Source organism: Globicephala melas, chromosome 7, assembly GCF_963455315.2.
Source record: "Globicephala melas chromosome 7, mGloMel1.2, whole genome shotgun sequence".
Classification (NCBI taxonomy): Eukaryota; Metazoa; Chordata; class Mammalia; order Artiodactyla; family Delphinidae; genus Globicephala; species Globicephala melas.
This window is the reverse complement of record NC_083320.1, coordinates 43,047,215-43,191,393: the sequence shown is the minus strand read 5'-3', so window position 1 is coordinate 43,191,393 and position 144,179 is coordinate 43,047,215. Positions and strand designations below refer to the sequence as shown.

Genomic DNA, 144,179 nt, shown 5'->3' with positions numbered 1-144,179 from the left:
TCCCAGCATGTTCAGCTGGTCCACATTGAGACCTCTTTTGGTGACAGAAGAAAACTGCCAACTCAGCACCTCTGAAAGCTGAGACCATCGTGCACAAGGCGGGTTCAGGAAGAAGGACAGATTCTAGAGAGAAAACACCCAGAAGCTAAGGGCTACTGATGAGCCACCAGTCACAAGCCTGGCACTGAAACATGGATCTCAGCCAAAGTTCAGCTCTCATCTATGACACACAGATGTTTTCACAGCTAAAGAAGAGAAATCCTCATTATTTGCAGATTCACTATTTGTGAATTCATCAGCTCACTAAAATTTAATTCCTAAATCAATATTCATGGCATTTCTGCAGTCATTTGCAGATGTACCCAGGCACACAGCAGTGAAAAGTCTGAGTTGCCAAACATGTATGTTTCCAGGTGAGGTCAAACAAAGCTATGATCTGCCTTCCTATTTCAGCTCTCATACCATACCCGAGTGTCTTTTTTGAGGTCTGTTTAGCGCCACGGTTTTTGCACTTTCGTATGCTTTTTTGTTGGTGATTTCATTTTTAACATGGCCCTCAAGGGCACGGCTGAAGTGCTGTCTAGTGTTCCAAAGTGCCTTACTAAGAAAACGCATGTGATATACAAGCTTTGTTCAGACGTGAGTTATAAAGCTGCCTGCCATGAGTTCAATGTTAATGAATCAACAAGTATATTAGCTAAGGGATCTTTAAACAAACAAGGTTACGTATTGACCAGCAAATGCAAAGATTGTGCCAGAGGCTCATGGGAACCTAACCCTGTGTTTCCCCTAGATGCAGTGGTTCAGTATCTGCCAACTCAGTGTTCACAGCGACTTTAAAGGACTTTAAGTACAGTGAATAACCAGCAGCAACTGTAATTACTCAACCATATTAGAGTACCCACACTCTAAGAATGCAGCAGGCTTATTTAGCATATATACATTTTTTAAAAAGCATAAAAATAAAGGACCTCTTCCACAGTAAAAGCTGTACGAAATCATCCGTTGCCTGAGCTTATTCACATGGAAGGAAGATCATAATTCTCATTTCTAATACATACACATGCTTCGCTTTTCCAGAATTACTCCGATCCTTAGCAATGCCACTTGAGTTGTGCCACTTTTCCTTCAACATCTGGCCCTTAGGGGCTCTTTCAGATATGCAGAAGCTAGAGCATGAGGTCTCTGGTTAACCCCTGGTACGAAAGTAGATGTGTTTTCCATACCCTGGGTTCTGCCACCAGCATGTTGTACCACAGGATGGAGGCCCAACCACTCGGGAGCTGGCTGACATTGGAGATCACCACGATGGGCAGAGAGGCCGTCTAGAAGATGACAAAGACCTTGAAATCATCTGAATCACAGAAGCATCACCTTCAGACCACTATGCAGCCTCTCAACTAAGCGAGGGATTCCTGTACATTTGCATTATCTCTTATATTTGAAAATTAAGAATGTAAAGTTACATTCTTTGGTTTGTAGTTGAATATGTCTTTGTTATATCTTTTCAGTTAAGAAATAAGTTTCAATGCTTCATATAAAAAATTAGCATAGGACATCTCAACTGGAACATTTAGCTTATAGTACCCGAAGGTTAATTCAGTTCTCTAGCTGCCCGAACGATTAAATTAACATCAAGATAGTACTGGCTGAAAACAATAATCTTTTTTAGCAATTAGGTAAATACGTCTAAAATAAAAAATGAGAAATAAAAATACACGTAACAGTTTAAAATAAAAATAAAGTCTTCCACATCTGGAACATGTAAGTCTTACCTCAAGGTCAATGACCAAACCAGGCTGGCACAACTGGGTTTCAAAACTAAGGGAGTGAAGCTCTTCAGTAACGATGAGAGGACCCTTAAAAGAGAAAAGGGAAACAAAAGGAATATAGCGATTCATTCACTGATCTTGCAACTTGCAAGAGCCTACTAAGCATTTTTTGCAAGAGGCTGCAGACAGCCTGAACCTAACCAGCTGCAATTCAGAAGAACATTTCAATTTTTGAGCATCTATCCCAGATTTCATTATCCCGAGTATCTCACTGTTCTCTCAGAGATCAGATTTCAGGTTTCTGATATTATGGCAAGGGATATGGATTCAGGGGAAAAAAGTGTCGACAGGGAAACAGCAACTTCTAATGGGTTTATTCATGACCTAAGGCATCCTGGCCCTCAGCCCCTTCTGAGGGTGTGTGCGGGCTGCACACCTCAGGCTGGCATGGGGTGGAAAGTGTACACGTGTTCCAGGTGTGATTATCTATCGGGAGGGCTGATTTGCATAAGCCTGGCTGGTCATAAAGTGCCTTGGTATGGGTAGAAAGGTTATATAGTGTTCAAAGTACCTTCATACATATTATCTTACACGAGCATCACAACAATTTAGAACCAGAGAGATGTGGCTGCCCTCCCTGCTCACAGGAGAGGAAACTAAATCCTCGGGAGGTCACAAAGATAGTCAAGATCCAAACCAGGGCTGGTCAGGCCCGGGCCGGTGCCTGTCCCACTGTTCCACACGACCTCTGCTGGCTGTCGTGGGGAAAGACAGCACGCGTGCCACGCAGGCACAAAGGACGACGAGCGGTCCAAACCAAAGCAACTCCAGGCATTCTGTCCTCTGCCCATACTTCATATCTGAAGGCATCACAAACACAGCTCCTCAAGGACTGGCTGTGAAAATGAAACTGACAGAAGGATGATGCACTGGGTAGGGGACACGTGGCAGGAAAACCCTCTCGGCACACATCGTTTTTGGCAGGGCAGTCAATGAAGCTGGCCTCTAGTTCTAGCTCTGACAGTAACTCCCTGTGCACCCTTAGCTAAATCCTGCAAACTTCCTGTGGTCCAACTTCTTTACCTGTGAAATGTGAGTAACACAGTAGCCCACCGTACCTACTCCGCTGGGCTGTCTGTTGAGGGTCCCATAAATTCATGTGCAAAATCACTTGACAACCATAAAGCAGAAGCACAGAGTGGTTTCACCGTTATGACAGATACACCATGTCCCAAAGCTTGTCCACTGCCCTTCCCTGCCGGGTCTTCCTGCTTCTCACCCCTCTGTGAGATGTCCCTGGCCCCCAGGGCCACAGAGCCAACCTCATTGGACAGACCTGCTAGTTAGAGACCAATCACAAGAGAGAAAGATTCACCTCGTTGGTTCTGGCACCGGCGTTTTTCTGTTCTTTCAGTTGCTACAAAAAAAAAAAAAATCTTAGTAAACAGTACCATAATCATCAAAGTTGCTATTTTCGTCTACAAATCAAACCAAAGTGGGGACTTAGAAAGAATGAAGGAAGTGAAATTATTTTCAGAACGCAGAACAGGAGGTGAAGTGACCCTTGTGTGGGTTCATGAGGGAGAGTGCCTTTTCCCATCATTCTGACAGCCTGCGAACACCACAGGGTTGAGAAGATCCCAGGGAACAGCACCCTGCTCCCTCCCCCAGGCTAGCTTTTCCCGAACCATCCCCCATCACCTTCATTAGCTGTCGCATGCTCCCTGGGCTCAGGGCACAGCTTCTCTTGCCTTTCCCTCCGCAGAGTCTCCCAGGCCTGTGACTCAGGCCTCTAAGACTGCCCTCAAAAGGACTTCAATCACGCAGGTTCTAAGGGAGTAACCTGGAGCCTCCAGAGCAGCTCCGGACACCCTCAGACTCCTGGGTTGGACCGAGGCTCTCACACGAGGTCTAGCTTCCCAACTATGAGTTTGCGGGTTCACGAAATGGTTGCCAATAAAAAAAGGATGCTTTGAACCTCCCTGCAAGCTCCAGCCCAGGAATTGCGCAGGGCTCAGCACCAACGCACCTACAGAACAACTGGCAGCCCCGATTTTCAGGGAGAGAGGAGAGAAAGCACCACCCACTTAAACCCCTTTGCTGATTTCCACTGCCCGGTGCCCGGGCCCTACTCCTCCGGAGACAAAGTGCTCGAGACAGTGGTTGTGGGCAAGACCCCAGGAGGGAGGTGGTGAAGAAGGGGCCAAAGAGAGACTCCTGGGGCCTGCCACGCTTGGAGGGGGAGAAGGAACGGTCAGGATGTGGGGCAATAATGACCTCTGGGAAAATTCCAACAATCTAGAATGGGTAATCACTGAGGTCCTGGAGGAATCATGTACAGATAGCTTACGTGCACACTGGTTTATGGAATATTTGACTGAGATCACTACCCCCCAAAGAAGGTATCTCTGAGAGGAAGACTGGCAGGAAACAGAGTGGACAGTCCTGGGATAAGGAGGGGGGACCAAGATTCCCCAAGTGCTGCTGAAGCCACCGGCCATGAATTCTAGGAAGCCTTCTGCTAGGGGGTGCCCTGCCCATCACACAGGGCACCAAGTGCCACTCGATCACAAATCAAGTCCTAATAAACCAGACACAACAGAAAAGGGGGAAACTGATCTCCCTACCAGGTGTCGGAACTCTGCCGCCAGACTTCCATTGGTGGACTCCTCCATGTTCATCACCTTCGTGTGAGTGCCCAAAATGTTGAACTTTCGAAACCTAGACAATACAGGGTACAAATACTTAAAAGGCTGGGAACTGTTAAACCAACACATAAACAAACAAAGCGATCGTAAAATATAGCACAAAGTACTTCACGTACCCTTTCACTGTATTTCTCTCATTCACATCTCTGCAAAAAAAAAAAAAAAAAAATATATATATATATATATATGATCACATGTGTATTTAAAACTTGAGATAAGTTTTAACAAAAATATAAAAGTACAAGATCAATAACAAATAATGGGGCTGTTCAGCCCTTTCATTCACTCACACAGTCCCTCAATCAACCCGCACCAGCAATGCCAAGTTTTGCTGAGTGACCTCGGGCAAATAAACTGTCTGGGCCTCACCTTTCTCCACTGTACGTCATGCTAACAGCACCAACCGTACAGGACACTGGGAGAAGGAAACCTGTTACCGGGTAAAGAGAGCACAGAGCACACCCTCAGTAAACGTAAGCCTGAGTTATGGCTATTTGTTGAGCAGTTACTCAGTCGGTGCCTTTCCGGGGCACCGAGCTAAGCACTGGGGACTGAGCAGAGAGCGTTGCTCTGTGGCTACACAACTCAGAGGACCTTCCAAAGTGACAGCTCGATCCTTATTTTTGTTCTGTTATTTTTAACGCTTTCAGAGAAGTACTTGAATGGTCAATTATTTGGGAAAACTATCAAGTTTAAGTTTTAAATCTGAGGTTAAAATCTTGAGAGACCTGTATCTTATATAAATGTAGCGATAACGTCGTCATGTTCTGGACAAATAATGTATCTGTCAGGCGTAGGCGAAGGTTAGAGATCATTAGCTCACTCATAGTTAAATGAGTTAGCTTCCTTTCCTGTCTCAACTAGAAGTTCAATGCTTTTGTGAAAGAGAATCACCGTCAGTTGTAACAGTGACCAATTTTCCCATCTGGAAAAAAAAAAAAAAAAGAACTTACACTTCATAACCACGGAATATTTCTAATGACCAAGAAGCCAGCCTTGGCATATGACAATTAGCTAACTCGACACTTCACCTGGACTTCATCACTTCCCCCCAGCGTCCTTTTCCTGCCCCAGGACTCCAGCCAGGACCCCACGTGACATTTGTCATCATATCACCCTAGCCTCCTCTGGTCTGTAACACGTTCTCACACGTTCCTTGTCTTTGAGGTTTTTGACAGTTTTGAGTATCACTGCTCAGGTGTTTTAGGAATGTCCTTCAACTTGAGTTTCTCCAGTGTGGCATCTCAGTTTTTTAAATTGTGGTAAAATATACATAACAGAAAATTTATTATTTTAAGTATTTTAAGCATGCAGTTCAGTAGCATTAATATACCCACATTTTGTGCAAAAAAAGAAAATTCACAATAAAAGAAATAGTGTGATACAAAGCCACCTTGTCAAAGCTAAGAAGAAAACTCAGAACTGGAACAGACAGAAAAGACAAAAGAGCAAGAAAAAACTGAAAGAGAGACTGAGTTAAGCAGAGTGTGGTAAACTGTAGTGGCCACAAAACCTCTACAGCTTTTCTTTTCAAGAGGCAGAATGTATTTCCCTGTCCCTTGAATCTCAGGGGACTTTGACTTGCTTTTCCCCACACAATGGACGGGAGTGGTGTCGTACAAGTTCCAAGTCTAGCCTAACAGGCCCAGCACGCTGCTGCTCTGATCCACTTGGAACACCGCTGCCGTATGAGAAAGCCCAGGCTGACCTCTTTGAGAGCCCAACAGAGAAGGGCCCAGTTATCCCAGCAGAGACAGACACATACAAGGCCATGCTAGACCGCCCAGCAACAACCAAGCCAGCCCAGACCAGAAGGACCACACACAGCCCACAGCATAAGAGAAATTAATAAGTTTTAGAGTTTAAGCCACTAAATTTTGGGGGTTTTATGCAGCAAAAGCTAACTGATACACAGAGAAACCAAAGATGATGGGAGAAAAGCAAAGGCAAGGCACAGACTATGCTACAAAGAAGGCTATAGTTACAGGAATGGAAAGAGACAAAAAGCCAGAGGAAAATGACTTGGATTATCATAAATGGTTTTGAAACTTGGTAAACCAGAATGTTACACACACCAACAAAAGCATTAAATATATCAAGGGGGGATGGCAGGGGCTAAGCCATCTTGTTCCTTGATGTAAGTGCTTAGGTCACTGATAGTTCAGGTCCAGGGACTAAGGACAAAACAGGATGGGCCTGCTCCATTTAGACCCCATGAGAGATGCTGCCCATTCCTGGGTTCTTACTGCCCAGAAGAGACAAGTGTGAGGCCAGCAGGCTCCACACAGGCCCCCCAAAATGCTGTCAGCTTCACTCCGGAAACAAGTCCACACTGGCTGCAGAATCATGGTGGCCTGGAGTTTGATCAAGGGCCCTTCCTCTAGGGCTGGCCTAGGAGGAGGGGTGGTAGCTGCTTGGAGACTTGATCATTACAAGCTCATATGCATAAAATGCACTCATTCTTTTGTTCACTTATAGTCTAAAAAGCCACAAGCACGTTGATACCAGCTCTAGGGGATGCTCCCAACATCCAGAACAGGAGCTATCAATTTAAATGTGCTGGGATCACTTACAAACAGCCCCAGTGCAAAAGTCTATGTTTAGTTAACAAAACCAGCAATTTCAACAGTACGTGTACCTTAGATAATATTAAAGATATCTTACTTATCAAATAAGACTTTGACTTTCAAGTTATAATTCAGCTCTTGCAATTTCACCAACAATCTGCAAAGAAAAAAGTCATAATTACTTTTAAAAATTATCTGTTACCATTTATTTATCATGCCAATTCCCTACTGATGAACATTTCAATAACCCCCACCCACCTCATGCAGTTTTTGGTTATTACAAACAATGGAAGTGACATCCGTGTATGTCTACTTGGATGTTTTTAAAGTGTATTTGTAGGATAAATTCCTAGCTGTGAAACTGCTGGGACAAAACTGTAACATTAAGTTCTGACACACAGCAGCACTGATTTTATATTCCCACCAAACATTAGTGAGGGTATCTGCTTCTCTGTATCGCCTCGCCAATGCTGAGTTTTATCAAAATTTCTATTTGGGGCTAAAAATAGCAAACACTGCCCTTTACTAAAACTTGTATCTAATGCTTATTCTGCTGGGAGAAAACAAAAACTATCACCCATAATCAGGAAAGTGAAGGTCACATCTATAATCACCCCAGGGCAGTGTGGAGAGATGGAAGGAGCCGTGGGCTGACACTCAGGTGTGCTCTGCTCTGATGAGCTGGAGAGCTGGGGAAGAAGCCCCTCACTGGTTGGCTCCCTTTAGTGAAGCAGATGATGGGATTAGATTTCTCCTCCTGCCAGCTGTGAGTTCTGGGACCTCACGGGTGCTAAAGCGTGGTGCTGTTCACTGGCAGCCAACAGGCAGCACCTGTGGACCTAACTCAGCAGCACCCTGGAAAAAAGGACGAGGGCCAACTCTGACGGCAAGTGCAGCTCTTCTGAGTCCAGCTGCTCACCAGCGGAGGAAGAGCTAAATGAATGCAGCCATGCAATGGAAGAAAGTAAAGCTGTAAAAGCTGTACGTTCTAACATGGGAACACTTCCATAACTTATTATGAAGGAGAAAAACAGGCTGCCAAAAAAAAGACAGCAGAACCCTCGTTTCTAAAAATGAAATACTGTATGTCATATATATTTGTGTGTCTATGCATGAAAAAAATATGTGTAAGTACAATGTATTTATTTATATATTTATGTAGACATGGGCAAAATTCTGGGAGGACTGACACCAGGCTGTTTACCATGGTGGTCTACAGATATTTAGATCACATACGACTTTGAGAAATCTGAGGAAAGCTATGAACACATTCAGCAGAAAAATGTACCTGTCATAATTCCACATTCACACACACTGCATACATTTTGGGGGGAATGTAAAGCTCAGGTTATGAGTTTATGCTCAAGAGGGGATGAGGCTGCTGGGAACTTCTACTCTCTACTATATGCAGGTCTGCAATTTTGAATTCCTATTTACAGTAAACATTCATTACATCTATAACTGGAAAAAAATCAGGGGGGTGTGTGTGTGTGTATACACACATATCTCTTCTATTTCTAGTCTGAATAGAAAAGACAAGACTCTTAGATATTCTAAATAAGAATTCATATTAAAATGCCTACTGCAAAATTACTTCCTCTAAAGCACCATATATAACAGTGTTGTGAAAGGAAGCTGGGGTGCAAACTTTGTGATAGGAGGTGCAGGGTCTTTTCTTTATTACCTCAACTTCACAGTGAATTGTACTCCAGTCTTCAGGACCAATGGCCTCTGAGGATGAGTTGGCATGCAGGGCTGTCTTTCCACCACAAATGAGCTGTAAATTCCCAGCAAAGGGTAAATTAGCATTTCCATTAATGCTGAGGCAGTAAAAGGTTATTTTCCCTAAAGAGGAGAGGGGGTTAGAGAGCACAAGCCAAAAAAAAGTTTGAAAGATTCTAACAAATTGGATGAATAAAGTGAGGTTTTCTAGTCAGTAAAGAAATCCCCAAATCTACTGCACTCAACAGAATCCTAGTAACTGCAGTGAACTGTGATACTCTTCAACAATGAAAATTCTGAACGGGATTCTGTTCATTTACAAATTTAAGAATCAAATTTGCTAATTAGACTTAGTGTGGTGATCATTTCACAATATGTACAAATACCAAATCATTATGTTGTACATCTGAAACTAATACAAGGTTATATGTCAATAACATCTCAATTTAAAAATAAAAATAGGGAAGTCCCTGGTGGTCCAGTGGTTAGGACTCCGTGCTTCCACTGCAGGGGGCATGGGTTCAATCCCTGGTCAGGGAGCTAAGATTCCACATGCCTCGTGGCATGGCCAAAAATAAATAAATAAAAAAAAAAAAACAAGATAAAAATAAATTTTACTACAGTTGAAAGTGAACCATGTACCATATTGCTTACCACAATTTGAGACTGACATTTTAACATCCTTTGGAAAATTGATTTTAAAATTGTTTAGTAATATTTATTATCTAATAAACATTTCCAAACATTAAATTTAATTTTAAAAAATAATGAAATTTGCATTCTAAAACCCAAGTAAATGTCCTCGATTATTTCAAAATCCAACATCTAGGCATTCCTGTTTGGACATTAGCCACAGGGAACCAAAGACATTTTAATTACATTAGCATTTAAAAAATTGCAATATGGGGCTTCTTCCCTGGTGGCGCAGTGGTTGAGAGTCCGCCTGCCGATGCAGGGGACACGGGTTCGTGCCCCGGTCCGGGAAGATCCAACATGCCATGGAGCGGCTGGGCCCGTGAGCCATGGCCACTGAGCCTGCGCGTCCGGAGCCTGTGCTCCGCAACGGGAGAGGCCACAACAGTGAGAGGCCCGCGGACCGCAAAAAAAAAAAAAAATTTACAATATGAATTCTACTTAGTGCCATTTGTTTACCTACTAAGCATATCTGAAACACCTACCCATGGGCAAGGTACTATGTAAGGCCCTGGTGGGGGAAGAAGATGACAAAGGCACATCTCTATCTACTAGGACCTTTCAATTTACAACAAAGAGAACAGAAATACACAGACAATGATATAATAAAATCCAGAATGGGAGAAAAATAAAGAATGAACTATGCAGATCTGGAAGGGAGACAACATCTGCCTGGGAACTCTGGGAAGATTTCATGATGAGATATAAGGTGAAACGTTCAGGATGCAGTTTCGAAATGAGGTACAAGAGAAGAAAGCTCTGAGGCAGAGAAAATACTGTTGGGAGAGGAACGGAGAAGCAAATATCCAGGGTAGGCACGAAGTCAAGTCTGCCTGGAAATGGGGCATGTATAGAAGCTAATTCTGGAGTGGCTAGTGAGGGCCAGGCTGTGCAGGTGCGGCTTGGGTGACTGCATGCGGGGCTCCCCTGAGATCAGCAGGTGGCAAAAAACCTGATTGAACTGTGCTCTGGGAGAGCACAGGGTCACAGGGACAGGGAGGAAGGGGCTTGGGAGGGACCATTTGGGAGGCTACCACGCCAACAGGTCAATAGAGAGGATTTGAGAGCTTGAAATGTGATGAGACCATGGAATAGGAAAGAGAGGACAAATATCATCAGGTTAGACTAGACAGGTCTCGTCACAGACTGGCCACAGGGAAGGAGACTGGTAACCCATCTAAACGGTCACAAGAATGACAGGCCAACGACATAAGCAAGGAATTCGGGAAGACCTGATTCGGGAAGCCATAAAAAATTTTACATAACCTATTAAACCCTTCTAAATTATCTGAATTACCAGAAAAATTTTCCTCTGGGTAAAATAATTGCAAAAAGTGCAAAAACATCTCCCTCAAGTTACCTCTGAATGAGCTGCTGGAAGAGGCTGAAGGTGCGGTCCCATAACGCTTGTTTGTTTTTTGTGATAGGGTCATGTTCATAGGTGTATTTCTGTTCCAACTCCTCAAGCTTTTTAAGCTGCTGACGAACCTGCTGCAGACTCTCTGCCACTATGGTGAACCTGGGAAGGTACAAGCCACAGGGGTCTCCATCAGAAAGCAGCCTGGATTAAACAGAATCACGGAAACCAACAAGTACTTTTTACAGACAACACACGACGTTATCTGCCCAGCTCTGAAGTGCAGGGAGAAACAGAACAAACCTGATTTGTGTGAAAAAACTAATATGCATGAACGATTACAGCCCAGATTAAAAAACTGCATCCCACTGAGATGGCCCTAAGGAGAGATGGGTAGGGGTGGAGGCTGCTAGGGAATCTGTGACTTCAATTGAGCTGTGAGATAATTGGGACCTAAAGGGACAGGGCAAAGGTGCAGGGGGGACAGAGGCAGGGGACACGACAAGGCAGATGCTGTGGGCAGTGATGTGTGGAGCAGTGAGGGGCCCCTGCAGATCTTTCTATCAGGGCAGTGACACTGTGCAGAGAGGAGCAAGAGAGCAGCCTGGACGCTGAGGAAGCAAGGCCAAGAGGGGATGCAGGCCGGGTTAGGAGGAGACGAGGGAACAGAGGTGACTGTGTCACTGAACTGAAAGGAGAAGGCAATGTGCGCAACCTAGACACTCAAAATATATGCACAGACTGAGGGGAAAACCTAGTGACTGCTTTCAGGTTCCTCCGTCCTGACAGGAAACCACCAAAGGCGATGCAGCCTCCGAGCCGCGTCAGGCTGTGGAAGTTCATTTTACTGGCCTGGAGGAATGACAGAAGAACCTCTATTCCCCAGTGAAAAACATCTCCTTCACTCGGTGTTTCCATTCCTTGAATCCAGTTCGAAGCACCAGGAGCACAGCCCATGGCCATGAAATGAGAGGCAGGATAACGGTGGGTGGGTGAGTTCCAGAGGGATTCTAACCCGGTGATTCCCAACCTTGTTCAGGCCACGACACACAGGAAAATGCCAACAATCCTTGTACCACACAGCTGGGGGTACTGAGGGGTATTCACATCTCTGCAGGAGGCTCCTTGTGGCCTAAGGTGACCATGGGGGCCCCAGACAGCGGGGGGCCTCGCTGGGCACCTGGGGGGCTCGGAGGTCAGCATCTCACAAGGCTCACGGGGACACACTGGGCTGGGGAGCTCCATTCCTATCCACAAAAAACTGGGATATGGAATGGCAACTCACAGAATAAAAATAAATGGCTGACTATTGTGAATTTTTAAAAACAGCAATCCAGAAAGTAATCTCATGAGGTCTCTGGTCCTTGGGCCCTTCAGAACTGTTCCAGGCCACCCCCCGCTCCTACCCACTGATTCTACTGCTTCCATCCCCTCTGCTCAGTTCTGTCAGCCCTCCCCTGGACTACGCTAATAAACTCAGAGCAGACCAACTGGCCTTTCTGTCTCTATTCTATCCTCAGGCTTCAGCCAGAGTGACCTAAATAAAAAATCAGAGAAATGAACCTCCACTTAAATAAAAGGCCTGCCCGGCTCACCAGTATCCACTGGGTAAAATCCCGGAGTTCCCAGCACAGTACGGGAACCTCCGTGACCAGGCTCCAGCCTCTTGCCAGCTCCATTTTCTTCCTTCCCTCTCTGGCACCCGACTCTCTAGCCATCCAACATGAGAACTGCGGGCCCCAGCTCATGCCAGCCTCCCCTCCCCTCTGCCCCATCCACACTCTTCTCCTTCCTGGTCTACATGAAGTTTTCCTATTCACTCTCGAATCCGTGCAAGATCACTTTGTCTCATTAATCTTTCCTGGTGACTCCTTCCTTCATCCTCCATGAACTCTGGATGGTCTCCGTTGGAGCCCTGGCAACCTTTCACTGAACAGTTATTACCACGCCCATCTCCCGCCTCCACACTGAGAGCTCCTTACTGGCAACGACCAAGAATCATTCACCTTGTGTCCCAGGTCCTAGCCCAGTGCCTGGCATACAGCATTTCATAAGTATTTACTAGACGGATGACTGAAATGTATGGCCCACAAACTATTATTTCACGTAAGCCTGTAAAATGCCCTTTTGTTTTTAAAACCTTGGGACTCAAGTTGTTAACTGTGTTGTGTGATGACCATGTCACTGGTGTGTTGGCACAAATGACATGTCCCACGGTACACATACAGCAGGGAGAGGAGTCCTCCAAACCATGCAGGATGTGGCTGAACGTGGCCACAGGTGTGATTAACACTGTGCTTTTCAAGTGTTTCCAGGCCAAGAAGCAGTTGGACTACATCAAACTCTAAACCAAAGGTTTGACAGAGTCCATTCAACTAACACAGCTGGAACGTGCACTTTACGAGTTTATATGGTTAGCCAGTCAGCTGCCAATGTTCTGCTTCGGAGGATCTTACCAGTTCTGCAGCTGATCAAGGCAAGCATTGGGGGGTCCCCCGATACAGGCACTCTGCTGTCTCCGCTTCCATTCCACAAGTTCATCATTAATCAGGGCTTTCTGGGTAAGTTCGGTGGCATTCAACAACTCTATTATTTTGTGAACTACTTCCTAAAGGGAGAGAAAGAGACAAAGCGAAATAAACTCATCTTTAATCACTGAATTTTATTCTTTCATCTCAACTGGGTTGCTCTAAGTGAAATGGTTATAAAAATAATTTTGCCTCTATTCCAAACTTCAAGTCCATTATTTACAGTCTGTGACAAAAGCGACACGTTATTCTGGAAAGTGAATCACTACCTTTCTCTTATTGTCAAGCATTAAATACATCTTCTGGAGTAACATCTGTTCCTGTTTCTGATCATTCTTTGCCACACCATTGGTTTCATGTTCTGTGAATTGGGAGAGACAGCAGATAAATATAAATATAAAAGAAGACAAAACCAACTGAAGCCAAGATTTACATCCATTTAGGAAAAATATGATCCAAACGCTATCTGGAGATACGTCAAAGCTTGGTTTTTCTTCAATCATTGTTGAACAAAACGGTAAAAATGGCCTAAGTACAAAAACCGGATCCACTGAAACAAAGTCCTTGTTTACAATGACTCACATAAACGGGAAACAGTACTGTCTGGTTCTTAAGGCACTGTCAGAATATTACCTAAATGAATATAAGTGACAAAATTCACAACCTCAGTTAAAAAATAATTGATACAAAGCATCTCTGTGGCTTTAAAGAGAAGCAGACAATTAGGAAATTGTAATTGAGGTTTCTTTCTCTCATACTTCTTTCAAATTCTTACTAATAATCTCTCCATTCTACCATGGTATCCTCCAAATGACTGCTAGGGTTCCAGCAGCATCCTGCTTGCTCTACACAATGCACACTTCTGGATTATTTTCAGTGGACGTCCTGTCATCATTAAAAACGAGCAACAACAACAAAATCCGAGCGAAACTGCTTTAAAACATGTGAAAAATGCTGAACTTCCCCTGTGGAGTATACACATGGAGCTGGAATATTTGGAGGAACTTCAGTTATTAGGGCAGGGGAACCCCACACACATATCCGTCTATGTCCATCAGTGGGCTAGGCACAGTAAATAGAGTGAATAGCACGTAACCAGGATGTATTAACTGGGGGCGATTTTGGCCCCCAGGGATCACTTGGCAATGTTTGGAGACAGTTTTGGTTGTCACCACTGGGGACCACCACTGGGGATAGTTCTACTGCCACCTGGTGGGCAGAAGTCAGGGATGCTGCTAAACATCTTACAATGCACAGGACAACCCCCAAAACAGTTATCAGCCCCAAAATGTCAATAGTACTGAGGTTGAAAAACCCTGGCCTGGGTCACCAAGAAGCCAAGACTAGCAATTCAGAGTCTTAAAATGTTTGGTAAATATGAAGGAGTATCTGCCTTTGTTATCTAGTGTAGGTAGAAAAAATAACAGGCAATGGACACCGATTTAAATGTTAACTCTTACCTCTGTTCTGCAAGGTTTTACATTTAAAGTCATATTCATCCTGTAAATCTTCTAGGGTCTTGATTTCATGCTCTATACACTACAAGTAAAGACAGAAACAAGTTTTCCACCATACTTAGGACAAAGACTTTAGGAGACAGATTACTGGTACTATAGGACCCAGAAAACCATGGATGCAATCCTGCTCCCTCAAAGATGGATTAGACTTGCAAAATTCTAATCACATGTATGAAATAACTTATATCTCCTTAGCTAGTACATAAGAACCGTTTTATGAAAGAAAATATATAGCTATTTCTGGACTGGGCCACTTGATGCCTACTTTAATGAAGTAGATCTGGCAACATGCCGTCTGAAGCACAAAGTCAAGGCCGCGCTGGTGTGACCCAGAGGCCCACAGGAGAGCCGGCCCCTCAGCAGAAAGGCCGTTTCCACAGATACGGGCCCAGGGCAAGGCTGGACTCCTCACCCTTTCCCCCAAACAGCACCCACAGTGGAAGGGAGTGAACACATACCACCAAGGGCACCACCTCCAGAAATGTCTGGGAAGTTTTATCTTAAAGTTATTGTGGATATTTTATTCTAATCAGAAATACATCAGAATTTCCTTGTTTGAGATGTTTTTGTTCCCCTTCCAAGTCTTAGAATAAAACAGGTGCTTGAGGAAGATCATGTTTATCCTAGGACTCTATGGAACCCCAGACACACCCCCATTTGAAAGGTGCAGACATAAAGGGCTATTTAGAGCAGCAACAACTAGTTTACTGGGTGATAGGGCAAAGTCAACAGTTACTGCACAATCTTGCAAGGAAGGAAAAGATAAGCTCAATGTTTGCAAGTTGTAACAGGGGCCAAAAATGTCTATCTGCTCATTGGTTTCACCAATTTGTTTACTTAGGGTTTCGAACTTGAGCGAAACTTTTCTTCTCAACTACTTAAAAGCCTGAAATCAGTCACAATGCTTACACTAGAGCAATTGAAACCTTTTTTCCTCTACAAAAAGTTACAAAGAAGATGTATACATTTACTAAATACTCACCATAACTTTGTCCTTCACATTTCTGACTCTGCTGTCAAGCTCCTGCTGTTTGTCTAACATTACAGTGGTCTGAATATTCCCTGCCTGAGCCTGTAATGGAAGGTACACAGTTAACAGCCATTACTTCCTCTGTCCTATTTACCTGCTGGTTATGCTCCAAAGTCAAGTCTACCCCGTGCCCCACCTAACTCCCGGACCTTCCAAAACCTCCTGCAGGCCTCCCACATGAGTGTGCACAAGAAAAGCTCAGTTCCCAAGGCCCCTGAAAATACTGGCGAACTGTTAACAAGCCTACAGAAAGACCAGGCTCAGTTCATGCCTAAAATAAATAGTATTTCTGGAATTTTCCATTAGTTCATACAGTTGCATGGGACCACACAGGAAGTTATTTTAGTTTCTCAAATTCCGTAGACAACATTATTCTTATTAGCCCTGTACTCATTTGTCTCAAAGCCATGCAATTCACAGTGTGGTCCCCAGACAAGCAGCATCTTACCACCCCGGAGCTTGTTGGAAATGCAGAATTTCAGGTCCTAATCTGATTACTGAATCAGAAACCCCATTTTGACAAGATTCCAGATAATGCAGAGTTATATCAAAATTGAACAGTACAGAGAAAGACAAATATCATATGATACCGCTTGTATGTAGAATCTAAAATAATGATGCAAATGAGCTTATTTACAAAACAGAAATAGACTCACAGACATAGAAAGCAAATTTATGGTTACCAAAGGGGAAAGGTCGGGGGAGGGGTAAATTAGGAGTATGGGATTAACATATATAACTATATTTAAAACAGATAACAAGCAAGTACCTAAATGTATAACACAGGGAATTATACTCAATACCTTGTAATAACCTATAATGGAGAAGAATCTAAAAAAGTATGTGTATGTGTGTGTGTGTGTGTGTGTACATAACTGAATCACTTTGCTGTACACTTGAACACTTGAAACTAACACATTGTAAATCAACTATATTTAAATAAAAATTAATTTTTAAAAAACATTAAAAAATTGAACAGTACTGCCATTAAGGACTTCAATGAATATCTGCTCCTATAAAGTAATAATGAATACCATTCCAGATGCAGTGGGTAGAGTTAGTCTTCATCCTTGACAGCCAGAAAACAATTTGTTATTTTTATCGGGATCACATTAAAATTATGAATTAACTGAGGGAAAGCCGATATATTTATGATGTCGTCTTTAATTCTTATGCTTCTAATGGCTTCCTCTTGTCAATTGCAATACCACTAATACAATGCTAAGCAGCAGTGGAAACAGTGGACATCCTTGCCGTAGTTCTGACTGATGTTTTGTCCGTGAAGTAAGATACTGTTTTAGAAGCAGGAGATGTATATTTTAATAGGTTAAGGAGGTATCCATCAGCTCCTAGTTTATTGAATTTTTAAAAATCAGGGATGAGTGTTCGATTTTGTCATCCTTTTCAGCATCTTTTCGATACCCCCAGACATCCAGGACCTTCCCTCAAATCCCAGGAAGGTCTTCTTTCTCTTGCTCGCAGCTGGGCAGTCCACTAACCTCGTTCCAGGGGTTCACCGATAAGTCAGGTGCCCTCTGAGAGGCTTAAAATGAACCTCTCCCCAGGAACTTCACATTTTTAAAAGGAGGTCAAAAGCTGACATGCCTTTGAGACCAAAGCACCCGCAGGAGATGGGGCTGATCTGGGAGAGCAGAAATCACCTCCTGTGCCTCCCAGTGCTGACTCCGGGCCAAATGAGGAGAGAAATGCTTAGGTAGCAAGGTGGACAGTTCACTCTTCTGCCCATCTCTGCTCTCGACTGTCCTCCCAAGTCTATCTGAGGTACAGGAGCAGCCCCTTGCATAATGCTGGTAAGATGAAAATCCCACAGGATAGTCAAAATTTCCTGCTGAAAGTCTCCCAGGTGCATGCCATACTGAAGAAGGCACACCCCTCTCAGAGGAAACAATGCAGCCAGCTTTTCCTCCTGACAGACACCTTTGCTCACTAGGCTGGGTCCAGGATGAACTAGCCAGTCTGAGTTTAGAACAAATAATATGTATCTTTAAGTGCTCAGTGCAGCAAGGTGCTTTCAGCATGACAGGGAGACAGGAACTAAATGCCCAGGGAAGCAGCAGATTCACAAGGACTGGGGCAAATGCTCAGAAAGTGCACGGAAAATGGCATTCAGTGCCACTACTTAAATTCTCTCTCCACCTCCCACCTCCCAATCTCACAGCACACTTTGTTAGCCATTCGTTAGAGAAATGCACATAGGACGCATTCCACTGAGTACTCTGGCCTTTTCCCTGTCATACTGGAATGGTCTCAGCCAGAGTAACTCATACCGTAGTGGTTTCACAACCGTCTGCCTGCTGGGTAGCTCCCACCACCCCATCAATGAAAGGCATGAATCAATGCCATGGCAACTTCAAAAAACTGCTGAACCCTAATCACCAGGACGGTCTGTATTAGGATTAGTAAAGTCATGATAAAAAAGCCTTGGTACTAGTATAACTCTGACTCATTCACTGTTTGGTTGTCTCAGATATCTAATAGGTATCTCGGTCCTATTGAAAACAAAGCTGCTGATTTTCCCATCAACCCATTCTTCTCCAAAACCTATTGTGCCCTGCAAAAGCCTTACTCCTGTCCCTTCCCTGTCTTCCCCAGCTCAGTAAACAGTATCTCTAAGAAACACAAGTCACAAATCAGACTCACCCTCTACTCTTGGCTCCTTCTCACTCTCACATCTGATCCTTCAGTATAAGACCTACTGGTACCACATCCAGAACATAACGGAATCTGTCCACTTCTTCCCACCTCCACTGACTGCACCTCTACCTCAGGCACTTCCCCTCCGCTCCTTCAGTCTGCTGCAAGAGCCCACTGTCTTCTGCTTCCTTTCCTGCCCCAGCACCCCAGAGGTGTCCCTGACCCTGATCTAAAGAAACAACCTGACACTCCACTACTGTCCACACAGTATCCTGCTTTACTATCTTCATAGCAACAATCACTATCTGAAAAGATTTTGTTTTGTGTTGTCTCCTCCCTCACTAGGATGACTTCCATTAGATTGGGGTCCTTTCAAAATCTCTACATCTGTTTTCCCCCACTTCTTGGGGCTAAAAAATCAGAGGGCTAGTCACCATTGCCCTGAAACAGGGCCTCAGTAGTACATGTTGGATGAATGAATGAGTTTTTATTTCTTTATTATCCTTTGTGTTCAATTAGGAAAAAAGTACCTGATTGAATCTCTGGGCATTTTCCAAGATCTTTCTTTCCTCCTTCAGACAGTTACAGATGATCATAGACATCTGTATTGGGTCTTCCTGAAAATTATCCTAGACAATGGGTTGTTAGAATAAAAATAAATTAAATTTCAGAATGTTTAAACCATTGTGTATTATACATTGAAATGAGTTTGTTCATATCCATTAAGAAACCTCACCCTAGTCAGCTCTGCCCACCACCAGTCCCTCCCATCAGGAAACTTACACAAGCCTCTTAGATGGCTCATCCACCAGAGGGCAGACAGCAGAAGCAAGAAGAACTACAATCCTGCAGCCTATGGAACAAAAACCACATTCACAGAAAGACAGACAAGATGAAAAGGCAGAGGGCTATGTACCAGATGAAGGAACAAGATGAAACCCCAGAAAAACAACTAAATGAAATGGAGATAGGCAACCTTCCAGAAAAAGAATTCAGAATAATGATAGTGAAGATGATCCAGGACCTCGGAAAAAGAATGGAGGCAAAGATTGAGAAGATGCAAGAAATATTTAACAAAGATCTAGAAGAATTAAAGAACAAACAAACAGAGAGGAACAATACAATAACTGAAATGAAAACTACACCAGAAGGAATCAATAGAATAACTGAGGCAGAAGAACGCATAAGTGACCTGGAAGACAGAATGGTGGAATTCACTGCTGCAGAACAGAATAAAGAAAAAAGAATGAAAAGAAATGAAGACAGCCTGAGAGACCTCTGGGACAACATTAAATGCAACAACATTCGCATTATAGGGGTCCCAGAAGGAGAAGAGAGAGAGAAATGACCAGAGAAAACATTTGAACAGATTATAGCCAAAAACTTCCCTAACATGGGAAAGGAAATAGCCACCCAAGTCCAGGAAGCACAGAGTCCCATACAGGATAAACCCAAGGAGAAACATGCTGAGACACATAGTAATCAAGTTGGCAAAAATTAAAGACAAAGAAAAATTATTGAAAGCAGCAAGGGAAAAACAACAAATAACATACGAGGGAACTCCCATAAGGTTAACAGCTGATTTCTCAGCAGAAACTCTACAAGCCAGAAGGGAGTGGCATGATATACGTAAAGTGATGAAAGGGAAGAACCTACAACCAAGATTACTCTACCCAGCAAGGATCTCATTCAGATTCAATGGAGAAATCAAAAGCTTTACAGAGAAACAAAAGCTGAGAGAGTTCAGCACCACCAAACCAGCTCTACAACAAACGCTAAAGGAACTTCTCTAAGTGGGATACAACAGAAGAAAAGGACCTACCAAAACAAACCCAAAACAATTCATAAAATGGTCATAGGAACATACATATCGATAATTACCTTAAATGTGAATGGATTAAATGCTCCAACCAAAAGACACAGGCTCGCTGGATGGATACAAAAACAAGACCCATATATTTGCTGTCTACAAGAGACCCACTTCAAACCTAGGGACACATACAGACTGAAAGTGAGGGGATGGAAAAAGATATTCCATGCAAATGGAAATCAAGAGAAAGCTGGAGTAGCAATACTCATATCAGATAAAATAGACTTTAAAATAAAGAATGTTACAAGAGACAAGGAAGGACACTACAAAATGATCAAAGGATCAATCCAAGAAGAAGATATAACAATTATAAATATATATGCACCCAACATAGGAGCACCTCAATACATAAGGCAACTGCTAACAGCTATAAAAGAGGAAATCAACAGTAACACAATAACAGTGGGGGACTTTAACACCTCACTTACACAAATGGACAGATCATCCAAAATGAAAATAAATAAGGAAACAGAAACTTTAAATAACACAACAGACCAGATAGATTTAATTGATATTTATAGGACATTCCATCCAAAAACCGCAGATTACAGTTTGTTCTCAAGTGTGCATGGAACATTCTCCAGGATAGATCACATCTTGGGTCACAAATCAAGCCTCACTAAATTTAAGAAAACTGAAATCATATCAAGCATCTTTTCTGACCACAACGTTATGAGATTAGAAATGAATTACAGTGAAAAAACTGTAAAAAATACAAACACATGGAGGCTAAACAGTATGGTACTATATAACCAAGAGATCACTGAAGAAATCAAAGAGGAAATCAAAAAATACCTAGAGACAAATGACAATGAAAACATGATGATCCAAAACCTATGGGATGCAGCAAAAGCAGTTCTAAGAGGTAAGTTTATAGCTATACAAGCCTACCTCAAGAAACAACAAACATCTCAAATAAACAATCTAACCTTACACCTAAAGGAACTAGAGGAAGAAGAACAAACAAAACCCATAGTTAGCAGAAGGAAAGAAATCATTAAGATCAGAGCAGAAATAAATGAAATAAAACAAAGAAAACAATAGCAAAGATCAATAAAACTAAAAGCTGGTTCTTTGAGAAGGTAAACAAAACTGATAAACCATTAGCCAGACTCATCAAGAAAAAGAGGGAGAGGATTCAAATCAATAAAATTAGAAATGAAAAATGAGAAGTTACAACAGACACCTCAGAAATACAAACCATCCTGAGACTACTACAAGCTCTATGCCAGTAAAATGGATAACCTGCAAGAAATGCACAAATTCTTAGAAAGGTATAACCTTCCAAGACTGAACCAAGAAGAAACAGAAAATATGAACAGACCAATCACAAGTAATGAAGTTGAAACTGTGATTAAAGATCTTCCAACAAACAAAAGTCCAGGACCAGATGGCTTCACAGGTGAATTCCATCAAACATTTAGACAAGAGTTAACACCCATCCTTCTCAAACTCTTCCAAAAAACTGCAGAGGAAGGAACACTCCCAAACTCATTCTATGAGGCCACCATCACCCTGATACCAAAACCAGACAAAGATACTACAAAAAGAAAATTACAGACCAATATCACTGATGAATATAGATGCAAAAATCCTCAACAAAATACTAGCAAACAGAATCCAACAGCACAGTAAAAGGATCATACACCATGATCAAGTGGGATTTATCCCAGGGATGTAAGGATTTTTAAATATATGCAAATCAATCAATGTGATACACCATATTAACAAACTGAAGAATAAAAACCATATGATGATCTCAATAGATGCAGAAAAAGCTTTTGACAAAATTCAACACCGATTTATGATAAAAAACTCTCCAGGGCTTCCCTGGTGGCGCAGTGGTTGAGAGTCTGCCTGCCGATGCAGGGGACACGGGTTCGTGCCCCAGCCCGGGAAGATCCCACATGCCACGGAGCGGCTGGGCCCGTGAGCCATGGCCGCTGAGCCTGCACATCCGGAGCCTGTGCTCCGCCAACGGGAGAGGCCACGGCAGTGAGAGGCCCACGTACTGCAAAAAACAAACAAACAAAAAAAAAACTCTCCAGAAAGTGGGCATAGAGGAAACCGACCTCAACATAATAAAGGCCATATATGACAAACACACAGCAAACATCATTCTCAATGGTGAAAAACTGAAAGCATTTCCTCTAAGATCAGGAACAAGACAAGGAGGTCCACTCTCACCGCTATTATTCAACATAGTTTTGGAAGCCCTAGCCACAGCAATCAGAGGAGAAAAAGAAATAAAAGGAATAGAAATTGGAAAAGAAGAAGTAACACTGTCACTGTTTGCAAATGACATGATACTATACATAAAGAATCGTAAAGATGCCACCAGAAAACTACTAGAGCTAATCAATTAATTTGGTAAAGTTGCAGGATACAAAATTAATGCACAGAAATCTCTTGCATTCCTATACACTAATGATGAAAAATCTGAAGGAAACACTCCCATTTACCATTGCAGCAAAAAGAATAAAATACCTAGGAATATACCTACCTAGGGAGACAAAAGACCTGTATGCAGAAAACTATAAGATACTGATGAAAGAAATTAAAGATGATACAAACAGATGGAGAGATATTCCATGTTCTTGGATTGGAAGAATATTGTGAAAATGACTCTACTACCCAAAGCAATCTACAGATACAATGCAATCCCTATCAAATTACCAATGGCATTTTTTACAGAACTAGAACAAAAAATCTTAAAATTTGTATGGAGACACAAAAGACCCCAAATAGCTAAAGCAGTCTTGAGGGAAAAAAGCGGAGCTGGAGGAATCAGACTCCCTGACTTCAGACTACACTACAAAGCTACAGTAATGAAGATAATATGGTACTGGCACAAAAACAGAAATATAGATCAATAGAACAGGACAGAAAGCCCAGATATAAACCCACACACCTATGGTCAACTAATCTATGACAAAGGAGGCAAGGATATACAATGGAGAAAAGACAGTCTCTTCAATAAGTGGTGATGGGAAAACTGGACAGTTACATGTAAAAGAATGAAATTAGAACCCTCCCTAACACAATACACAAAAATAAACTCAAAATGGATTCGAGACCTAAATGTAAGACTGGACACTATAAAACTCCTAGAGGAAAACATAGGAAGGACACTCTTTGACATAAATCACAGCAAGATCTTTTTTGATTCACCTCCTAGAGTAATGGAAATAAAAACAAAAATAAACAAATGGGACCTAATGAAACTTAAAAGCTATTGCACAGCAAAGGAAACCATAAACAAGACGAAAAGACAACCCTCAGAATGGGAGAAAATATTTGCAAACGAATCAACGGACAAAGGATTAATCTCCAAAATATATAAACAGCTCACGCAGCTCAATATTAAAGAAATAAACAAGCCAATCCAGAAATGGGCAGAAGACCTAAATAGACATTTCTCCAAAGAAGACATACAGATGGCCAAGAAACACATGAAAAGCTGCTCAACATCACTAATTATTAGAGAAATGCAAATCAAAACTACAATGAGGTATTACCTCATACCAGTTAGAATGGGCATCATCAGAAAATCTACAAACAACAGAGGGTGTAGAGAAAAGGGAACCCTCTTGCACTGTTGGTGGGAATACAAATTGATACAGTCACTATGGAGAACAGTATGGAGGTTCCTTAAAAAACTAAAAATAGAATTACCATATGATCCAGCAATCCCACTACTGGGCACATACCCAGAGAAAACCATATTACAAAAAGACACATGCACCCCAATGTTCATTGCAGCACTATTTACAATAGCCAGGTCATGGAAGCAACCTAAATGCCCATCGACAGACGAATGGATAAAGAAGATGTGGTACACATATACAATGGAACACTCAGCCAGGAAAAGAAACGAAATTGGGTCATTTGTAGAGATGTGGATGAATCTAGAGACTGTCATACAGAGTGAAGTAAGTCAGAAAGAGAAAAACAAATATCGTATATTAACGCATGCATGTGGAACCCAGAAAAATGGTACAGATGAACCGGTTTGCAGGGCAGAAGTTGAGACACAGATGTAGAGAACAAACGTATGGACACCAAGGGGGTAAAGCTGCGAGGGGGTGGGGATGGTGGTGTGATGAACTGGGTGATTGGGATTGACATGTATACACCGATGTGTATAAAACTGATGACTAATTAGAACCTGCTGTATAAAAAAATAAAATTCAAAACTTCAAAAAAAAAGAATGCAATCTCCCCTTTAACCAACATGTACTAGTTTATTATATACTTTTATGCTCTGCAGTGAGTTGGTACATTTCCAAAGGCAGTGACTATACTTTAATTATCTTTAGTAGTGAAAGGAAATAGCTGCATATATGACAATGTGGAGTCTTTAAGTTTTATGTACTTACTGAGTTCAATAAAATAAATACCAGCTTTAAAGGAAAAAAAAGAAAAGGAAAGCTCATCCTGAACTTATTAAGTTCTACATAAGCTATTTTTTTTTTTTTTTGTGGTACGCGGGACTCTCACTGTTGTGGCCTCTCCCGTTGCGGAGCACAGGCTCCGGATGCGCAGGCTCAGCGGCCATGACTCATGGGCCCAGCTGCTCCGCGGCATGTGGGGTCTTCCCGGACGGGGGCACGAACCTGTGTCCCCTGCATCGGCAGGCAGACTCTCAACCACTGCGCCACCAGGGAAGCCCTACTTGTTTTTTTAATCAAGAAATAATTTAGGTACCTGCGCTTAATTGGACAGTTAAAGCAGCTTTTGTCATAGTTCTTAAAAAGAATAGTTTGATTTTATCAGAAATAGCTTATGTAGGGCTTCCCTGGTGGCGCAGTGGTGGAGAGTCTGCTGCCGATGCAGGGGACACGGGTTCGTGCCCCGGTCCGGGAAGATCCTACATGCCTCGGAGCGGCTGGGCCCATGAGTCATGGCCGCTGAGCCTGCGCATCCGGAGCCTGTGCTCCGCAACGGGAGAGGCCACAACAGTGAGAGGTCCGCATACCGCAAAAAAAAAAAAAAAAAAAAAAATCAACGGCTTTTAATAAGACAAGATCATAGCATTGAATTTCTCTCAGAATTACTTACATCTAAGTGATAACCTTCAGCCTGAATACTCCGTATGTGTTTACAAAATGAATTGATATTTTACTTCTGCTATAAAATATTAGCTACATAACGGTAGTTTATTTATAGTGTCTGTACTTTTCTAAATACCAATGAGTTTGTGCTCAATAGTATTTGCTGAATGAAAAAAATTCTTACGTAAACATGGAAACATTTCAACTTAAACGCAAAAACCATGTCATACCTGAAGATTACGCTTGCTTTTCCTTATGTTATGCTGCAACAAAAAATTATTCTCCAAAGAAAAGCGACTGTATTGATCATCCAGCTGCGACAGGAGGTCGTGAAAACGGATGGTAGCAAATGAAACATCATTGGCGGCATGCTCCCTAGGAGATACAAAATTTACACATTTCGTTTAGATACTACTTTAAAACGACAAAATAAACACTGCTTTCCATGTTGAAATGACTAAAAATAATTTAAAGTGTTTTCTTGGGTTTTATTTCCTTCTTTTGAAACTGCCATTGCTATTAGCAGCAGTTTGTACAATATTTTTATTATATACAATTAGCATGAAAAATTCGGGCTTCCCTGGTGGCGCAGTGGTTGAGAGTCCGCCTGCCAATGCAGGGGATGCGGGTTCGTGCCCCGGTCCGGGAGGATCCCACATGCCGCGGAGCAGCTGGGCCCGTGAGCCATGGCCGCTGAGCCTGCGCGTCCGGAGCCTGTGCTCCGCAACGGGAGAGACCACAGCAGTGGGAGGCCTGCGTACCGCAAAAAAAAAAAAAAAAAATTCTAGCACTCCAAGACTGTGCACCAAACTGTTAATGGCGATTATCTCTGGAGGCAAAAAATCAACAGGGGCCTTCACTTTCTACGTCAAATACTTTCATAACATTTGAAATATTTGCAATGAGCAAACAATAAATCGTAAAATAGAACATATACCAGTTTTAAGAGATATTTCCTTAATTTTTTTTTACTTTCTTCATACTTCTAATCAGTGTTCTACCAAAACTTGGCTTTAATTATTACTTTTAACTTACTTCTTTCTATAACCTGGATCCTAACTTGGAAATAATTGGTGTCAGCATTATCTAACTTGTGCAAAGCATTTAGAAGGATGTATAATTAAATCGACAAATACATAAAATTAATGACTAATGCATTTAGCTTTCTAGAGACACATGCCATTTTTCAAGGCAACACTCTTTTCTGAAACAGGTAATCCCAATGGCTACTGATGAGATTCATCTTCCAGTCAACGTAGTTCCAAGCCACTTAATCAACAAGTTATTTTAAAAGTGTAGAAAAACTCCTTCTTCTGTCAAGTGAGTTTTCCTTACCAGTCTTGCTTTTCTAGCCACTGTGCCAGATACTGTCTGATTTCCATGGGAAAACTGTCGTCATAGAGCTGGTGAACCTGCTCCAGGAATTTGGAGTCAAGCTGCTGAAGCTCATACCACTGGGACATCCTATAGGGAAACAGAATACAGATCACAAATGGAAGCCCACAGCTCCAAAAAAAGCCTGTCTAGCATTGTGCTTCTTCTAAATATCTTGCTTAATTAAAAACATAATTTGTCTTTGAAATATACTTTTAAAATGGTGCCTATGTTTCAAAGCCTGTTTTTTAATTGAGTTTTGGGTCAAAGTTTTTTTCTTCTCCAAAAAACACATCTTCAGGTCTTTGCTCAAATGCCAGCATCTCAAAGAAGCCTCTTCTGGCCACCTTATTTAAATTGACACCACCTCTCACCTTGGAAAACACTATCCCTCCTCCCTGATGTATTCTTGTCTATCGCACTTACCACCATCTGACCTACCACATATTTTTTTTATTTTGATTAGTGTCTGTTTTCCCCGCATGAAGGGAAGGATTTGGGAGTGGGGGGGGGGGGGGTTGTTCACCGCTGTATCTTCAGAACAGTGCTGGGCATACAGTAGGTGTTCATACGCCTTTAAAATGAATCTGCACTTTTATCAAATAAATCAATGGAAAACACTACTTAGATTTGCTTTGGGACAAATCGTAAGAACTCTCCCTGAAATTGCTCTTATAAATTATAGAACATTTGTAATTTAACCCAAAGAATTTTAAATTGGTGTTTTATATTTTATGATTCACGTGATTAAAATGAATTATTTTTGATATATATCTTCTTTTTTTTTTTTGGCCACACTGCACGGCATGCAGGATCTTAGTTCCCCAACCTGGGATCAAAACCGTGAACCCTGCAGTGGAATCGAAGAGTCCTAGCTACTGGACCGCCAGGGAATTCCCAGGTTATATATCTTTTAAAAAAGATATATTTTCCTCTTTGCCTACTGCAAACAATAAGTCTGCACAAAAATTCTTAAACCTAAGTAATAATTTTTAAAGACTGAAACAACATTGTTAAATGTAATCTGAAAGGATAAGATAATACTATTTCTTTGGACAACAGCAAGTCAACTTTTACATAGCAGTTCTGAAGATTAAAAATTAAAATACCTGATTTAAGTCCGAACATCCATTAGGAAAATGAAAAGCCTCTCTTCACCATAGCGTAAATTAGGATTTACATCAGCACACAGCTGACAACGTTCAGAGTAGATATATGTGAATCTTGTCCTACCAGCCCTGAGGAAGAGGTCTGGATTTTCAAGCAGAGCGTGGAAAAGCATATGCATGCTCGCTGGCAAGCATACCTGTGCAGGCATGAAGTCATGTCTACTCCACAAATCTCCTTCCAAAGGAAGGTAAGGATGTGGTGAGGCTACAAAGCTAGTCACCATCACAAATACCAGTACGAATGGACCCAAGTCCACACCTTTACTACACTTGCTGTAGCAATTTGATTTTTCACTTTGAATTTATTTCACCTGAGTGGAAGACTAAATCTTTGGCGCTCTCCCTCCCTACTAGGTGTCTAATAAGGATATGCCTAAAGCAAATATGCTGGCCAGAGTGTCAACCAGCAGGGACTGCAACACCTCTTTTTAGGTGAGTGACCTCAAGTGACTCACTTCCCTCTCAACAGGGTGACTATTTAAGACTGAACGACCTAATACAGATACAGCACCTGGCACAAAGCAGGCGATCAATAAATCCATGCCAACAAATCCAGAATCCATTCCCTCTTCTCACAAAACTTGTTACCAGCACAGGGAGTGGCAAGACCAACCCCCAGTCACCTGACTTCTTCCTCTCCAGTCCCAAGACCTCCAACCACCTTGCCTCCAACACTCTTTCCCAATCTGGCCTTCTGCTGCACATGGGTTTTGACCACATCATTCTCTAGTTCAAAATTGCTACAGTTTGCCCATTACCAGGCTGATTTCCACTCTGACCCTATTTTCATCCATTAACAAAGCAACCCAGTCACCAAATTACCTACTTTTTTTTCTGCACTGCTCCAGCTGTCACTCACCCTTGAAAACAGCTTTTCCACATTCTGCCTCTCTAAATTCTACCAGCATTCAAAGGTAGGTACGAATAGACCTTCTTCCATAAGCTCTCTGAGACTCACCCAGAAACAATTAAGCTTTCATTAACGTGCGCCTCATTGCATTTTGTATCTCTATTAGAGCATCAGTCCCTGTCTTCCTTAAAAAGCTCTATGATGTCTCCCCTGCAGCATGTAAGCTTCAGAGTTGCTGGGACTGTCTTTTCTTTAAACATCGTCTGCACTGTGGACAGTGTCCTGCACATATTATGTACTCAATAGTAGTCTGTTGAATTGAAATCTAGTAGATTTCAGATTGAATTAGAAAGTAAAGGGCAAACCATATTATGGTCCAACAAGTTTGAGTCCTGCGTTAAACCGCAAACTGGATTGTGCTGGAGGCTCGTCTTATTTCTATCCCATTAAAAACAAACTATCCAGCTTATACAAACAACATTTAAAGCGTAATCACACACCTGTTTTTCTTCCCCCAAACTCTTTGGTACTAGTCAGAATTTGTGTTAAAGACTAATTATATTATTTAGGGGTCTGCAGGAACTAATTATCACTTTTACATTCCAGGAGCACATTAAGCTCTTTTATCCTTAAATACAGACATATAATTAAGTTCCAAAGTCACATATTCATTCGTTTCCGTGAACATTTTACTAACCTGTCACCTTGTGCCCCAGCGAAGGGCTGGGGATTCAACACAAGCAGCAGCTACACACAGCACGTCAGATGCCAAGACTGCTGGGTTTGCATGCACAGGGTGCGAGCGTATAACGGCTCTCTGGGGGTGGCACACGGCAAATGAAAACTTTCTGCGGAGAGAAGAAAACATGACTCTGGTGGAAGGGGCGGAAAAGAGAGAAAAATGAGGGTAAATGCAGTATTTTCGGCGGGGGAGGGGCGCAGGATTCTATTTCACAAGACATTTTTTTTTTTACTACCAGAGCACAACTGGCTGGGGCAACCATGCCATCACCGAAAACACCACCTGGGATACGCGTTCTTTCCCGGATAACGGATATACCTGTCAGCACTTTAAAGCCCGCCCTCGCCGGGTATCCGGCAACTGGGGCCCGACGACTGCGGTCCAGGAACGTCCCACCCCGCCACCCGGAACCTCACGCCCACTCACTCTGCGCTCCGGATCCGGCAGAGGTGGGCGAGGGCGCGGCCGTGCTGCCTCTCCCGGGCGCGCCGGGTCTCCTCTGCTCTTTCTGGGGTCTGACCGGCGTCGACCCGGGTGCGACTATGTCTCGCCACAAACTCAGCGCAGCAAAGCGAAAGTACCACCGAGAGAAATGGTAGTGCCAGACGCCCCGCCTCCTTCCACTCCCACCAATCACCGGTTTGCTGCCGCTCTCGGCCAATCGGACGCGGCTGTTCCGAGCTCGCGCCGCCTCCCCCCCAGGGCTACTGCTCTGCCAGCCCGCTGGGTCTTTCCTTAGAATTTGGGGAGGGCCTCCAACGGGAAGAGGTGAAGCTCAGCTCTGTGTTGCAAGTTGCGGGTTATGTTTACACATGTTTTAGAGAACAACTAAAAGGAAGTTATGTGTTTGCAGAGGCCCAAACTTGGAGATCCTTATATCAGCCCCAAACCTGAGAATTCGAGGCAGAGGACACAGGTGGAGACGTTGTCATTCTAGATGCTCGGCTTAGCAGCTGACCTCCATGTTGCTAAACCCAGGGGACGCTTTTCTGTCCTCACCTTACTTGACCACTCAGAAACCTGCGCAGTTGACACCACCCTTTAACACTTCTTCCTGGGCCATGATGCCGACACACTTTGCTTGCTTCTTCCTACCTCCCTGCTATCCTTTCTCCATCCTCTGCTCCTCCTCTGCCACCAAACCGTTCAATGTTAAGTGTGGTCAGTGTCTGGATCTTGGTCTACTTTACCTACAGTTCTCAGGCTGTCCTGTGATGACCTCATCCACAGCTTCAATGTCCTTCTAGATATGTAGAACTTCTACACGCGTACCCTGTCCACACGTCTCCTCTGAGCTCCACACCCACGTGTACAGCCCACACTTGACTCTCCACTTGGTTGTCTGGTAAGCTCGAAAAACTAGTTGTGTTCAGAACCAACTCATCATCTGTCTCCTGAAAGCTGCCCTTTTTCTAGAACTGGTGCATGCCAGAAAACTAGGAGCCACCTTTGACATTGCCTTCTCACCCCCACCAGTCCTCAAGCCTTGTTGATGCTTCCACCTAAATATTTCTCAAGTCTCATTGCTTCTTGCCATCTCCCACACCATCCCTCCTTTTCTCTCATTTGGATCCTCGCAGTAGATTCCCCAAATGGCTGCCTCACTTCAGTTCTTAACTCCCGTTTAATCCATATTCCCTACAGCAGTTTGAGTGGTTTGTCTTTTAATTGCAAAGCAGATCAAGTGTTTGCCAACCTGAAAATCCTCTGATGGCTTTTCTTATAAAATCCAAATTTCTTAATGTAACCTATAAAGCCCTGGTTTCCCCATCACTTTCTTTAACCCCATCTTATGCCACTCTTTCCTTACTTCAGCATTTTTGTTCTTCCAATAAGACAAGCTCTTTCCACACACTCAGGGCCTTCTCACTGGTAGTTCTCCATCTGGAAAGCCCCTTGAGCCAATGTCCCCCTCCCCCAAGTTCTTTGCGGGCTAACTCACCTTTTATGTCTTAGCTAAAATCTAAGCTGAAATGTCACTTCCCCAGGTAGGCATCCCTGAGGCCAGCCTTGACTAGATCTTCTTGGAATGCGTGCACAGAAAATCAATTGGTTCCTCTAAGTAGGTGGGACTTGAATCAAGCCTAGAATAATAAGGCAATTTTGGGTAGGAAAAGGCTCTAAATAATTTCCCAGAGGTATGCTTATATGTGTATCTATTATCGTTTTTTCCCTTCTCACATCTATATGCTCCTTCCTCTTGTCACATATTCACCCTCACAAAGCCGGTACTGATAGCAATGACCCTTGGTACCAGAGTAGCAGCCTTCTGTGAAAAAAGATGCCAGGACACCAAAAAAAGTCCTTCCCCTTCTACTAACTCCCTGTACTAAGGGCCCAGACAATGTCTGAGAAAAGCTCTACGAAAGGTAGATAATATGTTAAACATATTTTTTTCTGGTACTGTAAAATTTGCACAGAGACTAGCTTCAGTATTGACAGGGAAATTAAATTATCTTAACAGCTGCAAATAGGATGTTTCTCTTTGGCTCTCCACATTCTGATTGTCATCAAGTTCTGTGGATGCTTCCTTCCCTAATGCCTTTATCTGCCTTAGTTTTCCCATCATTGATAATACCCCACTGTAGGCCTTCATCAGTTCAGAACTGGAATGCTACAGTAGATGCCAGTTACACTACCTTTTTCTGTCCCTTCCCCCTCGACTGTATTTGCCACATTAAATTCTCTAAAACACCTTATTTATATAGTCATTCCCTGCTCAAAAGTCTTGACGACTCTCATTGCATTTATGATAAACACAAACTTTGCCTGCTAGTCTGGACCCTCTACAGAATGTCCCTAACATGTTCCAGGGTGGTGAGTTACTTCTTATAATTTTCTTTACTTTTCTTCTTTTCTTTTTTTTTTAAATGTCTATTACGAGCAGTATTACATTCGTAGACCAAACACCATTACGAGCACCTTTTTTAGTCCTGTACTTTCAGAAGAGCAGCCCAGGCCCGCCCAGGATGAGGTACACTCGGGGAGGTGCAGTCTGTCAGGCTGTTTGATAAGTTTCCAAAATAGCTGGCCCCGCGCGTGGCGGGAGGGACGCGACTGCTCAGAAGAGCCGCCCCACGTGCTTTCGGGGAAATAGTCTGGGAGCGAGAAGCAGCAGGATTGACAAGAAACCGAAAAGCGAAAGTAGAGGAGGGAGCAGTACGCAGGCGCGGGCCCGGGGCTTTCCAGCTGACCGCCCGCCCAGCCGCCGGTTCCCTCCCACAGCCTCTGCGAGGGCGGGATCCGCACGCTCGCCCGAGCCCGGCGTAGCTGGCCGGCGCCCTCCCTACGCAAGTCCGAGAATAGTGGCCCGGAACACGATGAAAGGCAGCGGCGGGGACCTGGGTGCCTCTTAACTTTGGAGGGAGGACTGGGGACGTTTTTAATTGCTTAATGTGCTGGAAACCTTTCTCATTCTCTTCCATCTTTTCTTTCTTCCCGTGGCCTGGAGACGTCCCTTTTTCCCCCTCACTTCTGTATCTACACAATCTGCACGCATGCTAACTCAGATCTCATTAGTTTTTCTAGTTCTAACCCTCACCCAGCTGGCCTGACTGCCCTTAATCCAGAGATAAGAGTGGAAGGTTGGCTGTTTCTTCAGCTGTCTTTTTCTAGATCTGCAGATGGGACTTTTCTCCTTTTTCTGGCGTCTTTTCGTCGCTCCCACTTCCCACCCCCAATCCCTACCTTCTCGCTCATGGTGATTATACTAGAGGGAGTGGGGAAGAAGTATAATGGAGACGAATAATTTAGTCACCGGACCATGATTTTGAAAGTTTGGCAGGACCAGAGAAAATCATTTTGGCCCCACTTGCTATGTGTGTTATTTACTGAATGGTTCTAGGAGGCATGGACAGCGTTTCTTTGGGCTGTGCTCAACCATTCTGTAAAAGGCTCTATCTACTTAAGGTGACCTGGGGACCAACCTAAGACCTCCAGTGTGTGATGGGCCCCACCTTACTGGACCACAGCTTCTGGCCTCATGACAGTGAGCACCAGTCCCCAGGGCTGCAAGGGCACTTTACATAATTCCCAGAATGCAAAGGGGCATCTACTTTCCCGTTAGGAGAGGACAGGACGCGCTATATAATTTGCAGGCCCAGTGCAAAATGAAAACAGGAGGCCCCTTATTCAAACTTATTAAGAATTTCAAGAAGGCAAAGGCAGAGCACTAAACCAAGTGTGGAGCCTCTGACTGTTCTGCCCTTTACAGATGCACACATTGCATACCCATGAGGTCCCTAGTAGGGGAATTGGAGGGAGGGGAGAGTTCTTCTATAGAAACCTTGTTACATGTTTACTTAAAACAAATGAAAACTTAGATATAATGAAGAAATGAAGTATAACACCACTCTTTCCTAAAGCATTTGCAATAAAATCCAGAGCCTTCCACTCTCCCAGCAGAGCCCTACACCATCTGATCTTGTCTCCCTCTCCTACACATCTTGTCCCACTCTCTCCATGCTCTTCTACACTCCCCACCCTGTGGACTCTTTCTGTTCCTCAAGTACCCCCAGCTTTTACCTGCCTGGGTTCTATGCATGTGTATGTTCTTCCTTTAGGATGCTGTGTTCCCAGCTGTGGCATGGACTTGCTTCTTCTCATTCTTTAGGTCTCAGCTCAAATGTCATCTCCTCAGAGAGACCTTCAATGACCATTTCTTCCAGTTACTCTTTGTCACATTTATATTCTTCATAGCACTTACTAAATCTGTCCTTTATTATGTGCTTGTCTGTTTTTATCTCTCCTCACAACAGGAGGAACTTTGTGCTGTGTTACAGCCTGTCCCATCTCAGGTTCCACGAGAGAACTAAGCCTAATGCCCGGGGCATCTGTGTGTTAATTACCTTCTCTCCTGTTTATCTAGAATGGCACTATGTACCATCCTTGGGAGAACTGAGAAAATAGTCAAGCAAATCACTTTCTGTGTTTTGTGGTTCAGATAGGAAACCCCGGTTGAAAAAGGCAATGCCTGATACATAGTCTCAAAAATATTTTTGAATGAATAACCCTGGGATAAGGTATCAGAGGTCAAATCAACCATTCAGACCTCAGCACAGGCTCTAGCCTATTGAGCTAGAATTGAGGGGGAGGACGAATAAGAACAGGTGTATTCCAAAAAACTTCAGTGAGAGCACCATTCCTCCACACGCCTCCAACCTTTCCCCCATCTCCACCCTGTCTGGAGGGCCTCTAGGGTTCTTTCGATCTGCAGCAGCCAGTGAGACACCTCAGTGGATGACTGTCCAGCCTAAGTAAGAGAGAGTTGTGTGGGACTTTTACCAGGGGCGGGAGTAATAAAGGCAATGAGTTTAATCACGGGGAATTAAGGGGAAATTTCAGGAACACTTGATTCATCTGTGGGTGGACAGATGCCTGGGATGCTACGCACACATGAGAAAGCTAAATTAAAGGGAAGTTAGAGCTAACGGACAGTCTAATTCCAGAGCATTTCTATAGTGTTTGGATGTCATGAGTGAGGTGAAGTAGAGGAAACGTCGTATGGTTTTTGAGCAATAGCGAGTGTGTTTCGGTTAATCAGTTTGAAGTAAAATATCGGGGACTGTTCCACAATTTTAGAGTTTGGAGGGTTATAAAGGGAATTCTAGCCTTGTCTTGCAGGCAGATCAAGGAGCAAAGGAAAGAAAGGAACTAACTACTGTCCTGTATGTCCTTTAGTTCAAACACTAGATCATTAACTAGTATTTATTAAGAGGCAGACTGTGCTAGATTTTAGGGATATAACTGTGAACAAGGGCTTCTTTGTCCCTGTACCTACAGAGCTTTGCTTAGAGTCTAATGAAGACGGATAACACGCATTTATAACCAAGGTGATAAGAGCGGTGCTGGGTAATGTAGAGGATACGGAGGAGGCATGACGTGACCTGAGCCCCACACATGTGCGTGTGTGTGTGTGTGTGTGTGTGTGTGTGTGTGTGTTGGGCAGGAAGGCTTTCCAGAGCCTGAAGGATGTGTGAATGTTATTGAGGTGAGAGGGTAGGTGGGCTGGGGTTGGAGACCTGAGAGGATACAGCAGAGGGAGGCGAGAGTGAGCATGGGCCGTGAAAGAAACTGAAAGTAGTTCAGTCTTGGAGGAAGACAAGCTATTGTTGGGGAGAAGTGTTGAGAAATGAGTTGAAGACTAAATAATATATGACTTTGGAAAGATCTGTTGAGAATTAGAGTCTTCATGCAGAGGTGGGATTCTTAACTATGTTTTGTGCCATGGACCCCTTCGGCAGTCTGATGAACCTATGAGCTCTTTCAAAGATTAATTTTTGTTGTTGAATAAACTAAAATGCATAAGATTAAATAGGAAACCAATTACATTGAAATACAGAGATCAAAATAGTAAAACCAACTTTGTGATCGAGTAATATAAGTGCTTCTTCATTAATGGCATTAAGTAAGATCTAGCAGTGGGTCGGATGAATGCAATTTCAAAGTCATGCTTAGCATAAGCAATATTTTGAGATAAGTGTACCAACTGTAATGTGACAAAAACGTGGTGTGGTTTACGGTTTGTTACCTTTATTCCTAATTGAAGGAAACTCTAAGTTTCAGTTAGAAGTTTGTGAAAATAAAGCTTTAACTTCTGCCGTTCAAACTCATGACTCTCCAGAATTCTGTCCACATACCCCAGCTGAGGAGGGCCAATCCACAGCACCATGAGCCCTTTGAAGATTTTAAGCAGGGAGTAAAATGATCCCATTTATTTTAAATAGAGCCTTCTGTCTACATAAGAGGCCACATGGAATAGTTTGCTGTATTTACTCTAAGGATATTGTGGAGAATGTCCTTCATCATATTTTCATAGTGTCCTCTTTGTGAGGACGCTGGTGGAAATGTTCTAGGTCTTACAGTGGTGGTTACACAACTGTATGGGTTTGTTGGAAAAGGATGAATTTTATTATGTGCAAATTATGCTTCAATAAGCCAGACTTTTAGAAGTGCAGTCAAATCAATCAATGTTCACGGTCAACTTGAAAAAAAGGAAAACTTGTCTGTCAGAAATTGGAATGTGTGCACAGCGAGACCAGTTTGCCCAGTTCGGACTATAATTTCCTGCTGTTGGAACACAGCACTAGGATGCTTTGACCCCTGATTCTCTTCCTGCTACTGCAGGGAGTACATGGGCCTCCTGAACCATTTGAGGTACAGAAAACTCCCTCAGCTTTGCCACAAGTATCCTCTCCGTTCCTGGTTCTTTGGGGAGCCTTTCTTGTTACCTTACGACTTTGAGGAAATCCACTGGCAGCTGCCTTCTTTCACCACTTATTCCAGATAAAGACATTGGTATTCAATACAATTGGTCAAAGTGAGTCTTTACATTAAAAAGAATTTGAAAAGGAATTAGCAAAATGGGCATCTGTGATTGGTCTTGGATGGTTGGAGGGAGAAGTGAAAAGGTGATTAATATTTTGAAAATAAATTTCCATTTTGCATCATTAAATGCTGCTTATTTGCTATTAGTTGGCAGAAAAAAAATATTCTGGGGTAGGATTTGGTGGAAATGTGGTCTAGATTCCCTTCCCATCGTATTTCCATCTCATGCAGCACACCTTATCCTGATCTAAACAGGTATCCCCAAGAATCTCCTGACAAAATCCCATTACCCCCACAAAGATGGTTTCTGGAATGCAAGACTCACACCGCTGGAAATAACTCTTTACCCTGGGATCAAGAACTTGATTTTGATTTTCTGAATCTAAATAAAAAATAGCCGCTTACTGAACTCTTACTCTTACTGAGGCCTCTGCCTCTATTATAGGGAGTAAACTACAAATGTCCTTGTACTGTCTACCTCCAAATAACAAAGATGGCTGTGATCACATATATGAAACCTTGACATTCTTCTGCCAGGCTCTATATTTACAAGCTTTTCAAAATTCTTCTGAAATAAGTGAGAGTCCATCATACTTTTCATATTTTCCAGGGAATAAAAAGCTTCTGCAGGATTTCCCTGGTGGCACAGTGGTTAAGAATCCACCAGCCAATGCAGGGGACATGGGTTCGAGCCCTGGTCCAGGAAGATCCCACATGCTGTGGAGCAACTAAGCCCGTGCACCACAACTACAGAGCCTGCACTCTAGAGCTCGCAGGCCACAACTACTGAGCCCACGTGCCTAGAGCCCGTGCTCCGCAACAAGAGAAGCCACCGCAGTGAGAAGCCCGCACACCCGGACAAAGAGCAGCCCCCGCTTGACGCAACTAGAGAAAACCCATGCGCAACGAAGACCCAACACAGCCAAAAATAAAAAAATAAAAATAAAAAAAGCTTCTGCAACATTTTTTGGTATCTAAATCCAATTGTTTATGAGTATTTGCTGGGAGGAAATTACCTCCTTAAACCAAGTTTAAAATTATTGCTTCTGCTGCCAATTCATATATTTGAATTTCAAGAAAATTGGGCTGATGAAGAGAAGTGGAGACTGGGAAAATGCACCTTGAGTTAGCCTGTGGTCCTACATTGAACAGACACCTTCACCCAAAGAATACTGTCAAGAGCTTGCAAAGGAGTAAGGGAATTGGCCTTGGGACAGGTGCAGAGTTTGTCCCATAGGAACAATCTAGGATCATGTGGGTGGGTATAAAGGATGAGATGGATAGGATGGAATCTCTCTAAGGGAGAAGGCAGGTTACATTAAAAGCATTTTTTTTTTCTTTGAAATCTTTTCCATCAAACATTAGCTTCTCCTTGTTTGACCTACCTGGAAGATGGGAAATGGATTAAAGAAGTTAGTGAGGAACACCTCACAGGGGACTGCCATCTCTGACTCTGCAGTCAGGGCTTACCTTGGACACCAGCCTCAGGACATTTTGTGGCTGGTCATGGCAGATGCCTCAGCATCATGACTTCCTCACCTGGCTCAGCAGCTTCTCTAGGGCCTGGAGACATGGAGAGCTCCCCAGGGCTTGGGCACTGGGAGATCCCACACTATTACTAAGGGCAGCAGCTGTTCAATGGCACCACTAAGCATTCAGTCCGGGCAAGGGAAGGATCAAAGTAGACCTGCAGCCCGTATACATGCATTGGCATTCGGTGAACCACCTCCCCTCCTGCATCACCAGGGATGGAACTTCTCATCCTAAATTCCTTTCCCCTGGCTCAGGTTGGATTCATGGGACCAGAGACTCTTAGAGCTGGAAAGGACCATAGCCCACCTAGCCTAACCTCTTCTAGAGAGGAAGAACACACAAGCCAGGGATCAAATCACTCACCCAAGGCCAGTGTTGTTATCTTCCTCCAGGTCCTCATTTCATGAGATTTTTACCCATGTGTCTGCTTTTAGCGCGGTTTGCCTGAGGTACCACCAGGAATGACTCTGGATCTCTCTCCCTAATAGGAGAGGTGTCCCTGGCTGTGGTACCAGCAGCTGTGAATTCTGAAGTTAGGACAATGTTGACATAGCAACCAAGAGGCTTCCTAATTCACCCCTGGACACACACCGTGTGAATTGCTGCTGTTAATGCCCTGTCATTACTTCCATCTTGTATCTAGTGTGATGACTCTTACTTGCTAGAACTCAGGACATTAGCTTATTAGGCTTTTCCATCAGGCCATCCTGATGGTTTTTGAGTAATGTACGTGTGACTTTGTTATTTTTGACCTGTTGTGAAATCTTAACACTTAAACCTGCTAGAGCCAAAATCATAAGTAACACAAGAGAAACAGAATCAGAAATGAAACAAATACATACAAATGAGTCTTTTGTTAATATTATATTAACATTGGTTTCTTAAAGTGTTTTATCTGAAGCTTTGGTTTTTAGCATTTCAATCATGACATTCCCATTTGGGGGTGTCATACCAGTGAGAGGAAAGCTTCGAACTTAACCATTTCCTGGAAATCGGTATATACAAAGCTGAAGAAACAAGATGTGATTGTTGGCAAAGATCAGTCTTTAAACTTTTTCATTTGCTTCCTTCTTTTGAGTGTCAAGAGCTTATCGTGTCATTCAGCAGAATAGGGAGACTTCATCTAAAATTGGAAAATGAAAATGACCTTTGAGCAAACTATTGTTTTGCAAGTAAGTCACCATTTCTTAGGTAAACATTCTCTTGTCTACTAAATACATACTTTACTTCATAATCTTTCTACCAATTAACTACTAAGTACAGTACTTACAAAAGTAACTAAGGTTGATCAATCTAAAATAAAATGCAACTTTAAAATAAATAAAAACGATTTTAAGGAGGCCTATTCATCCCATAAAAACGTAATGAAGAAATGGGTGTAAAATGTAGCAAAAGTCCTCTTACAACTAAATGATTTAAGGACAATTAACATTGGAATAAGTTTTTCTATCCCTGGAAATCTTCAAGAGAAGGACTAAAAACCACTTGATTTACAGCCAGACACTAATCTCTTGGAGCTCAGGGTCCCTCCAAGAATCTATTATTCTGATGTACATGCATCCTAATGTAATTGGGGTTTTGAACTGTTTGACAATATTGGGGAATAATACTAGATAGAATGCATCCTAAAGCACATAGTAGCATATAAGATTATGACTCAGTTCTCAAAAGAGTATTATTATACTGCTATTGATTGTTGCTCATATACTACTTGAAGAAGCTCCCAGGATAGAACCAATAATCAAGAAAAATTGGAATTTGTGGTGCTTGAATTGCTAAAATAAAATATTAAACTAGATTTGCATATAATGACATATAAGTATTGTCTGCTACAGTGGGGAGAGTGGTGGAGATTGGTGGGGCTGATGGTGGAAGTAGGGATGAAGTGTACTTGAGTAGGAGGATACAGAGATATTTTGCCCTTGGATGGCTTTTGATGGAAAGACCTCAAAGCAGTTCAAGTCAGTGTAGGTATCTGCTTCCAATGCCCCTAACATCAGCAACACGCAGCACCATACAGACGTACACCCCTTGTGTTATGCTCATGGATTTGTTCCAACAAACGTGTTTTCTCGCTGCAGATCTTCACCCCTCGTTGATTCACACACCACCTTCGCTTCCTCAGAAATGCCCTTGACAGCAATGGAAAGAAAGGGGACATACCGCAGTTTCAATTGTTGTGGGACTCAGGTTTTCTCTCAGCACTGCGTACACACTTGGTGACATGGGAAGAAGGTCTGTTGGAGAATGTGTCTCCATTGAATCACTTCGGCTTAAAGAGATCACAGGGTAAATATGGAAAGGGATTAAAAATAATAGCTTGTAGTGACTTACCGTGTTAGGAACTGTTAGGGCTCAGGGCAGGCCACTCCAAAATGTGCCTCAGTGGCATATCGATTATTTTGAATTAAATGACTTAAGTTACTTAAGAAAGAACCAACGCAGGAGGGACACTCTGACCCTGCTCTTTGCCTCCCTGAAAGCAGGAAATAAATCTCTTCCGTGAGAGGTGCCCTCCTTGCATCTGGAGGTGGAAGAACATCCTTCTTGCCAGAGACAGGGGATTCATTCGGGGCTGAGAAGCCTGTACAAATGAACCTTGTTACTTCTTTAATTTAATACCTCAGGCCCAAACTCTGTTTAGATTCTTCACGACTTAAGCACCCAAAGCCTAAGTATCTTTTTCCTGTCGATTCCTCACAAATTTATTGACCTTTTGCCCAAAAAAGAATAAAAGCTGCCTGTTTTGGCCATTTCTTCAGTCATTTCTATGAGACTTCTATGCACACGACTTAAAATTTGTTCCTTTTACCCTGTTAAGCTACCTTGTGTCAATTTTATTATTAGTCCAGCCATAAGAACTGGAAGGGGTAGAGGGGGAAATTTCCATCTCCCCAACAGAACTCATTTCTAGGACTTCATCTATTTGTGACACTGAGATGCCTAATTCATCATTTGAAATCAGAGCTTTCAGCCTGCTATGGAATATAAGGCATATAAAAGGGCAACTTTAGAATTCCTTCGTGATGGGCTTCGTGGTGCATCCTGAAGACTAGCTTTATGTGTTAAAGGTAATGGGACATTGAGCATTAAAATGCTTTATTCTCCGTTATATGTACCCTGCTCTACTCTTAAATTTCCAGCTTTTTTTGGATAAGTTCAATAAGAACTATTTTACATGTGACTAAGATTACTTACATTGTTGAGATGGGGATAAATACAGAAGGGACATAACCTTTGTCTCCCCTTTCTGTTGGTCTTGAAACTGGAAAAGAAAGGTATGTTGGGGAAAAATGTTATTATTATTGACAAAATTAGAAAAAAAGTCTAAAAAAGTATAAGTGATACTAAAAAGAAGAGATAATACAATTGTCTAGTGATTCACAAATTTTTTTAGTTGAATAGATGAAACAGCATTTTAGATGAGCATAAAATGTGCAAGAAGAGAGAAACAAACCTCTTGGCAGGCCTAACCTGACTTTACATATTAATGCTCTAAACTGTGTGAGAAAAATTGGGAATCAACTATATTACCTGTCTTCCATGTTACATTTAAGTTTAATTATAAGGACAGATTTATTCATGGATTGGGGATTTATAGTAACGCAATTCTTTTCATTAAAACTGACACCAATCATAATCTTATAATTACACAAAGTTTTGAGGCACAGACATCAGTGTTACTAAAAGCACTGCTGTGCTGTAGTAACAGTCATGTGCAAACCTCACCTCGGAAACCCCCCCAGACTTCTCTGGTATACTATGTTGAACTTGTGTGTGATCCAATAGTAAGGACCAACTGTAATTCTTCAGCTGTAATTTGTTGCATTGACATTTGTTATTTCATTCAGTCAGTTGTAGTAACACTTAAAAGCCACAGGTTTTTGTGGTAGTTGTTGTCTTTTGTTTGCTTCAGAGGGGGATGAAGGAGGGTGGCAGAAAGTCACCACCTGTGAGTGACAGCTGTACGATATTCCACATGATGCTCATGTATTTAGTTGCTACAGATGAAATATTGTAATGGATTGTATATACTTCGATTTAAAGAAACAGAATAGTGAACTTATATTACAATTACATAGCTATTTCATGAACGTTCTTTTCATGTATTCAACAAATATTTACCAAATACCTGTTTTGGCCAGGTATCATTTTAGACCCTTAGGATACAACCAGAAAAGGCAGGTATGTCAAGACTTGTTATTGATAGGCTGCGAGGAAGGGTATGAAGCACAGACCCCCTTGTCCCCTCCCTGGTAAATGAACGATACTTTCTGAGTTGTGAGACTACAGTAAGTAAAAAATATAAAGCTTATCAACCCTGAGCTTCTTTTGTAAAAAACAGCCTTGCCTAACTTTTAACAGCTTTCTAATCATTACCTCCTCTTTCTTTTCCTCTCCCCAGCCATAGAGGTGAAGTTGGTGCCACTCCTATTAGAAAGGAGAAAACCGAAACTCTACCAGTGGCTGAGAGGCTCCCATGGCCCTGGTGAAGTCCGTCTACAGCTACTGATTACTAAGTGCTCTGCTAGCTGGACAGCCCCAGCTGTTCCTTTTCAGGAACTGCTGACACACCACTTCATTTCTAAGGCTTTGACCTCCACATACCTCTTAGATCTTATAACGATAAAAGTAAACATAAAGGGAAGAACTTCATTTACTTTACTCCAATCTGAGATTATTTTCCAAAATCTTAAGAAGCAAAGCAAACGGAAAGAACCTAACCTTCACATGGCTGGCAGCTGTAGTGTTTACCGAAGGCTTTGTCTTTGGGAATATCAGGATAGAGGTACTTCAGAGGGTTTTCAGGAATGTTTTCAGCCATAATAACCTTGTAGTCTCGAAGGATGTCAGCAAATGGCAGAGCAGACAACCGGCCTTTGTTGTAGGGCTCTACAGAGTGGAATCTCACTTCTCCTGGAAAAAGAGAAAACAGAGAGAATATTCAGGTTCCTGCAGGCATTCTTTGTGGCCATTCTTCCTACCCACGTTATCTTCATGTCACTTGTTGTAAAACAATGCCAGCCCTTCTCTGCATGTGGACAGTACAGATTGCCACGTGATACAGGACACCCACATAGGCTGTGAGAAATTCATGCTACCCTCCTCTGAAACAACTGTAACAACTAATATTCAAGCCCACTGAACACATAAAAGACAGAACAGCAAGCCACACACTTCTGAAGATGGAAAGACCAGTAACCAAACACAATACTAATTTCACATGAATACATAATAGTGAGCATGTACCATTTTCAGAATGGTCCACCCAGGTGAAAGTTATTCCTCCAAGGTGGCTTTCACTGAATCTTAACAAAAAGGTTCCCGGCATTTTATCCTTTAGCAAGAGTCGTTCCTTCTCTTTGCTAACAAAGCCCATGACATACCTAAAAATAGAACATGCATAGTTTTATCTGATCCAAGATTATAATTTATTGCATTTGCATTTATTGCTTTCACAAAGAACAGACCTGAATTTTTGGTGATATAATCAAAAGTCAGTAGTGCCTGAAATACTCTTATACAGATTAAAGTAAGTATTAATACTCTATAAAGTGTAAGAAACTGCAACTACTTTCCACACTATGACACTAGATATGCTTAAAAAGGAAAGAAAAGAAAAAGGGACTACTATAAATAATGCAGTTATGAACATTGGGGTGATGTGTCTTTTCAAATTAGAGTTTTTATCTTTTCTGGATATATGCCCAGGAGTGGGATTGCTGGATCATATGGTAACTCTTTTTTTTTTTAAAGAACCTCTGTACTGTTCTCCATAGTGGCTGCACCAATTTACATTCCTACCAATAGTGTACAAGGGTTCCCGTTTCTCCACACCCTCTCCAGCATTTATTATTAATGTTCATAGCAGCCCTATTTACAACAGGCAAGGTATGGAAGCAACCTAAGTGTCCATCAACTGATAATTGGCTTAAGAAGGTGTAGTATATATACACAATGGAAGCTTAGCCATAAAAAAGAATGAAATATTGCCATTTGCAGCAACATAGATTGACCTAGAGGATATCATACTAAGTGAAGTCAGACAGAGAAAGACAAATATTATATGATATCACTAATATGTGGAATCTAAAAAATAATACGAATGAATTTATTTACAAAACAGAAACAGACTCTCAGACATAGAAAACAAACTAATGGTTACCAAAGGGGAATGGGGGTTGGAGGGAGGGATAAATTAGGATTTATGTTGGGATTAACATATACACACTACTGTATATAAAATAGATAACCAACAAGGACCTACTGTATAGCACAGGAAACTATACGCAATACTTTTTAATAACCTATAAGGTAAAAGGATCTAAAAAGGAATATATATATACACATATATATGTATATGTATGTATAACTGAATCACTGTGCTGTACACCTGAAACTAACACAATATTGTAAATCAACTATACTTCAATGTTTTTAAAAAGGGAAAAAAATTGACAGCATAAAAATAAGAACCTAATGAGTTCATATAGAAAATATAGGCTGTAACTCACCCATCAATCCAAAGGGGAAGAATGTGTTTCTTAATTAGGTCTAATATTGCTTCAAGCCATGTCCAAAAGGTAAATGATTTACCGGGTAAGTGCTCCTATTGGAATAAACAAACATGTTAGGACAATGATTATTTCAATAGTAATGTTAGTATGGTAATTCAAGTTCCTTTTTTCAATGAAATATTTCCTTTAAATGAAAAAACAGTTTCGAATTTCTTCTTAAAATAACCTTATCCAGGAAATCCTCGAAATCCCAAATTATAATATGGAGGCTTAAAAAGGAATACTAAAAAAAAATCGAAATGATGCTACCCCTCCCCCTGTTTGTACCTTGCAGAACTTGGCCCACGTGAGATGACCATCACCGTAGCTAGACTGGACTAAAATGAAAGAAAAGAATGAGATTTTTATTAAACAATTAGACTCCTCAATTTGGTGCTCAATTTAGATCTCCCCCCCTACCACTGCTAAGCATTTCCTAAGCACGTGCTATGGGTTTACAGTGCATTTAATGCTAGAAACAGTAAAAATAAAAGATATCATGAAATTTTTTTATCTAGGAAAGAATTCTTTTCAATGGAGGAGCTAAAGATAGCCTTAGGAAGTGGGTGGGTGTCTAGAACAAGACCTCCATGAATGGATAGGATATAAATTGTCAGAGGAGAAGGAAGAGGCCACTCCAGTAGCAAGAATAATGTAGGATGAGGTGTAGTGGATATGAACACAGCTTATATAGGAGAAAGGAAGTGCAGCCTAATGTTGGTAAATAAACATTATAAAATAAATTTGTGAAAGCCAGAATGCCAGAAGTCTTGAATACTGTCATGAAAAGAATGAACTAGAGATCCACTTGGCGATAAGGAACCACTGACTGTTTTTTTTGTTTTTCTTTTTCCACTGACTGTTTTGATCCAGGACAATGAAAAAAGAGGTTCTATCTAAAATTTAAGGAAATTATGAGAAAAATTTGATGAAGACCCGAAAGGATATGGCTGCTATTTATACTGTATATATTTAAAAGATTTATTCACTCAGTAACAAATACTTATTGAATGCCTACTCTTGTGGTTTATGAATTAAATAAGGATCAAAAAGGATATTTACATTAAGTAAATTTTGTAACATTTCCAATTTATTTAAACACTAATTGATCGGATAGTAAGTACAAGGGTGACCCAGCATCACTTGTAAGTCAAATTTAACCAAACACACACGATTCTACTACTGCTGCTCAAAATCATCTTTGGCTCTACTTTAATCAGAAATGTATACAAGTTCAATTTTAACTCTTTTCTTGGTGCCAAATGTGTTCACCCCATACTTGTCAAAATATACACGTCTTTTAAAATTCTTTTATAAAAAGCTTACACTGTAGTCACTACATGGAGCACCAGTGACTATTTTGCAAACTTTAGAAATACCAGTCAAAACTGAAATTTTCTCGATATGAAGAATTAAGTATTACCTGGATAGTTTTTAAATTTATAATAAATTTCCTGATCCTGGGATCAGCTGTTTTCCAGTTGGTTAATGACCATTGCAATATTAATATGAAGATCAAGGCACCATTAAGGCTTCACAGTACATTCAGTGGAAATGGCATAAGAACACCCTGGAGGCTGGAGTGTGGAGTGGAAAGGAAGGGGCTTTAGAACTGGACAGCCCTGGCCTGCATCTTGGCTCTAGTATGTACTAGCTGTGGCAAGTCACTTAACCTCTGAACTTAAGTATCCCCATGTATAAAATGGATAGAATGAAGAATTATCCTCAATATTCTGCCTTAAGGAAATTTTGTGAGAAAGATACTATAGCATTTAGCCCTATGCCCAGCGATGTAGTAGGCACTCAATAAATTGTGATGATCATTATTATTATTAATAGTAATCTCACCCTCATTCTTTAAAACGGTTGAGTACCAAAAACAGGGGCAAGTCCTCCACATCTACCAGATCTTACCTGTAAGTTTTTCAACCAGCATATTGAGTTGATCTGAGTTCAGGCCACGGCCAACATATGATGAAAACTGCCAGCTCATCACTTCCAGGAGTTGACTCAAAGTGGCAGATGGAGGGTTATTAAAGAAAACCAAGTTCTGAAACAGAGTTGTAGTGATGATTATATGTATTAATCACATTGAACCCACTGTAGTTCAACTAATAGGATTCCTGATTTAAACTCCTTAGGCCAGCCTCAGTTAATAATACAGAACTATTGTCTCATCTCTGTTGTGCTTTTATAGTAAGACTGATTTTGCCTTTTCCTAAAGAGTCCCTTGTTCTTTGAGTCTAATATAATATATGGCTCTATCTTATCCTTGAAAGAATCACTGTGTAGCTCTTTAACTTTCCCTAGACTATAGTCTATCAATGAACTCATACAAGTACTGAACACTGTTCAACAAGTTAGACAAATACTCTCTTCTGAAATAATATTAATCTTAAACAAAACCTATATCATGTTATTTAATTGGTTTATCATGGATTGGTACAAGTTATACCTTGACCAAACAAAGCATCCCAAAGCACAAAGACAGTTAAGTCCCAGGCTAAGGAAGGGGACCCTACAATATGAATCATAATTAACCTGGGACTCCTGTTTTATGGATAGGACTGTAGTCTTTTCTTATTTTGCTCTAGACAAGAGGATCTTTGGTATGATCAACTGCAAGTAAGATTGTTTGTACCACAAAATGGGTCAACGGTGGTGGAACAGAAGACTTCACCTCAGATTACTGGAAAGCAGAAGGTGTGAAAGCCGAGAAAGATGTTTTAAGAAAGGAAGGGTGGGGGGAGGAATTAAGAAATCCATTGCAGTATGGGGAGAAGGCCTTTGGCGAACCTGAACTAAGCTGGGCAGCAAGAAAAGGAACCAATTCAAGAGACTTCAGAAGGTGGCAATAAAAGAGGACACAGCATCCAAGAAGGAGTGAGAAATAGGTAGGAGAGGAATGGAGAGAAAGAATTTCTAGCGGGGCAGTTTTCCTTGAACCTAAGGATTATGTCTGGACAAATGACCAAAAAGCATAGAACATAATCAAGGTCTAGGAGCTTAGGTTTTGAAGCAGAATAGAGTTAGGAAGAGAAACCAGAGTTACTTGTTCTGCTGAACTCTGTATGTAGGCTGTGCATATATGTGTTAGGAGCTGTATATGAAATACATCTCCAGATTCCTCATCCAAGACTAGAGCAGAATCTGAGACGGTTAGTGCGACAACTTTGGTGGCTTTCTTATAGAAGAAGGATGCTGAAGAAAGCTAAGTGTAGCAGCACAGCACTCTGAGGCTGGAGGACAGAGGAGTATCCCATCTTCCTTCCTACATCCTGGAATTGGATGAAAAGCTCCAAATGTGTAGCTCCTAATGGGGAATGACATTAAATCTCAGAAGTGTTGGCTGTTCTTGGCTTTACAGACCAGGTAACCTTTCTAGTGAGTTCTGTTCTCACTGCAGGCTGAGAGGAAGTAAGGCACAGGGCACTCTGTACAGCGTTCCTTTCTGCAGTTAATCTCCCTCAGATGCCAGGGCACCAGAGGATGAGAAGGAACAGGGCTGAGTCATTTTCCATGCTGTTTCCTTATTAGGCACATTAAAACAAAAGCGAAGGAACTTGGAGCTGACTCATCATGACTATTCCTATTGCTAGGACCTGAGGTAAAAGAATTCTTCCCTTTGGAAGAAACACTTACTTTGAATCAAGAAGAAATATTTACATCTGACCTATTTTCTCTAGACCTTGGTGGTTTCCAGGACAACACACTGGGGTTTTGTAAGAGGGAGCAAGGGGAAATGCTGACTCATCTTTTTTGCCACACCCTTCCTTGGCCTTCTGTTAAGAAGAGCTTCTATTCTCTGCTTGCTTTGAAACTTGAGGCCAATTTTTGTTCCATATCTTAAATAACCACCAGATGGCATTAAAACCAAATCTGAGCCTAGAATGGATTAAATCTATAATCAACTTGAAAATTTGTATAGTGTCGTTAGGCGAGATTGATGAATATTCTAGTCACTTATTTGAAACCAATTCTCTACCTTTGTGGAAGAGCCTGTGTGGGTAAGGTGTGGCCAGAAGTAGTTGAGGAGGTAAACACAACAGTCAGACATCAAATTCTGGAGAGAGGAGTCTCCTCAGAGCCTAGTTAACAGAGCCACAGGATGGCCCTAGAACTCTCTGTGATGTACAGAGTTGGGAGCTGACCAGACTGTCAGAAATAAAGAATACCTGTCTGTCACTTCTGCTAGCCAGAACTCTCTCAGGGTCCAAGTACATCAGAACATATTACTTTAAATATGACATGAGGGAGGAATCATACAACTGAATATATTGGAATTTTGGAATAAACAACCCACAAAGACATGCCAAAATTTATACACACACACACACACACACACACACACACACACACACATCTTTTGGGGCAGATGGGTTTTGTTAACAATAAAACAAATCAAATAGAATTAAAGGAGGAGAAACAGGAATAGAGAGAGACTGTACCTGGGAATCATTGGTTGACACGTTGTACCAAATGATGGATGCCCAAGCGTTAGGTAACTGACTTACATTGGAAATCATCACCACAGGTAATGAGCAGGTCTGGTTAAAAAGAAAAATAGCACAGTTATTACAGGTAGTAGTACCTTACACTGATTTTACACTTGGCCCTCTTCCCTAAAGGGTCATCTCAAGCCAACCCCACTCCTCCAAGGCAGTGGTGTCTATACTGCCTTGGTCACTAAAATGATTCATGAAGGCACTGGAACCTTCTGAGCATATATGAGTCAAGGTACAGGGAGGAAAGGAGCTATACAAATAGGAATCCTTTCAGAGTGCTTGGTCAGTCAGCTCCAATATCTTCCTTGACATTGTGGAGGTATTTTTACTTTCTTATGTCATGTACTGCCTAAAATGTAACTAATTAGAGCCTGTATTGACTTAGCAAATTTCCTCTTAATAAATTACATTAAGAATCTAATTTAAAACTTATCTCTGGAATGGATTAATATATTCAAATTATGATCTAACATCTAATTAATGTCAGTATCAGATATGGGAGTTTTAATTGTAGAAGATGGAGAGACAAGCGATCTTGGAAAACAAAGCATTATGGGAGACAGAGCTGCCTCATCTGTTGTCATGGCACCCAACTTAGTACTTTCGTGCTGAAGTTTTCAACCTTGTGGAATAAACAGGCTTCACAGACTAGTCTGGGATTCTAACCAACTTACATTAGCCCCTTCCCATTAACGGAGGTTAGGTTGCTTGTAGACAGTGAAGTACCCACCTGAGGAACTTAATAGCTCATGGAAACAGACATTTAAGGAAAAGAGATGAGGAAAGAATCCATGGAAAATTTTATAAACATGTTTACATTCGTTAAGATAAAAGAGCAAAGGCAGAACTCTAAAAAAACATATCCTACAAATAGGACCATATTCAATCATGTGAAATTGTGTTTGTTCATTCATGCACTCATTCATTTATTCAACAAATGTTGAGCATCTATTATGTGCTAGGCATTGTGCTAGGCACAGGTAATGGAGGGATAAAGGTGTAATGTCCTGCCTTCAAGAGCTCATTGTCAATCATGTTCAACTTAATCCCCAGTTTCCTTATTCCTTCTTTGAGTTCAACAGTAACAGTTATAAGAGGATCAAAACAATGTACCGTTAATGTTCCCATCATTGGTCTTTGCTCATTATACTATAAAAACCTTTCTTCTGAGGGATTTTTACGTACACTTTAAAATTTTGAAAATATATCATACATGACATGGTTCAAGTATACTTATTTCTCTTTAGGCTTTCCTCTGAGTATCCATGACTCAGGGAATCCCAGAAAACAAACAAACAGACAAAAAAACAGTCTGGGCAACAAATTATTCAATAAGTCTTGAATTATAATGACTGTGAGATTTTATCATTTATATTTAACCAGAATAATATATGTTGACGAATCAGTGAATATTTGACATACTGATTTCCTAAATTAAAACAAAAATGATGAATAAGCAATGTACTAAAACCTAGAAAATACTGAGCTTTCATCTTCAAATGATGACCAATTCCTGAAAATGTTATTAGTAAATAGTAGATATTCCTTGAAATACCTACCTCCAAATCTATGGTGAGGCCATAGAGGCAGATCTGTGTCTCAAATGTTATGGAATGAAGCTCCTCAGTCACCATGTGACAGCCCTAAGGGGAGAAAGAAATTGCTGTCTTACAAATACATAGTTGTTTTCTATTATTAGGCATGCTTTTATAAACATTAGTAAATTCTTAAATACCCTCAAATACCTCCTATTACGGAACATTCCTTCTTATTATTTAAAAGGTTATTTAAAGTATATATAGAGTTTGAGAAATCTTCATTTCCACAAACAGAATGATTTTAAGTCTCCAAAACAATATAATTTCTAGTTTTTACAATTCCAGTATATTTTCATCAGTTGAATTCAGACAAGTTTTTCCTTATTTTTAATTTTGGAAGTTAGTCCTTTTGACTTACCAACCATTAATAAAAGCAAGCCATATGTGTGTAGCTAAAAAAGAAACAAGTCAATGTCATAATGGATTTGTTTTTTTTAAAAAAGCAAGATTTCCTTCTGGTTTAAACATGGTAGGTGTAAAACGAGTACTTTCCCCAGCTCCTTCCAGAAACTTCAGTAAAGTAATAGCTAGGGTTTTATTTACTTTCCAGGAAAATAAAGCTGTAATCTAGGTCTCAAATGAGAGGTAGGGGAGTGTGGAGCGAGGGTGGCAATAGGGGTAGTGTGTCTCAGAACCAGGGGTTGGAAACACTGGGCCCCCTGAGTCCGGAGTGAGGGCTGAACAGGAGGAGCAGTTACTAGCCCCAGCCCTTGCAACGAGGTTCCCAACATTCCCCGTCACTGGTGGGAGACAGGAAGTTTACTCTCTGGAGCGGATGTATCAGAGGAACTAGAGAGGCTCTCTGCATTTTGGATACAAGGCCAAGATGAGGGCAGGGTGAGGTATTGTACGGGAGGATCCTGTCAAATCTAGGGGAAGCCCATGCCCCTGTCTCTGCTTGACACCTCCAGGAGAGATATCCGGGAGGTAACCAGACCAAGGGAGAAACAACTTACAGATACTGCCTTTAGGGACCCCCCCAGTGAGACAGCCAGGTCCTAATAATCACTCTTAAGTCTAAATCCCTACCACGCACACAGAACTTCCAGTTTTTTAGTGCTCTTAAACAGTAAACTACTGGTCATCCAACATTTGACAAAGCCTCTCACATGAAATGCAGATACAAAAATCAACAACCAAGAACTCAGAAAAAAAGAGAGAATGTAAAAAGCAAACGAAAAGTTTAAAAAAACTATACTAAAAAATATTATAATAAAAAAAGTATATCAGGCTCAGTTTTATACATTAGCTCAACAAATAAATGGCATAGGAAAGGGGCAAATCAACCACTGTAATGGGTGAACATTGCTTGGATACTGATTTGCACAAACCAGCTGTAAGAAGATCTTTTCAAGATAGTGGAGAAATTTGAACAAATAATGGAGTTTTATTAAGGAAAGATTTTAAGTAAATGCTATTTTCGTTTTTTTGGTGATAAGTGTATTGTGGTTAGGTTTTTTAAAAATTTTATCTTCTAGATAAGAGATACCTACCAAAATATCAATGAGTAAGATGCTATACTATCTGGAATTTAAGTACTCCAGGAAAAATATCTGTGTTTATGGGGAAAATAGATTAACTAAGACAGGGAAAATGTTAATTATTGTTGAAGCTGGGTGATGTAAAAATGAAGGTTCATTGTATTTCTCGATATACTTTAGTATATAGTTGTATATACATATATGTTTTGTTCATTAAAAAGTTCTTAAAGATGTTTAAAATTTCAGATGTTACATCCTTACAGATGTAACCAATACATTACATCCATGAAAGGAGAATAGTATACTCCCAAAAGGAACATTCAGAAAAGAATGATGAACAATTAAAAATATAATAAGAGAAATAGACAAAACAACAGAAGAGCTGAAAGTAGGGCTGAGGAAATGTCCCAGAAAGTAAAACCAAAAAAACAAAAAAAACCCCAAAGAAATAAAAAATAGGATAGAAAAGATAACAAATAAAGAATCAACAAACTCAAAACAACAAACAGAAGTTCCAGAAAGAGAACAGAGGAAATGGAGTAGAGGAACTATCAAAGGCATAACCCAATGGTAACTCTTATACATTCTGATGGGAGTTGGTACAATCACTTTTTGAGAATAATGTCTCAATACCTAGTAAAGTAGGAGATGCACTCACTCCCCAGGATGATGGTGAGAGTAAGTTTATAAAAACCAGGAAACAAAAAAACAAAACACGATTGTGCAACAGGATCAGAGGGCAATCAGCCCAGATTGGAGCAAGAGATGGAGGGTTCCCAGAGGGATGTTGCCAAAAAGAAAGAAAAAGACAGAAATTCAGATGGACCTGTATGACTATATTTTAAGGACCTTTCAAGTTCTGGAGGAAAGTTTGGGGCTACATTAGTAACAGGTACATAAAATAAATTGATTAAATAAAAAATCTGAGGCAACTAATAAATCCAGGGAAAACTAAAATAATACAAGAATGGAAATATAATCATACTATGTTATATGGTTCAGCTGTTAACAATTTTTATATAATCATAGTAATGTAAACATTGAATATATTAACTAACCAAAACACATTATATGATAATATTGTGAAGATGGGTGAAATTAATATGCATGAAGAGCTGGTATAAGAGAGCCATAGCTTAATTTAAAATGGGTAACCATCAAGGTACTACTGTATAGCGCAGCGAACTCTGCTCAATATTATGTAACAACCTAAATGGGAAAAGAATTTGAGAAAGAATAGATACATTTATATGTATAACTGAATCACTTTGCTGTACACCTGAAACTAACACAACATTGTTAATCAACTATTCTCCAATGTAAAATAAAAAGTTTAAAAAGAGAGAGAGAGCCACAGCTTAATCTTTTATAGAAATAATTCAGGAGTTAAGTGTATAAAATAAAAAAATCAGGAAGTATCAGCATGATATTAGCATGATATTTATAGCTCAAAAAATGGTCATCTCTGGGGAGTGGGTTTGGAGCGGGAAGGAGTGGGACAGAAATTGCTGTTTTTCCATGATGAAATCTGACAGCAACTTGCTATGTGCCCAGGACCAGCAGTACTGTCATCATCTAAAAGCTTGTTAGAAAAACAGGATTTCTGGCCTCATCCCAGGCCTACTGAACCAGATTCTGCATTTTAACAAAAACCCCGGGTGGAATTTATGAGGCAGTTATTCTCAATGCGATGTATCCACATTGTGTTTCATCTCAAAAGGGATGTGGAAAATTTACAGATGATACAGAAAGCCAAAACGATTTTAAAAACAAGCCCTGGGGGAACATATGAACAGAAGTGGAATTATCTAGGTTAGGAAAGTCAGGGTGGGGTTGGGGGTGGCTGAGTCAGCCCTGAGGGAAAGGGACATCTACCGCTGAATATATGTTGATAATAAGCTGGAATCCATCGGTATTAAATTTCAAAAAATAAAAATAGTTCTAATATGATGATAGGAGTAACAACTACATGGGGGAAGACTTTGGTGACAATGAGGCACATTAAAATAGAATTTGTTCCTGAGAAGGAAATAGAAAATTAAAAACTCCTCTCTCCCTTGGGTTAGATCATTGTGGTCCCTTATACTGCCTGGAGTAACCTAGACTGACCTGGTGAGATTGCTTCTTACTGGATTAGTAGAAAGTTATGATCCTGAAAATTCCTCTTGAAAATTCCCTTAGACCACCCCTAAGGGGAGGAAGTGTTTACGCTGCCCTATGGGGAGGAAGTGTTTACGCTATGCAAAGCACTGAGACAAGTGAAGAATCCACAAGTCCACGTTCACTAACGGGGTGGGGGTGGGGGGTGCTCACATTCTCACTGAGTTCAGTGGCAGACAGGACACAAGCCTGGGCAGCACATCTAGAAGCCTGAGGCAAGCACGCAGATGGAGACCACATACCGTATGTCTAACTATTTAGCTGTTACAAAGCAAGTGATCAAACTGTTAAAATATGGTCTCGTCTCCTGCCTTGACAGCTAAGCTTTCACCTGACCTAACTGGCCAGGTTTTAACTCCTCAAAGTGCCACAAACATGCTGGCCTGGGGAGAGCGTGGCCATCCTGGACCGTGGCCCATCCCCCTCCCTCCTACCTCTGTGAGGGGCTTACTTTGACTAGTGTGGCCCCTAGGTCTCTCCTTGTGCCTAGAAATGTTTGCATTGATGGTGTCATCTGTGCTTGAAAGAGCATACCTGGGGAAGAGGTCTGTACAAGCCCTGGAAGTGGGCTTGAGGTCTTTGGGGCTGGGAATTCTGCAGCCCTAGGCTCTGGGTGAGCACATAGCCTCGACCGCTCAGACATCTTTCTCTGTAGGGAAGGGCCACAGCTGGAGGGCAGCCAAAGGGAGCCTTCTGAGTGCTTATCCCTCCCCCATTCTAGCCTCTATAGTTTAATTTATATGATTAAATGTGTACATATATATATGATAAGATAATTCATTATGGATAATTCCCTCAGATATTTGGGTTATGGCAGTTGTGTGCTCACTGTCCAAATGGCAGGACTCCACAGACAGAGCAATGACACACGGGGTTGTCCATTAACTTTGGAAGAAGACTTTGTACGTTAAATATTACTTTATTAAACTGTAATGTGGGTGGTGAGAGGTTTTCTCAGTGATTCAAACTAATTTCTAATGTTTACTTAAACCCCCTGATGCAACTGTGAGGCACATTTAGAATGAAATCCAACAAGGAAGCTGACGGACAATACACATGACTGGAGACGAGCAGTTCTGACAGAAGAGAGTGTCATTAATTTTCAAAGCTTGAATGCCATCAATCACAGTCTTTATTATTATTATTATTATTATTATTTTTTTTTGCGGTACGCGGGCTTCTCACTGTTGTGGCCTCTCCTGTTGCGGAGCACAGGCTCCGGATGCGCAGGCTCAGTGGCCATGGCTCACGGGCCCAGCCCCTCCGCAGCATGTGGGATCTTCCCGGACCGGGACACGAACCCATGTCTCCCGCATCGTCAGGCAGACTCTCAACCACTGTGCCCCCAGGGAAGCCCAGTCTTTATTATTTTATCAGTGCAGTCCAAGCCAGAGACACTATTCGATCTCACGTTCCCAGAGTCCATTCCTTACACACTGACTGGCAAAATGTCATAGATAAGATGTACCATTAATGTCGGTATTAAAAGCCATTTTAACCATCTGAGATGGTTAGAGATTTAAAATATCCATATTTATGATATTTATATTATATGACATTGATATTATAACTGGATTGACTGTATTGTACCCACTGGATAATCTGCTAAGAAACTAGAAAACTGGCTGAACAACCTGACCAGGGCTCCACCTGGAAAAAAATACACAAACTGATGAAAGGTAGGTATAGATGTCACCATATTCTTTTATGTTACCTCTGCTCAGTGTCTAACAGCACACCCTGAAAACCTAGAATATGTTAACAAGTGGCTATGGCTTTTGGATTTTGACTTGAAAGACAACCTCTGTTAAGAAAATATGACTGGGATAAGGATGATTTTCATCTAAATTTCTTGCTCATCTTTTTTTATTTTTTGGTATTTTTTTAATTGAAGTATAGTTAATTTACAATGTTGTGTTAGTTTCTGGTGTATAGCAAAGTAATCCAGTAATACATATATATACAAATTCTCTTTCATATTCTTTTCCATTATGGTTTATTACAAGATATTGAATACAGTTTCCTATGCTATACAGTAGGACCTTATTGTTTATCTTGCTCGTCTCTTAACAAGCCATACTCTATGATAATGCCGCACATGGAAAACTATGTGGAATAGAAAACAACTGCAATAATCCATTTGCTTAATGAGTATTTGTTGAGTCCCTATCATGTGGAGACCACTGGCCTAGATGCTGGGAAACAGTAAGAGGGGAAATAATGGTACAGTCACATGAGAGACAGCCCTTAATCACAGAATCATAGGAAACGAATGTAAAGTGACAACAAATTCTCAGCCCATAATGTAAGGGGATTGTATGGAGGGTGTTGCAGAAAAAGCCTACGTTTTTAGTGTTATTCTGGTACCAACGTTTGTCTTAAGAAAGCATTGCAACTACTTAAACTAGTTCAGAAGGAAATCAACTTCCTGTGAAAATGCTCAAGCTAGTTGGAGTGTGAGTGGTGGCTCTGTGTTTGAGAACACTGAACCTTGAAAGAACATTTGTCTGGCTATTTTGTTAAACAAAACTCAAGTCACTCAGGCTTTACTAATAGCTTCTTTGTGTTTCATGACTTTCCACCACATAAACAAAATTACTTAACACCTCAGTCTGTGACTAAAACTGTCATTTATCAGTTAAAACCTACTGACAGAGCAAACTCGAGACACTGCAATTCCAGCCTCCCTGTTCAAACAATTTCTGCACTTCAACAATCACTCTCTAGCTGGCTCTAAGGACCTCTGGGAAAGCTTGCTTCCTGGGAATCTGTAGATAGCATGTCTACAGATTCCTCATTTCAAAGCAGATTCTCAAAATCAAATTCATTTTCAAAAAAATGACCCTACCCTCTGTTGTACTTCTGAGGATTACAGAATCTCATTCAAAGGAACTTAGAGATTGACTAGTCCAACAGTTTTCAAATCTTTTTTTAACCCTGGAGCATGTTCTTAAAAGTAAATTTCCCACCTGGGTCCCAATCTGTAAAATATTTAAAATAGAGCTGACTGATTGAAACAGGGGTGGGGGACCCAGAGCTCCACCCTTCACCAGCCCCCAACCAAGGAGGTGGCACCATTGTTCTCCCTGGCCTTCTGGGGACAGCATGAGTCTAGGGCAACGTCAACATCCTCCCTTCACCCAATGCTACAGCCAGGCGCCCATGCACGTCCTGACAGGTCACCTCTTCCTGGCTAATCTCAGAGTCAAACAGACATGGGGTGCTGCAATTCTAAGGAGCTTTGGATTGGCAATCCTGGGGAAACTGTCATGGTGTGTCGTGATCATTTAATGAGTATTCAGTCTAAGCTCTCACAACCACAAACATAGAACTGAGGGACCCTAAGCTGTGGGGTGTGGTGATGCGGTGGGCAGCAGGTAGACGTGCAGTCCTATAAAAGGGGCCTATATATGGGGTGGTCTGAGGTTGCATGGACCTGGAGCCAGAAAGCCATGCTCACTGGCCCTTGAAAGGGAATGTTTCCAGCAGAGCACCTAGCAGGTGGGCAGAAGAGGAAGGATAAGGATTAGTGGTTTATCCTAGGCCAGGTACCACCTTTAGAGCCATTTCCCCACCTGCTCTTTATAGAGGGGGCAGCCTGGAGGGCTGATCAGGAAGCCCATGGCAGACATCCGCACAGCACACGGCAATTGACTCTCACACACGCCATCTCGTGTGGTCCTCACAACAGCCCTATGAAGTGCAGGTTAACATGCAACTTTACAGTTAAGGAGTTAGTGAGGTAAAACAGCTAGCGCAAGGTCAGCTGCCTGTAAGAGGCAGAGCTGTGGGCAGTGCTGTTTCCACCACCGCACCGATGCACGCAGGAGATAAGGGAGAAGTCAACGTTTTCTCAGGAAGCATTAGTTTAAATTCCTTCTACCCTTCGTAAGGATTCCGGTGCGAGGTAGCTATGTGATTTCTGAGCAGGTGGGTAAAGTGAGGACAACGACAGCAGCAGCTGGAACAGAGAGGAAAGGATGAGATGCTGTTCGCAAACCTGCAAAGATCTCCCTTATCGGTGCTTTGTGACCACCTAGAGGGGTGGGAATGGGAGGGCGGGAGGGAGGGAGATGCAAGAGGGAAGAGATATTGGGACATATGTATATATATAACTGATTCACTTTGTTATACAGCAGAAACTAACACACCATTGTAAAGCAATTATACTCCAATAAAGATGTAAAAAACATTCAAGCAGATTGAGCTGCCAGACCATAACAAATTTCTCCCACAAGTTATTTGCCTCATGTATTTCATTTAAAGAAAAATTAGGTAATACTAGGCAACAATAAAAGTACAGAAGCATAAAATTATATATCGTTTAAATTTTCTTTTCAAAGAATAAGAAAAATAAATTTCATACCATAAACCTAAAAAAAAAAAAAAAGGAAGAAAAAACGATCTCCCTTATAGGAATCTCAGCAAATGGTGGGCTGGGATGAGATAAAGGGGCAGCAGGGGTCAAAGAGGAGGGCCAACTAGGGCAGCCTCTCCAAGGGAAAGTTTCATGACTACAGAGGGAGCACAGCACAGCGGCCAAGAGCATGGACATGGGAGCCAGACTGCTATGGTTTGAATCATCTTAGCTGCACCACTCTGTGCCTCAGTTTCCCTAGCCAAAATAAGTATGACACTAACGGTATCTACTTCATAGGCTTCTGCAAGAGCTACGAAAATCAATGCCAGTGAAGCTCTTAGACAGTGCCCGATATATAGTAAATGCCGCACGAGGATTTGTCAAATAAGTTCTTATCAGGCTGTGAACTCCTGCTTCAGGTGCCCACAGATAAGCGATAAGCGACAGCTACTGTCTGAAATTCGAAAATGAGGTTATAACATCCTAGCTTCCTGTTCTCCCTAAAGTTTGGTTACTTCAATCCCTGGCCCCATTAATTTATGAAGCGCATTTTATCATCAGATCTTCCCCCACTCTTTCCTGACTTTCCTTTCGTCACCCCTACTGCCTAGCCAAGCCCCGATTCCCCAGGCTCATCGTTCTGAGTCCACGTCATATATTGTGTGACTTTTCAATTGTTCCTGTAGCTCGTAAAATAGCATTCAAGTCTATGGTTTGTTTTAAATGTACGTAGGAGTCATATTAAAATTTTGTCAACAGGGGGAGCTCAAAGAATAGCTTAAAATAAAATTATCCAGCTCCAGCAAACTTGGAAAAAAAAGAAAAGGAAGAAATAAAATCATTCTGATATAACCATATGATTTTGTTATTAATCAGAAAATGAGAGGAAATAAATTCAAAGAGAGATAAGTAGGCCGTTGTTTCTCTATAGTAGAAGATGATTTACTTAGATTTCTGTCTCTAGAGAAATCCAAGTAAAGATTTCGATTTTACATTCACAAAGATGACAAGGTACTAAAGAGTTCAGGGATTTAGATTTATTCCCATTTGATTTGTTTTCCTTAAGAAGAGTTTAGAAGCATTGTGCTCAGTCTATTCAGACTTAGTACACTATTCAGGGAGGTCACTGCATGAAATATTGTTTGCAACTCTGGCCAAAATTCCAGGGATAATCATGAAATGGGCTTTTATTTATAATGAGCTAATGTTTCAACTAGGAAGTTTGGAAAACCTTTATGGATTTCTATAAGGTGAGAAGAATAACTCCTACTTGTTTGGTTTATTAGAATATCCTTAAACTCAAAAGCTTTGCTCCTGTGATATCTGGGCTGAGAAACCTGTCTGATGCTCTGCCCTAAGCCAAGGTTCTACCCTGGGAGGAAAGCTTAGCTCATCCTCGTTGAGGCTGTGATATTTGGCAAATCATATCTTTAAGATACGATTAAGGGAATGAAGAATGCTTGGAAGGGAAAATGTAGAGCATAAAACCTGTTGTGATGGACCTTTGTGGTTTTGTGGAGTGCGCTAGATTGACTGCAGTTGAAGGCTGGATTTATAAAGTGCTTTTTTTCTTCCAGATAATTCAAAGCGATTTCTCATAGGAGCTGTGACTATAAAGCCAGGAGATTGGACCCATACCAACCATACTAGAAACAAGCCTCACTGCTTTATAACTGCATCATGTAGGTGGTCTTACATATGCAGTTTCTCTGAGCAGGGAGCACTGGGAATTACTACTCTGATCTCTTAGAGGGAAAAGATGCAATATTTTTCCATCAGATCATTTGCCAAGGATCACATTTTTGGTCACTGTCAGAATGGACTCAAACCCAAGTTTTCTAATTCCAAATATGTAGGGCATAAACATATGCCCTAGTGTCTAGGTCAACTAAATAGCTGATTCCCAAAGTCACTTCCAATCCAGGATTTGACCACTCTATTATTTATTGACTCAAACTTGAACACTTGGGCTGCACCAGTTTGTTCTTTTAATCAATTCATCTAGTGAAATGCCAACTTTAATATAAGAGCAAAGTAACTGATACCATAAAGTAATAGAACTGTTTTTCACTTGTGATTTTCACATACTGGGTCATGATGTTCAAGACTTACCTCTTATCTGTGGAAAATGAGTGATTTTAAGATATTTTATAATAAAGGACTGACTAAAGAAATTATAGCAATATAATGCAACCACTTTAAATCATGTTCTCCAAGAGTATTTAAGTTTATGGAAAGCTGTTCACCTCACATTGCTATGTGAAAAAAAAAAAAGCAGGTTATGAAACAATGTGTATATATACTTTCAAAGTATAAAAGTCTAGATAAAAGATAAAAGTCTAGAATGATGTGAACCAAAATATTAATAGTCATTTTCTTAGGAGGGTGTTACATGCATTTTCTATTTTAATAACAAAATTTCTTATACTGTCTGCAATTTATTGAACTTTATATGTATAACTAGAGAAACATGAATTTGACTTTATATAAAAATATAAAGGGCAGTTTAAGAGCTTTGTAAAAATAAGACATTATAGGATTATTACCTAGAAAGATTCTTTTGGAGAAAATATTTCCTACCTCATTTCCTTTGTTTCCAGTACTAGACTTCAATTCCTTTGGTTGCTTTGTAAAAGAAAACAACAGTATTTAGATGGAGAAGCATTATCAGCTAAATATCAAGTTGGGGTTTTCTTGGCCCATAATTTTGACTTCTAGAACAGTAACCGAGATGTTTTCTAACTCACTGAAACCTGATGTGACATAGCTGCCCGGATTCAACAGAAAGGAGCTTCCTGTTTCATCTCAAGGTATGCCACTTTAGGAACTGTCGCTGATATAAGGGAGCAAGCTAGCATAAGACTGTATTTTTCAGTCACATTTTGGAAAGAGGAAATCATGCTGGGATGTTTTAGAATCTATTCAGCACTCCTTTGTACCTGACAAGTATCATCTGAGCTCAGCCGTGATGATTCTCAAAGCCTACGAAATCAAGTCTAACACACAGGCCTGGGGAAATAGACAATGGGGCAGCGTGCCACATGGCACAGTGAGCTACTAAATGCCATGAGAGCAGGAGATACAAAAATGTTCATGACATAGATTACTTAATGGGAAAAAAAGGACAGAAAACAAATTAGTGTGTACAATCTGATCCCACTTAACAAAAAGAATATATATATATATATGAATGAAAATGTAAAAATAAGTATGTTATGTCAAGGTGTTGGGATCATAGGTGGTTTTTAATTTTTTCTCTGATTTTCTATATTTACTTTTGTATTAAAAAGTGATTAAAGTATTATGTAAAAGATAATATACATGAAAATGCTTAGCAACTAGAAAAGCCATGAAAAAACCATGAAAACTAAGGTTTTGTTATTTTATATATTATCTCTGCTGGAATAGAGACCCATCACTTTTTGGTTTGTTCCTTGTCCTTCCTTTTCCAAGTGACTCTTTTGGGAGACAGAAGGGCCTCTTATGGCTTCACTTATTAGCAAACATTGGCCATTATTGAAAGTTCCTTGAAAATAGGAATTGAACTTAAGCAAAAAGAGTTCTAGTTATAAGGATGTATATGTCATCACTCCTCATTACATTTTATTGATTTAGCAGTGTCATATAGAGAGATTCAGTTACAAAGAAATGTACTCTTCAATACTGAAGACTAAACAAAAACAAAATAAAAAATGAAAACCAGCATAAATTTATGTATGCAGATATCTTTCTGTTACCATAAATTTTATCTTTAAGGAAGTAGACTTTTAGAGACTGCTTCAGTGGTGCCCCAACATTCAGGTGAGGTACCTCCCAAATGCTGATGAACCAGATGAGCAACATGTTTTTGGCAAGACAAGCGGGGTCTTTGGGAATCTAAGAACTATGCAAAGAATTAGAAAGAAAGCAGGAAGAGAACTCTAGGTTAGGAGGAAGTGGTAAGAGCAAGAAGTAACAGGATGAGGCTGGGTCAGAAGCTTTCTAGAAATGCCAAGGCAAACTGCAACTCACACCCAGAAACATCATATTTCCCCAAGCTAATCCTCCTAAAATGAAAGAGCCTTTAGCCAGACATGTCATTATTGGTATCATTTGGGAGATTTAAAAGATGAAACCAGGGATGCCTATCGACTGTAAGACAGATTATCTCTGTCAGTATTACCAAAATATTTTAACTAATTAAGACATATATTTAGGTACAACATCACCGTTGTTAAGAACTCACACCTTCAGAGTTAAGGTTCAGAGTTCTTTTTACCATTTAAAATTCTTCAGTGATGGCATGTTTTATTTCTCAATATGGTCCTTAATTCGCATAAGAAACACTAAAGAACAAAACACATTAAATTATAAAGCCTATTAGTTTAAATGTGTCTGATTTGGAGGAGAAAAAAAGCTTGTGTAATTTTACTGCCAAACTCACCAAATGCCGAAATTCTACAGAGAGACTCCCACTGGAAGATTCTTCAATGGACATGGCTTTGACGTGAGTTCCACAAAGCACAAATCTTCGATTGCTAGAGAGAAAATCTTGGCTATTTACATGGTCTCAGGTAAAATATATTTATGAGAACAGCCGAAAATTCTAAAGTAAATGTCTTACCTTAGAGTTGAAACATTCCTGTAAAACCAAGAAGATTCTTTAAAATGAGTTATTTAATAGATCTAATAACAATTTTTCTATGACACTTTAGGGGATATTATATAAAATTTCATTTCAAGTCTTTACAGTAAAATTTTTAAAATAAGTCTTCCTTGGCGTTCTGTTAAATGTTTGAACTTCAAAGTCAAATATTTGAAGTACATTGATATGTAACGTTAGAGAAGTAAATTTAAAAGTTTAAAATTATTCTATAAAATAAGGACAGTTGTTTTTAAAAAATCTTACATTTTCATGTTTCAAAATGAAATTAGAAACTTACTTGTCAATCGATGCTTTCACCTTTACCTGATAGTTTAGTTCTGGTAATTTTATCAGTAGTCTGGAAAGACACATAAATAAAGAATTAAAGATAAAAATTTTAATGGCTAAAAGCCTTTTTATATTTAAAGATTTAAATATATTTACAGTAAGTACATATAAATCAAACTCACATTATTTCCAGTCATATGTTAGTGTGTTTTTAAAATGTCCAATTCCTCTTTACTTAGCCATGTTACTAATATTGACATCAGCCACTTAATATAACACATACTTGGAAAGTGTTTCCATATTATTTCAGTTGATGTGTGTTGGATAACACATTGGCTAGGTCAGAAAAATAGCTATTTGGGTTAAATGTATAAAAAAAATTTTGCAAGTCTATTAATGTGGCTCCATTTTATTCTCATATTATAAAAAATTGTAAGCTTAGTAAGACTAAATGTTTTGATAAGTGTTTTATGGTAAAATACTGATAAAGACTAGGACTCTGGTAGAATAAGGAAAATTCCACTTCAAATGCATTTGCAGTCTTTAAAGACACTATATTTAAGTAACAGCAAAAATGTTCATAACTAAAAAAGACCTAACTTCAAACAAACAAATGATCAAAGGTCAGAATAACAATTCCTTTAATTCCTTCTTGTGTCAGCCCTCCTTCACTCCTTAGCTTTTCCCAACTCTTCCGAGCTATACCCTCTGACATACCATCTCTGCAGGTTCAGTTCAGTTTCAGAGACATTCATTCAGTCACTCACTCACTCATTCATTTATGCACTCATCCCAAACCTTGTTCATTCACTCAGCATGTATTGAACTCCTCATATAGACCCTGTACAGCCCCAGGCACTGGGAAACTGGCATAGTGAAGATTAGGGAAGGAGGAGAGTAGACATGGCTATACATCAAAGGAAGAAGTCTAACCAAAGAGCTGGAATATAGAGAATGGTAATAAGCAACTGAATGGCATTAGAGAAATACAGTCATAGATAACAGACAGCCCAAACAAAACAAAAATAATGTAGCAAAGGTTCCTTAAAAATCCTGCCAGGATTGGTTTCAGAGCTTGGGATATAATAAGTGTACAGCTGTTGGTAGTGAGGGGTGAGGAGGTCATATGAAGTAAGACAAGATGTTTTTCCCCTCTGCATTCCTCTCTATCCTATTTCAGGAAGGATCTCATTCACTGTAGGATGCTGACGACAAAAGGGAGTCCCATGTCACCCCCTTCCTTTGAAACAGGAGGATGGAATGCTATGGAAGAGAGGGGTTTTAGGGAAAATCTTGAATACTAAGTAAAGGATCATCTATCAAGACAGTGGAGGACAGTGTACAGAGAAGAAGGATGGGGACCGAACAGTTAGATGGAAGAGGAAGGCAGAACACCTAAGCCAGGGACTAATGGTCTGTGCCTCTGGCAATCAGTTCAAACACCATGCCATTCAGGGACCTCTTCCACTCAGAACTCTTTGCTGAGCAGTCCCTAATCATCTTCCCCTTCGTCCCACAGAGCATCTTAGACTGAACATAACATCTATGGGGGTGTCTCAAGGAAAAGCAGCATATATACCACCCTTCTATTTCCTTTTAGTGTTACAATTTTCTGGGCTACATAGAGATGTGGGGATGAGGAAGGAACACCTTCTGAAAATCATAAAATTTTAAAAAGGAACCTGGTCTCTGCCTTTTTTTGTTGTTTCTTAAAGTCTTGGTGCAAATTCACACAAAGGAAATGATTAAGAATTTCAAGATGGGTTTCTGAAATGCAAACGAAAGACAAATGCCTTCCTTTTAAAAATGAAGTTCCTAGGTGATAGATGTCAACTAAACTTATTGTAGTAATCATCTTGCAGCTTATGTATGTCAAGTCATTATGCTTAAACTTATACAGTGTTGTATGTCAATTATATCTCAATAAAATGAAACTAAACTAAACTTAAAATGGGGTTCAATAGTGATCTGTGATCAGGGATGCTATCATGGGATCCTAAATCACCATCTATCATGGCATCACCACCTCTAGTACTAGTCTGGAATTTCAGCTTTCCAGAGGTGACCTAGTGATTAGAAATGTAAAGCTTTGGGACTCAAGAGATTGAGGCATGATGAAAATCTTTGAAAGTTTGAAGTCAAACTCATTATTTTAAGAGTGTCATTACGGAAAACTGTATGCTTTAGTTTGCTCATGCAAATGAAAAGGATCAGATACATAGATAAAGTGGCGACAACATAATCATTTCTCTTTAAATCAGGTACATAATAAGGATGTACTGAAAATCGTGGTGTTGAGATTTTTCATGGACCATCCAATAAGCTAGCTGCTGGGTGATCACAGGTGAAGAACGTTCCATTATATTTCCTGGATAGGATATTCAAATCCTTCCATAATCTGTCTCCAATCTATCTACTCAATTCTCTCTCTCCCTGCTCCCCATGCTTACAAAACAGACCCAGGAAGTCATTATTTCTATAGTCTCACTCTCCCACGCCCCTGCTCTTCCCTCAAGGTCCTTCCTCAGTGACCACAAGGCATTCTCCAGGCTCCCCAGTTTTCTCTCAAGTCAGCCTTTTGAGCAATTAATCCCATGTTGTCCGATATTGTGATTTCATGCTAATAACTCTCACGTCCTCATCTTCATTGTTCTAATCTTTACAAGCAGGGCTCTCACCTTAACATTTCTGTGGGTACTTACCATAGCTGAGTGCTGGGTATGCAGGAGGTGCTCAGTAAAGAATAGTTGAATGAAAGACACAATGAGAGCAACTAGCCTTAATCACACAGTGGCTATGGCATCATAAATATGAAATGATAGAATACATTCTGCCTACCTTAGCTTCACAGTAAACTGAATGAGAGTTTTAAGTACCATCGGCCTCTGAGGGTGGGTTGGCATGCATGGCTGTCGTTCAACCACAAATGAGCTGGGTTCAAAGGAAATAAAGCGCGTCATTTGAAAACACTGGAAACATTGACGGGCTGAAAACCACAGAGTAACAGGATGCTGTCCTCTTACAAAATCCAAATTTTCTACACTTAGAAGGCATTCAAACCCTTGTTAAGCTCAAATCTTTCCAAGACTTCTCATAAATAAATACCAGGAGACGGGAAATACCTAAAGACTGTCCCTAAGTAACAACAGTAAATAACTCTTGATTGTTATAATTGGGTCAAGAATAAAAGCCCCAGTCTATTTTTATCATACTAAACATCAAGTAGAAAGTTAATTTCATGCCATTTTTGAGCTAGACATTAGGATTTCTGGTACATACTAGTATTTTTTTTTTCCCTTTAGATGAGCTTATAAACATAAACATGTTCTCCACCCTTCATTTCTTGGATACGTACTTGAGAAGAAATCCTTGAAATCTTCTTTTCTAAAAGATGAAAAATGAACTTTGGGTGGGTGATGTGGTGGCTCATGAAAAACCGAGTTAGGTGGCGGGAGAAGTGTTGATGAATAAACAGTGAAGAGTAGAAATGTTTCTGGAACTGTCTGGAGCTTTATTCACTGCACCCTGAGGCTCACTGTTTAACACTTCCCTCCCACTCCTTCACCTGAACACCAAAACCCAGCCAGGGTGTCCTCCCAACTCCACAGGACTGAGGCTCCCAAGAGGCCTTTAAATGGATAACATTTGACTTACTCCTTTTTTTTTTTTTTTTAATTGAAGTATAGTTGATGTAAATGTTGTTTTAGTTTCAGGTGTATAGCAAAGTGTTGACTTACTTCTTAAAAAGGGTGCAGATCAAGAAGGTGACTCTTTCTAGCAGATGTGTTCTTTGCAGTGGGATGGGATCCCCTTCATATGTCATTTTGGTAGACTGCTCCTCTAATTTCTCCAACTGCCTTCTGAGTTGGAACAGACTTTCTGCCAACAGTGTAAAGCTATCGAACAGCAAATGAAAAACGCAGATAGTTTTCCACTTAACAATCCACCATTTTAACTATTAACCATATTTAGCAAATATTACTAAATAATTATTAAATTAATTAAATTAGTCACTTAATTCCATTAAAGGTTAGTGACAGTTTTTATTTTAATGTTTATTTTCCTAACCCAGCTTTTTGCTAAAATGCATGATAGATGTTAACTGTTTTCAATGTTTTAAAATTTTTACCTTCAGTTATAGATAAGAAATCATTTAGGAAATTTTGTCAATGTCTGGAACGAAATCCCTTTTAATTATCCTTTTTAAAAAGTCTGTTAAACACATATATTTAAAAAATATTGCACTCACTAAAGACAGCAAATTTAAAACTTTAAAAATACATGATATGAAGAATGTTATGTGTAAGAATACTGAAGAAAAAAACAGTATGACCCCCCCATATATATTTTTTACAGGTCCTAAGTATTAGCCAAAAAATTATCAGTGGATCTTCCTGGAGAAAGGTATCTGCTTAGAGTTTTACCTTGGATCTTACCTTAGAAACAGAGGTGGCAGCTTGGGCTGGAAGTCTGGGAAGGAGGGAGATTGAAAGGCACACAGAAGAGGCCTCCAACTAAGAGGAGGCAGAAGTCTCATGAGACTTGCTAAGTCCATGTGCCCTGACAGCAGCTCTTTCTATTGAAAGTTTATTCCCCACATAACATTGTAGAAAGAACTGCAAACTCCCTACTGAATTTGGTATGAGCACCATCATCTGCTATGCTCCCTTTGTTGTTTATCTTGTTTTCACAACAACAGAGTACAGTGAGGTTAGAGAATCAAAGTATCTCCCCAAGGAAAATCAATAAATTTAAAAAAGAGCCCAGTTACTTTTCCTGAGAAGTAGGCCTGGCAGTGCAGACCTTTCAGTGCAAGTGTGCCCAGTTACTGTGCTTTTTCATTGTATTGGATTGTACCCTTGGAAAGCAATTTCAGATTTCAACTGAAAATTTTCCTTCTTTTTCATTATATTTCCTAATTGTTCTTTCACTCACATAGTTTTCTTTTACATTGATGAAGGGGAAAACCAAAAAACATTTTTTTAATACAAAGGATAATATCTGTACATAATTGCATGTATGCATGTGTACACAGGCAGGGGATGCCATGTTGTATTAGCCATTTGAGATTTTTTCATTTAAATACAAAAATAAATCACTTTGTTGAAAACACAAAACTAATATTTAACTCTGACACCTTAAGATACACATTTTAAAAATGAGATACAGTGTTTGAAGCCAGGGCTTCTCATGCCCTTCAAGAAAGTGTATTTATTGCTGATTTGAAAAAGTTCATTTGAGTCTTTTAAGATTGATATATTAGATAAGAAAATAAGCAATTCTTATGCATTCTATAGATTTCTATAGATGCTTTATTTTTCTCCCCAAAGGGATGGAAATTAAGAACACTCAGACAATTACATCCATTTGTTTTCAACGGTAGAGTTCCAGCTGCTAATAAGCCATCAATAAGCTGAATGAATTGACATTTGCGTCTAAGCCTGTATTCTCTGGCTAAGCGACACTGTTGTGTACTTCCTGTGGTTTTCACTAGAAACTAAATTCAGTTCATTTTACCAGTTTTGGAGCTGGTCGAGCCCATTGTGGAGTGGACCTCCGATGCAGGCGACTTGTTGCCGCCTCTTCCAGTCTTGCAGCTCCTCCACCAGGGTGCTGTTCATTAACAAGTCCGTCTCATTCACTATTTGTGTCATCTTACTGAGGGCTTCCTGAAGACAAAAGTGACTACTGAGAAGATTCTTATGACACACAACCAAAGTTACTCATAATTTAACCTATAAAATAATTTGTCTGACCTGGGAGATAAAGCCTTGGTTAAAATTTTGACCAAATATTTTACCAAATACTACCTTCCATCTGCCATAGCACTGCCTTTTCAAATAATTAAATTATTGCAATTCAATAATGTCATGAAGAAAGAAGCATGACCATAGTTAACACTCTCATAATAGCACATAATACTCTCATACTATCATTTACTATAAGTAGGTTGAATTTGTAACTCCTGTGACAATACTGAATCCTGTAGTCATAAAAGCCATGTATCTGCTTCTTAAAAAGCCATTTATAAATTGAACTTATATTCTTATAATTATGTTTATGCATTTATTTTTAAATGTACTGACTAGAATTTAAGCCTTTCTGTGTTAGTTTTTAGTACCACTTTATCTGGGTTTGGGGAAGCATAGTGGGAAAATATAACTTTCAAAGGCCTAGGGATTAGAAGATGTGAATTTCTACCCTGGCTTTGCCACAGCTATGTGAATTTGGACAAGCCATTTATCTTTGTTGGGACTTGATCTTCTTCTCTATACAGTCAGGTGAATGGACTGAATTATTTCTAAGATTCCCCCTCTCCTTAAAATCTTATTCAAAGTAGAATAAGATGGCATGCATAAAATGTATAGCATAGATTTATTATGCATAAAAGCATTAAGTTAATCTTGGGTTAAATATTTACATATTTAAAATCTGATATATAACTGTTTAAGTTTATAATTAATTTAGGGTGAAAATAAATTTTACATGTATTTGTGCTTACACAAATTCCTGCACAAAAAGATGAAGCCAAACTTTTAGAAATAAACTATTGATTTCAGTGACTGGTTAAATTTCAATGTGTCTATTTTCAAGGAGAGGTAGAATTGAGAGATATTTCTCCTCTTTCAAAACATTTTATTGAGCCAGAAAATTTTCTTCCTCTCCTTGGGAAGAGGTTAGATTGAACATGTTCAGGTCTCAATGGACTCTCCTGAAACCTACAGAATTATTTAGCACAATGTCATTTTTCAGAATAGAAACTGGGACACTTATTTCTGTAACAAAGTTTTAGTAGTCGTCAAGTAATATTTTAATTATACATGTGCAGTAGAACCCATCCCAGCATTTTAAGTATAGCAACTAAAACAGTCATGTCTGAAATAGTGGCAAAAAAAAACTGGGTAAAATGTTCACCTTGAAATTAATGGTAGCTACAGTACATGTACCACATAAGCAGGATAAATAGACTCTAGAAGAGTTCTGCTTTGTAAACTTAGGTGAAGAAGCATGGCAAACGGTATGATACTCTTCCTAGAAACACTGCCTTTTATTCATTCAGCATAAATGGAACTGATAAAATCAAAGAGCTTAATTTCAGAGCTTAATCTAGTAGGACTAGATGTAGAAAAAGGAGAAAAATAGGCAAAAGGCCCAATTAAAGTTCTTCACTAGCCTTTCTTTTGAAGTCCAGGCTGTTCAGCATTTCCTGCAGAGTCAAAACTTCCTGATTCATTAGGGCGCTGTTCTTGTCACCCTGATCTGTGAAGGAAAAGAGATCAGACTTAGAGTCCTCTCCAAGGTGAATCTCTTTGTCCTGAAAGCCAAAGCCAGCTGTAACCTGCCATCCTAAGATCCCATGATGCAAGAGCCTAAATGGGGCCATTAGTGATGAGCTTAGAAGTAAATCCCTGGCTGCCAGGAAGGATTACATCCAAGCAGGCCAGAGATGAGCTCTCTACCTTACAGACCTTGAGAGAACACCATTCTTCACACAATGTTCCTTTTGGGGGCAGGGAGAGAGGAGAATATAAATGTTTTTATAACGGATTCTTTATTAGATCATCTCTACATTTATAATGACCTTGGTTGGTTGGGATGTGTAAGAAAGAAAAGGGGCCCTTCTTTGTGCCTATGATTAAATCATATTTGACCCCTCCTGATGCCTTTACTCAATCTCCTGGAAGAGTTGCCGTTTTATAGTACATAGTCTCATTAACTAATAAAGACTAAATCCATTGCTTTCTCTTTTTCTTTGCAAAACAGGCTAGCCTCACAGTAAAACCAGAAGAAGTGGGAAAGAGTTGCAAATTAAGAAAAATCTCTGACTGAACAAAACCCAAAATGATTTATCCTCTTAAATGACAGATGTACAATAAACATCGTATTATTTAATTTGAACTAAAACTTTATTGGTATATAGTAAGTGACTGCTTATACCAACTGCTCATCTCTATAATAAATGAAGTTTTGGAATGCTGATCTGAATTGTGTTATTGTGAAAAGAGGCCCCCAAACAATGCTGTGGCAAAGTCCTCAACAAAAGAGCACTGATTTCCAAGAAGTCATTTCTGGTTGTATTAATTCACAAATTCACGAATTCCTAGATCCCATATGTAGCAAAATCCTGCTGATATGGCATTTTATCATTTCAAAACTTCACTAGCTAATACTTTCCAGTCTTCACCAGCAAAGATATAACTTGTTTCCCATGTATCTTTCATTTCCCTTAAAACATTTCCTTTCACTTATAATCAACAAAATATTTGTTGATTAAGTAATAATCATTTTTATTCTTCACAATGCTTATGAAGCACTGTAAGATACTAAAGTAACTCTAATTGTAATATACTAAGTTCAAAATAATTTTACTGTTTTAATGTAAAACAGTATATTTTAATGTATATTCTATTTCATAAAATTCATGGTTCACATATGAAATTTAGGCTGAGGCTGCTTTCAATGAATTGTAATGCTTGATTAAATGTGCAGTTGTTCTAAACCTTTTAAGAATCATGGACCCCTTTGATAAGCTGATGAAACCTGTGCTTGTGTCATTTCTTCCAAAGGAAAAAACATTGTACATACAATTATGAACATATTCAATAACATTTCATGGGAGTCAAGACATCCTGAAGGTGCCAGAAGGACATGTCACATCTCACTTATGCCAGGAAAAATGAATATCCTCTCTTTTAAATCTTAGATGTAAAGTTAACAAAGAATTTGATCACAATCACCCATACTACTTCCTTCCAGATAAATTTTTTCTCTTTTTTTTTTTGCGGTCCGCGGGCCTCTCACCGCTGTGGCCTCTCTCGTTGCAGAGCACAGGCTCCGGACGCGCAGGCTCAGCGGCCATGGCCCACGGGCCCAGCCGCTCCGCGGCATGTGGGATCCTCCCGGACCGGGGCACGAACCTGCGTCCCCTGCATCGGCAGGTGGACCCTCAACCGCTGCGCCACCAGGGAAGCCCCCAGATAAATTTTAAGCTAACATTTCAGTAGTTAAGGATGATTCTGTAAATCATCTGTACAAAGAATTTATATCTAATGTGTTTTTCAAAATTATTTTAGAATTACAAAAAAGTTACGAAAATAGTACAGAGTTCCCATATATCCTTCATCCAGCTTCTTCTAGTGTCTTAGATAAACATAGTACAATGTTCAAAGCCAGAAGATTAACACTGGCACAATCCTATTAACTAATCTAGAACTAATGAGAATTTCTCCAATTGTCCCACTAATTGCAACACACTCTAAATGTTATTACTTGTAAATCTTAGATTTTATAAATTTTATCATTCTTTCCTTATATTTCTTTAAAAACATCAAATTGTAAACAACCTCAATATTTAACCACAATGAAATAGTCAAATAAATTTCAGTGTCCTTACATTTTGGTATTTACACAATTATTGATATTATGTTTTGAAGATTTTTTTATATGAGGAAATACATAAAATAAAACTTTAGTTTAAAATGCTATACAAAAAACTATGTACAAGATGATTTCAATTTTTTCGTAAATAAATAGGTATATATGTATTTGAACGTGCAGGAAAAAGGCTGGAAGAAAATACACTAACATTTTGACAGTGTTTATATCTAGATAGCAGAATTTTGTGTGGTTTTTAATTTTGTAATACTTTTTTCTACTTTCTAAATTTCCTACAGAGTCATATTTCTACTTTTAATTTTTTAAAATTATATTAAAAGACTCACCTAGAGATAATATTAGTAATTTCCTGATCATATTAGACAATTATTATTACTTTTCTTAGTTGTCATAATGATATTTTGATTCTATAGGAGAATGTTCTTACTTTTTGGAGATGCATCCTGAAATAGGGGTGATTTCTCATGAGCTTTATAATTTACTTTGAATCATGGGTAAAAAGATATATTTATATGGAGAGAAAAGGAGGAAGCAAAATAAATTAACTTCTCCTGCACACTCTCTTCAAAAAAAGGGATCAATTTATCAACTCTGCAGCAAAGACGAAACCCTAGTCACATTGCCTTTATGTCCCTATGTGGAATTATAGACAAAACAAAAACTTACCCATTGTCTGAATTGTTTTATACCTGTAGTCAAATTCATCTTGCAGATCTTCTAAATATTTGGTGTCTTGTTCTGTCATCTTTTTACAAAGAAAACATACTCTGTTGTTACAATTAAGCACGTCAATGCAACAACATCATCCATCATCAGTATTTCAAAATACACAGTTTGGTGCTTGCAATCCCCAGTAATATCCCAGACTAACTATACAGAATCTACATTTCTAAAGAGCTAATGCCCATGAACGTTGAATAGCACTAGAAGAACCAGACTGAGGTTGCTCTTCCATTTTCTCTTCCTGAGTGTTTGCAAATTTCAGCATCTTGCCTCTCATTTCTCAGTTAATTCCAAATGATGCAACTAATATCTTTTTTTATCGGAGAGTATGGATACTTTTTTCATTTTAGCTCCATACAACTCTGTATTAACGTACCAACTATCTTTTTGCTTAAAATCTCCATTCTCAAACGATATAGTTTATGACAATTGAGTCTAAATTTTTTTCCTCTCTACCTCTTAGAAAAAAAATATCTGTGGCTCCTCTGTGTCTCCTGTTCATTTCTGTCTTTGAGATTTTTACTTTTACTCTTCTCCAAACCTGGTGACGTTTTTCTGCTCAGATATAACGGTGTCAAGATCTGAGCTAAAGGCTTTTCATATAGTATTATCTCACGTAGTCCTCACAACAATCCTGTTACAGTGGTTATCCTCACTTTTACAGATGAAGAAGCAGAGGTTTAGAGGTGTGAAGCAGCTTACTCGCCTAAGGTCACATGGCTTCTCACTGATGATGTCTGGTGTGGAAACCCTAATTTCCGGTAAATTGAAGTTAAAAGCTTCCCACAAATAAATGTTTTCTAATATGAACATAGTGTGTGAGAGATATTTATCTTATAACAAATTACCCTATGATTTCTGTACGCACTAACTTTGGGCACACAAGAGAAAGATGCATAGTATGGTGACAACAGCTAGACTTTCCTGGTGTCTGTAAGAGATCACTCACCTGCACACTATTTTTAATGGCAGCCACTTTGTGCTCCACATTCCTCTGTCTTTCTGAAACTGAAGAACTTTGTAAGGATTTCTCCAGAGGTCCCTGGAAAAACAATGTCTTGAAATTTCGATGATGTTGATAAAACAGGTTTATGAAGAATGTAGTATATGTAATATACTTTGAACTGAGGTATGGATGAGTATGATATGAAATACTCTACAGCCATTAAAAAACATGCTGTAGAAAAATATTTAATGACATACAAGTAGTGTTAAATTGTTAAGAAATAGAGCAAATTATAAGACACCATATGTCTGTGATCTCTGTTGCTTGTATATGTATATATATTTATACTTATTTATTTATTTACAAAAATCTGGATATATGTATAGACATGTAAACTCAAGTACATGTGACCTGAAGCACACACATCCCAAAATATTATCATGTGCTATCTTTGAGCAGTAAAATTACAGATGATTTTATGGTTAAATTTTTTTCCCCTAATTTTCTATAACAGACCCATATTGCTTTTGAAATTCTATAAAATGAATACATGTAATTGTTTTTTGAATACATGTAATTTAAAAATTAGTATAGTGAAACTACATTAAGTTGGACTTAAATTCAGAATTAGGGATGTTGAATCTGTCAGGATGAGATTCATTTTTACATTGGAACAAAGGGAGTTTGCTAAAGAATATGTAAAAATGTTAGGCTGGCTAAATAGAAAGGCTAACCAGCTACTCCAAGCCCCATTTCCTTTTTTTTTCATATTAAGTATGATTTTATAACTTTATTTTTCTTTCTGTAACACATTATAAACAGCTTTCTGTGTGATTAAATATATATGAAAATCATGATTTTTAACAGTTATATTCATTATGTTTGAAGCTGTAAGGTCAGTGGAATGTTGTGAAATGTTTCTGTTGGCTGCACAGAAGGACAATATTGTTTCCTTCTTTTCAAAGAACTTTTTAACAGTAATGTGTTCATCTGAGGATCCTAAATTCCTTTTCTAAATTCTAAGAGTAGCTTTCTCTTTGATTTATTCTCATGTGTGACATTCTGCACATCCTTCCCACCACCTGAGTTCAGGTTTCCTGGTCTCCAGCCCCATCCTTCTCCTTCGCCCTTTACCAAACTTCAAAGGCAAGTCTGGAGATGTCAAGGCTCTCCCATTTTGCTCACCACCAACTACAGTAAAGTCCAAACTCTGGTGCTAACCACTTTGGGCTCCAAATGTGATCTAGCTTCATTTATGCTTTACTTTCCCTAGTGGGGGAGAAGCCTCTATGTCCCAGGCAGGTAAATGAAGAAGCAACCCTTTCTCTTCCCCCTTATTCTCCCCACTTCACCCCAAAGGAGAGGATGGTTTACAGCAGGGGTCCCCAACGCCAGGGCCACGGACCACTACCAGTCTGTGCCGTTAGGAACCGCAAGCCCCATTTCTTGGCCACTCTAATAATCTGGCATTAAGTTCCATAGATATAACGTTTACGTAGATATCTAGAGTTGAGTTAGAATGTCAGTAAACCCTTCACCTTACAGTTGGATGGGGACGTATGGTTAGAAAGGATGATGACTTGACTAAGATCTATAGCAAATCAGTGGCAGAATCTCAAGTGGAACCCAGGTCCTTGACTGTCAATCAAGTGTTTTTTCAACTACATCACATTCTTCAGATGGGTAAAGCCTTTGTAAAATTCACTCTCATTTTGGCCCCCATTATTTGTATTTGTGTGTGTGTGTGTGTGTGTGTGTGTGTGTGTGTATCTCCCTATATTTTTCTACTGGTTCAAAATTTACAAACTAGTGTTTCTTTTGTGGTAGTATGTAGCACTAGCAGATTATTTGTGGAATGATTTTGATGAGCATCTATTCGAATAAATGTTTCTAATTTGCCTGATACCTGACATATGAAGAGAACAACAACAACACACACACACAGACAAAATGACTAGAGATAAGAGGGCTACGAAAAAGGACAGCTCAGAATATATATGAGAATATCATATATTAGTAACAGCATCTCAATGTTCACCCAAAAAGCACTGAATCAAACTATATTTACTTTAGAAACTCACTAACTTTAGATTTTAAATTAAATAAAGGTGATACCATTCTTCTTTATCATCTAAAAAATAAGAGTAAGTTGTTAAAGCTTCATACTTCTCTAAAAACAACCATAACCTGACAGCAACTAAATCTGAGAATTTTTAATAGTTGAAAAAAGATACTTTTCTTGGATCTTCAAAAATAAATACACTAGTGTGATTTACTAACTTATAGAGTGTGACATGTGGAAAGTTGATTATTCACACGCTCTTTCCTTTTCAAAAGGATTAACTGAAAAAGTATTCCCAGGGACTTCATATTCCTCTACTTATCTTTGATGGGGGCTCTGAGTTCATTCAGCATAGTGGGATAAAATATAATCTAAAATATTATTGGCAAGGCAAAGCACACTGAAACAATAAACAAGCAAATATTTATGGAGTTTCTGTAAGACAAAATTCCTGCTCATGGAGTAGTTTGGACTTGTCGGGTAGGAAATTGGGAACTACTGAAGGGTTTGCACAAGATCAATCCCTGAGGATAAACATGCTGAGAGAAACAGAGCCTAAATGGTAGTTAGGAATTCAGCCCGGAGGTGGTTACTCTATTCCTCAACTGATATAGTAAGACCACGGACCAGAGTGTGAGCAGTGGAAACAGAAAAGGATGTATAGATAGGATTCCAGAAACAAACTCTGGAAAGACTTGGTAGTTATCTCAATAAGGAGGCATAGAAAAGGAACTATTCAAAGATAATCCCAAGACCTTGATTCCAAGTGACTGGAAGGATGAGGGACCATCAACATAGGTAGAAGAAGATGGCTGGAAAGAAGACTAGAATTTCTGTTTCAGAAAAATTGAGTTCCAGGTGATAACAAGATTACAATGGAAGAAAATGTTACCTGAACAGGCATGTTGGCTGCAGCCAATATTCTCCTCTCTTCCCTTAAACAATTTGAAATAACCACAGACACATGCATCGGATTTCCATGAAATTTTCCCTGAAAAAAAGTGAAAAACAACACAAAATCTTCAATGTATACATCACTATTTGCAAATCAAAAATAATCTCCAAATAAATATGTGAAATTATTTGGGATTTGTTTCAACAACCTATTCTATTATAAAGCCACAGAAACTAATATTGTGAATGTAGATGCCTATGCAGCATATTGCTCTGTCCCCAGAAGTTATTTTTAATAATTAAAAATAGTTCTTGAGCACCTCTGTAGGAAAGACCCTGAACACACACTCAGGAGGATCAGTTTACTTTGGGCTTAGGATAAGTTTTACAAGCGTTACTTCTTTGTAAATTATTATGAACTAGGGTGGTCCCAGCTGTTCATTTGTTAACTCTGTACTACATGGTGTGCCTAACGCATTTCTTTTGGTCCCTGTTTGGTGCTCTTCATGTCAATTAGCTCATAACTATATCGGTATGCTAGAGAGAAACTCTATCACACACATTTTAGCAACAATATTTTTATGACATCTAAGTATATACATTTTTTTATTACCGATGCTAATGGTTCAGATATTGTAAACTGGCAACCTGTGGGTCTAATTCAGCCATAAGGTATGTTGTGTAAATTGAAATATTGTAATCCCTTCAGGGGAACATGTACTACCCATAGTTTCCATAGTATCCAGCACTGAGTGACCTAGGCACTCATTTATTTTACCTGCCAGGCACCTATAGGTTTTCTTGGTTTGCAGGATTAATTTGAAAAACACCATCATTTTAGTCAGTAGTGTTAAACTTCTTTGTTACTAGACCCTTCCATGGCAGGATTAACAGGAAACACAATAAATGTAGACAAATGCCTTTATTTAGTTTCCCTCTGCCCTCCTGTCTGAAGGAGGTGCTACTTATCCATGAAATGGCCAAAGGGCAATAGCAGAAAAGATAAAAGTGGAAAATTAATAATCAAAAGTAGATTATACAGACTAGTAAACCAAAGGGTCTTTCTTGGAAAGAAATGAGGTTATTGGTTGTAAACATTTTTAAGGCCTTGACCATGGCCACAATTTTATTAGATGATGCATTCTAATTAGCATTTCTATTTGTAAAACCAGGGTAAACACCAAGTATCTGGTTTCCTGCTTTTCCATATTCTATAGCTTTTAAAACATTTTTCCCCTTCAAATGAGAACACTCCGAAAGAAAAAAACAAAAATGAATTGACAGAAACTCTTAAGGTAAAGAAATTAAAATTATCCTATTCATTAAGCAGGGATACCAAATTTCTGATTCCTGCATGCTGACAATTTCAGATTCTCCCTAGTTTGAATTTGTCCTTGTTTTTAAAATTTCCCATTGATTTGTTTTCCCATATACCTTCCATTTAACTCACCAAGAAAAGCTATGTTTGCTCATTTTGCCTTTATTTTTAAAATATTCCACTGATGAAAATAAAGGGTTTCTCCCAGGGCTAATTTGGAGACTGCCATTTATGTAACGTTGAAAGCTTTTCCTATCCAAGATCAGGAGTTCCTCTAAGATCCCAAGAATCACCACTATTTGTCTTTGTTTTTCTCACCGTTACAGGAGTTCTTCATTGTTGATTATCCAGATCCTATCTTTCAGCATTTCTCAGCTCCTTTGTCTATACTTTTTCATTTTTCTTTCCTGCTTGAATTTCTTCTACCTTCCCTTTCAGATTTGGTTTCCCCCTATGTCTTGTGAGGTTAAATTATTCATTTTTTCTCCTTTGTTAAGAGTAAAGAATCACTATTGTTTTTATCCAGGCTATTTTTTCACTTTCTTTTTGCATTTTTCCTAACTTAGCTCTCACTTAAATGTATGAGATGAAAACGTCTTATGGAAAATTGACCGCTATAGATTCAAAAACCAAAGTAGCACTTTTTTTAATGATCAGGCTTTTAAAATTTATTTCTTATTGAAGTATAGTTGATTTACAATGTTGTGTTAGTTTCAGGTGTACAGCAAAGTGATTCAGCCATATATGTATAATTCTTTTCCATTATAGGTTATTACAAAATATTGAATATAGTTCCCTGTACTATACAGTAGGACCTTGTTGTTTATCTATTTTATAGATAGTAGTGTGTATCTGTTAATCCCAGACTTCTAGTTTATCAACCCCTCTCCACTTTCCCTTTTGGTAACCATAAGTTTGTTTTCTATGTCTGTGAGTCTCAAATTAGCATTTAAAATTTTCGTTATCAAAGATGTAGTTATGTTCACCTTTCAGTAGTTACCATGTATATGGACCATGGACACCCCCCCCAGAAAAAAAAGCACAAACAGAAAAACAGAAATAACAAAAGAAAACCCACCCCTAAGTGTGTGTTGGTGGGAGGAAGGACGGAAGAGAAATTGCCCTTTTTCTAGTGTGAGTCTGTCTCTCTTATGTGTAGGTACTGCAAATATCTTCTACTCTGTGGCTCTCTTTTCACTATCTCTTAGTGTCAATAAATAGAAGTTTTTAATTTTAGTGAAGTCAAATTTATTAACTCTTCTGTTTATGGTTAGTGCTTTTTATGACTTAAGAAATCCTTCCCTAATCTACAGCCATGGAGGTTTATTCCTATATATATATATATATATTAAGCTGTTAGAATTTTGCCATTAATTGTAATTCACTTGGAGCTTCTTAATAATGAGAGGTCCCTTTCACTTTTTTCTTTATGAATATCAGTTCCAACAATATTTATTGAACATTCTGTTCTTTTACCACTGCTCTGCTGGGCCAACTGTCATAACTCAAGTGCCCATATATGGATGGTTTGCTTCTGACTCCATCCCATCTTATGGTTCTATCTGCTTTATCAACAGACCGTCTTAATTACTAGAGTTGTATAATACGTTTTTTGACGTCAAGTAGAATAGCTTTTCTTTGCATTTTTCACATAAATTTTGGAATCACCTTGTCAAGCTACAAACACACATACACACACACACAAGTTGAGAATTTGAATGGCACTAAATCTTTAGATACTTGGCATCTTTGTGTTCTAATCTATTTATTTAAGTCTTCTTTAATGTCTCTCTATTAAGCATTATAATTTTCCACAGAGATCTTATACATTTTTTGCTAGGTTTATTTCTATGTAGCTGGTATTTTTCATAATGGATAGTATCTTTCTTTCCTAATTGTTTTCACTGGTATGTAGAAATATATTTGGCTTTTATATATTGACTTTAAATCCAACAACTTTGCTAAACTCTTAATAATTCTAATAATGTACTTGTAATATCTATTACCAAGTCTAAAAATTCATCTGTAGATTGTTTTGGATTTTCTGCAAATACAGATCACATCTTGTATGAGTACTGATAATATTTTTTCCCCTTTTCATTTATCTAATATCAGTCAGAACTTCACCTTCATACTATGATTTATTTAGAAATGTATTGGTTAATTTCCAAAGATAGGGATTTTCTATTATCCTTTTTATTTATTGTTATAGATTTTAAAATTCTGATCAGAATAGATGTTCTGAATGACTTCAGTCACTTAAAATTTATTGAAACTTGCTTTGTGGCCCAGCATATGGACTTTTTGTAAATATTCCATGTGAGCTTGTAAAAAATGTGAATTCTGCAGTTGTTGGGTGCAAATGTCTTATACAAAAGTTTATTAACCCAACTTTGTTAATTGTTTTGTTCAAAAAATCCTTGCTGATTTTTTTGCCTCATTAATTTTATCACATATTGAGAGGCATGTTAAAATCTAGTTTGTGAATTTTTCTTCTTGTGGTTCTTTCATACACATTCAGACTTGTTATGTATTACTAGTGAGTCAAATCTTTCAATACTATGAACCGACCTTTATTGTTAAGAATGCTTTTTGCCTTGAAACAAAAATATAAACTATGACATAATACTTATTATCACTTAGAATTTTTATTTCATCCTATTGAAAGAATTCTTGATTTACTTAAACATATAGATATTTAATATCACATATTCACATACCTATATAAAAGAGTAAATATACATGAAATAAATTGGTTATGTATTCATAAAACTTCTTTGCATATTTACAATTCAACTTTTCTGAATCTCTTTTCAAATTAGATTCATTGGCGTTCATGTTTTTTCCCATAAAATAATGTCCTCTGGGCCACCAGGAAAGTCAGTGATGCAGCATCTCTTTCAATGTGCACCACTATTACCTACATTCTGTGAGTTTCGATGCTGGCACCTCCTTGATCTTACCAGAAGTTTTCAACAGAAAGTTTTCAGACAAGAACCAGGACTCACTCACATTCCTTCTGCAAATGGTCTTGAAATGATTTGATGACTGAAGCATTGAGGGTTGTAGTGGCCTAGTCATGCCATCATGATTCACAACCATTATACTTTTACATGAAATGATTAGGCAACTGTTCAGATACATGTCCATGAAGTCACTGAGAACTAGACTATATAGCAGGTTCCTAGATGTCTGTTCCAGAAGATGTCTAACCAATACTCTATCAGCTCAACTACCACCTGTACCCTTTTGGTTCACTCCTAATAACATCTTTGAAGAAGTTCTTATTCGTAGACATTGTTTACAGTTTAAATTAAATATGGTGGTACCTTCAGCAGTTGTCAGTTAGGCATAAGATTACAGTGATACACTGCTTTTCATAATCCAAACTCGTACTCTTGATCCTTTTAAAGATCCTTTTGGGGAACCCTCTTACACTTTTGGTGGGAATATAAATTGGTATAGCCACTATGGATAACAGTATGGAAGTTACGGTTAGGGTTAAAAAACCCTAAAAAACCTTAAAAAACTAAAAATAGAGCTATCATACAACCCAGCAATCTCACTCCTGGGCATACATCTCGAGAAAACCATAATTTGAAAGGGTGCATGCACCCTAATGTTCACTGCAGCGCTATTTACAATAGCCAGGACATGGAAGCAACCTAAATGTCCATCAGTACAGGAACAGATAAAGAAGATGTGGTGCATATATACAATGGAATATTACTCAGCCATAAAAAGGAATGAAACAGTGGCATTGGCAGAGATGTGGATAGACCTAGAGACTGTCATACAGAGTGAGATAAGTCAGAAAGAGAAAAATAAGTATTGTATAATATTGCTTATATGTACAATCTAGAAAAATGGTACAAATGACCTTATTTGCAAAGCAGAAATAGAGTCACAGATGTAGAGAACAAACTTATGATTACCAAGGGGGGAAGGGGAGCGTGGGATGAAGTAGAAGATTGGGATTGGCATATATACACTACTATGTATAAAATAGATAACTAATGAGAACCTATTATAGCACCGGGAACTCTACTCAATGATCTGTGGTGACCTAAATGGGAAGGAAATCTAAAGAAGAGTGGATATATGTATACGTATAACTGATTTGCTTTGCTGTACAGCAGAAACTAACACAACACTGTAAAGCAACTATATTCCAATTAAAAAAAATAATAAAATTAAAAAAAATCCTTTTGCATTGACAGTGTAATTTTGTCTTGTCAAAGAAAACCACCCCCAATTCCCAGCATTACCTATTTGATTAAACACATATTTTAATTTTTCCTCAATGGCATCATGCTGGAAGTTAAGTGCATTCTGTTCAAAATCAGCAGGAAGTTTCTGATAAATGGATATTGTACATCTTAATGATAATCCTGTGCAATGCATGATTCATTTACTCCAGCCTGCTATTGTGCTGAGATTTTATTCATCTATTGTGAGGAATTTGCTGATTTCTCTTGTCACTGTTGCTGTGTGTATGATAGGCAATCCTTTCGCATGAGTCTCAATAATAAAATATAATACAGCTTCTACTAGTGGACATCTTCCTTCCTTTCTTATATCCTGCAAAGCACTTTATTGTTGCTTTCTAAGAAAATATGGAATTTAGGACCAACCATCCAGTGACTATTAACTTGCTTAACAAATATCAAATTATGCCCTGCTGATTTGTTCCTGTCCCATTCTGCATACATGAAAACTATTTGTTTCATTCCTAAATCACAGTATTATACTGACGACACTTAAACAGCAATTAAATTCAATGTGTTGTACCAACTGTGCACATAATTCAACTGAAGTGACAACAACATGAATAGCTATGACCCAATTTTACATCACAGGAAATGGCAATGCCATTGTGATTGCTACCTGACAATAGCAATTAAGAGATGCTATCGAATATAAGATGCGTTTTGATTTCAGAGATGATAAAATGCAGAAAAAAGGTGTCTTAGAATCAACAAATGTGCTATTTTATGATTTTTTCTGCTTTATGCTAAATTCCTTGGCTTTCCTTCAAATTCTACTACCTTCCATCTAATTTCTAAATTTGACTTGTCACTAAAGAATGACTAGTTCATCTACTTTTCTCCCCCCAGGTGGTCCAAGGAGTACCAGAGTCAGAGGTAAAGGAAGTGATAAGGCTGCTCAAAATAACCTCCTCCGTTCAGGTGGCACAAAATTTGAGATTTCACAACTAGACTTTCACTCTTTTGAGTTTCTTCCCCCAGGATCCCCTTTAGAATGCAAAGATATGAGGGAGAGTTAACACTACATTTAATTAATTTCCTCTGCATTGTTAAGGATTTATCAGATGTGCTCTCTGGCTGCAGTGACCTGGCACCTGCAGGTTGAGAGTAATGGGTCCCAGGACAAATAAAAGAAGTTTCAGGAGAGCCTTGAAAGAGGAAGGCAACAGTTACCAAAGGGGAAGTAGGATTCTGAAGAAATATGTAGCCAAAAACTGTCTGAGCCTAGATTTCTCTAGAAGTTAACCCTGAGATAAAGATTCCAGTGCAAGAAATATAAATGGGAGTTCATCCCAAAACACACAGTTATGGGAGCGGGTAAGTGAGAGGAGGGAGAGAAGGCATCCAGTAAAGGGTGTGTTATCCAGCCATTGGCTAAGATTGGCTGGGAACCCTGGGAATAGGGTAGAACATGTGCCTTAGAGTTATCTACCCAAGGCCTTTGGGAACTGGAGTATTTTTACATCAGCTCTTGTTATTAGCTCTAAAGCAAAAAGACACAGATGCTGACATTTTTAAGTCCACCTGATTGAACTAAAATGATAAGGTCCAAGGGATATGGGCAGGGCAGTCTGCTATTCCAGCTCTCCTCCTAACCTCATTTTGAGAATTTTTTTTTTTTTTTGCGGTACATGGGCCTCTCACTGTTGTGGCCTCTCCCGCTGCGGAGCACAGGCTCCGGACGCGCAGGCTCAGCGGCCATGGCTCACGGGCCCAGCCGCTCCGCGGCATGTGGGATCTTCCCGGACCAGGGCACGAACCCATGTCCCCTGCACCGGCAGGCGGACTCTCAACCACTGCGCCACCAGGGAAGCCCGAGAAATTTTTGACTTCTCATTTTTTAAACTACCTACAACCATACTACACTCAAATGTTGATATTTCTTCTTTTATGGTACCTCTGAGATATGAAGCAGTTGTCTCCAATTACAGAGTAAAATGTTTCCATTCACGTTTTTATTGGCAATCTGCAATCCACTGCACACTTCTGGCTGCCAGCTCACTCTCTCCCCTTTTATCATCCCAAGTACTGCTGTTAAATCATGTTCAGCCTTGCTCCTTACCAGTGTCAAACACACTGGCCATGACAACACGCTCTCAGCTTCAGCCTCTTATTGTTTCCTTCCCTTTGTTCTGAGCACACGATTTTTCTTAATGGCTTCTTCCTAAGATTTCCTCACTAGAATCATAAGGATATGTCTACAGTGAAAAAAAACCTACTAAATTGAAGAAGAGCTAATCCAGTTGTCTTAAGACTGATTTATTTGTAGAATGGTCAGTCTAATAGATTTAAAAAGCAATTTTCTTTCATGATAATTAAAATAATAATAAGGTACCACTCCACATCTATTAGGTTAAAATTCAGAACGCTGACCTCACCAAATGCTGGTGAGGATATGGTGCAACAGGAGCTATTAAATGGTACAGCCACTTTGGAAGACAGTTTGGCATTTTCTCACAAAGCTAAAAATACTCTTATCATACAAACCAGCAAACATGCTCCTAGGTATTTACCCAAATGAATTAAAAGCTTATGTTCACATAAAAATCAGCATACAAATATTTATAGCAACCTTATTCATAATCATCAAAACTTGGAAGCAACCAAGATGTCCTTGAATGGGTGAATGGATAAGCAAACTGTGTAGATTTCTATGACGCAGTATTATTCAGTGATAAAAAAGAAATGAGCTGTCAAGCTACACAAAGACATGGAGGAAACTTGAAAACATATTGCTACGGGAATACTGTAAGGCAAAACTGTGGAGACAGTAAAAAGATCAGTGGCTGCCAGAGGTTTGAGGGGAGGGATGGAGGGCTGAGGGGAGCACAGGGGATTTTCAGGGCAGTGAAACTATTCTGTATGCTACTGTGATGGTGGATATATGACATTAGGCATTTGTTAGAACTCAAAGAACTGTGTAACACAAAGAATGAACCCTAATGTAAACTATGAACTTTAATAATAATGTATTATTGATTCATCAATTATAACAAATGTACAACACTAATAATTCAAGATGTTAATAATAGGGGAAAGTCTCTGCCAGGGGTTGGGGGGAGAGGCTAAGGGAGTATATGGGAACTCTCCGTATTTTCCACTCAATTATTCTGTAAACTGAGACAGCTCTAAAAAAAAAAAAAAAAATTAAGCCTATTCTTAAAAATTGTCATTCTGAAGTCACAGTTCTCACATATCTTTGTGCTATTCCTTTTGCCAGGAATGAACAAATTCAAATAACTAGAGTTGCCTGCCTCTCTTGTTCAGTTAGTTTTAAATTCTCTCATCACCACAAAGATTTTCTTGATAAAAGAGAAGTGAGGTATAGATTCTCCATGGATACAAATAATTAATGCCCCATTTCTATTTATGCTAATAATAATACATCCATCTTAAAACAAACTAAAAATTAACTGCAGGTATAGTTTGTCTTGGTCTATTTTTTAAATTAAAAGAAAATACTTCTTAGGGGCTTCCCTGGTGGCGCAGTGGTTGAGAGTCCGCCTGCCGATGCAGGGGACACGGGTTCGTGCCCCGGTCCGGGAAGATCCCACATGCCGCGGAGCGACTGGGCCCGTGAGCCATGGCCGCTGAGCCTGCGCGTCCGGAGCCTGTGCTCCGCAACGGGAGAGGCCACAACAGCGAGAGGCCCGCGTACCGCAAAAAAAAAAAAGGAGAGTCGGAACCTAGTTAGATCATTATGATGACTAAAATTCAATGCTTTTGGGGAACTCAGAGTCTTGTAATTGAGATAAATAAAGTGCTTAATTCAAAATGACAGGAAGAGAACAAGGTAGATACTAACAAACTCTACCTATCATTTATATGTTTGAACATAACAATAACAGAACCTGTCATTTACTGAATACCTATTATATGCTTTATATATATTTTATATATAAAAGCTGACAATAGCCTGCAAGGTACATATTAGGAAGCCCAGAGGTCATGTCATTTGTGAAAAGTCACAGAATTCAGAAGCTAAGGTGAAGGAGCTCTTCAAAAACCAGATGTATCTCATTCCACAAACTATGACCTTTCCAAATCACTACTGCTTTATAAAAAATGCATTCCTTGTTTATTTATCTGGACCCCTACAGCCACAGGTGCATTTAACTTTATTTTTCCTGGAAATTATCTTTATAGTATTTCCTATGACAAATCTGTTCAAGGATTAACCTTTCTTTATGGAACCTCAAGATAGTTGCAGTGGTTAAACCAACCAACAGAAAATTACCATGTGTTTGATTGTAAAATTATTAAATCACTTTTCCTGAGATGACTTAGGTCTTAATAACCTCTGGCAGTTATACTTGCTATTTGTAGAGGCAATCTGACATGGCCCCTGAGTGTCCCTGTGTGATCTTGCTGGTATGCCAAGAATACAAAGTCCTGACCACTCATCACTCGTCTCATTTTTCGGGGTTGTATTTGCAGCAAGCAACCTTAAGTGATGAGCTAACGTCTCCCCCCAGCTAAAGAGCAGGCTTGCTTCCCCTAGCTATAAAAGCAGTGAATTCCTCAAGCTAATTGTTCCTCTCCTGTTACACAACCCACTGAGTGTGCTGGATCTGTGTCACCCCTGTAGGACCTGGGGCACATGGGAAACCAATGCAAATGGGCATGAAGCTCTGACTACTACTTTTGCTGTGAATAATAAAGTCTTTGCCACTGATCCGGAAGTCTCATGTTTTATCTGGCACCCATGAAACAATAACAAGCTCATTTGCTAGTTTGAGAGGAAGGTAATCTTGCACACGTCTCGATACCAATTTGTATCATAAAACTTATCACATAGCATTTCCATTATTTATTTCTATGTCTTATTCCCCATCTACACTCAGCATCTTTCAAAATCAGGAACTGGTCTTCTTCAAGATGGAACTTGAAGTAGCTGTTACCTTATAGGAACCTCATAAATGCTTGTTGAATAATCAAATGAGAAGATAAATAAATTACAATAATTCCTTCCTAACTGAGAAAAAATAGAAAAAGCATATTATTCAATCACAGTGTTGGTAAAGATGCTGTCTTTAAATCCTTCTCGAGTTTTTATTAGTCACCTAACCCTAGTAGCCAGGAAGATATAAAAGAGTCTTGAGATTAGTTGGAAGAGGACAGCAAGGTATGAAATATTCCTGGAGATGGCAACTTTGCTTCTCAAAGACCTGATGGTATCCTCACCCTGGTTGACCACTGTCACTGGTAGTGAGGCTGCCTTTGGGAGATGTGAACAGCGGGGATGATGCTCTGAGTCTCCTGCTCTCTGTATGGTAAGACACATCCTTTACTGATAGTAAAAGAATCAATGTCCTTTGCTTATGTCTAGTAGGATCCTTCAGTCACCCTTTCACCCTTGCTCTCATGATAACAAGGATACATCACCATTATAATCGAAGAATATTTAGACGAGAGTATAAAGACAAGAAAATGGAATCCTAAATGTAAATATTGATAAAGAAGGTATACACACATCTCTCTTGTTGAGGATGTAAGTGTATATCTAGAAAAAACAAGAGACTAATAAAAAATTCTAGAATGAATAAACAAGATGACACTTTTTTTCTAGACTGGCAATAATCATCTCAGACTGACAATGGGGATAATGTTGCATTCAAAATAGTAAGGAAAGTATTTTTAAAACTTAGGAATAAATTTAACAAGAAAGGTACACATTTTACATCAATTAAACTAGGGTCATACTAAAGACTTTAAACAAGATCTGAGATGGCATAAATTAAAAACACAACATAGAATAAGCATAACAGAATTTTAGGATGTGGGACTTTATCCTAAAAATGTTAATTATCCCAAAATGAATACATATATTTAATGCAATTGAAGTTAGACTTCCAAGAGTTGCTTTTGGAGGACTTGGATTGAAAGAAAGAGGCAATAAAGTTCATATGAAAGAAATGTTGCACGACAGTTAAGAAAATTACAAAAGCTAATTAGTTTTTCAGTGCTTAAAATACATCAGGGAATTTTCCAAGTGTTCTATGTTTTATTTCATTTAATCTTCACAGCAACTGTTTGTGATCAGTACTATCATCTGATTTTACAGATAGGTATGCTGAGATAGAAAGATGTGAAGCAACTTGAAGCCAAGATTCAATTTGACTACAGAGTGTGTGCTTTCAACCAATTAGCCACAAGGTCATTGTCTCCAAGTTAAGGGGAGGAGGACTTGCCATACAAGATCCTGAAATATACTGCAAAGTGTAGTATATTTATTTATAAGGTATAAATATATTATATAACTTACATTATAATCAATAATTTTGACATATAACTAGACTAGCGGAGCATAACAGAGGGTGGTGGAGAATTATTACATGAGAAAATTAACATGCAAAAAGATGGCATTTCAGTTCAGTTGGGAAAAAATGATTATTTAAAGAATCTTGCTAGTATAATTGTCTATCAATCCAGAAGAAAAAGTTGGATCTCTATGGAAAGAATTCTATGTAGATGAAAGACAATTTTTAAAGAAAAGTTAGAATAAAATTCAGGAAAACATGTATAATTTAAGAGTTGGGAGACGTTTAACCAAGGCTAGATTCCTCGAAACTATACAAAAATGTGGATTTTTCACCACATTTAAAGATTTTTTTGTATGGAAAAGGTGTCATAAAGCCAAAAGACTTATGATAGATTGAGGTAAATATTAGTAACTCATATGAAAGAGTTATTTACCATAAAAAATATTTTTAAAGTAACATTTTAATATATAAAGAACCCTACGAAATTGTTGAGAGAGCTCAATAGAAGAAAGTGAATGGGGAATTGACAAAGTGCACATCCAAGTAACCAATAAATGTGAAAAAGAATGCCCAGCCTTACATGTAGTCAGAGAAAAGCAAAGTAAAAAGAGATACTATTTCCTAACAATCAGGTAGGCAAAAATGAAAAGGAATGAAAATACCTGCTATTAATGGAGTTATGGGAAAGAGGGTCTTCATACACTTTGCTGATGGAAATGTGAATTTTACAACCTATTTGGAAAGCAATCTTGACAATACCTATTAAAATTTAAAATACTTATATCAATACCTTTGACTAGTAAATACATTTCTAGGAATCTATCCCATAAAAATAAGAGCACTAGCCCATATGAACACACCCACAAGGTTGTTTGTTACAACAGTATGGTAGAGAAAACTGGAATTAAAGTGCTTTCTCCACTAATGGGAATGGCTCAATAAATTATGGTACATCCACTCCATGGACCATTTGCTACCATTAACATCCAGAGATTTCTGTGATATAAAGTTTGGAAAGCAGAGAAATTAACAAAACTTCTCATTTACAAAATTCCGTAAAAACACACACAATAGGGACTTCCTGGTGGCGCAGTGGTTAAGAATCCACCTCCGATGCAGGGGACATGGGTTCGAGCCCTGGTCTGGGAAGATCCCACATGCCGCGGAGCAACTAAGCCTGTGAGCCACAACAACTGAGCCTGCGCTCAAGAGCCCGTGAGCTACAACTACTGAGCCCACACACCACAACTACTGAAGCCTGCATGCCTAGAGCCTGTGCTCCGTGACAAGCCACCGCAATGAGAAGCCTGCACACCGCAACGAACAGTAGCCCCCTCTCCCCACAACTAGAGAAAGCCCGCGCACAGCAACAAAGACTCAACGCAGCCAAAAATAACATAAATAAAAAACAAACACACACAATATGCATAGGGATAAATTATACATGTTCCCATTTTATTTATAAATCAGATCTAGGTATGGAAGAGTGCCCATTGATTGTTAACACTGATGCCTTTGGGGGTGACGGTGTGGATGGAGGTAAGGGAAAAAGAAAGGAAAAAAAGTTTGTAATAAAAAAGCAGCATGTTTTATGTCTAATTTATGGTAAATTATATGTGAGTGTGCAGTAAAAACATGAAAAGATAGAGACAAAAATGATAATGGTGGTTATTTTATTTTGGTGGAATTTTAGGGGATTTTTAGTTTCTTCTTAGACTTTTCACTATTGTTTGAATTTTTACAAAGATTTGTGTTATTTAAGCAATTGGGGGAAAACTAGAAAGCTATTTTCATCCTATCAAAAAAGACCATAGTACATATATTAGAACATATTAGTCTCTTCCAATTGTATCATTGACTCTCTTTGATCTTGAAATTTTAACAGTTTCTGACATTTTTTAATTATAAAATGTGTTTATTGAAATTATTTTCCTATGTATTGAATGCTTTAAGAGCTGCAAATGAAAAGATTTGATAATAAAGCAGTTTTATTTTTAATTCAAATAAAAAGACCATAGTAAAAACTTTTTTGATTAATTTACATATTGTGCAAAAATTAGAACTCCTAAATCTAGAAGTGGAAAAATCATTCCAACCGGAAGAAATAAAACCATTCTCTGAAGATCATCGACATTTACGAAGCAATTCTCAAAGTGTTCCTGTACATTTTCCATTGAACAGAAATCTGAAATCTATTTGAATTGTAGTGGAGGTATTAATACCATTCAGCTACTGAGAGAAATGGAAACTGAAGGGTTGCTAATAGCTCATGAAAATGGAAAGTGAGTGCCCAAATGACCTATTACTCAACTGTGACCATGGGGCTAGGTCTCAGAGCTAGTTCTAAAACTGGGAATCCTAATGTTGGTTTACAGATACCCAGCGTGACACTTCAAAGTGATCTTCAGGCTTAAAATGCAAGTCACACTAACATGTTTATATTTAAAGGGACATTTTCTCTCAAGGCCACGCTAGAAAAGACGCTAACCATGTGAAATTCATCCCTCAGGTGCCTGAGCCTTTTAAGATGACCAGCTCTGGCGTTCAGGGCTATTTGTACTGTCAGCTTCAATCAAAATGTATTCGTCTCCTTCCCACACTTCTTGCTCATATAGAGCCTATAATCAAATGTAGTTGCCTCTTTCTCCTATCATCTTGGATGAAAAATCCTATTAAGCTGTAAGGGTTTATACAATATACATGGGTTTATATATATTTTATTACCTGAGGGCCTGGACCACTTGCCATGCTGAGCCAGGCCTTTGTGGAGACAGGGTTTACACAGAAGTCACCGGAAAGTCCTCAGGATTTGAGGTTAGAGTCAGGGTTTTACCCCAGCCCTGCCATTAACTATGACATTAAAAAGAAAAAGCCACTTTACGTCTCTGAGCTTTGATTTCCTCCCCTATAAAATCTGTACCCTGCCTTTCTCTCTTAAGTTGTGAGAATCAAGTGGGATGTTCGTAAGATCAGAGTCAATCATTAAGCAAAGGTCAATTATGTTTTGCTTAGATTGCAGAAGCAAAAATATCCTCTGAAGAGAAATTTTTAAATGCAAAAATCACTAATAAAAGACACCCATAATCACAAGATCTGGAGATAACTGATGTTAACATTTAATGTGCCCATTTAGTTTATTTTCTCCATGTGCAAATGTACACATATTTACAGACATTAAAAAAAATAAAATTTAGAGCACACTTTATATATTATTATATATCTGCTTTTCCATTTAATTGATAATTAAATCACAATGTTATTAAAACATCTACAATATCATTTTTAATAGCTGTTGAATGGTTAATTTAGCCTTACTCTGATTTACTGAATAAATTCTCCACTGTTGGCATTTAGATTATTTATAAATTTTCACCATTAAAATGCTGTGATATTATATATTCTTGATTAAACCAACCTCATTAAATTACAGTATTTAGATCTTGTTCATTTATGGTTTTGCCTACTTGATATGTCAGAAACTAAGAAAAGTTTATTAAAGTGTCCCACTACTACTTGCTTTCTCTTTCTTTTTTATTTTATTTTTCTAAATCTATTTATTTATTTTTAGCTGCATTGGGTCTTTGCTGCTGTGTGCGGGCTTTCTCTAGTTGTGGGGAGAGGGGGCTACTCTTCGTGGTGGTGCACGGGCTTCTCATCACAGTGGCTTCTCTTGTTGCAGAGCACAGGCTCTAGGGCGCGCAGGCTTCAGTAGTTGTAGCTCACGGGCTCTAGAGCGCAGGCTCAGTAGTTGTGGTACACTGGCTTAGTTGTTCCACGGCATGTGGGATCTTCCCAGACCAGGGCTCGAACCCGTGTTCCCTGCATTGGCAGGAAGATTCTTAACCACTGTGCACCAGGGAAGCCCTCTCATTTCTTCTTGTACTTATAATTTTTACTTTATATTTTGATTCAATATGTTTGGTGCATATTGATCTGTGAAAGTTATACTTTCATTTGAAATTGTCTCTGATAATAATACAATATTTGTCCTGATTATTGCTTCTGAACTGGAATTTTGAACTGGAATTTGACATTGTCTAACAACCTCAGAGCCACCATGAGGGTTAAATGAGATGTTACATGTCCTGAGCACTAAATAAATGTCAGCTATTATATCTCATTTCTATTTTATTATTGTTATTATAACAATATATAGTGACCATACTTTCTTTTTCTCTCCATTTGCCTGATATACCTTTGCCCAACCTTTTACTTTTAGCTTTTCTTATACCTCATTTTAGGGGTTGTTTGTAAATAGCATGTCATTGAATTTTCTGTTTTGATTCTAAGTGAGAATCTTCTTATTTTTAAGAAGAGAGCTCAATCCACTTGCATTCACTGCCATATTTAATATGTTTGGTTTTACTTTGTCACCAGTTTTCTCTTTCCTTTGCCTGTCTTTTGCTATATAGTCTATACATCTTTTCTGTCACTCTCTCCACTATTTTGGAAGATATAAATACAGTTTTACATACTTATAGCAATTATCATTGAATTTATCAAAACTGTTTTTTGCACCCAATAGTTCACAGCTTAGTTTTCACCACAGTCACCTGGTGGATAACCTCACATTCACCACATACTCCTCTGTGCACCGCCACATTAATAGAATGGGCTGTGGATTATGTACAATTCCCAGTTGCACCATCTCTAATTCTGCCATTTTCTCTTGCACCAGTCACAAGATGCCATGGCTGTATGACACTGCCATTGAAGCCTCATTTTAAGTATCTGGAGTAAAAGTTAAGCTTTGAAATTCCCACGTCAAAATAAGGAATTTAGCATACTTTCCATGTCTAAGTCGTTTCTTTGTCATCCCAAGAAAGTATTCTTCTAGAATATATTTTCAATTGTTATTTTTGTTCCATTTGTTTTGGTCTCTTCACCAATTATACGTGTGTTGGCCCTTCTGTCTCTGATTTCCATATTCCATTTTCCTTCACTTCACTACATTGGGTGCTTCAAGCGTACATCCCACATCACTTATTTATTCTCCATAGTATCAATTCTATCCTTTCCTGTGTCCAACATGGATTTAATCCTGTTTCTCTTTTTCCCTCTTAAAATCACTTCCTATCTTAGTTATCATCTCCCTCTTTTCATATTATCTGTTTGAAATTTTCATTTAAACCTATTTGCCTCTTTTAGATTTCTGTTCCTATTTTATTCAGATGATTTCCAAAAAACTCTTCATATTTTGGAGTAGATCATTTTCAGAAGTGTGCTGGTTTTTCAATACATCAATTTGAGCTTGCCAGTCTTTTGTTATCAGGATTTTTTCATAAGTCCTGGGCATGTATCTTTAGGCAATGTTTCAATGGATGAATGTGGGGTTGATTTTCCTGATTTAGTTTTATTTGTCTCATACTGGTATAGATTTCACTCATGTTCTGGTATTTAACTGTCCAGTCATTTTAGGTTTTAATGTTGTATGTATTTGTCTTTTTTTCCTCTTATGTATTTTATCTAAAAGCTTGGAGAGATTTTTATATACAATTGTAAATTTGAAGTCTTTGTTACCAAAGTCAAAGGTATGATTTCCAGGCACTATGGTAGACTGAAAAAGACATCTTTAGGGATGTGCTAAAATTTAATCTCTTGTCAGAGTTCCTAATAGCAAAACTAGAAAGCCCTATTTCTCTTGCTCATAGGGTTGGTTCTATTCAAGCTGAAGCATAATTTGATTTTTAAAAAATGGCTGTCACTATTTTTACCATATTAGTCTCACTGAGATGCTAATATGTCTTTAATGTCTATTAATCTCTATTTTAACATGAAGGAAGTTTCACAGACTTTCGGGAATCTGTAGTTTTTCCCTAGTTTGCCTATGTTTTTCATCACCCCAGCCTTTCAAATATATGTAATTTCATTTGTACATTTCTGATAGCAAATAAGGTTTGAGACTATGAGTAATGGGTTGCTAAGCTTTCTAGGTATCAGAGCCTCTGTGATAGCTTTTTGATGTAATATAGTAAAGAAACAACCATATAATCTCCATTTTGTGAAAAAGTGTATGCATCCATCTATAATACATTTTAAATGATAAGAAAAAATATATTAAAGTATCAACCATGGTAGAAATCTGGATGGTAGAATTATGGATAATTATCTTCTTTTTGCCTTTATTTTCCAAATTTCCTATAATTAATATGCATTACTTATATAATCAAAGAAAAACCCACTCTGTTCTAACTGAACAAAGCGTTAATGATGAAGGAATTAAACCAATGAATTATGTTTTTCCCATGTTCAGTTCCAACTAACATTTGTTTTCTGGGAAAGGACAAAAGTAGATTGTGGATACAAAATTGTAGAATTAGTGGTCATTTCTCATTCAGTTACCAAAAACAAACAAACAAACAAAAAGACATTCACAGTAGGCACATGTGAAGAAGATTTTGCCATACAGACTAATGCTGTGTTTTCCAGATGTGAGGATTTCGTGGACCAGAAAACAGTAGAAGTTTTGGTGACTGATATAAAGTTGTCAACTTTTTATTCTGCTTAAATAAGTATATAAGGAAAGCTCCACAAACATTTCCATGCATATCATCATCATTTCAAAAAAACAGAACTTTCCTATCCCAAATGACTGGAAAGGATACACAATGTTATAGAATTTTTTTAAAAAATCCTTTAAAAGGAATAAATTTGGCTTTGCAAATTTTCTTATTTTGCTGCTGACTGGTGAAAATTTTATTAAGGATGGGCCCTGGCTGGTGCTTGATGCCCCCTGGACTAAGACTTGGTTCTTCTGGTGATTGGACAGAGAAGTCCCAAAGGCCCATCTTACCTGGCTCCATAGAGACAGAGTAACTGTTGGTATAGAAGCAGATGTTTGAGAAGGAAAGGAAAAATCAGACTTGGTATTATTTTTATGGAGAAGATCCAATGCTTTGTCAGTTCATCACAAGTTCTACTGATAAAAAAATATATAAAATACATATTTAAACCCCCATATAGCATAGCACAGCGAGATCAGCTCGATGCTTTGTGACCACCTAGAGGGGTGGGATAGGGAGGGTGGGAGGGAGGCTCACGAGGGAGGGGACATGGGGATATATGTATACATATAACTGATTCACTTTGTTGTACAGCAGAAACTAACGCAACATTGTAAAGCAATTATACTCCAATAAAGGTATAAAAAAATATAAATCCCCATATAATAAATGATAGGTTGTAGGAAAATAGATTTCAAAACCTAACATTGTGATGGATAACTAGTTGGAATTCAAACCTTCTCACCGCCTCTACCACGACCATCCTTGTTCAACCTGGCTAAACATGGAAGCCAGAGTGATCTTGTTAAAATCTAAGTTGGATCATGCCACTCCTCTACCAAAACCTTCCAGTGGTTTCTCATTTCAAAATAAAAGCCACAGTCTTTACACTGTCCTAGTCAAGCCAAAGTCATGAGTTCATGGCACGTACATCATGCATCATATTCATGCTGACATCTTACTTTAAAAAGGGGATGGTCCCTACAGCTGCCGACACCTCTCTTCTAGTTGATTATGAATACACTGGATTGTTTAAAATAACAATCTTTGTCTTTCAGATTATAAATATAATCCATATCTACTGTATAAAATATATAAAACACAAGAAAATTATACATAAAAAATTAAAATCATGCCGAATTTTACTCACTAAAGATAAGCATCGGTAACTTTTTTTTTTTTTTTTTTTGCTGTACGCGGGCCTCTCACTGTTGTGGCCTCTCCCGTTGCGGAGCACAGGCTCCGGACGCGCAGGCTCAGCGGCCATGGCTCACAGGCCCAAGTCGCTCCGCGGTATGTGGGATCTTCCCGGACCGGGGCACAAACCCATGTCCCCTGCATCGGCAGGCGGACTCTCAACCACTGCGCCACCGGGGAAGCCCCCATCGGTAACATTTTTATGTAATTTACTTCCAGGTTTTTAAAATTATTTTTTCCTAATATGTATATATAGTATGATATAAACTGAGATGAAAGTTTGTATTCCATAGTTTTCACTTAGTAAATAACACATCAAGATAATTTTTCCATGGCATTAAACAGCCTTCAAAAACATGATGCTAAATAAATGTGTGTCACTGAATTATTTGGCTAGGCCACAGTTATGGAACGAGTTCCCTGTTATGAACATTCAGGTTGTTCCTGATTTTTAAATATAGTATTTGCTATCCTTGCTAACACATATGAACGGAAAATAGCTAACCCTTAACTTCTGGAGTGGGATAGTGTTAGCATCAGCCTAGAGGCTTACGATAGCCTAAGACTGTGGGTGTATCACTGGGATTTGCTGTGAGGACTGCAGGAGAATGAGCAGGAGAAAGATCCCCGGTCAGCTTTTCTGTTACTGAGGAATTCTGGTCAGGTCATTATGGCCTCAATTGAATCATCAGTAACATTAAGAGTTGGATTAAATGGTGTTAGAATTCCAGCTCCCCTAATTTTTGTTTTGTTATTAATGGGTCTCAAGCCAAAAATAATTAGCCATCCATTAGAACACAGATATTACAAAAGAACTTGTAACCCTTGGGGTCTCATTTGTACTTTCGTGGCTTTGCTGGCAAACAGATCACTCGGTACTGGGAACTTTCCAACTTGGCAAAGCAGGAGACAAGTCAAAACACAGGCCTAATTCTGTTTAAGTTTCACGGTTTAGTGGCTGCGTAGGAAAAAAATAAAAATGTGTCCAATTTAAGGAGCTTTCGGAAAAATAAAATGTGGGTGATTCATCAAATCATTTTAGTTAAAGCAAACATACATCCTTTAGGGGTAGAGCAAGACTGTATCCCTGTGACGGCATATGTCTATGCCCAGCATTAGAATGAGGCCAGATCCCATTAGGAATATTACAGTATGTGGAGAAACCTCAGTTTTATGAGAGAGCATTCCTGGAATCCTCTAGGTAAAGTAAACTACACAAGGATGTTGCTGTCTGAAGAGGTGACATGTTTAGTGTTTGGTGATATAACTAGTGTGTCAGTCAAGTGATATTGCATTTGATACTGATCTGCTGATCTGCATAGCTGCTGAATTCAAGTACTTCTACACACTTACCATCAGCAGAAACTTGTGATTGCACGGAATAAATATAGGTTTCTTTTTTTAATGCAGTGTCCAGGGAAGTTAGTAAGATGAAAAGTGCTTAAAAGTTTCAGAGATTAGCCTTCTTGTTCTGTGAGATCTATGGTGTGATAGTCATCCTTTTATCCCCAAGGTCAAACCTAGTGTGATGACCTCTGTATGTACTGCAAGCATGTTTATGAGCTGAAATTCTCCAAATCATCCTTATTTCTTTTTTGTAATTGTCCTGTTACCAGTCTTAAAGAAACATGTCATTTACACTCAGTTCTAGATATGGTAATATTTATAAAATAACATGTATTGAGGGCTTTTTGAGTACCAGGCACCATGCTAAGCTCTTTACATGAATTATGTCATCTAGTCCATAACAGCCCTATGATAATGGGCATAGCACTACTGCTCTCCCCATTTTATAGGAAAGATAAGGATAGTGAGGTGCAGAGGGATTGAGTAACTTGTCAAAGGTCACATAGCTAGTAAATCAGAACCAGGAGTCAACCCGGGTAGTCTGATTCATGAATGCATGCGCACTTAAACATTATGCTATTGTTTTTAAATTGTTTCCACTTTTTAGTTTTAATGTGTGTGTGTGTTTTTTAACATCTTTATTGGAGTATAATTGCTTTACAATGTTGTGTTAGTTTCTTCTGTATAACAAAGTGAATCAGCTATACGTACATATATCCCCATATCTCCTCCCTCTTGTGTCTCCTTCCCACCCTCCCTATCCCACCCCACTAGGTGGTCACAAAGCACCGAGCTGATCTCCCTGTGCTATGTGGCTGCTTCCCACTAGCTATCTATTTTACATTTGGTAGTATATATATGTCAATGCCACTCTCTCACTGTGTCCCAGCTTACCCTTCCACCTCCCCGTGTCCTCGAGTCCATTCTCTACGTCTGCGTCTTTATTCCTGTCCTGCCCCTAGGTTCTTCAGAACCATTTTTTTTTTTTTTTAGATTCCATATACATGTGTTAGCAGGTCAGTGAGTATGGCTTCGGTTTACCCAGGCTAAGTGGAAATATTCAAGGTATAATTCTTTGTTTTACATTGTTTCCATCTGGATTATTATTACCCCTTCCTGCTGTTTTAATGTCTGGTCACAGAAAGAGAATCTCAATGATAGCTCTAGTTTTTCATCAAGTATTTATTATGTGGGGAAGTCCCAAATTTTCTATAGGCTGAAGGGCCCCAATTTCTATAGAATGTTTCTTACTTGATCAGTGCCCACATTTTACAAAGAGAGGTAGTTTCTATGATCTCTGAAAACTATTATGTAATTTATGAAGCATACCAAGGATGAAATAAAGAGATTATCCATTGTTTAACTTATGGAGATGTAACAGGAAAAAAAAGGGAACTTATTTATATATAAATGTAATGATAGTTACAGTATTGTTCTAGATGAATATTCTTTTGGAAACAGATACTTTTTCACTTACACGCAGTGATGCTCTGAGAAACAGATTCAGAAACTGATTTTGGCATGTTCAGGACAAATAAGTCAAATATGAAATGAAGTGGAGGAGGCGGTGGGGGAAGAAGAAAAGGGACAGATGAAATATTGCTTATTTCACTTCAATTTATGCATACAAGTTATACGAAGCTAAGCAGATGCATTTTTCTTACTTAGAAAAGGAAACCTTTTGGTCAGCATCAGCAAAACAGGGGTGGTGAATAGGTTAAAAGGAGAAAACAAGTTTGTGCCCTGGGACCATGATTCTGTGGTTGGACCTGACAGGTTTAAACCAGCCAAAAGGTCACAGCCAAAACAAGTGCTATTCACTAATGGAAACTCCCCTAAAACTCTGGGTACATGCCCTTAAAAAATTTGATAGAGATTCTCTAACAAAATAGCTTTTCTTAATTGAATTTTCCATGTCTACTAAACTACCTGAAAATTAAAACTGCATGCGTGACAAATCTTTTTCCATTTGGCAAAAACAGAAACCTCTTGGTTTCTAATGGAAAATTGCAAAATATTAGCTTTATTTACTTTCCTATTTATCAAAGAGACTCTCCCCCTATCTGAATGGTTTCAGATACTGACAAGTATTAGCAAACAGCCGTGTGTTTCTGCTCCGGAGAAAAGCAGCGTTTTTAGATGCTTGTTGAGCGGCGGTGCGCTGGGTGTGCATTAAGCACTTTCGCTGATTTCCTGTGGTTCTCACACACACCTTAGAAGGCAGATGGATTTATCCCCATTTTACAGATACCAGAACAGAGGCAGAAAGGAAACTCTATCAGTTCTGATGAAAATTCAGCTTTTCAGAGAAACTTATAAAATATGATGAAATATTTTTAAAGAGAAGGAGGGAAGCCAGAAGGATGTTTTCCATTTGTATAGCTAAGAGGAGGAGGCCTCCTTCAGGCATTCATGCAACAAAGATCTATTGAACACTGTGCTAAGTCCTGTGTTCAGTTTGTCTGTCCTCAATTTGCTTGCATTTGTCTGTCCTCTTCTAAGCAGTTCGGTAGGATAGATGCCATGAATCACTAGTTCACAAATGGGGGAAATGAGCATTCTCAAAGTGAAGTGGCTTCCTTGGAGTCATTGACCTTGTTAGAGGCCGGCTTGAAATTCAGACCAAATTTTCCTGCCCCTCCAGAAGTCTTTCTATAATAGTGGAGGGAGAAAGTTACACAGGTTAGCCATTTTTCTTTAAGTTTTACATTGCATTGAATTTCTCTGATTCCAGTGGTTTCAAAAATGTTTTTGAGAACATTTTATTTCTCATGTCCCACTCTATCCCTCCAAACAACCCCACTGTTGGTTTTATGTGGTCATTTAGAGTTCAACTCTGGCTTTCTTTTTTGGAGCAGGAACGAATACAGAGGATGGAGGCTCAGAACACACAGAACAAACCACTGGTGGAAAAAGGCCTAACTGCAGACCCAGAAACACTGTCTAAGCAAACCTATTGACGTTGGCAACAATTCTGTCATTTTCTCTTTCTCACTCAACATGCCCAAGTTTCTAAGCATTTAAAGTCTCACAAGGGTCTCTTGATTGTCTCCCTGTAAACTAATATTTGCACTTCGCACAATGGCAAGGTACTTGGTTTATTAATCACTGGCTTTGAGGGTGTGCCAACACTCCAGCTGTGCGAAACGGCCCTTGATAAGCTGTTACATTTCCCAGGTGGCCTCATGCACAAAGAAAGACCACAATTAGCAAACCCCTGGTTTCCAATCTGAGCTGTCACCTCCCACCCAAGATCCAACAACCGACAGCACAATCTACAAGGCCCCGCAGCAAATGCCAACCACACAATGGCCTCAGTTCCCCCAGAGAGACACTGCTTCATGCCTTTCACGGGAACAGGCCGCAGAACAATCTCTCCCATTCTTCAGTCTGCACAACCATGGATTTGGTTTGATGCCCAGTGCTAGGATAAAAAGGTCCCCTTCAGGCCTTCATTCAACAAATATTCCAGCACCAGCTATGTGCCTGCCTCTGTGATACATGTTGGGAAGAAAGTATATGAAACGTGCTAAAACAGGAATGGTAAAAGGAGTCCTTAAGTCTTAAGTTCCCTGGGAGCCTAAGGAAGTCTCTAGGAAAAAGGACTCGGGAAGGGCAGGGAGAGGAAATACCATTTATAAATATCTTCCATGTGTCATAGGCTCTCAAACACCTTCTTACTTAAAGCCCAGTGCAGCCCTTCAAGAGAGCTATTGTTCTTGTTTTACAAACAGGGAAACTGAGGAGAAGGGAAGCCACATCCCAGCCTAAGATCCATGGGTCTTTCTACTATATCATCTGGAGCCAGGTGTCATGTTGATTTCAATCTGCAACTCTGAAAAAAGAGTCATTAGTCTTTCTTTAAAGTGTTTTTTCATGGTATAAGTGTATCTAAAGTGGGAAAATTTATTGGTCACTTACAACTGTATCACCAAAGAAAAGAAGTATGAATTTCAACTGATACAATTGAAGCACTGTATCATGGAGTGAGTTTCCATAGTTTATAGCACCAAATTGGATTAATTTAATTGTAAACATAATATTCCAAATGTAGAACTTTATATAGAGAATACAAAAATATAGATTTTATATGCATGCCTGTGAGGGTAAAATTTCAAAATTAACATGGCTTTGAAAGACCAGAGTGATATTACATCTGCGAGACAAATCTTATCCATCCTCTGTTCTCTTCTCTCTTAACTCCCTATCTCATTCTTTTTCAGTTTAGACATTTACTTAACGTTTCAGGGAAACATGATACTAAGTATTAAAAGAAATATAAATTAAGGGGAACGGACTCTCACCACGTTTAAGAATCTGATGTGATTTTTTACTTCTTGCACATTCTTCTATACTTCTTGCAGGGTATAGGGAATTATTAAAAATGATCATAAACAAACTTGTTACAGTACATACATACAATGGAGTACTACTCAGCAACAAAAAGTAATAAACTCAAAATAATTATGCTGAGTTAAAGATGCCAGTTAAAAGGACAGTACGAGGTGTGGTTCTATTGATATAAAAACTCGAGAAAATGCAAACTAATCTTTAGTAAGCAAAAGGAGATCAGTGGTTGCCTGTGGAAGGGACCCAGGGCAGGCAGGCATAGAAGGGAGGACCCAAGGAAGCTTTTAGAGGTGATGGGTATGTTCATTATCTTGATTGTGGTAATGGCTTCATGGGTGGATACTTGTGTCAGAACTTCTCAAATTGTACACTTTAAATATGTGTTTATTGTACATCATTATAACTCAATAACTTATTGAAATTATCATAAACTATATTTTTTCGGAGAAATATAAAGAAAAAACTGGGGAAAGTACCTACATGTGTATAATATTTTGGACACAGGCTCTAGATTCAGAAAAACTGAGATTGTATCTTAGTTCTCTCACCTCCTAGCTGTGTGACCTTTCTAAGCCTTAGTTCTCTCACCTGTAAAGTGGGGGAAATAACAGTAGCTACCTCACAGAGTTGTTGTGAGGATTAAATGAGCTAATGAAATTAGACATTGGAGTATACTAAGCATGTGCCATTATTCATGCACATGTATGAATATGTACGCCTATGTGTATGCATGTACATATTTCATACAAGCAGATATTGTGGCACAATCTATGTATAATATAGGATAGTGATGAACCCCAAAGCAGCAATGAATCAATCTATGAAAAATGAAACTTCTGTTATTATTATTTTCCCAAACATCATCTTAGTTTTAACAGCAATGTGAGGTAAGTCCTAATATTACCCACATTCTGCAGGTAAGAAAACTGAAACAGAAGGAGGGTAAGTCATCCAGCTAACGAGTGGAACACAGACACTCTGACTTCAGGTCTAGGGCTCTTTGGACAAACCATAGGAAGAAAATTCAAGGTCATTTCTCAAAAGTAGTTAATAAGTATTCTGTGACTCAGATTAAATAGACAATTTGTAGTCCTATGTCTATATATACGTTTTTGGAGAGCAAATATTGAGTTGGTCAAAAAGTTCGTTTGGGTTTTTCCATAAGATGTTGCAGAAAAACCCGAACGAACTTTTTGGCCAACCCAGTATTAAGGAAAAGGATTTTCTGCCCTGCATCCCATGCCAGTTCACTGTGCTCCATCACGTGAAGGGCATCCCCACAGTTCTCCATTGCTCTGATCCATCTTCCCATGACAAGTGCATGGGCCAAGGGTGCCCACAAATTGCCTGGTCCAGGTTCCTATGTCTCCTCACATTGCTTTCCTACCTCTGTGCCTTTGCATACATAGTTTTGTCCACCTGTGACACCTGCTCACACCTCTGACTATAAAGATTCTGCCAGTGCTTGCAGACATTACTGATGCCACTTATTCCTTCATTCATTCCACAAATTTGTATTGAACAACAATTACTGCCAGGCACTGATCTGGGTGCTGAGAAAACCACACCAAAGAAGCATCACCTCCTCCATATTCCCCTTCTTTGAATCTGACCTTCACTCTTAGTGCCTATATTGTAGTCGTTCCTTTAACCTTCAGAGCTATGGCAGGTGCATGGTACAGGGCTTGAGATGTGGGAGACAAACTCTTATTTAAAATTTATTAATTTAAGAGAAGGGAAAGTGTTGAAATGATATAATAAAAAAGTTTGATGTAAATAATGCTCAGAAACTCACACAAGGTAGCCAAACTTGAACAAGGCTGAAGTGGTTTAAGAAACTCTAGGAAACTTTTGGCCTCTCAGGGAGATGTAGGAAGGCAACTAGGTGCCACCAGGGCCAACTTTCACCACCTTTTGTCACTTGAAAGAGGGATTAAATAGGTTAAAGGTAAAATTTAGAGAGTGCTTCAAGTGGGAGTTTCAGCAAAAGGACCAGGGAAATAGTATCAAGGAAAAATAATTACAGAAAGCAGTATAATGAAAATCTGTGGAAATTTTAAATTTTTTTAAAAGCAGCTTTTTCACAGAGGAAGTTCTCCCCAAGAGCAGCAGAGAATGTTGTATGAACGTTATAGGTTTTTAAAATAGAGAAAGTGATTTATATAGAGAAAATGTTTTCATATGTATTTTTTGCCTCTCTCTCTTCTGCTCAAAACTACCACAGACAGGAGGCTCCCCTAGAGTTTATGGTTGATCAAATCTGAGTTTAAAATACACTGTTTCTTAAGAAAGCTGTGGTCTGAGCAAAGTGTGATATACAGGAAGCTGCTGTTAGAATTTAGTCTGGGCCACAATTGTTTTACAATGTAGGTAGCTTTTTAGACTTAGTTTAAGCAACTGAATTGTCATAGAGACAGGGGAATAATTATCAATGAAATTAATGAAAAACCTCAAGGCTTAAGTGTTGCTGTATGCAATGCTAAGCTGCTAATAGCGTTTTTAAAGCTGAACAAGACATAAAACTTAAAAAAGATTTATAGCCTGAAGTCTTATCAAAGTCATGATAATGAGACCACATATCAAGACAATGTTCCTTTCTCTAAAAATAAACCAAAACGACAACAACAACAAAAAAACCGTTTTGCTGGTTATTTGTTGCATAGATGTTCATTATTTCTAAGGTCCTTTCCATATCTAAAATGTTATTTTTCTAGGATGCTTATACATATAGTGTAATAAACAGATAATGTAGTGTTCTCTCTGTATAGTATAGATAGTGGGAAAAGCAAAAGAAGAAACAATATGTCAAAAAAGAAGCATTTAAGAATAGTTTCTCTCTTACTGTTCTATTCTCACCTCCTCCACAAAGTGCAACAGGAAGTCACAGTTCTCAGTTGCATAATTTGTGTTTTCCATCCTCTGTGTATTTTTCAGCTGAGCATTTATTAGAAATATGAAGTCACTTCTAGTGAGAACACCATCATGACACAACCTATAACATGTGACGTCACCTTCATCGCAATCAAACACTGGGGCTCTCCTACCAAAATATCTCACCTGCCATAGGGTCAGTGCTGTTGATCGTGCCCCTTGAGGGGTAGAGAGATTAGAGGATTCCTTTGAGGGGGAGACAGCAAATATGAAAATGGAAGAGGACAGAGGTCTGCTTCCAATTCAATTTAGCAGCCAACCAGTGTTTTGTTGGGTCAGGGGAAGATATAGTCCCACTTTCAATGGCAACGTTTCATATTTCTTGGTTTCTGTGTTGTCATCATTGATTGCTACTATTAGTTTTTGGTTCTCAAAACTAGTTTGTGTGCTCAAAAGTTAAATTTGTTGATATTTCCCTCTATATTCCACATTTTTTTTTGACAAGCATGGAAGTGCATTACTTTTATAAACAGAAAAAAAAATGTTATCTGTTTTTCAATTCCACCAACACTTATGGAACATCTGCTATGTGCCAGAGATTGTGCTATGTAATAGGGAAAGTTGAATAAAATATAATTCTACCACCAGGTCAATTCGTCAAAAACCAGTTCACTAAAAGCCCATTTGCCAAAGTGATTCCTGGCTGTTTGCTCTCAAAAACTCACAATCTAATAGAAAACAGATATGTAAACAGCCATGACATGTCTGCTTTATCAATGGTGTGAACAAAGTTGCTGTTCAAAGCCCAGAGAAGAAAATAATTCTTCTTTGGGTTAGAGATCAATCCAATGAGAAAGTGTGATTTTATCTGTACTCTTAAGGAGGAGTTGGATTTAATCCGTATTGTGTCCTTTAGTTTTTCTTCATGAAGTCAAGCAGGATGATGGAAAGGGTGTGTTTTTCAAAGGCTAGTTTGAACTCTAGGCTTTGGTCCGAACTAAGCACAAGGAGGGGTCTTCCTTTTACTTATGTACTTTCACCTTGTGTTTATAAGAATTCTTTTTTTTTTTTAATGGAAAGGCATTTTATTTTAAATATAGCAGTGTGTACATGTCAATTCCAAACTCTCAGTCTATCCCTCCCCCCACCCCTCCCCCCCACCTGTAACTGTAAATTCATTCTCTAAACCTGTGAGTCTGTTTCTGTTTTGTAAATAAGTTCATTTGTATCATTTTTTTAGAAGTATTTGAACACAGCCTTCTCACTCACACAGCCTCACTGAAGCAAAAAGAGCAACTCCATTCTCCCAGCTCCATAATTTCTTAGTTAAGCATATACAGGCCTGAAATTGGATGGGCTGGTAAGTCCTGACCTCAGTAATACGCCTCAATTGCTCCTGAAGTAGTTGTGCACACACTGGGCTCTCCCTTCTAGCTGGTGGTCATGTCTTGCCTCACGCTGTCAGGTTCATAAACAATGCCAACCCCAGAGGACAAGAAACAATGCCAACCCCAGAGGACAAGAAACTGGATGAGGAAGGGTCAGGGCTCATAGGCAGATAGGAAATTAAAGAAAAGAAAAGCATTAGGAATTGGCACTTCACTACTGTGGGCCTGGGTTGGATCCCTGGTCGGGGGACTAATATCCCTCAAGCCATGTGGCGAGGCCAAAAAAAAAAAAAAAGTTAAAAAAAAAAAACAAAGAAAACCAAAGCAGCTGTTGGGCCCTAGGACAACTTAATGTGACTTGCAATAAAGCAACCTAGGCAGTCTCACACCAGGACACACAGCTTCATAACAGGGGTCTTCTCTTTTCCCCCAGCCTAGCACATCTGTGCAGGTCATAGCCTGTCAACCATACTTCAAGACCTTGAAAGCTCTACTGTTTTGAAAACATCTGCATTGGTCTTGTGCTTAATGCTACTTTATCAGACTCCCCAAAAGCCTATGCAGCATTTTTATTGTGTCTCATTAGGGTCCTTATTCATCTGCACACAATTGGACAGAATGATGCCCCCGCTGTAGCAAAATTGCAATAGCTTACAGCTCCATGTTTCCAATGAGGATCTCGGGCTACATTTAAGTATTTGGGGGTCCAGCCTGGTCCTTGGAAATAATGACTCCCTACCAATGCACAGTGAAGAATTCCTTAATAAATTAGGTATCATCTTACGTACTTTATACCAGGACTATAGTAATCAATATATATCAATTCTTGGGGGTCCAAAAATGTACTGATTCTACATATTAGGTCCTTTGTTGTTTTCAAGCAGGGCTACGTGAAAAGGCCAGATAAGATTGTGTCTATTATATAGTAGTGCTTAATTCTTGCAGGAGTAAGGGATTAGTCAAATGGGATTAATGAACCTATGGTCATGGAACCTATGGTTCAAATGAACCTTATGATCATGAGAAAAACTTTGAATGATGTTGAATTGTCAGAAAAACTGCATTTACTTGGAATGTGCTCTGCTTATAACATGAAATACTTTGGGTAAAGGTCATGACTGACAGATGGAAATCTTGATGGCTCCTTCCATTGTTTCCAGTTCCCAACATGAGACAAACATCACATGTACGCTTTGTCCACTGATGTCGACAAGAGGGAAACAGTTTGATAATGCAATGCTTTTAGACCTACCATCTGGTAACCCCCTTCTCTACAGGATCCTACTGGCCACTACACTCCAACCTGGACTCATGCCCTGGTCAGCTGGTCTTGTTGGTATACAATTTACTTTGCAATATAAAGTTTAGATAAAGAAGAATCAGTTTAGTCATAATAAAAAAAAATAGCCTAATGAAAGTTGAGAAATGTTAAAAGTTGAGAAATGTTATTTCAGGTTAGAAAGAAATAACCCTGAGTACCATAGAAAATTATCTTCTAATAAAATAACTGTAGATTTACAAAAAAATTAGAAGAAATAACCTAAAAGAATTAGAAAAGTTTTTTTTAAAACACAATGCATTCAATTAAGACAAAGGTGGCATATTTTGGGAATGGTCCATACGGTTAACTTTCTTGGCTAAAGCAGAACATCACTAAAGCCTAGCCACAGATTCAGCTCCAATGTAATTCCTTGCAATTACTTAAATTTCCATCTGCTCTGGTAGATTATACACACCATGAAGTCAATACCCCCAACATCAGCCATGCTCCTGACAGACAACTTCCTCAATGCATATACTTGTTGGATGAATGAATGAATGAATAAAAGTAAACTTACTCAAACGTCTCACAAATGACAATGGATTTGAGGGAGATACTAAATAAATCCTTGGGAATCCATCATTTCCACTAGAAAAGCAACTCATTTATCCCCTCCATGTAAAGTGGCAAAAAATAATAAGATACATTATATGTGCTATCTACACATGATTTTTTTTTTTGCATTGCCTTGGGCAAGGTATCTCAATCTTGGTCCACATTATAATCAACTGAGGAGCTTTAAAAAATCCCAGTTGAAACAGAATCTCTGGGATGGAGCTGAGCATGGCTAATTTTTAAATGTGTTTCTGATGATTCTAATAAGCAGGCAATGTTGAGAATACTGACTGAGAGGCACTCTTTCCCAAACTTGTCTGATCATAAGAATCACCTGGGTTGCTCAGTCCACAATACCGCCCAGTCCCGAGTGGTATCAAGGGTTTTTAATCTTTGCCAGTTTGGAAGTATTGTAAAAAGTGACCTCTATTTTGTTTTGACAGAGAAGCACTCGTTTCCAATTCTTTAAGGCTGCCTGACTTCAATTTTCATCTTCTATAGAGATGCCATTGCTTCTAATTTAGTGTCAACACAAAAGTAATTTATTGCAGGATTATTTTCCAGGCTATCCTGGGGCATTCCTTCTTGTCCTGAAGTAATACTTCTACAACTTTCATTAGACTATATCTTTATTACTGTAAGTCAATTCTCATCTATCTAAAGTAATTGCAGCATGTGATTAAGTGTCAGGATGAGTTGTTCAGACACTAAGGGCTGGGGGAGTGCAGAGGAGGGAGAAATCAATGCGGATTTTAATGACATGGAGATAGGTCTTGGGCTGGTGAATGAATGCTGGGAGGAAAGGGGAATTGGGTCCTGGGCAGAGGGCCTGGCAAATCATGAGCAAAGCATCTATTCTAGGGATATGAAATACCCATAAACTAAATCCACCACTGCTCATTTCTTCTTCTGTGGCTTCTGCCTGGGATGCATCTCTCCTTTGTAAACTCTCTGAATCCTACCCCTCCTCTTCATAGTCCCAAACCACATCTTCAACCTGTTCGATCAGAATTGGAAGCGGGGGCTAGAAATCTACATTTTTAACAAGTTCCCCAAGGGATTTTTATAACAAAATGCTAACTTAGGGTGATGAATCTCTCTACAAAATTTAAGAGGAAGACAGATGGGACAGAATGTCTCCGAAAGAGAACCAGACGCAACAAACGAGCGCTTCTGTCGAAATCGATCAGAGGTACCATTTTTCATTATTCAAACTGGCAAAGATGAAAACACTTTGCACCACTCAGTGTTGATGGTGGAACGAGCTTTTACACGCTGCTGGTGGTAATGTGAATTGGTACGTGACTAAAGGACAATTTGGCAATTCTTATCAAGAGCCTTGACATTTTTCATACCCTTTGACATAGTAATTCCACTTTTAGAAATTCATCCTAAGGCTGTGGTCTCCACCTTGGCAATTTATCAGAATCCCTTGTGAAGCTTTTATGAACTACATTTCTGGGCCCCACTCTCTGGAGATTCCGATTCTGTGGATTTGGGGCAAGGTCTGGGAACATGGGTTTTGAAAATACTGTTGTCATTTGGGCTTTTTTTTTTTTTTTTAATTTCAGGTAATAAAAAAGTTAAAATTGCTGAAAGTTAAAAAAGTTTTTAAAAAGTTAAAAAAAAGTTTAAAAAGTTAAAAAAGATTAAAAAGTTAAAATCCTTCCCCATCCTCCACTTCCTCCCCTCACTCCCTGTGGGTAATCACAGAGAACATGTTGTTCTGCATTTTTTCACTCTATAACATATATTATAGTTATTATTCTATTTCAGTACATTCAAATCTAATATTTTAATAGCTGTTTATGGATGTAAATAATTCAATTTATTTAACCATTAAGATCATTTAAAGATGGACATCTGAGATCATTTTCACATTTTGTTATTATAAATAACAAAACAAAAAACATCATTGTCTGGATATCCTTCTTTTTACCTGTGTGAGAATTTCTGTAGGATAAATATCCAGAAATGGAATTCATGAGTTGCACTAAACTTTGATATTGACAAACTGCTTTCCAAAATGGTTTTACTAAATGTGGCAGACATACCTACCTGTCCCCTCAAATTCCTGCTTCCTCTGTGATAGGATGCAGTAAGTCCTTTGAGGTGGAAAGCGGCAGCCCATTCAGAGAGTACACTGCCTAGCATTCCTTGCATGGTGTGGAAGGCTTGTAACTAGTTCTTGCTAATGGGATGCATACACAGTGTGTCATTACTAGGCCAAGGAATCTTAGATGTGGCTGTGACTTCATGCTCTTTCTCTAGCTCCTGTCTATCTCCAAAGACATCCCTTTGCAATAGCCAAGCCACACTGTGGAAGAAACTTGGATCCCTGAATTGCAATGAAAAGGAAAGCCACCCACTTTATCTACAGAGTAACCAATATTAAACTGTTATGTGCATGATAAATAAAATCCTATTGTCTGATAGTTTATTTAGTACAGTAACTAGTGTTATTAATATCAGTTTACACTCATGTCAATAGTGGGTATATTAAAAACAACTCTATAAGCGATTTTGATGCATAGAGTTAAAACCCACCATTCTAACAGAATAATCATAAATATTAATGAAATTTTGACAATAGGTATGTGTTCTTCACTTGTTTATATTGGTAAAAAACAGGAACAAGTAATAAATGTCCAATTAATAGGTGAATACAAATGATGCTGAAAAAGAATATTTAATGGCATGGAATGCCATTCTATGGTTGGTTGGTGGCCTCTCCCGGCAGGGCTCGTGCCCCGGTCCGGAAAGATCCCGCATGCCGCGGAGCAGCTGGGCCCGTGAGCCATGGCCGCTGAGCCTGCGCTCCGCAATGGGAGAGGCCACAACAGTGAGAGGCCTGCGTACCGCAAAAAAAAAAAAAGAAAGAAAGAAAAAAAAAATCCATGTGATGAAACCAATATTCGATCAACAAATGTCTGTGAAGTAGGTACTTAGTATACCTACTAAGCAAATTATATGAGCCCTACTTTAAGAAATCCGAACTATCATTTGGAATTTAAAAACATGTGCACTATAGACAAAGTAATTGTTTCACAAAGAAGGAAAGGACAAATTGTTATAGACAAGTAATAAACTGTGAGAAAAAACTTAATAAGGAGGGAGCGCAATCTAGGTTTGGTTAAGATGAAGGCTTGGGTGAATATGCACAAAATGATCCATGAAGAAAGTTTCAGGTGGGTGGGATCTTGAGTTGATCACTCTGGACTTCTAGTTTAGTGCGATGTGCACAGGACAAGGATTGTGATGCACACCATCTACCTTCTGTTGGCTGTCCCAGATTATACAGCAAACAAAATCTTGACAGCTAACTCACATTTCATCTTAGATGGCACGACATGCAGGTCTCTTAGCCTTTGAAATATGAGCACTGTGATATTGGCATCAGGTAATTTTCTCAGAGGAAAACAGATTTTGGGGGTGTGTGCTGAGGACTTGGGGAAATAACTGTGGCCTGAAAATGACACACTGGCTGCCACCCATGTGCAGAAAATGACCTGAAAGATTGAACCCTCCATTCAGCTCTTTCAGAGTTAACACCGAGTGGCCACACCAGGCTCTGTTCAGGTTGGAGGCTGAGGTGGCGTCTCTTGCAATGTGGTGCAGAGAGGAAGGAAGAGGAGTGAACTGAGAAAGCAGCATGAATTAGAGGATACAATCTGGCAGACTCAGAGCTGCTCAGCAGTTAAAGCAACTTTTTTCTCCCCCATATCGCAAAATAGTGTCTCCTATTCTTCACTTTGTCATGTAAAAAATCTCATATCATGGGCCTCCCTGGTGGCGCAGTGGTTGAGAGTCCGCCTGCCGATGCAGAGGACACGGGTCCGTGCCCTGGTCCGGGAAGATCCCACATGCCGCGGAGCGGCTAGGCCCGTGAGCCATGGCCACTGAGCCTGCGTGTCCGGAGCCTGTGCTCCACAACGGGAGAGGCCACAACAGTGAGAGGCCCGCATACCACACACACAAAAAAATCTCGTATCACCTGATACTCAGAACCAACAATAGGATTTTTACAGACAGGACAGGAAGGAAACACTGTTTGCCCAACTTCTGAGGAGCTTTCAACTCCAACATGTATTTTTGTTCAGGCAAATCCAAACAACTCTGAGAAAGAGGCCGTGGGGGTACAGAGAATAGAACATGCTAGGTGTGGGTTGCCCTTGCCCACTCCCCCCTCACACACAGAGTCTAAAACTCTCACTAACAGACTCATTACCCTGGTGGGTGAAAAATGCTCTGTAGGTGGTGGGGTCACTAACCACAGACTTAACACCAAAACCCTGAACTCAGCCTTCTAATAGATGGAGTTTTTTTCTACTTTCAGACAACTTTGCTGTTGCCTGTTTCCCCTTACTTCCCTAACAGTAATTTGTGAGGGATAGCCATAGAAGTTCCCATCAGTTAAAAACAAAAATGCAGGAGGTGTGAATTTTTTTAGACTGTAAGCTTCATGATTTCCTCCAATTGTATTCCTAGTGCTTAATATGTGACTGATAACATAAGAACTTATTAAATATTTGTTGACTAGATAATAAGATTGGTTACGTGATATTTATAAAAGACTCAGTATAAAGTGACAGACAAGGTATGAAAATGAAGAGGTGGACTTATGTGCCTATTAGCAAATGGTAACAAAAAGAAAGCCACACAGTAAAATGCAAACTTAATAAATGGGTCAAAAAGGATATTTTACATTGATTTTTTAAAAGTTGCATTCACCAATATTATCTTGTACTTATGCTCCTCACAACATAGTAACAAATACACAAAGCAAAAACTTCTAGAAGCTTAGGAGAGTTGATAAACCCACAGTGATAGAAAAAGATTGACTTCAGTATGTTGCTTTAAAAAAATCAATGGAATTTTCTAACAGATCTCCCTGATTGTTCCTTGACTAACTACAATTCATTTGTCAGAGTAAGCTTAAAAAACAGAAATCAGTTCATGTCACACCTCTGCTCAAACCTCTCAATGGTTTCCCATCACACTCAGTATAAGACTCAGATTCCTGACCAAGGCCCACAAGCTTCTATACAAGACAGCCCAGCTAACCTCTTTGATCTCATCACTTTGTTATTTCATGTTTTAGATACATCCTTGAAAAAACTACAGTTTGTCTTAGAATTGCTAAGTTTTGTCCACATAATGGATATTATTTTCTGATATCTTATTGGGTGCTTTCAATCTTTCATGCACTCTATTTTCACTTTTTGTAATGATACTTTTGAAATTTTAGCATGTGCGCTTAACATCTGTGTCTGATTCCCTTTCGTAGCTCCTTCTGTGAGCATACCTTTGTAGTGAACTTTTAATTTTGTATAATAATTGAGCTGGGTATAGAAGTCTAAGTTGATGGGTATTGTATTCCAGCTCGGTGAAGAGTTTATTCCACTCGTCTCTCACTTAATACTGTTTTAAATTTGGCTTTCAGTTTATCTCTCATTTTTACGTAGGTAATAGATTTGGATTCCCTTGCTACTTTTTGGACCTTTTCTTCCTCTCTGGTGTCCTGCAGTTTCTTTTTATTTATGATGCTTGGGGCCTGTATTTCTAGAATCTAAGAATATATGACAGCCACAAGGTCAGCTCCTACTCACAGTTCTGTTTTACAGTTTAAAATTTTTTTTGGTTCTATAACTTAAAATTTAGATGAGTGGTTACTGCAGGTGGGAAGAGAGCAGAGTGGAGATGGGGTGGGGGCACAGGAGGCTACAAAGACACTGATAGCAACTGAGTATAAAATGTCAATAGCAGCTTGCCCTACTATCTGCATATATATGTGTATATATATATATATATATACACACACACATATATTTATATATGTATGTTAGGAATGATGTTCATGAAATATTAATATGGTTATATCTGGGGAGTAGATTTTGGATTATTTCATATTTTCTTTGCATATTTTTGTATTGCTTCAATTTTTAAAGTTATGAATATGCACCATTTTAATTTTTTTAGTCATTCTGAGGGACAAAGAGAGAGAAGGGTTGTTAGAGGCTGAATATTTGTGTCTCCCCAATTCATATGTTGAAATCCTAACCCCTGATGTGATGGTATTAGGAGGTGGAGCCTCTTATAAGTGATTAGGTCATAAGGGCAGAGCCCTCTTGAATGGGATTAGTGTTCTTTTAAAAGAGAACCTAGAGAGCTTCCCTGTGAGGTTACAGGGAAAAGACAGCCATCCATGAACCAGAAAGCTGAATCAGACATTGAATGTGCCAGCACTTTGACCTTGGGCTTCCTATCCAGAACTGTGAAAAATAAATGTCTTTTATTTAAAATCCACTCAATCAATTGTACTTTTGTTATAGCATCCAGAACAGACTAAGACACAGACAGGAAGACGAATAAGGAAAATAGATTCTCACTAGAAAGTCCAAGAACAAAGATCCAGCAATCAAACTCCAAGGTATTTACCCAAATATATTGAAAACTCGTATGCACACAAAAACCTACACATAAGTGTTAATATCAGCTTTGTTTATCAATCCCCAACACGGATAAACAAACTGTACTACTGCCATAAAAAGGAATATCATTCAGCGCTAAAAAGAGCTATCACGCTACAAAAAGACACGGAGGAAACTTAAAAGCATATTACTAAGTGAGGAAGGCCAATCTGAAAAGTTTACATACTGTAGGATTTCAACTATATGACATTCTGGAAAAGCTAAAACTATAGAGTAAAAAGATTAGTGGTTGCCAGGAGTTAGGGAGTGGGTGAGGGACGGACAAATGAATTGGTGGAGTAGAGGACATTTTTAGGGCAGTGAAACTGAAATGGTGAATGCATGACATAACGCATTGTCAAAACCTATAGACTTGTACAACACAAAGAGTAAACCCTAATGCAATCTTGGACTTTAAGTTAATAATAATGTACCACGATACGTTCATCAGCTGAAACAAATGTACAAAACCAATGCCAGATAATAATATGGGAAACTGGGGAGAGGCAGGTGGAGAGGGAGAATATGGGAGCTTTCTGTACTTTCTGCTCAATTTTTCTGTGAACCTAAAGCTGCTCTAAAAAAATAAAGTCTATTGTTTTTTTTAAAAAAGTCCTAAGAACAGGGTGAAGCATTCTTGAAATATCTGGGACAGATATTTATTTTTAGCAAACCCTAATACAGTCCTTACCACATGCTTTACAATTTTTTTTAATGCTCCTAACATCCCTGTGGAGTAGGTACCATTGTGATTCCACTCACACCGCTGAGGAAACTCAGGTGAGAGAGTGTAAACCTCTTGCCCTGAGCCACACAGCAAGGAAGTCACAGAGTCAGGATTCAACCCAACATAGTCCTTGCTCCTGGCCTTCACCTGAGGCTACCTCCCCTTAGAGGGACTAAGGCGACCTGGACATTAGTGTTCACTGCTTCCACCACGGAGATTGCCTTGACTCTTGGTTCAATGGTTTTGTTTGTCTTTTATAACAAGCCATTCCAAATTCTTATCAGAAGTAGGTGGGATATAAATAGTAAGTTAAAATATTGAAACTGGAGATCCCAGTTGCTCTGTCAAGAGCTAAAATAAATTTACCTTATACCTGCTTAGCTCCCCTGATACAATACTGTTTGCTCTTTTATGCTATAATAGTTATGATGGGTTGTATTTAAAATGCCAGAGGATGAAAATGTTCAAACCAGGTAAGAACAGTGGCACTATTCTTTCAGCAGGAGGTGTTTTTTTTTTCTTTTGAGGGGAGGGGGATCTTGTTTTATCAAAAAGACTTGTCTTAACATAATTGGCAATGTTCTGAATCAATATAAATACCCAATAAGTATAGTTTATAAATCAAAGGAAAGAACAAATGTTTTTGTCCATTCAAAATATCCTAACCAGGGAATTCCCTGGCGGTCCAGTGGTTAGGACTCTGAGCTTCCACTGCAGGGGGCACGGGTTCAATTCCTGGTCGGGGAACTAAGATCCCACAAGCCTCACAGCACGGCCAAAAATAAATAAATAAAAATAAATACAAAATATCCTAACCAATCAAACTGTTTTAGGAGTCTCTAGTTCGTAGTAGAACCATGCTGGGTACTGGAGGGAAGAGGAAGGTCACAAAAGGAACTCAGACTTTTAACTTCAAAGAGCTTGTGACCTGCTTAGACACATCTAGCACAGATGAGATACTGCTTGTCTTGCAGCCCATGCTCCGTGAGGAATGAGAATGAGGGGTAAAGCACCGGTGAAGGCTCCCTTACTGCTCTGGGACCTCCACAGCTCCTCTAGGGATGAATGGGAGCTGGACTGGAGGAAGAGAGATGGCAGAGCATTCCTGGCCATGAGACTGTCATGGACAAAGGCCCAGAGTCATTCAAGAGTAAGCTGGTTGTGCTCAGGAACAAGGAGTAGATCTATTTTTCTGGGGCAGGAATGTTGAGGAGCTTGGGGCAGTTTATTGGAAAAGGTCGACAGAGACAAGATGCTGGAAGGCCCATGACCTAAGCAGAGACATTTGTGCTTGAGCTGAAATGTGACTGGGAATTACCGTTGGGTTCTTAGGCTCCCTCACAATCTTATCTCCACTCAGAAAAATGACGGGCTGGACACTTACCCTTGATTTACAGAGAAGATCCTGCTACTTTCCCTATCAACAAAAATGTCTGTTTTTTGAAAGCCTATTTTTTTTTTGCCAAAATAAAAGCTTCAGTCTTTCTTACAATCCCAAAAGGTAGATAATAATCATCCTCATTTACATGAAAAGATATAGGAATTTAGAAAAATTAAGTGACTTGCCCAAGGCCACATTTTGAGAATCAGAATTTCCAAAGACCATGCATCACCTATTATACCCACCCATGTCCCTCTAGCAAAGACCAAGGGTCAGCAACCTTTCCTATAAATGGCCAGATAAATATGCTTAATACAGACATACACGCGCACGCGCGCACGCACACACACACACACACACACACAATACACATATACACATTTTTATTTTAGGCTTTGGAGCCATACAGTCTCTGTCACAACTACTCAACGGTGCCACTGCAGTGCAAAAGCAGCCGGAGTCAATACGTAACTGACTAACCAAGCTGCATTCCACTAAAATACAGAAATTTGAATTTCCTATAATTTTCATGCCACTTATTTATTTTACTTTTATTCTTTTTCAACCACTTAATGTAAAAGCCATTCTCAGTCATGGACCGTACAAGAACAGGCAGCGACCACATTTGACTTGCGGGTAGCAGTATGCCAAACCCCTGTTTTAGGTTTATTGATTAGAGCACTAACTAACGAAGCCAAGGTTAAATGTCTTACCTCTGGAACAGATAGTTTGCTTTACACTGTGAAAAATCCCGTTTTGTTGGCAACAAGTTCATTTCCTACCCCCAGCCAAGTGTCTTGCAAATTTGTAGGGGATTATAAGGGCAAATGTAACAGTAAAACAGCAATGAAAAAAATCCAATCCAAACAACAATAAAACAATAACAACAATTAAAAACAACAATCCAAACAACAATAAAAAATTAATACCTATGTCCCTCTCACAAGTGTTAGTAACATCAAGCACATTTCTATTATAGTCTAGGAAAATTTTTGTAAAAATGCATTAATTGTAAGTTTGAGATTCTAAAGAAGCCTCACTGAGAAACGACATATGTATATTTCATGTTCTCTAATACGTTGTATAGGCACTCAGTAAATATTAGAGCTGTCCACGTTCAGAGTTTGTTTCATAAGCATCTCTGGGTTTAGGTCATTATTAGTCTGCCCTTAATTCTTTAGATCTCTGTTTCACTTACTTCATTCATTCATCCCTTTAATCAATGAATATTACACACCTATTATATATCCAGCTGTGTGGTGGGCACTGGGAATTCAAAGCTGAATATAACGTCCTTGCCTCAAGTAACCCACAATTTGAGGGAGAAGAAAAACTTAGAAATAACACTAATGTAGAATATACTAAATGCTGTGGTACAGATGTGTTGGAGGTGTTATGGGAACACAGAGAGATGGGCTTTGCCTGGGTGAACTTTTGGAATAGGAAGCTACAGGGCACCACAGAATGCTTTTGAAGGAGGTGAAGTTTGAGCCAAATCTGGAAGGACACATACAACCATAATGCCTCCACCTATGAATGAGAACAATACCAAGTCTAAATTGTTACATAAGAGACAAAGGCAAGGGAGGATGGAGAGATAGCCATGAACCTAGCATCTTTCAAATACCTGATCCACATTCTCAATTTGATCATACCTAGTAAGCAGTCACATGTAAATCACATACCCTCCCAGTTGTAGTGTATTTTAGATTCAAAAGTTGGTGCAAAACAAACATTGGATAATGAAATAAAATTGAGCACAAAATTTAAAATAGTAAGAGAATTCAGCTTTTTCCCTCTTAAATCTGGTTTGGAACTAAGATGAGGCTACATTTTTGTTTTTGCTAAATTTAGGACTTGTAAATCCAAATATTTTTAAAAAGTAGAATGAATTCTCACCTGAAGGACTTTCCTAATTCTTTTTAGGTTGTGTATTAAAAGCAGATTTTTCTCTTTGGAAACGCGACCTAACTGTTCATCCAGTTGTATTAACAAGTTTTGAAGAAGAATTGTTGCCATGGATTCATTGTTAGATGCTGCCTCCCTAAAAAACAAAAGTGCTATTACACAGCAGGAAACAACTTAGTAAAATGTCTACTTTTTTTTTTTAACCATAATCATTTTAAAGTGATAAATATACCCCGCAGTGATAAGCATTTACTGGTTTTTAAAAATTAAATTGTACACATGAAAGTACATTCAACATCACTAATCGTTAGGGAAATGCAAATCAAACCATAAGATACCACTTCACACCTATTAGGATGGCTATTATTGAAAACACAAAATAAGTTTTGGTGAGGATGTAAAACTGGAACCCTTATATATTGCTGGTGGCAATGGAAAATGGTACAGCCACTGTATAAGACAGTATGGAGATTCCTCAAATTAAAAACAAAAAATTATATACAATTTCACGTCTGGGTAGATACTTAAAAGAATTGAAAGCAGGGACTTGAGTAGATACTTGACATCAACATTTATATCAGCTTTATTCACAATAGCTGAAAGGTGGAAACAACTCAGATGTCCACTGAAGGATGGATGAATAAATAAAATGTAGTAGATACATACAATAGAATATTATTCAGCCTTAAAAAGGAAGGAAATTCTGATACATGCTGCTCATACGAATGAACCTTGAAAGAATGTGCTAAGTAAAATGTCAGTCACAAAATAACGAATATTGTGTGATTACACTTGCATGAAGTACCTGGACTAGTTGAATTCAGAGACAGAAAACAGAATAATGGTTGCCAGGGGCCGGGGTGGAGAGAATGAGGAATTATTATTTAATAAGTACACAGTTTCAGTTTGGGAAGATGAAAAAGTTCTGGAGATGCATGCACAACAGTGTGAATATACTTAATGCCACTAAACTGTATACCTAACAAATGGTTAAAATGGTAAATTTTATGTTATGTATATTTTATCAAAAGAAAAATTTTAAGACAACTATTTAAAGCAAAATATGTTTTTAATTGTACAAGGTGAATAGAGCTTTAAAAAACGTTTGTAAAACATGTTAAGAAAAATATTTATATTGAGTCTATGATAGAGAATTGATATAAACAAGAGATTTACTTCTTGTCTTTTTAATACTTAGAAATCGTTGGAGTTTAGCTTATTAAAAAACAAAGCACTAGAGCCATTTTTTCACCTACAGTGGATGAAACCAGAAAGGACAATGATTCTCCTCCGTTAAGGAAGCTTTCCAAATCCTCAAGGAAAGTTCTTTACCTGATAAGAATGTATCAACTGAATCAAAAGTGGACCATAGAATAAATCCACGTGGATAGAGCATAAAGCATTTGTCCATCAACCTCTAGGGAAAATACAATAATGTTTGATCCTACCAGTCTTGATTTTCAATCCACTGGGCCAACAGATGCCGAATTTCCATAGGAAAGTTGTCATCATAGAATTGATCAACTTGCTCCAAAAATTTTATTTCTAACTGTTGGACTTGATTCCACTGAGTCATACTACAAAGAAGAGGGAAAATTAGAGTTTAAAAATAATGTTAATTAATAACTATGGTACATGTTTTCTTTTTTTCTTGGATTTCGGACAAAGACAATGTTGTCCATCAAGTAACCGGAGAAAAAAATTTCTCTTATAGAGTTTTAGGCAGAAACTTGCTGAGGTAGAATCCAGGGCCTAAGCATTTTAAAGCCTAGTTATTCAGAAGCCAGGTAGGGGCTAAATCCACTTCAGTTTTAGTCAGAAACTGGGTGAGGCAGAATCCAGGGCCTAAGCATTTTAAAGCCTAGTTATTCAAGAGAGGGGCTTCCGGGAATATGGCGGAAGAGTAAGACGCTGAGATCACCTTCCTCCCCACAGATACACCAGAAATACATCTACACGTGGAACAACTCCTACAGAACACCTACTGAACACTGGCAGAAGACCTCAGACCTCCCAAAAGGCAAGAAACCCCCCACGTACCTGGGTAGGGCAAAAGAAAAAAGAGACAAAAGAATAGGGACGGGACCTCCACCAGTGGGAGGGAGCTGTGAAGGAGGAAATGTTTCCACACACTAGGAAGCCCCTTCATGGGCGGAGACTGCGGGTGGCACAGGGGAAAAGCTTCGGAGCCACGGAGGAGAGCACAGGGATGCGGGAGGATCAGGGCCGACCGGCACTCACCAGCCTGAGAGGCTTGTCTGCTCACCCGCCGGGGTGGGCGGGGCTGGGAGCTGAGGCTCGGGCTTCGGTCGGAGCACAGGGAGAGGATTGGGGTTGGCGGCGTGAATACAGCCTGCAGGGGGTTAGTGCGCCACGGCTGGCCGGGAGGGAGTCCGGGGAAAAGTCTGCACCTGCCGAAGAGGCAAGAGACTTTTTCTTGCCTCTGTTTCCTGGTGCGCGAGGAGAGGGGATTAAGAGCGCTGCTTAAAGGAGCTCCAGAGACAGGCGCGAGCCGCGGCTAAAAGCGCGGACCCCAGAGACGTGCATGAGACGCTAAGGCTGCTGCTGCCGCCACCAAGAAGCCTGTGTGCGAGCACAGGTCACTCTCCACACCCCCCTTCCGGGGAGCCTGTGCAGCCCGCCACTGCCGGGGTCCCGGGATCCAGGGACTCCTCCGGGAGAACGCACGGCGCGCCTCAGGCTGGTGCAACGTCACGCCGGCCTCTGCCGCCGCAGGCTCGCCCCGCACTCCGTGCCCCTCCCACCCCCCCGGCTTGAGTGAGCCAGAGCCCCCGAATCAGCGGCTCCTTTAACCCTGTCCTGTCTGAGCAAAGAACAGACGCCCTCCAGCGACCTACACGCAGAGGCGGGGCCAAATCCAAAGCTGAGCCCCTGGGAGCTGTGAGAACAAAGAAGAGAAAGGGAAATCTCTCCAGCAGCCCCAGGAGCAGTGGATTAAAGCTCCACAATCAACTTGATGTCTGTGGAATACATGAATAGACAACGAATCATCCCAAATTGAGGAGGTGGGCTTTGAGAGCAAGATCTATGATTTTTTTCCCCTTTTCCTCTTTTTGTGAGTGTGTATGTGTATGCATCTGTGTGAGATTTTGTCTGTATAGCTTTGCTTCCACCATTTGTCCTAGGGTGCTATCCGTCCATTTTTTTCTTAATAGTTATTTTTTTATTTTAATAACTTTATTTTATCTTACTTTATTTTATTTTACCTTATCTTCTTTCTTTCTTTTTTTCCTTCCTTCCCTCCTTCCTTCCTTTGTTCCTCCCACCCTCCCTTCTTTCTTTCTTTCTTTCTACTTCTACTAATTCTTTCCTTCTACTTTTTCTCCCTTTTATTCTGAGCCGTGTGGATAAGCGGCTCTTGGTGCTGCAGTCAGGAGTCAGTGCTGTGCCTCTGAGGTGGGAGAGCCAACTTCAGGACACTGGTCCACAAGAGACCTCCCAGCTCCACGTAATATCAAACGGTGAAAATCACCCAGAGATCTCCATCTCAACACCAGCACCCAGCTTCACTCAAGGACCAGCAAGCTACAGTGCTGGACATCCTATGCCAAACAACTAGCAAGACAGGAACACAACCCCACCCATTAGCAGAGAGGCTGCCTAAAATCATAATAAGTCCACAGACACGCCAAAACACACCACCAGGCGTGGACCTGCCCACCAGAAAGATAAGATTCAGCCTTATCCACCAGAACACAGGCACTAGTCCCCTCCACCAGGAAGCCTACACAACCCACTGAACCAACCTTAGCCACTGGGGACAGACACCAAAAACAATGGGAACTACGAACCTGCAGCCTGCAAAAAGGAGACCCCAAACACAGTAAGATAAGCAAAATGAGAAGACAGAAAAACATACAGCAGATGAAGGAGCAAGATAAAAACACACCAGACCTAACAAGTGAAGAGGAAATAGGCAGTCTACCTGAAAAAGAATTCAGAATAATGATAGTAAAGATGATCCAAAATCTTGGAAATAGAATGGACAAAATGCAAGAAACATTTAACAAGGACCTAGAAGAACTAAAGATGAAACAAACAACGATGAACAACACAATAAATGAAATGAAAAATACTCTAGATGGGATCACTAGCAGAGTAACTGAGGCAGAAGAACGGATAAGTGACCTGGAAGATAAAATAGTGGAAATAACTACTGCAGAACAGAATAAAGAAAAAAGAATGAAAAGAACTGAGAACAGTCTCAGAGACTTCTGGGACAACATTAAATGCACCAACATTCGAATTATAGGGGTTCCAGAGGAAGAAGAGAAAAAGAAAGGGACTGTGAAACTATTTGAAGAGATTATAGTTGAAAACTTCCCTAATATGGGAAAGGAAATAGTTATTCAAGTCCAGGAAGCACAGAGAGTCCCATACACGATAAATCCAAGGAGAAATACGCCAAGACACATATTACTCAAACTGTCAAAAATTAAATACAAAGAAAGCATATTAAAAGCAGCAAGGGAAAAACAACAAATAACACACAAGGGAATCCCCATAAGGTTAACAGCTGATCTTTCAGCAGAAACTCTGCAAGCCAGAAGGGACTGGCAGGACATATTTAAAGTGATGAAGGAGAAAAACCTGCAACCAAGATTACTCTATCCAGCAAGGATCTCATTCAGATTTGATGGAGAAATTAAAACCTTTACGGACAAGCAAAAGCTGAGAGAGTTCAGCACCACCAAACCAGCTTTACAACAACTGCTAAATGGACTTCTCTAGGCAAGAAACACAAGATAAGGAAAAGATCTACAATAACAAACCCAAAACAATTAAGAAAATGGGAATAGGAACATACATATCGATAATTACCTTAAATGTAAATGGACTAAATGTTCCCACCAAAAGACACAGATTGGCTGAATGGATACAAAAACAAGACCCATATATTTGCTGTCTAAAAGAGACCCACTTCAGACCTAGAGACACATACAGACTGAAAGTAAGGGGATGGAAAAAGATATTTCATGCAAATGGAAACCAAAAGAAAGCTGGAGTAGCAATTCTCATATCAGACAAAATAGACTTTAAAATAAAGAATGTTATAAGAGACAAGGAAGGACACTACATAATGATCAAGGGATCGATCCAAGAAGAAGATATAACAATTGTAAATATTTATGCACCCAACATAGGAGCCCCTCAATACATAAGGCAAATACTAACAGCCATAAAAGGGGAAATCGACAGTAACACATTCATAGTAGGGGACTTTAACACCCCACTTTCACCAATGGACAGATCATCCAAAATGAAAATAAATAAGGAAACACAAGCTTTAAATGATACATTAAACAAGATGGACTTAATTGATATTTATAGGACATTCCATCCAAAAACAACAGAATACACGTTTTTCTCAAGTGCTCATGGAACATTCTCCAGGATAGATCATATCTTGGGTCACAAGTCAAGCCTTGGTAAATTTAAGAAAATTGAAATTGTTTCAAGTATCTTTTCCAACCACAACGCTATGAGACTAGATATCAATTACAGGAAAAGATCTGTAAAAAATACAAACACATGGAGGCTAAACAATACACTATTTAATAACGAAGTGATCACTGAAGAAATCAAAGAGGAAATCAAAAATACCTAGAAACAAATGACAACGGAGACACGATGACCCAAAATCTATGGGATGCAGTAAAAGCAGTTCTAAGAGTGAAATTTATAGCAATATAATCCTACCTTAAGAAACAGGAAACATCTCGAATAAACAACCTAACCTTGCACCTAAAGCAATTAGAAAGAACAAAAAACCCCCAAAGTTAGCAGAAGGAAAGAAATCATAAAAATCAGATCAGAAATAAATGATAAAGAAATGAAGGAAACAATAGCAAAGATCAATAAAACTAAAAGCTGGTTCTTTGAGAAGATAAATAAAATTGATAAACCATTAGCCAGACTCATCAAGAAAAAAAGGGAGAAGACTCAAATCAATAGAATTAGAAATGAAAAAGGAGAAGTAACAACTGACACTGCAGAAATACAAAAGATCATGAGAGATTACTACAAGCAATTCTATGCCAATAAAATGGACAACCTGGAAGAAATGGACAAATTCTTAGAAATGCACAACCTGCCAACACTGAATCAGGAAGAAATAGAAAATATGAACAGACCAATCACAAGCACTGAAATTGAAACTGTGATTAAAAATCTTCCAACAAACAAAAGCCCAGGACCAGATGGCTTCACAGGCGAATTCTATCAAACATTTAGAGAAGAGCTAACACCTATCCTTCTAAAACTCTTCCAAAATATAGCAGAGGGAGGAACACTCCCAAACTCATTCTACGAGGCCACCATCACCTTGATACCAAAACCAGACAAGGATGTCACAAAGAAAGAAAACTACAGGCCAATATCACTGATGAACATAGATGCAAAAATCCTCAACAAAATACTAGCAAACAGAATCCAACAGCACATTAAAAGGATCACACACCATGATCAAGTGGGGTTTATTCCAGGAATGCAAGGATTCTTCAATATACGCAAAACAATCAATGTGATAAACCATATTAACAAATTGAAGGAGAAAAACCATATGATCATCTCAATAGATGCAGAGAAAGCTTTCGACAAAATTCAACACCGATTTATGATAAAACCCTGCAGAAGGAGGGCATAGAGGGAACTTTCCTCAACATAATAAAGGCCATATATGACAAACCCACAGCCAACATCATACTCAATGGTGAAAAACTGAAAGCATTTCCACTATGATCAGGAACAAGACAGGTTGCCCACTCTCACCACTCTTATTCAACATAGTTTTGGAAGCTTTAGCCACAGCAATCAGAGAAGAAAAGGAAATAAAGGGAATCCAAATCAGAAAAGAAGAAGTAAAGCTGTCACTGTTTGCAGATGACATGATACTATACATAGAGAATCCTAAAGATGCTACCAGAAAACTACTAGAGCTAATCAATGAATTTGGTAAAGTAGCAGGATACAAAATTAATGCATAGAAATCTCTGGCATTCCTATACACTAATGATGAAAAATCTGAAAGTGAAATCAAGAAAACACTCCCATTTACCATTGCAATAAAAAAAATAAAATATCTAGGAATAAACCTACCTAAGGAGACAAAAGACCTGTATGCAGAAAATTATAAGACACTGATGAAAGAAATTAAAGACGATACAAATAGATGGAGAGATATACCATGTTCTTGGATTGGAAGAATCAACATTGTGAAAATGACTCTACTACCCAAAGCAATCTACAGATTCAATGCAATCCCTATCAAACTACCACTGGTATTTTTCACAGAACTAGAACAAAAAATTTCACAATTTGTATGGAAACACAAAAGACCCCGAATAGCCAAAGCAATCTTGAGAACGAAAAATGGAGCTGGAGGAATCAGGCTCCCTGACTTCAGACCATACTACAAAGCTACAGTAATCAAGACAGTATGGTACTGGCACAAAAACAGAAAGATAGATCAATGGAACAGGATAGAAAGCCCAGAGATAAATCCATGCACATATGGTCACCTTATCTTTGATAAAGGAGGCAGGAATGTACAGTGGAGAAAGGACAGCACCTCTTCAATAAGTGGTGCTGGGAAAACTGGACAGGTACATGTAAAAATATGAGATTAGATCACTCCCTAACACCATACACAAAAATAAGCTCATAATGGATTAAAGGCCTAAATGTAAGGCCAGAAACTGTCAAACTCTTAGAGGAAAACATAGGCAGAACACTCTATGACATAAATCACAGCAAGATCCTTTCTGACCCACCTCCCAGAGAAATGGAAATAAAAACAAAAATAAACAAATGGGACCTAATGAAACTTCAAAGCTTTTGCACAGCAAAGGAAACCATAAATAAGACCAAAAGACAACCCTCAGAATGGGAGAAAATATTTGCAAATGAAGCAACTGACAAAGGATTAATCTCCAAAATTTATAAGCAGCTCATGCAGCTCAATAACAAAAAAACAAACAACCCAATCCAAAAATGGGCAGAAGACCTAAATAGACATTTCTCCAAAGAAGATATACAGACTGCCAACAAACACATGAAACAATGCTCAACTTCATTAATCATTAGAGAAATGCAAATCAAAACTACAATGAGATATCATCTCACACCAGTCAGAATGGCCATCATCAAAAAATCTAGAAACAATAAATGCTGGAGAGGGTGTGGAGAAAAGGGAACACTCTTGCACTGTTGGTGGGAATGTAAATTGATACAGTCACTGTAGAGAACAGTATGGAGGTTCCTTAAAAAACTACAAATAGAACTACCATATGACCCAGCAATCCCACTACTGGGCATATACCCTGAGAAAACCATAATTCAAAAAGAGTCGTGTACCAAAATGTTCATTGCAGCTCTATTTACAATAGCCCGGAGATGGAAACAACCTAAGTGTCCATCATCGGATGAATGGATAAAGAAGATGTGGCACATATATACAATGGAATATTACTCAGCCATAAAAAGAAACAAAATTGAGCTATTTGTAATGAGGTGGATAGGCCTAGAGTCTGTCATACAGAGTGAAGTAAGTCAGAAAGAGAAAGACAAATACCGTGTGCTAACACATATATATGGAATTTAAGAAAAAAAAATGTCATGAAGAACCTAGGGGTAAGACAGGAATAAAAACACAGACCTACTAGAGAATGGACTTGAGGATATGGGGAGGGGGAAGGGTAAGCTGTGACAAAGTGAGAGAGAGGCATGGACATATATACACTACCAAACGTAAAATAGAAGCTAGTGGGAGGCAGCCGCATAGCACAGGGAGATCAGCTTGGTGCTTTGTGACCGCCTGGAGGGGTGGGATAGGGTGGGTGGGAGGGAGGGAGACGCAAGAGGGAAGAGATATGGGAACATATGTATATGTATAACTGATTCACTTTGTTATAAAGCAGAAACTAACACACCATTGTAAAGCAATTATACTCCAATAAAGGTGTAAAAAAAAATTCTCTTATAGTCACCCAATTAAAGAAAACAGAAATGCTAAAACATTTTCAATCCGAAGATAATGTAATTCTGAGCTTTTTCCTACGTCATCACTAGTGAAGGAAACAGGATTCTTTCTCGGCCCCCAAGCCACGTCCTTCTTTGTTCTAACAGAAACTCTGGTTCTGCCTTCTCTAGAAAGCTTTCACTCCCACTCAACACCCCTCACCCTACCCCACACCTGTGTACACAGATTTGGATTCTCAACAAACTCCTTCCCTATCTCTTGCTGCCTCTACACTATTAGGCTTTGAGCAACTTGAAGGCAAATAACATACTCAAGTATATGTCCTAAGAGCCTCTTAAGGCTTTATGTGTGAGGAACACCCAATAAAAGCTTCTTTTATATAAAACTGCCTAATCCTTTTTTCTTTATTTCAGATTTGTCTGGCTTCTGGAGTCAGCCTTATGTTCCAAGTCTTCTAGTCTAATTCAGACTTATCTTTATGAAGAGTTTCATGTATACACTTTCGTGGGCTCTAAATTTTTCAGTTCAAAATACCTCTGGACAAATAAATATTTTTCTTTCTCTCTGTAATGATCCGCTATGGCTAGGCAAAGCTTTTAAAGTCTACTTTTAATTAGTCTCTGATATGCATCAGACAGTAGTTAAACCCTCAAGATACTTAAGAAGAAACCACACTTGATACATAGTTAGCAGCCTGTCATAAAACAAAAGTATGTGTTTCCCCAACATAACCCTAATCTGTCCAGTTTAGAAGCTTTAGACATATTTCTTAACTCAGGGAAATTAATATGACATCTCTCCTTGAAATTACCGTATTTTACTTTTTTCAAAGTCAAATTTTTTATTGTTTTGTCAGTAATTCTAGATTAAACTGAAAAAACTTTTATGTGATCAATCACGATAGTATTTCAACCTATCTTGTAGGTAAGTTAAGATTTACTTTTGCCTACAGAACATCATGATAATAAATTTCATATATTTCATATACATATTCCTCAGGTTTCAAATGGAACCATTTGGGGGCACCTTTTCCCTGATCTAAATGTATTAGAAAAAGATTATTGCCAATGTTTTGCTTAAAGAAAGCAACTGGAAAAAGAAATGTTTCACTTTCCTATCACTTTATACTTACACATAAAATCCTAGGTGTGTTGTAAGTGCTCAATAAGTGCTCATTAAGAGAAGAATGAGTGGCACTCCTGATGCTATGAATAGCACAGGTGGATAGTATTACCCCAGCTTTAAAATGTAAAAAATCTGAGGGACACATAGGCGAAACGACTCTTGCCCAAGATGCACAGCTCCTCAGGATCAACCTGAGGTCTCCTGACACCAGACATGGTCGTCTTTATAGATGCTGGGTGTAACCATATTCCACCCAAAATTGGAACATTTGTTCCCATGTTACTATTGCCATTGCCCTGCTCTATCAATTTATTCTAGTTAATGACAAGAGAACAGGTGCTGAAAATAGCCTTATAATTGTAATTGCTACTATTGTTAAACCCTTGGTATGATTTGGACGAAAATCTGTTTTCTAACTAACAATTAACTGGACTGAACCCATCCTGAAGTTAGAGAGATCACTCCTAGGACCTGAGTCCATCCTCCAGAGAGCTGAACTCAAGGCTGAAAAGGGAAAAGATAGGTTCACAGTCTTAGGACATTCTTTTCTGTTGCAGCTTCTAGAAATGCCTTTAAAGGATTCTAAAAACGTCTTTCACTCTCTACGGGCTAATTCTCCCATCCCAATAAAACTATGGAGCATTTCTTTTGAAAACTGAGTGCCTGCCTAGTCTCTTTGAATGCCTGGTCCTAGAAGATCCCTATAAACGGGCATTTTGTCCCACCGCCTGGCAGCTAATGGTGCCGCTTTAGTTGTGAGGTGAGCCGCAGCGTGCAAAGGAGGAGACCTGCCCTAAAATATCACTGCTCTCCTCAAAGCCTCAATCACTAGCTACCTCAGCTGCGGGGCTGTCTGCTGAAACCGAGGCACGCAATCTAATGTCAGACATTACAGTTGAGAGAAGTCGGCTGAGAAAGTGAAGGGAGCGCCCACTCCGCCCTTCGCCAGGACACACCTCCGCAGCAGCCACAACGGTCCCACCCACCGTTCACATTCTCGGGGGCAGAGCGCCCGAGTCTCCCCGAGAGACCCGCCACGGCGCACCTTTGAATCGTGGAGTCGATCGCTTCTCTTTAAAACTACCCATCCTCAGCTAGGTTAACGTGAAGTAACTGTCAAAACAGCAAGGGAACAGCTAAGGCTCCGCAGCGTCCTGCAGAAGCATTTCCTGGCCTGCGCTGCTCCGGAGAAGCAACGCCAAGGTGTGGTCGGCCTCCTTACCTGGCTCTCTCAGCCCGGGTCCCAGGCGGTGCTCAAGTCCAAAGTCGGAATCGCCCTTCAAGTTCCCCAGAACCCAGCCGCTGACACCATCGTCAGTAGGGGATTTGCATTTCTCCTCCCACTTGAGGCTTTCCTGTGCGTCAGCGTTAAGAGTCTGGGACTTTACTTGGGTCGTTCCCACCCACTCTCTCTTCTAGAAAAGCTGAAGACCAGAAACAGTCTGGCTGAAGCCGCTTCTCAGGGCGCCCTTTCCGCATCCCCATCAATCACTCCGGCCACTGCCTGTGGCCCGTGGGTGTCAGGAGGAGGGGCGTGGGAGGGGGGTCACACACAGTCATTTTCTTCTGGTTTCCCCGGACCATCGGAGACCCCCTGCAGACTTACTTGCCTGGAGCTACATTCCTGGCTTCCCAGCCTCCTCCTTACAGACTCCACTCATCTTGGTAAGAGCCAGCCCCTGGGATGAAAGGGGTACCTCGCCAGGATGAAAACAGCAAATCGAAGACTTCACTGTGCCCGGATTCCAGCAGGGTCTGCTCGCCAGGAGGAGGACAACCTCACCCAAAGGTTTGGGCCGTCTCCTGTGCAGGTGGACTCCTGCCCTTACTAGCCCAGTATCCTCCTTCCCTCCCCACACCTGGGGCCCTTCTCCCATTGTGACTTGGGCTGGTCCTAGAATCACAGAGCTGGAGGGAGCCTTGGCTTCATCTGGTTCTGATTCCTCTTTCATATCTGAAAAGACTGAGGCCCAGAGAGGTGACCAGAGTGACTCAATGAGTTAGCTGCAGAGGCTGGGTAAGAGTCTGGGGCTTTCAACTCCCTCCTTAGTGCTCTTTTCGTTTCATCTCTTCGGAGCCAGATGTTAACATCCTGACACGCAGTAAGAGTTCTACAAAAGTTCAGGAAAATAAAGACAAAAATAAAGGAAGATAGACAAAAGGAGGTAGAAAGAATGACTCAATCTGCTTATGCACATGCCTAGAGCCATCTGCCAAGGTCAAAGGCCTTGCTTCACCATCGTGGGGACCAGCATCGCACAGGATTCTCCTCCTCTTTCAGGAGACATTATTATCATGTGATTAAATTTACTACCCCTCTCCCTCACTCACAAAAAATAAGTCAATCCACCCCAAAGTCACACATCTAAATTCAAAGTCATCCCTCTAAATTCACTGGTCAGGTAGAGATGGTCCTGGCCGCTTGCTCTCACTGGGCGGTTTCCAGGGGCTTATGCTTGATCTGCCCCTACCTGAAGAAAGTGCCTCCTCTGAGCTGTTCCGTAAGCTATGGGGCAAAGCCTGGGTTTCTTCTGGGGAAGAGGTCACTGCCTATGGGAAAAAGTCCAGATTCAAGGCACTCAAAGTTCTGTACAACTTGGTCCTAACCTCTCCTGGAAACTTCCCCCTACGCCCCCAACGAAAGCCTATGATCTGATGAAGACCAGTCTTCTCTGCTCCCTAGGTGAACCTCTCATATTTCAGTATTGATGCTCCCTTCAGCTGCAGTTTCTTCCCCCAACTTGTCTACTTATTGAAATCCTCTCCTTCTCAGTGATTTCACTGATGACCCCAACCCATAAGCAACTTTTCCCCGCTCTGAAATCTCATCGTACTTCCCGTCCAAACTAGTGCAGTCCAAGAGAAAAAAAATGCAAGCCACATATGTTTGTTTCTAGTAGCCACATTAAAAATACAGAATATTAACATTTCAGCATATAATCAATATAAAAAGTTATTAATGAGAGAGAGCATTCCATAGATTAACAACAAGGTCCTACTGTATAGCACAGGGAACTATATTCAATATCCTATAATAAACCATAATAGGAAAGAATATGAAAAAGAATATATATATACATGTATAACTGAATCACTTTGCTGTACACCAGAAATGAACACAGCATTGTAAATAAACTATACTTCAATTTAAAAAACTTATTTCATACTAAATCTGTGATGTCTGGTGTGTATTTGGCAGTTCAAGGATATCTCAGTTAGGACCAGCCACATTTCAAGTGCTTAGTAACCATATGTGGCTAGTGGCTACCATACTGGACAGTGGAGACCTAGCCCACTCACGTAACACTTTTCATTTCCTGCCTTATAGTATTAGTCATAGTGGTTTTGCAGGTCTTTATCGTCATTATATTCAACTGCTGAGTGACTGCTGTAGGAAGCAGAGAGTTTGTTCCCTTCTTCCTTTTAAGGACCTCACCTTGGGACACTCCTAGCAGTTCTCAAACTGTTTGGTCTCAAGATAACTTTATACTCTTAAAAATTGTTGACAAGCCCAAAGAATTTTTGTGTATTTCTATTCTGTATTCATTTTTTAATGTATTGTACTTAAACTTAAATCTGAGAAAAATTAAAACATCTGTTCATCGAAAATTATAGTCATAAACCCATTATGTGCTAAACATTTAAAAAATGGAAAACAAGCGTATTCTCCAACATAGACACAAAAAAATAGAAGAGTAGCATTGATTTACATTTAAAAAAATCTCTTTGATGTCTGCTTTGAGAGAAGACAGCTGGATTCTTATATCTGCTTCTACATATAATTTATTGCCAAATATTGTTTTGGTTGAAGTATTTGAAGAAAGTCTGGACTCACACAGATATATAATTGGAAAAGGGAAGAGCATTTTAGCAGCCTGTTCAGATAATGTAGATATTCTTCTTTGATACCACACCAAAACTCAAAAAGTGGTAGTTCCTTAAGAGTTAGTTGTACTGTGGAATGTGAAACCATATCACAGAACTTTATATATACTGTTACATTAAAATCCATTGGTATACCTTGTATTTTGAATTGAACTCTTACCCACTAATAATTTTGTAATATCACACACTGTCCATTTGGAAAATATTGGCTCACTGAATTATGCAGCTCTTCCAGATGCTGACGTACTTCATCATACAATATCAGAAAATCACATTAGTTAATATCTCCACTGATCTCATTAGAAAAGTATTTTAAGTATTTGAAAGCTGTTAAACTCATGATGACAGATACAAGCTTCCCAAATTCTAGTTTTTGCTTAAAAACTCCCATTTTGTTATTGGCAACAGATATTGCCAATTGTTTTCCTTGAAGTGACAGTCCCACTTTGTTCGTTTTCAGGAAAACGTCTTCCAAATTCCCACGTCCGTATAGCCATAGTTTGTCAGTCATTCTTTCAAGTAAAAGTGGCCGGGACAGTGGGCGGGCAACTCAAACAGTCACACAAGTGCTTTTCCTTGAAATGACCATCATATATTAATATGTGTATGTGCCATTTCATCACACAGAATATTAAGAGACATGGATTCAAGGTCTGAGATCTAATACAATTAATACGTTTTCCTGCTTCACTGAAAATTCTTAACTCAAACTGGCATTTAGAAAAATTTAAGTGTGTGGTAGTGAAGAATGCAATGAGTACTAGGATAATTTGGCACCATTGCCTTGGTTCATGCTAAGGCATCAACGTTACCCATCATTGCTTTGGTGCCATCAGTGCAAATGTCAACAGAGTGAAAAGGCAAAACAGTATTATTACAAGAATAGCTTTACCCTGGCGGACGCCCTGAAAAGACCTGGGGGACTATCCTCAGGGGTCCTTAGACAACACTTTCAGAACCCCTGTTCCATCCACCACACCATCTCCTGTCCACAGTAGTCAGTCACCCAGAGGTATAGATCATGAGGGAATCTCCACCCAAATGGACACTTTTTCGTGGTTAAAACATATGCTTAACCTCTGTTTCCTCTCCTATTTCATGAACTAAGCCAGGCTTCTAAGAACGGGTATCTCTACATCCACTTTGCTTCTCTTTCTTAGAATCAAGTCTAAAAAGCTAGGTTCCCAATTTATTGACCCTACACTGACCTTGGCCTCATCAGTGCCTCAGAGCCAGAAAACAAAAAACAAACAAAACAAAACAAAACAAAAACCCCCAAAATGAAACCAAACAAAAAAACCCCAAAACCAAAAATATCCCCCAAAAGAATCCAAAGCAAAACAAACAAAAACACTCTAAAGTGCAATCCCCATAAGGTTTCCCAAGCTCAAAGGCCTTCAGAGGTTTCTCTCTCCCCTTTATTTATTTATTTATTTAAGGAAAGTAAAGTTTTATTAACAAAATAGTTCTGGAACAGTTGAACAAATGCATGAGGAAAATTAACTTTGAACCCTACCTTATGCCTCATAAAACTTAATTCAGGCTAAATCATAGAACTGTTCTTAAAAGCTAAAACTATAAAGATTCTAGAAGAAAACATAGAAGACTATCTTTGTGACTTGGGGTAGGCAAATGTTTCTTAGAAAGGACATAAAAACACTAAAACTAACAGGAAAAAAGCCAACAACTTGTATTTCATGAAAAAAATTTAAAGTCTTGTATATGTATAACTGAATCACCTTGCTGTACACCTGAAACTAACACATTGTTAATCAACTGTACTCCAATATAAAATAAAAAGTTAAAAAAAAAGATTACCTATGGGCTTCCCTGGTGGCACAGTGGTTGGGAGTCCGCCTGCCGATGCAGGGGACACGGGTTCGCGCCCCGGTCCAGGATGATCCCACATGCCACGGAGCGGCTGGGCCTGTGAGCCATGGCCGCTGGGCCTGGGCGTCCGGAGGAGCCTGTGCTCCGCAATGGGAGAGGCCACAATAGTGAGAGGCCCGCGTACCGCAAAAAAAAAAAAAAAAAAAAAAGATTACCTATAAAAAATGTCATTGTTAAGAAAATATTCCCTGTACATATATCTGACAACTACAACTATCCAGAATATACAAATTAAGAACAAGGTTGAATTATCAGACCAACAGCTTCTGTGAGAGCCTACTAAATTTAGGTGGAAGTAGGTGCGGTTGACAGTCCTGTGGCACCCTGGACCTGGCCCTAAGGCCCCAGGGATCTCTCTCCCCTTTAAATGGTCCCCTAATTGCCCTCGTTATAAGCCCTACCGCTAATTTTTTTTTTTTTTTGCCTCATTTTAAGAAGGAAATACCAGATTATAGATTTTCAGAAAAATAGATTCTAGTTCTGATTTTGCCACTTTCTAGCAGTACCAAGCTGGTTAAGCTACCTAATCTCTGAGTCCCAAACTCCCTGTAAAAATGGGGATATTATAGCTCACACGAAATTGCTGGGAAGATTCAAAGATCTAATGTCAGGAATGAGATAAGGAAAAATGCTCAGCAGCTATTGCTAATAGAGTAATAAATATAACCATGTTGTAAGAAACTTTGGAGGTCACTAGGTTAACCCTCCATCTTCCCTTCCCCATCGTTGTCCAGATGGGGTTTCAAATGGAGATGAGATGAAGAGATAAGCAGGTTCACACCTGTAAATTGGAGGCAGAGAGGATTCAGTCAGTTCTTCTGACTGCTTCTTCTGCTGTGCTAAGTAGAGCTGCTTTTTGGAGGCAGTGAGGCTGGAAGAGAAGGTATCACTCTCTCTGCCGCAGGGTGTAAGCCAGCTCCACGTTCTCCCAATTCTTATACAAAGAATATAAACATTTGTTTGTTTTGTTTTTATTTTTGTGGTGGCACCTTACCTCTCCTGTCCAAGCTTCCTCTCTTGTGTGTCCCAAGGGAACTGGAGTGAGTTAGAGTTGGATGCTGGACTGACAGAACACGTTATCAATACATACAGAAATATACACCGGATTCCAAGGTAGCTGGTATCAAATGAGTGGTACAGCAGGATTATTGGGACAAGGCAGTCTGGTGTGGGTCTTAGTAGCTCATCTGTGTATAGGTCACTCAAGCTCCACCAAAACAATGTCTTGTACAGGGGCTTACTACCTATCTTAAGTTAGAGTTCTCAAGTCCAGTTCCCAATGACAGTGCTCCCTCTACTGCCCATTAGGCAGCATTGCAACTTACAAATGGGCCTTTGTAATAGCACTTTCCCATAATAGCATTTTTTCAGCTTTAACTCCAAGGCGGGCAAGGTGCTGAGAACTCCACATGCATTGTTTTACCTAATCCTCACAATACACGCCAGGACTAAGTATCATTCTTATCTCCAAGACAGACAAGGAGACCTGGCTTAATGAAGCTAGAGGATTTGGTCAATGTTAATCAGATGGTAAGGGGCAGATTTAGGATTCAAACACAGGCCTATCTGACTCCAGAAACAGCACTTGAAAGCATTCAGCTTTACTAAAAATCTTATCTACTCTGATAATAAAAGGAATAAATTGCTCAGAGAGCTATGGAAGAGGTAAATTTAAGGATCTAAAAACAAATTCCAAAATAGAGAGGCTCATTACCTAGTCCATTGGTTAGAGACGATGCATGTACTCTGATTCTCCAGCGTTTCTGTGGAGCATGTGGACAACTAGCCATGCATTTAAAAGTCCTTGATGTATCATGATGGTAGACACATTGCCAACAGAGTTCCAAAACATTTAGCAAATGACGTGTTTCTACAGCATCTTGTTTATACTGTACATGAGGTGACTGTTTCTGCTGAGCCACTAATTAGAAAATGAAGTTTGACAGCAGGCTAGGTTGTTTTTTTCTTTTAACATTTTTTCTTTTAATTTCTTTAATGTTGTATCTATTTTATTTATTTATTTTTGGCTGCATTGAGTCTTCGTTTCTGCGTGTGGGCTTTCTGTAGTTGTGGTGAGCAGGGGCTACTCTCTGTTGTGGGGTGCGGGCTTCTCATTGTGGTGGCTTCTTTTGTGGAGCATGGGCTCTAGGTGCACAGGGCTTCAGTAGTTGTGGCACACGGGCTCAGTAGTTGTGGCTTGCTGGCTCTAGAGCACAGGCTCAGTAGTTGTGGCGCACAGGCTTAGTTGCTCTGCGACATGTGGGATCTTCCCGGACCAGGGCTTAAACCCATGTCCCCTGCATTGGCAGGCAGATTCTTAATCACTGCTCCACCAGGGAAGCTCCAGGCTAGGATATTTGAATGTAGACTCTTCAAAAAAAAAAAAAAAATTCTGCTTGTGTGGCCAGTTAAATAGCCCTTAACCACCTTATTCTATTTTGTGTATTTTTCATATACAATTCTTTCTCTGGACAGAATATTTAGGGGGTCAGGACTAAATGTTATTTTTCTTTGTGTTTCAGTATCCAGCTCAGTGCCTGGCATAGAGTAGGTATTCAAGGAATGTTTACTGAACAGAGAGAAGAGCTAATGAAGGGCTCTATTATCATAGTCTGTCCTGAGAAGGGCTCTTTCTGATGACTTTTCTTGTCGAGTCCCTTAATTCTTACCACGGTTTTCACTACACTTGAAAAGTATAATAATATCTCACATTTATACATTTATTAATAGTTATATAAATTAATATAATGATTTAATGTACATCAATTCTATCTGAACACCAAGTTAAAGAGGGAAGAGTAGGTTATCTTTCAATTTCTCTCTCTCTCATTCTCTCATTCAGATATTTTGGGGAGAGCACAATCTTTACTTAGGAAAAGATTGGTTAAGGTGTTTTGGGTGGTAGGAAAAAGTGAAAAAAAACAGCTAAAGGACTCCACTTAAAGACATAAATAGAAATTGGGAGAATGAAGCAGATAGGAGAGAAAGAAAGAAAGAAAAGGAAAGAGGAAGATACAGGAAGATAGAGGAAGTTGAAGATGGGGAAAGAATGGGAGAGAAAACAAAACATGGCACAAAACTTGCCTCAAAATGGGGGCCAGTGGAAAGTTTTGAGTAGTGGGGTCTAATGACCCATGTCTAATAATCTATATCAAGTTATTTTTTGTCTCTGTTGCCCACCTCTTTCATCCCTTCCAGGCTTCATGAATGACCAACATGGTTTTTGTTGTGGTACTATTGAAGGAAATGAAAAGAGTATTTTTTAAAGTGTGGCATATCTTTCCATCTATTTAAGCCTTTGATTTCTTTCATTAGTGTTTTGTATATAAATCCTATACATTTTTGTTAGATTTATGCCAAATTGCTTCTTTTTTGGTGTGATTATAAATGGTTTTTTAAAAAATTCACTTCTACTTGTTCATTGCAATTAACTTTAGTATATTGACATTGCATTCTGTGACCTTGCTAAACTTTCCTAATCAAACTTATAAGCTTTTGTAAAGCAAAGGAAACCATAAACAAAATGAAAAGACAACCTACAGACTGGGAGAAAACATTTGCCAGCAATGCGACCTACAAGAGCTTAATTTCCAAAATATACAAACAGCTCATACAACTCAATAACAACAAAAGAAACAACCCAATCAAAAAAGGGGCAGAAGACCTAAATAGACATTTCTCCAAAGAAGACTTACAGAGGGCCAACAGGGCACATGAAAAGATGCTCATCATTACTAACTATTAGAGAAATGCAAATCAAAACTATAATTGGGTATCCCCTTACACAGGTCAGAACAGCCATCATTAAAAAGTCTAAAAATAATAAGTGCTGGAGATGATGTGGAGAAAAGGGAACCCTCCGACACTGTTGGTGGGAATGTAAATTGGTACAGCCACTATGGAAAACTATACAGAGTTTCCTTAAAAAACTAAAAATAAAGTTACCGTATGATCCAGCAATCCCATTCTTGGACATATACCCAGAAAAAACCATAATTCAAAAAGACACATGCACCCCTATATTCATTGCAGCACCATTCACAATGGCCAAGACATGGAGACAACCTAAATGTCCTTCGACAGATGAATGGATAAAGAAGGCATGGTACATATATACAGTGGAATACTACTCTGCCATAAAAAAGAATGAAATAATGCCACTTGCAGCAACATCGATGGACCTAGAGATTATCATACTAAGTGAAGTAAGTCAACAGAGAAAGACAAATATTATATATCACTTACATGTGGAATCTGAAAAATAGTACAAATGAATTTATTTACAAAACAGAAACAGACTCAGACATAGAAAACAAATTTATGGTTACCAAAGGGGAAGGGGGAGAGGGATAAATTGGGAGCATGGGATTAACAGATGCACACTACAATCTATCAAATAGATAAACAACAAGGATTTACTGTATAGTACAGGGAACTATACTCAGTATCTTGTACTAAATTATAATGGAAATATATATTTTTATATAATATTTATTTATATATAAAATATATATTTTAAAAATTCTTTTGGTTATATATATATATCCAAATCACTTTACTATATACCTGAAACTAACACAATATTAGAAATCAACTATACTTCAATTAAAAAACTGTATCCATTTTAATTAAATTGTTATATTTATAGACATAAAGTTGTTCATGTTCCCTTTTTGCTCTTTTTAACATCTGTAGAATCTGTAGTAAAGTCACCTCTCTCAGTCCTGATACCAGTAATTTCTTTCTTTCTTTTTTCCAAGACAATCTGACTAGAAGATTATCAATTTCATTGATCATCTCAAAGAACAAGCTTTTGGTTTCATTGGTTTCTCTGTTTTTCTGTTATTTTATTAATCCCTGCTCTTATTATTTCCATTCTTCTGCGTACTTTGGTTTCAATTTGCTTTTTTCACGTGTCTTAAGGTGGATGCTTAGATCATTGACTGGACCTTTCTTTTCTAATATAAGCATGTACATATTTCCCCTTTACCACTGCTTTAGCTACATCCCACAAATTTTGATATACTGTATTTTAATTTTCATTCATTCTGTTGAAAATACTTTCTCATTTTCCTTATGATTCTTTCTTTGACATATGGGTTTTTTTTAAGAAGTGTGTCATTTAGTTTCCAAATATGTGGAGATTTTCCAGATATCTTTCTGTTATCTGTTTTGAATTTATTTCCATTGTTGTTAGAGATTATACTTTTTAATTATTTGAATTATTTTAACTTTATTGATTCTTGTTTTATAGCACAGAATATGGTTTATCTTGGTCAATATTTAGGATGGTGGTCTCTTTTGCTGTTGAGTAGAGTGTTCTATTAACATCAATTAGGCCAAGTTGGTTGATAGTATTGTTCAAGTCTTCTACATCATTTCTGATTTTCTACCTATTTATTCAAACTATTATTATCAGAGGAGTATTGAAATCTTCAGCTATAATTCTGCATTTGTATATTTCTCCTTCCAGCTCTGCTCTGTCTTTTGTTTCATGTATTTAGAAGCGCTACTATTAAGTGATAAGCATTTAGGATTATTTTGTCTTCTTGATGCTTTCCCCCTTTATCATTATGAAATCCCTCTTTATCCATGATCATGGTTTTTTCTCTGAAGTCTATTTATCTTATATTTATATAGCCATTTTCTTTGATTCATGTTAGCATGGCATATTATTTCCCTAATATTTTACTTTTAATTAATTTATTTATTTATATTTGAAGCTGGTTTCTTGTGGGTAGCCTATAACTGGATCTTGCTTTTTTATCCAGTTTGCCAATTTCTGCCTTTGTCGTGTATTATGGGCTTGTTCCATTCTGACTGTTGGGAATATGAACTATGCCTAGCCCTGTGTGAACTCCAGAAATTGTCCCACCCTCTCCTTTCTAGTGGTTTTCCCCCCAACTTTGGGTAGTTCCTTCACACACAGGTAGTGATCAGTACTCAGCTGAAGAATCAAGGGGAGCCTTCTGCAGTCTCCTTTCTGGTGCTCTGTCCTGTAGATTCTAGCCAACTTGGCCTCCCCAAGCTCTCAACTTCAGCAAGCCTGCCAGGCTCTGTTTGAGTTCCCTCTTACTGTGCAGCAGCCTGGAAACTTTTTCCAAAAAGTAAGCTAGGGCAATCATAAAAATTGCCTCATTTCTTCACTTCTCTCAGGGATCATTCTCTTGCACTGCCTGTTCACCAATGTCTGAAAACCATTGTTTCATATATTTTTCAGTTTTTATCAAAGTTGTTTAAGGCAGGAGGGTAAATCCACTCCTGGAAGATTTGCCAGATGTAGCAAAACTCAGCAAGGCAAGACTCAGTTAAATCTGAATATCAGACCAACAACAAATACTTTTTATCATAACCCACACTTATAGTATAATTATATCTGAAATTCAAATTTAATGGGGCTTCTTGGATTTTATCTGGCAACCTTAATCCCTATCAATTCATCATGTCCAAAGCAGAAGTCCCCATAGACTCTTTTAGGTGCTGGAGCTGTATACTTGTTTGGAAATCCACTCCCTTCTGTATGAAATATTTACCAAACTCCTACACTGTGCTCATCAGAATGAGAATGATTTAGGGAGAGATCTCCAGGAGGAGATATCAGATTGACAGAGAAGACAAAATAAGCATATATGGGACTAATCAATTCTCAGTTGACCTAAAATACTCGGCATGAATGTCACAGGAATTCAGAAGAGTTAAAGACCAAAACGGACTGAAATAGAAAATCCAGGAGACATGGTTAGCAAGAAAAAGTGAAGGATGAAAGAACTGTATTCAGGCCTGCGCGGGACAGTGCTGCTCAGCCTGCCTGAAGATGTAAGACGCTGATGCAGGACTTAGATTGGTATCCTTCTGGACAACAGAGAAAATAACCTGAACAAAAAGACACTATGGAAGAACCATCGTAAACAAAGTTAGCTGGTACCAGGGCCTCTGAGAATAGTTGCTCAGTTTGTTCACTGCACAAGGGGAACCGGGTGGGAGGATAGGTGAGGACTGAAATCTACCCTGTTTTAATTTCCAAGATATAACTCTCAGTGCTGGGGCTCATCTAGTCAGAGGAAAGGATGCTTTTTCTAATTTTAAGGTTGTTGTGGGCATCTGAGGCTCCGGGTGGGAGCTTTGGTACCTTCCTTCTAAGTAGTCACAGTATAATTACCTCCGGACATCTGACCGAGATGGTTCCGTGTGAGAGCCACTATGGGGAGAGGTAGGTGGAGATGTTTGAAGGTGCATCGTCTCTGAACCATGAGCATTTCTTTCCTGGGCTACTAGGAAAAAAAGAGTGCAAAGGGAAAGCATGAAATTTCGTATTATGGTTGGAGGGAACAGAGTAGTTTAGTGAGATGGAGCTGATGGGGCTGTGGATGAATATTTTGATAGGACCCTTCGGGAGTTCAACACAAGCCCCAATGGTCTGTATATTAACAGAAAGGCAACCAATGAAGAATGGCGCTGCGGGTGGGAGAGAGATGGACTGGCGATTTGGGGTTAGCAGATGCAAACCATTATATATAGAATGGATAAACAGAGTCCTACTGTATAGCACAGGGAACTATAATCAATATCCTGTGAGAAACTGCAATGGAAAAGAATTTTTAAAAAGAATGTATATATACGTATAACTGAATCACTTTGTTGTACAGCAGAAATTAACACAACACTGTAAATCAATGTACTTCAATTAAAAAAAAAAGGAATGGCCACCATAAATCCGGTGCTGTGAACTCAAAGGCCTCCTGGGCCAGGAAGATAATGGGCTTGTGGAGAACCTTTCTAACATATACCTGAAAATCTTTTTTCTCTGGAAAGTCTTTCAGGAGAAGCTGCAAATCTGGATTTTTAAGGAAAAATCTCTTGCATTTCAACTGTTGGCATAATTCAAAAAAGTGTAAGCCCGCCCCCTGCACACACAGGTACACCTCACAATACACAGTGTGGACTTACACTGTTCTAACCAAATAACACACATCTGCAGGCGTGAATGCTACTAGCGTGCCTTCTCAGTTTTAAAGCAGTATTTCCAAGCCCTGATCATTCTACACACAGTTATATTACCTCCTGCGGGTTCCCCCAAAAAGAAAGAGAAAGGGAAGAGGGAGGAAGAGGAGAACCAAGGCAAATACTACCCAGTTTGGCAAGATGGATGAATGTGAGTATTTTGGAAGACATGAACCCAAACAGCTCCTTTCTCTCCCCTCTCATTCATCAGCTTGATCTTAAAAGATTGAAGCGGGCTTCCCTGGTGGCGCAGTGGTTGAGGGTCCGCCTGCCGACGCAGGGAACACGGGTTCGTGCCCCGGGTCGGGAAGATCCCACATTCCGTGGAGCGGCTGGGCCCGTGAGCCAT

The 144,179-nt window shown here is 39.3% G+C and overlaps 2 protein-coding genes across 4 annotated transcripts in view; both read right to left on the bottom strand.

Annotated features, from left to right (window-relative positions):
* Positions 1 to 30,215, bottom strand: part of STAT1 (signal transducer and activator of transcription 1) — a 42,380-nt gene extending 12,165 nt beyond the window's left edge. For 2 of the 3 annotated variants that reach the window (XR_009564583.1, XM_030847730.2), the window contains exons 1-18: positions 30,035 to 30,215; positions 29,564 to 29,714; positions 26,809 to 26,937; positions 25,704 to 25,848; positions 19,080 to 19,178; positions 15,847 to 15,936; positions 14,808 to 14,886; positions 13,617 to 13,708; positions 13,276 to 13,427; positions 10,823 to 10,981; positions 8,732 to 8,824; positions 7,145 to 7,204; positions 4,597 to 4,626; positions 4,400 to 4,493; positions 3,148 to 3,189; positions 1,776 to 1,859; positions 1,227 to 1,325; positions 1 to 123 (exon numbers count right to left, since the gene is read on the bottom strand). The exon at positions 1 to 123 is cut by the window's left edge and continues 13 nt beyond it. Coding sequence is in view for 2 of the 3 variants with exons in the window: in XM_030847730.2 (XP_030703590.1) it covers positions 1 to 123; positions 1,227 to 1,325; positions 1,776 to 1,859; positions 3,148 to 3,189; positions 4,400 to 4,493; positions 4,597 to 4,626; positions 7,145 to 7,204; positions 8,732 to 8,824; positions 10,823 to 10,981; positions 13,276 to 13,427; positions 13,617 to 13,708; positions 14,808 to 14,886; positions 15,847 to 15,936; positions 19,080 to 19,178; positions 25,704 to 25,848; positions 26,809 to 26,936 (1,569 nt within the window). In the remaining variant the exon portion in view is untranslated. The other variant, XM_030847731.2, reaches the window with a different exon arrangement.
* A 9,161-nt stretch (positions 30,216 to 39,376) lies between these two features.
* On the bottom strand, positions 39,377 to 131,403 carry STAT4 (signal transducer and activator of transcription 4). The gene is made up of 24 exons (XM_030847722.2): positions 131,277 to 131,403; positions 121,377 to 121,505; positions 119,920 to 120,064; positions 78,060 to 78,158; positions 75,109 to 75,201; positions 74,103 to 74,181; positions 71,215 to 71,300; positions 69,558 to 69,709; positions 67,778 to 67,936; positions 66,879 to 66,971; positions 64,051 to 64,110; positions 63,732 to 63,749; positions 63,552 to 63,645; positions 61,709 to 61,753; positions 51,089 to 51,172; positions 49,473 to 49,571; positions 46,939 to 47,074; positions 45,313 to 45,362; positions 44,983 to 45,077; positions 43,718 to 43,854; positions 43,193 to 43,384; positions 41,666 to 41,732; positions 40,631 to 40,739; positions 39,377 to 39,590 (listed from the first exon to the last, which is right to left on the bottom strand). Exons 2-24 carry the CDS (start codon positions 121,502 to 121,504, stop codon positions 39,564 to 39,566), a joined length of 2,247 nt encoding a protein of 748 aa, XP_030703582.1. The 5' UTR covers position 121,505; positions 131,277 to 131,403; the 3' UTR covers positions 39,377 to 39,563.
* Positions 131,404 to 144,179: the final 12,776 nt, after the last annotated feature.

Bases quoted from the DNA above. Each gene is read 5' to 3' on its own strand.
- STAT4 (XM_030847722.2), bottom strand. From the start codon at position 121,504: ATGACTCAGTGGAATCAAGTCCAACAGTTAGAAATAAAATTTTTGGAG. The intron at 69,710-71,214 runs GCTAGTGAAGAA...TTTTGTCTTCAG, and splicing joins GCCTGGACTTCAAAAGAAAG to GAAGCCCTCAGTAAGATGAC. The intron at 51,173-61,708 runs GTAGGAAATATT...TTCTCCCCTTAG, and splicing joins CTGGAAACAAAGGAAATGAG to GGCTGTCACATGGTGACTGA.